Below are 121,896 nucleotides of genomic sequence, written 5' to 3'. Positions count from 1 at the left end.
TGCTTCTGATTATACCAAGCAGCTCCTTACGTTCAAAGAAAGCCATAAAAGAAAATTACTCTGATTCATAGGTTCTGTCCTCAGCTTTTGTAGGTTAGCTTCAGCATCCTGTGAAACACACAATCTGTTACCTTAGAAGAAGGCTTAGAGAAATAGGATTCCTGCATTTGAGGGATCTGTCTACAACCCAATGAAGCTGTTAACATGAAGCCCGTGCAAGTGGTATTTACGTGGTCTGCATTTACCTTTTATGCAAGTCATGGAACACGCTACACAGTTTTCCCCACACTTCTGTAAGACGGAAAATTGCCCACAGTAAGCAGCAGCAATTATCATTATATTAACACCAACGCCATCAGTAACAGTTTAAGTATCTTTTTTAATTTTCTTACAACCACTTAAAACTGTCATATACCACAAACTTATGTACACTATTTACAGACAAAACAAGCAAAATATCCATCCAAAATATTTTTTAAAAAATCCTCTGATTAAATTGTTACACCTGCTCAAACAATGGTGGGACTTAATAGGCATAATTTCTTGTGCATGTTTCTCTTCCATGTAGTACTTCAGTCTCGCTGCATATATATATATATATATATATATTTAAAAGTTAAAGAAAGATAAAACAACAAGCAGAAGGGACACAACACAATATGCATTTAAATCTTTGTTTAAGAACAAGCAGCTAATTAAAAAAGGCAAAATACAGGAAAAGTGCATCAGTTCCAATGAGTTAGTATAAGAAAGAGGCCCACAGGTGGAGAGCAGGTACCCTTTAGGGTAGAGTCTCCTACAAGACCTCTGATTGTCTACAAAGATTATTTAAAATTTATTTTAAAAAGAAATAAAAAAAAATACAGAAATGAAAGAGGAGAGGAGAAACATGACACCTCCAGATATTTTTTTTTCCACGAGGTTTCTTGGAAACTGGTGCTCAACAACTTCCAGAGCGGGCAAGAATTCATTTGTGCCCCGATACCCATTGTTCGTTCACACACCTTGAGCGAGCCGTCCCCGTGTCTCAAGCAGAAGGCCTGTTCCTCTTGAGCTGTGCAAGGCTCGAGGACTTCCACAAGCTCTGTGCCCGTGTTTGTGCTAACTCAGTTAGACCTACTGCCTCTGAATTTTTTCAGCGCAAGACCTGCTCGCTTCCATGGCTTAAAGCTGAGCCAAACACTGCTGGCTTTGCACCTAACACAATACATTTGTCTTCTCATCGAAAAGTCCACTTATATGTCTGGTGCATTTCAGGACAACAGATGTGACATTGAGGAAGCTAGAAATGACCGTGGAGACAAAGTGTCGAAAACCTTAACTCATTTTTGCTATATTTCATACGGATAATTATTATTATTTTTTTTTTAGAAAAACACGTAACAATAAGAGAGGCTTGTTGTATCTGGTGTTCCCGAGTCCCATTCTAATCCTTCACCCAAAAGGTTGCCTTTGAAAACAAGGCTACATGCATGTTTGGGGAAGGCTGGCAGCACTCTAAAATGTGGGTTCAGCACACAATCCCTTTAAAAAGGAGCCTTCAACCAACATCTGAAGTCTCCTGACAGAGCCTATGTCTTTGTGCTTAGTTAATTTTAGGTAATTTGAGCTCACAGTAGGCAGTAACCAGTCTGCCACTATGTGACAGGCCTGGTTAAGGAGTAGCTTTGTATAGGATCATCGTATTTTTGGCTTTCTGGTAAGGCTACTTCATCTAGTAACTTCTCCTCCAACAACAGATTTGGTCCAAAGGTATCCAGTCTCCAACTTGAGCATGATAGTTTTGAAGCCCATTCCATTACATTCAAAAATCTTGCAAGCCACTTTGCCTTTTGCTAACAAGGTACCGAGTCTTTGTACTTTATACAGAAGAATGGAGTGCTCAGTCCAATCAACTGTAAATATATTTACACTTCTGTGGACCTAGCAGCTAAGTACTCCTTCCCTCCTTTAAAGCATCATTGTAACCAAGAATAAACACTAGCAAATCCTAAAACAACAACAAAATACTGCTGAAAGTTGTGACGAGAAAAGTAATCTTAACAACCACTCCCGAACTCTGTATGTACTGTTTCCAGTAATCCCAGGAGAGACTGCAAATGCTCCTGGAGTTCTATACCACACACAAATGAATCTGCTTTTTATTTCATTCCTCAAAGAGCAACTCTCAGAAATGTTTAGCGTTAGAAAAAGTAGTCTTCATTCACCAAGATCAGTGCTGTACCTCTCCTGTTCTGGAAGCATTGCTTTCAGTTTAGGACGGACTGCAAACTGCTCACACTTTGGGGGACAATTCTACCACATTAACCTTCCATGACTTTCTTGCAGGTCAAGTACTTCTCTATTATGGATTTCTTGTGTGGTGCAGAAACCACGCTATAGTAACTAAAAAAATCTTTCTGCCTAACAAGGCTAAGCTTAGCACAGTACGAGTGCCACAGGGAGGCACCACCAGGTTTCTAACGCTATGACGTGCAAAACCAAGAGTGTACAACGCATGTGAAAGTAAAAGAAGCAAGAATACAAACCCTCAATGGGTCAGCCCAAGGGTAATCTCCTTTTACCACCCACATAAACAGTACACGAGGCCCAGTGGAGGGCTCATTTTCTTGTACTGAAGACATTTATGCAAGACACCACTGCCTTTCTCCTGGACTCCAACTTTGTCATATCTTATGGTGAATGGATGTGGTAGAGGACAGAACAAATCCCTGAAGCCTAAATTACTGCAGTCCCAGCAATTCCTGCTCGTGAAACATCGGTATCACCCAAAGCCAAGAGTCAGCCCTCGGCTACCCAAAATCCAGTTTTGAAGAAACAGAGCAACTAAAGCAGCACGTGAGCTGATTTCATGTTATGTTGGAGTAAGATGAACAAATACAAGTGCAGTTGTGTTATCTGCCACGCATAGAGAAAGAGGAACTTGAAACAGAGCCAAGTAGAAACACCATCCATCAAGACAAAGCCCCAATTATCCCTTTTAAATCCAGCAATAAAACAGAGTGCATCTTTTTTCCAGGAAACAGAGTGTACAGTACCCGTGTGCAGCATAAAAACATTTCACAAATAATGAAAACATCCCTTCCGAAAATCTCAACAAAAATAGATCCCATTGGGACCAGACTGTCAGTGCCTCCCAAAACAAGGCAGAAAAACCCAGCCTATAAAACACACCAAAGGTGACCAGTGAGTATACCACTAACCTCTCAAACTGCTGACTGCTTCAGTTAGTGAGAAAAAGAAGTATGACATTTGTACCTAAAACCCTTGGTGCCGTGTTAACAGGTTCACTAACCTACCCTTAAAGCTCTTTTCTCTCCCGATAACTACTGAAAAAGACATCTATCTGTCCACGGGGAAAGGTGGAAGCAACATCTCCTGGCTGTGCAGGCCAATTCTGCTAGGCATCAGTGCAATAGAATTCTGGAAACCCTGAAGAATGACAAATATGATCCAAAAGCATCATCTTCCAGCTCAGAAGTTTTCTGCTGGTCGAATTTCTCAAGACAAGATGCTGACAGCAAAGCAGCAATGCTCCTTTCAAAAATTTTTTCAGGCCTAATGGCTTATCACTGAGCTTGTCCCAAGGGAATGGAGTACAGGCAGATGACCTAAGCACAACATGAAGAGCCAAAACATCCATTTGTTGGCCACGTATCCGGTGTGAGGAAGAAAGGTGGGGGCACTTTGATTTCTATTTAATTATGTTTTCAGACTCTGCTTACAACTTGGGAGAAAAAAAAACTTGTCCTAGCTACACACTGCCCACCCTCCCTCCCTCCCTCCCTCCAGAATACTCAGCTAGTAAACCGTCTGTCTGACATTTATGTTTTGATTCTGGAATGGAAAAAAATTATCTGATTTTAGCACTTCTGTAAATAGTTCTGCCTTGACTAGGCAGTTGATTAGGCAGTTATTCTAAGGGGCAAAAGAAATACACCCCAGTTATTTAGCTTTGCTTACTCTAAACAATTTTCATTAGAGGCAGCTCCCCCTCAACACCTCTGTGGCAGATACAGACACGTAGATTATGCAAACTCAGCTCTTGGTTTCCAGATGACCTCCTCGCTGCATCCTACAGCTCACAGCATCAGAATATCCGATCACATTAGGCCTAAGAGACCCGCGAATCAATCTATTTGACCAGAGTAACCAGTGTTTATCAGAAACCAGCACAGGCATCTTTCTAAAACAAATTCCTGCAGTGAGCACCTTCCTACCTCAAATGCCAGGGGATTTCTGCAGAAATGTATCTGAATAGGAGATAAAGGACCAGGGCTGCATGCATAAAGCTCCTGCCTGTGCTCCTTCCAATACTCGGAGAACAGACAGACAGAACGAATGCGAGCCGTCTGAAACCTTACACTTATTTGATGCAAATCTTGAGCCTGATGCAGATTTCCCACATCTTTAATGGAAAGTAAGGTAAGCCCTGTTACTTAAATTGTAAAGCACAGGTATGCAGCAAGTGGCTGATTGGGTTTTATTACCCTGGAAAATTAAAGTCAGCAGTTCATCCTACTGTGAGTCTATTGATGGAACTAGATGTCTCTCTGGTCCTTTTCCTTTGCTCTAAAAAAAAAAAAAAAAAAGCACACAAACTCCTTCCCAACCCCCCACACTTTCATCAAGTCTGATCCTGAGCAGCTGTAAATAGTTAAAAATACAAAGTCATGCTCGTAAGATAGTTTCCAGTATGCAAACGCTGGCAGAGCTAAGCTGCAGTCCTCCACTGATTGCTGTTTTCTTAGTTTATTCCCTAAAAAGCTGTTCAGGTAGCAAAGCAAAAGTCTGCTGACAGGCTCTGTGTACATGGCCCAATTGTTTGCTGTAAGAAAAAAGAAGTAACTTCACAATTAAAAAAAATTAAAATTATCTGACAACCAAAACATAGAAAATGCAAAGGCACTTTCTCTTTCCTTCCTTTTTCCCTACAGCCCATCTGTAAGAGAAGTGCAAAATAATTAAGTTTTCTGACATCTGAGAAAAAGGTAACATCCAGGTTAAGCCTACACAGGTTTCAGCTAAAGCTTTGGACCAGAAGCTCTCCACGCTGATACTGGTTTGTACTCCTGCCGTGCCTACAGAAGAGAGACTGCTGTGCAGCTACAGACGATTTGTCCAGAAGTAGTAGTTCCCTCCCTTTTTAGTTCATCACTTCTACTGTTCAAGCTACAGAGGTAGTAAAAACAAAACAAAAACCAAACAATGAAACAAAAAACCAAAATAAACCAAAAAAGCCCCAAAAGGAACCACACTCTTGCTATACTGTACATTCAGAACCCTGTGGCCACATTGTTGTCCTAACAATGAACAAATTCATTAAAAAACTCAACATTAACACACGAATGTGCAAAGAGCACATTCCAAAGCCAGTGCTGTGGTAAAGCAAGTGTTTGTCCACAGGGAGGGAAGGGGATTCTGTGAATCATCAGGAACAGAGAAAGGTTATTTCTGGCAGCCTACATGCTAACGTAAACAGGATCCGTTGCTCCTTTTAAAGTTCCGTGCCAACAGAACTATTGAAATGTCATTTCCCACCAGAGGAGACTTTTCTGTAATCATTAAAAAATACATTAAAAAAAGGGAACCATAGAGCAAGAGACTATTGTGTTCCCGAGCTGGCAGCTGGAAGAGTAGCCCCTGTGTTTGCATTGGCATTTTGCTCCAGATGTTGTCTTCCTTTTGTGAAAGTGAAAAACTGAGGCTGACAGATGCTCTTAGGTCACCAGGGCCCCAGTTTAACTTCATTTGGCTTTCCTTGCTAGAGAGAAAGGAGCATGTTTTTGTAGTTGTGCTTCAAAGGTCCACTTCAACTTGGCTGCTCCTCAGTTAGCGAACTGCTGGTAAAAGGCAAGTTTGACCCTTTCAATGTGATGGCAAAGTTTAATAGCTGGCCCAAGCTTCAAGTCCATACACTCCTGAACGGTGGGCAGGGTCAGCAGCAGCAGTGCCTGGCCATCGATTTCCTGTCAGAAGACAAAAGACTCATTAGTGACTTTGCATTTTTATTTTCCCTGCTCCTTCAGCTTTGACTTGCTGTAATTTCAGATTCATGACCATTTCTGAATCAGATGTTTCTTTCATGCTACTCCAGGCAGCTTAAAAAAAAAAAATCTCTCTCTCTCTCACAACAAATTAACTCCTGTCTTAAAATGTAAGCTCAAATTCACTGGCTAGGGGACAGAACCTCATGAGATGTAATTTTTAAAAAATAAACCTAGTAGAAGAAACAAAGACAATTTAATGCAGAAAGTCTCTATGTAACCTTCACATCTTTCTAGAGAAACAGCGGTTCTACAAGGAACATCTATCACAAACCATACTCATCTCCAGTTCCAGTAATAGTTTTGATAGATGATGGGTTTTTTATGGGAAATTTTAGCCAAGATAGAAGAACAATGTTAACTTGACTCATGTTTGTACTCTAGTTGTCATTACTTCAGCACAAAAATGTTCACTTGTTGGGCAGCTGTACAACGTTGTGATACCTGCAGTTAGCCTGCAGAATGGAAAACATTTATCACCTGGAAAAATCAACACAGTGGCAAAACTATATCACCTAGAAAACAGGCTCCTGCCTTCATGCTGCTTGGTTGCAGGCATTCTCTATAGTTTTGGGATTTGGATGCCCCCCAGACCAAAACGTCCTCCACTGAGGACTAAGAAACCTGAAAAATTCTGGCTATTCCCTGAATCCTCCTCTCCCAAACTGTTGTTCTGGATGCAAAGGTTGTCATGTATTTGTTACCTTGCTACCCTATTATAAAATTTAAACTAGTTTCTTCTTGTGATTCATTAGAGGGTAAGAAGCAAAGTAACAGATTCAACATTTTAACAGACAGAAAACCATACCTGATCAAGGAAAATTCTTGCCAGCGGTGCACAGTCAGTGGACTTGAGAAATCGTACAACGTCAGCCACGCTCCATTCCAGAGGGTTACTGTCCAGCTGCAGCTTTTCAGCAACTTCCATCTTCATGTCCTAGACAAGCCGCCCAGCACAAAAAGAATTCCCAAAATATTACATATGCAATGGACCAACCCTCCCCTCTACTCCCCCCCAACTCAAACATTCAGCTGCCAAATAAAGCTCTAAATTGTAGAGGTTTCTTGGTTAGCAGAGGTGTGCAGAATAGCACTGTGCTGAGGGTGGAGGCTACAGCACTTACAGCCAGTAAGCAGGGATCTAAACCCAGGATTTGGTCGACACCACATCACTGCTCAGGTTGAACCAAAGAGTGCTAACAGCTGAGAAATGGAAATCATTCTGTCTACAGCTTTCTGTTTAGGCTATACTACAGTCCTGTAATACGACTGTAATAAAAGTAATGATTTTTAATTATTCTGTAGTGTCTTCACAATGCCCTTTATGGGGTAACAGAGTATGAGAACACATGTATGATGGTTAATATGCCCAAGATATTTGTGCTTGCCCAACAGTAAGCAAGCTAGAACACAAATCTACATTCGAAGTTACCTTTGGCGAAGGAGGTTTATTTTCATCATCAGAAAAGGAAAAGGTCCTGAGTTTCCTCTTCCTCTTGTCTCGGTCCTGAGCCAGGGAATGAGACAGTTCACTCTGTGTAGGAGAGGATGACAGCGATTTCTTCTCCGATACCTCTGATTCCTCAAGCAATTCATCTTGGTGCTCTGAGGTACTATCTTCAGTCAGAGATTCTTCATCTATCTCATCCTGGTCATCCTCCTCTTCTCCTCCACTGCCCTGACGAGGCAGGAAAAAAAAAAAGCGATGAAATAAAAAAAATGGGAAGTTTCGGACAAAAGCTACGAAGGCCACTCATTTATCAGTTGTAACCTGAGGTTACAAGGAACTAACAGTTTGCTGTTTCAAATGTAGCTGGTCAAAGATCACATATCGTACCTACTAACGTGGTTGGCAGTCTCATACCTGGGGAGATCCAGCTGGAGTGTTATCCACTGAAGTAGAAGAACGTTTTTTCTTATGAACAAAAAAATGTTTTCGTCTCTTCCGTCTTTTATTTGGTTTCTTCATGGCTACTTCCAGGTTACTGTGGCCACCCGGAGGCCTGCCTATCCGCTTGTTTTTCCGTTTTCCATAATAGTGTGCTACCAGGACAGAAGAAATGAGCACCATGTTGAAATGCACCTTCAATGTCACTAGTTATGTTTGTGCATCATCAGGACTGGAAAATCAGCAGAAGGGTATTTCACAATGGAAATCCCAATTCTGCAAAACTTCAAAATGTGTATGTCTATATTTTCCTCTTCAATTTGGTTTAAGGAAGAAGAGTTACTAATCAATTTTATTTGCCCAATAAAGATTTAATTCCTCTATCTCTGAGAAGCCCCAAATGATCAGATTTTATCATCAGCCACAGATTTGGTCCAATTTAATGACAGTTTTTGTAATGTTTTGTAGTTTTGAAACATGGCCTCAAAGCATTTTTTGTTCTCACAGTGTCAAATGGTTGAAGTTAGTTAAAAAAAACCCTAAAAACCTAAAAGCTAAGAAAAGAGCTTGAAGGTGTTTTATTTCGTTCCACAACAAATTGGTAAAAGAATTACAGTGCCACCTACATTACAGTATTAGAGTCAGTTCTTGTCCCAAAAGTTGTCTTAAGAAGATAAAGCTTTAAGCACAAACCAAGAAGTTAAGCCATAGTTCTACCACTTAATACAGAATTAATTTTTTCTCCTCTACACCCTGGCACACGGCTATTTTGTAGGCCTGTGTATGTAGTGCTTGAGCTGCTCCTTGTGTAAGCAAAGCAATGGATTTTGGATTCCTTCTGTGGCCAAAGTCAGAAGTAAACCAAAAATATAACACCCCAAGCCCCACCTCAGTTTGAGATCAGCAGCCTACTCACTGTATTTAGTCTTTGTCAGGACAGAGCAGTTCTCTGAACACTTATCCAGCACCATCTGAGGGCCAAAGAGGTTTGGACAACATTCCAGCTTGATGCATGTTTTTCTACAGAAATCTGCCACCCGGTCTGCCGTCCTCACAACTTCCACAGTTGCACGGTAGCTCTTCCCTTTGTACCTAGCATTGAAAATATTGTCATAATTCATCCTCTAACTACCAGGATAAAAGTACTTCATTGAGAGGTGTACAAGAATATTGCTTTGAAATCAAACTCAAGGAAAACCTGAGCAATGAGGAACTTGATGGACTGACAAGTCCTGGAAACAGGCAGTCCTGTCTCTTAGGACAGGTCCTCAAGCAAAGAAACAAAACCAGCACCAGAGATGCCTGCAGTACCAACCACAGCAACACTGCCCTGCCAGCAACTGTAAAACACCATCTGAGAGGACTATCCCAGAGCTTAGGTGTTTTGTTTCCTCTGTTCACAGATGGTTTGTTCTTTCTTTGTATTTATGGTACTGCAGAAGTGTCCACTGTGAGGTAGACAGCTGGGCCCTAAAACCAAGACAGAGTGCACCAATTCAGCTAATAAAGGAAACAGCGGACACCTTCTAGTGAGCCATTCTATGCATATACTATGGCAAACAAATGAACTACTGTCACATTTCCAATCGGCGTTCATCTAACTGCTGAACAATGCGTCAGGGACAGACACTTGCCATGACTCCACATATTGCTCTTGTTTGATTTAAATTAAGAAAAGATTTCTTTTTGTTCAGCAGCTTTGCTACGACACTGACAGAGCCGCACTGTGAAATATCTGCCAGAGTCATTCATCATTTCTGCTTTGTTCTCCCAGCACAGCTACCGGCACGTGCTGATATCTATTAGGGATGTCTCAGGCCTGCAAGTATCTAGTTAATGCACTGAAAAAAGAGCTATATCATCATAGTCCAGGTAGTCCTGGTGTCACTACTGTGGCAAAAGAAAGCACACAGCAACTTCAGTAAAACCAAACGATTTTTTTTTCTCTATTCTTCAGCTACATCTTCTATTTACATTAACCTTTCATATGCTCTTCCTATTCATCAAATCCAGAGCAATCCTTCAACACATGGAAAGGTGTCTTACACATGAAATGAAAAATTAACAAGAATTGCTGACACGTTCAAAACTATGTAGGAAAGTGTGCTATGGCACATGGGGAAAATCTAATCTCTAGAACACATACACAGTAACCTAATTACAAGACCATCACTAGACTATAAAGGAATATCTGGATTTATCCAATATATCCAAATATGATCACTGCTTTTTTCCTAATAAAATAATCTTACAAAGAAGCTCCAACCCAAAAAGCTCAGCAGGAAAACTAGGGAGTGCTTTAGGGTAGGCTACTGGAGAAAGACTTCCAAGCCAGGCCATTTCAGAGGACTGCTACAACTTAATTTCAGAAGAATCTTCTTCCATTGAGAAATTTGTGTGGAAGTGCCATGGAAGCTGAGAAGCTTCCTAAGCAGCGTGTGCTTCTGCTTTAAAATGCTGACAACTATCTTCAGGTGAATTAAATTATCTTAAACCTCACCCGCAGGTCTGCCAGTGTACATGCTATGCTGTACCAGTACCACACCACTCTTACTTCACCACTAGGTGCTTACAAGTCGGTAGCAGAGCACACCTGGCATGTTAAGGAGCATTAAAATCAGACGCACTTCACCAGACATCCATAAAGAAGTTTATAAAGATTTGTCAGTTTAATGGCTGTCAACATGTTGATATGCTAGAAGTCATTTTTCCTTCTCTGAAATGTGCGAAGTTAAAGCATAGACTGCAGAGAAGTTCGCCACTGGGAGCAGCTAAGCAGGGAACAGGACAAGAACTTACTTGGCTTTCAGGGTCTCTCCATGCCCATGCCATGCGGCCTCTTCATCCAACTGCAGTTCTCGCAGGACACGGCTAGGTTTGTAAGCTGCATTGATCAATAAAGTGAGAACCTACGGTGAAGGAGGGAAGAAGAGAAAATACATTTAAGTTATTTGTGCAATAAATCTGTTTTAAAGTGCCAGAGTAGAATAGGAAATTACTTCTATTCATCCAAATTATCTAGCATCAAAGCACTCATTCACAGCAGGATGACAGACACCTCCAGATACTGCCAAAATGAAAACTGAGAGCAGCCGACACTTTGGGCCTCGCCAAACCTTCGGGATTTGTCTGCAGAGTCAAGAGTGTATCTAGCTATTTCCAAGTCATTGCCCTTGAATTACACGTCACTAAATTAAACCCTGGGGGCTGAATACCACAAAACTTGCATAACCTTGGGTAAATCTGAGTGATTATCTTCAAGATTGTTTGACATGTGAAGGTGTGCCAAAACAACCTGCAGGATTTTGCTGCCTGCCAACCCACTACTTGCTACAAAATCAGTGCAGAATCCTAAGCTCTCCTCTGTTTTGCTTTCATGAACCACACTAAGACCTGTACTATAATAAAATAAGAATTTCTCTGGACCTGTAAAGTAACTCGAAGTTGTGAATAGCCTGAAGTTAGTGGCAGACAGTAGAAAACATGCATTCAAATTGTATTTCTTATTTTCAGTACGTGTTTATTCCAAATCATTCCCAAATTGGGTGCATCAGAACCCTGACATAAGAAACTTGCAGCTTTTGTCCTACTAACGCAGCAGTCCAGAGGTCTACAGTTCAAAAGAAGAGTATTAAATATAATGCAAGTAACAAACTTACTCTAGGATTCATACACTGAGCAAGAGGCATAATGGAAATGAATACAACTAAGCATATTGGTTGAACTTTTAGCAACACTCAGCATCTTTACATCAGGAGGAATTGTGCATACTTTATGCTTTGAGGCAGTGAAGCAGGTTAAACCTTCAAGGTTAAATGAAGCTGCCACCGAATTTCACACTTGCTCTTCTGCAGTGCTCACATGAGAGTACTGAAACTTGCAGAAAGGATGGGGTACTTTTCTGCATGCAAAAATGGAAGTTTTTCAATAATGAGCATGACTCTTGTCTGCTGGACTCTAGTTTTAGAGCAATTGTGCCAGAAATTGTGTGAGACCTTTCTTAAGGTCTCTCCCAGTTATGGCGTGTGGTAGGGAAGGTAAAGATTCCACAGATGTTGAGCCAATTCCTGCATTTAAAGTGATTGTTTCATGAGAGCTGAAGTGTGCACGTATAGTTATGCCTCGGGAAACTTTCAGCCTCTCAGGTCAGATAATAACCACCCCATGACCTTTTTTTGAGATTTTTGAAAAATAATTATTGCATTAAAGTATCTGTAAATTTTCTGTGAAACACCTTCTGGAGGAGAGGCTCTTTGCCATTAAAGAATGGCTTTTTCCTCCCTCTTCCCCTCCCTCAGTTAGGATAGAAGGCAAAACCACAATTTTATTTGATCTTTGCAAATCATATCCAACTTAAAAAACACAGAGAATTCTTTTAATTTTCCAATTACCAAAACCAGTTTGCCATCTCTACTAATAAAATCTGTATTTCCTCTGTTTTAACATCAACAGTGCAAACTGTAAAGGAGTTTTGTGATTATCTGAAGCTAAATTCTGTTAATTAAAATTGATGCATTTATTACAGCTATAAAAAGATACTAAGTCCTTTGATTGTGGTAATTACAGGTTACTCTCTTTTAACCTAAAATAAAGTTTAGCAGTGAAGGCTGACTGTAACTCAGATAAACCAGAGGTTCCAGCCATTCATAGAACAGTTCGTGATTTATACTTGATTTTATACAAAAACCACTCTTTACTCACTATCAGCTTAAAATTATTAACTACTCATCTATAATTAGAGAGGCACTCTAGCGTTGATGACACACTGCTATACGCGGGTCCACTATGTACGACCACCTCACCTCTTTCAGAACAAGAACACAGTTGCCAGGTCCCACCGACTGCGGAAGCTCTGCAATCCTGCCTTTGTTTAGGTAAGGCCCTGAGAAGCACCGGTGATTGAAGTAGATCTTTGGGCAGCAGTATTTTCCATTAATTACCACTGAGAAACAAGAAAGTAAAGATTCAAATCACACGCTACAATTTCCCCAGCAAAGAACAACTTCTTGCAGTACGTAATATTTTGCCTGCTGTAAAAAGGGAGGTGTAAAGGTCTTGAATGACACGAATTTGGGGTAGTTTCAGCATCACATTTGCAATGACAGCACTAGTTGCTCGATGTTGCCAAGATATTTTTCATACTTCAGAGGTGTTCTTGCAAATTGTCAAACTATAGGAAATAAAGTTGGTCATTTATCAGAAGAGAAACATTTCTTCCTGGCTAGTCTGATGCTTCATGGTATTACAGCCGTGACAACAGCCAAGACGACGACAGTCCCAACGTTTTGGTAGCAGAAGCATTTCCTACACAGCAATTATGGATACATTTCCCAGTCAAGTAATTATCTCTGCCCCAAACTTCCGCCACCAGAGAAGCTGGCAAAGTTTATCCACTGTTTATCCTAAACTGCAATATCACATTGCTTTGCATTTTTAGACTCTTTTCCCTCAATCAGCAAACAAAAGGTACAGCAACTGATAATGTGACCTTTGATGAAGTGACATCAAGTTTTCTAAACCTATTAAGCCGTTCAACGCCGCTCAAAATTAAAGTTATGTGTAATATGTATTGCAAGATACTTATGTATAAATATAAAATTGTTTTACCCTAGCAGTGTTGTAGTTTTTCTTGATTGAGCAACACTAGCACTTAAAGATCTTAAATTCAGTAGTTGATAACTGGCAGATAAACAAACGAAGTCAAATTTACATTATGGGTCTATTAAAAGCCAATTAAAATGCTAAGCAAGCATGAATCAGTTCTATAAAGCTTGCATTTGGTGCAACTTCAGATGTGCATTTAACTGTACAGAAAACAGCAGAAGAAGCATTTTGTTGCCAGATAGATGTGTATGACTGTTTCACCAGCAGATGTACTTATTCATCATATTCATTCTTGCAACAGTTTAGAAAATTATTAGATTTCGCCATCTGGCACACAAAGCAGTTTACTGTTTGAATTGCTTTTGTTTATCATAATGATGGAGTTATCATAAAAAACAGACAAACCTGCTTCCCAAAGCTAGAATCTCACAACTCAAGAGCACAGATGCAGTGCGCCTGTTATGTTTCTCCCAACATTATTAAACATAACAGGTGACAATAAAAAAAATCATCTGCATAGGTCATAGTACACGTTTGGCTCCACATATCCTCTGCTGGGGAGGGGGGGAAGTTCTGGTGTAAAAAATCTAATTTTCAGGTTTAATGAAGGTATCAATTGCAGGACACAAGTAATTGTATGGTTTTGTTTGTTTCATTCTTTTTTGAAGTTCAAGGAATCATCAAGGGATGAAAATCTTCAAACCCTTTGCTCCCCTCCCTTCTCCTAACAGAAGGGTGTTGAGCAGCTGAAGAATGAGGCAGCTGAACTGTTACAGGGTTTTGTCTTTGTTAGCCTGCCCTCCCTGATCAATACCTGAGTCAGAAGAGTTCAGTTCCTGGTTCTTTAGGCCATCGTGAACTGTCCTTGAAGACAAAATTCTGAAATGAAAAGAAGATGGGGAAAAGGGACAGATGGTAAGGATAGTCACCTCTCAGTTACTAAAACCTAACCATTAAGTTGTTTTTTTTTCCTCCAGGCCCAGCCTATTAATCTGCTTTTTATACCTCCACTGTTTCACAATAATAACATGCAAGGACTATCAAATTCAATTTGGAAAGGACTACTGTACTCCTACAGCTAGCACCCATCCTTCCTTGCTTGAAGTACATGGGCTCCCATGCTGATGAAGACACCACACAAAGCCACTGACAATACTTTACATTGTCTGCCTCCTTTTAACTTCATTTCACACTTCATGGCCCAAGGCAGAGTACAGTCTTACCTTAGGCATTTTGAAAAAGATGGGTCTTAAACGAAATACAACCAAAATGACTCAACTACTCCAGTAAGAATTCCAATTACAAATCATGGAAAAACAGCCTGCTCAGTATTTTAGGAGCAATGAAAACATTGGCAAGACTACTGACAGATCTGGTGTTTGTCAAGCTGTAAGAGTCAATAAAACAAACTGTCAGGCATTCTACTGAGCGTTTCTGAGCAGGCTCACATGAAGGAGTTTCATATGCATGACAGAGAGTTTATAGATGAATTATAGGTATTAGCAGAACTCTCCTTTTTGGCTAGTCTGGGACAAATTTAATCTGGGAAGGAACTATTAGAAGTTAATCTACTAAATAACTCACACTAAAGCCAAATTTTCTGATCAACTGTGCAAAATCACAGCTACACATTAAGGCAGCCACATTTTCTAAGCATATTTACATTACAGAAACTGTATTATTTGGGAATACATCCAAAAGGGAATCCATTTATTTTCCCTAATAATCGCCATTAAAAAAAAAAGGCTCAAGCCCAATCTTACAAAGTCTTAAGATCAGGCTATTTTTTCTTAAACGCCCTCCAATACTCACAGATACTGCAAACTTTTAGAAATGAAAGAGCAACACTTTCAACCCCAGAACTTCAATGACTCGACCTATTCAATAATTCATCTTGGCTGCACTATCATTGTTAAAAAACAAATTCCATGCTTTCTATCTCCTACTAGAGCAGTGCAAGAGGTCTTTTTCTACATCAACACCAACTACCAGCATTAAGATAAACGGATTGTGGAATCTCTCAACCCTCAGTATAGCACTTCTGTAAAGCTAAATCTCCCCTGAGAAACATGATTTACCAATCAGAAAAAGAAAAAAACCCCTCCCAAACCTCAATAACAAATAAAAGAAAAAAACCTGTTACTTACTGTTTCTCTGGTTGAACTACTGCAATTTTTTTCTGCTTGTTTACTGAAAGGAAGAAGACGAAAATATAAAAATATATGTAGTAGACTCATTTCCTCTAAGTTATACGCCAAAAAGAATCTATGTTCAAAGTCCCCCCAGTGTTAAGATAGCTCACCCATCTGCACTAGAGACATGCTGGCCCCTGTAACGTGAAGTAACCCAAAAGGTTTACTTCAATTTTCACTAAAAGTTCATTAAATCAGGCACGCATATACCCAGTCTTCTAGGAAATCTCACCTTTTGCACACCTTTCTTTGCATCATAGTCCCTAAACTACCTTTAATACCAGCCAAAAACGAATGATATGCTTCCCTTTTCAGCACCCAAAGGTGCCGAAACCTAACCAAAGGTTAGCTTCATAGGCCCAACTCGCCACTCTACTGGCACAGGGAACTTCAATCCTGTTTAACCACGAAATGGAACGAAATCAGCTGGTTAGAAACATGTTACGACTTAAGGCAATTGCTATGGAGAAAAAACAGTGTTGCAACTAAAAGTCAACTAGGTGATGGGTGCACTTCCTAATTCGGGCTTTCACAGTAAGGTAATAATACTAAACAAGGCAATGCAAGATGTGCCTCTTCTGCAATTTCAGGCTTTGTCCCCAACAAATGTCTGGATTTTTTTTTAAAGCATCTTTTCTCTAATTAGGTTTCCCCTGCTTCCTCCTCAGTCCGTTGCAGTGCAGACATGTCTCAGATAAGTTTCTCTTGCTTTGACTTCCAGTAAGGGGCAGCTCATTCCAATCTTACAATTTTATTATCTTACTTAATAAACATTCAGAAAATTCTTCAGTTTCTCCAGCTCCCATTAAACTTTAATAAACAGAGCTCACCATTTGAGAGACGACACTACTGTATGCTACCTACTAGTTAAAACAGGTTTGATTAACTTTTCAACATTTTGTTATTAAGGGATCGTAACCACCTGGCCCATTTAGAAAGCTAGGCCCCTTTATTTCAACGCCAAAACGTATACACACTCAACATTGTTTTGTTATGGCATTAATTTTACTTGCGCAAGTGCAAGCGTAAAATCAGTATCAGGGTCAGACACATGGCAAGAACAGCTCAGAAAAAAGTATATGCACAGCGTGGGGGTGCGTGCATACACACAGATATGACTTCTTTATTAGATTAACAGATCATTTCCACGTGCACACACAGCATGCAAAGGTCTCAAGCCAACACTGCCTGTTTTGGAGTTGTATGGATTCCAACTGCACCTAACAGCCAGGAGAACAGTTGCACAAGGCATGGATTCTGTGTACATGGTGAATGTTTCCAAATTCAGTGATGCCAGCAATGCAGTAGCCTGCTCTTGAAGGTCTCGCCACCTCTACTGACCCAGCTAACCATTGCAAATAGAACAGAACTGATACCTATTGCTTTGCGAGGAGGTCTGAGCTGATATCCATTCGTCTCACACCAACCCACCGGAAATATATTCATTGATTCCACGCTCACTATACAGTCAGGGACGGGCTTCTTGGAGCCTGTTCAGTTTAGAGAAGCAAAAAATGAAACAACTCATAAAAATAAAAAAAAACCTCATTTGGTTAGTGCTTGCTATATGTTTGCCAGTGAAGCTGCTTTTACTTACGGCATATCTGGAACACACTATCAATTGTTAATTCATCCCCTTTTATTGACCAGATTCTTTACTTTGCTTCCTCCTAAAGGCTGGAGATGGGAGTTTGCCATCCACAGTTTAGCAGAGATGCACAGTGCATAGTAAGTCTATGCTGATGTGCTTCCAATCAAGAAATGGGATTATAATGGAGAACAGCTGACATAGGCCTATTCTATCTTAATGAAGAACCTCTATTAAAAGTTTTCTTCCTAGGTCTGGTCAAAGCTTGCTCAGAATGCAAGTCACTCGTTTGTATAAACGTTACAAGACCCTTGCTTTCTAAAAGACACTGATCAGCACTTTGCACAGGGCACCAGCCTAGCACTGACACACTGCAATGCCCAAATGCCATTTTTGCCTGGCTTAAATAAGCACTGTCATCCAAAGCTAACTGGGAAACAGACAACGCAAATGGCTTTTTGCTGTGTTTTCATTGAGGAAATGGCGATTTGCTGCCCATATTCAGCAGGCAATGAGTTTGCTCCAGATACTCTTCAGGTTTGATGATGGTACTACAGAAGAATCAAGGCAAATGCTACTCTCCTCCCTTATCAGGCTTACCTTCCAGCTGAAGCCAGAGGTAGGAATCTTTCAACTTGGTGACTGTAGCAATGCAAACTTCTTCAGGATCAACTGGGTTCACAGCCTCAAGCTTCATATTCTCTTTAAATCCATGGTCAGAAGAAGTTAACTAGGAAAAAGACACGATACTTCTGTAAAATACCATCTGTATATCCAGTATATGATATGAATAGCCATGAACAGGAGCAACACAAAAGCTTCAGTGTTTGAGTAACATGGAAAGATACTCAGGCAATCTGAGATTTCAGTTAATTAGCACATTGAATACAAGTAAGATATATTAGGAACTACAAAGAACTTAAGTTAAAAAAAATAGGCCCTATAGACACACCTAGAAAAAAACATGTTTGTACTCAAAAATAAGGATGCTGAGACTCACTGAAAGGATTGAGTGCTTTCTAAGCAACCAGGGCTTCTCTGCTGCTTGCTACCTAAGTGATAAGTCTGATTGACCAGGCTCTCTATTTTATTATGTTAGCTTGGAAATCCATTTTATGTATGCAAGTAACATTCCTGCATCATCCAAATGAGTTCTGGCAGACAGCAAAGGAAGCTTTCTTTTCATTTTACATTTTTTGGATAAGTAGGATTTTACTTTATTCACCAACTTAGTCCCCATTTATTGAAAAATTCCTAAACCGTAAGAATACATATTTATCCACCTGTGAAGCGCCTGAATTAAAGATAAGAAGTAACAGCCAGACAGAGGAGTCTTCCTCCCACAGCCACTCTGCAACATAATTACAAGATCAATACATTACAAATTCTGTAACCAGCCTACAGTGATCAACTCTTCTCAGAAAAGGGATAATAAATTCAATGACCTGTTCTAAGATGCCACAGCTTACAAGACAGAACAAAGGCAACAAGAATTCATAGCCAGCAACACCTTCTTCAAAAAATGGTAATTATTCACTTTAATTTCTTCCCCTAAGCACTGCAATAGCCCAAGTACAGTAAATGGAATTGGAAGGCAGGTGTTAATAGTAACCTTTTCTACTTGACAAGGTATTCTGCTTTGGGAGACAGCAACACTGTCACTGAATCAACAAAAGCCCAAAATCTAGCAAGTACTTCAGGCACTGATTAATGCAAAATGATTATTTGGTACTAATTTAAGATGACTTGGTATTGATCAGTACAATGGAATGAATTTTTCAAGCTGAAAGGAAGGAAGATTGAAATAGTACACTAAGTAAATGAAAACAAGGTCTATTAAAAGGCCCCGTTTCCACAATTACAGGAGTGCCAAGGATTGATGCTGTTTTATGACTATTCTATGGACTCTTGCACATCTCAATTTTACAAAACATTCATTTCTTTTCGATCTGCTTTATCACATTTGGTCCACCAATTCCTTATCTAGGAAGCTGGCATGCCCCTACTACTGTTCACATACATTTGCAGTTTCTTAACTCTTCTGTTTCCTCAGTTATCACAGGCAATTTAAGTCAAAAACATGCAAAAGGTTCTTCTCCCTGGAATCAAGAGTGTCATTCACGTGACAGAAGAGACATTTTTCTGCAAGAGAAGCTTACCGAAGGGAAGCAGCTCTGGGGAGCTGCCTCAGCACCACATTGTTTGAGGTAGTCAGCCCAATCGAAGTCCTGCCCAGGATAACCTAAGCGAAGAAAAAACAAAGGGGTTAGTTTAACAGCACGAGAACAAATGAGTCATTTAAATTGTATTTTTTTTAAATAGAGCACCCAAACGCGCTCAATACCAATATATTACTCTCTCAAACACATGTTAAATACCAAGTCATTAAAGAGAGCAGTTCTTCGTCCTAAGAGGCTCATCAAGTTTGCTCACAGCTGTAAATCTGCACACATGTTTGAAGGGAAGAGTCTTAACATGGAGCCCATCAGGAGGCAGAGCATCTCTCCAAGAAAAAGACAAATTAAATTCTTTTGGGGTGAAATACTTCACTTCCCTGTGATCTAATAAACTCAAATAACTGACAGGAACCGGGTGCAGCAGCGGGCTGCTGTGACAGTTTGAGGCTGGCAGTGTATCACCAAGGAGACAACTGCAGCAGTTATTCCAGTAGGATGTTGGAAGCGCTCCCCTAGAAGGAATACCTGTGACAAGGGTTTAAGAAATCAAGGAAAATTTTAAAACTAGTCTAAGAATATAGTATTAACATGACAACCTAAAACCGTGAAGTTCAACTACCCTCCAGGGAGGGCCTAACCACAGGGCCTAACCTATTTATTTTTCTCAGTTTTCTCCGTGCCAGTAGGACTCCTGAGACAATTCAGGATGCCCACCATTTCCGGGGGGGGCTATGAGAAGAAAAGCTTAAAATCTTTGTGAGCTCCAGTCACACACCTAGAAAGCAAGATTTCATCTTTCACATGCAAAATTCTAGGTAATGCTGGGTCAACCAAAGCCACTCTTTGTACCCTACCCGAGCAAAAGCAAAAGACAAACATCCTATGCTCTTTGCTCCTCTGATGTCACGAGCAGCTAAAACAAAACATTCTGAATTCTGTGGCAGTAAGAAAGAGGACTCAGTCCCTGGTTTTACAATACCATTGACATTTCCATTTTGAGAAAATGCATAAATATTTCAGTAGCTGAGGATCACTCCCCAATTCCCTTATGTCCTGAAGCAATGTTTCAGCAATCTGCTACCTTGCCTGATAGGTCCTTTGAAAAAAAATACTTCATTAACTTCTAGCGATAAGATATTCTAAAAATATTTTAAGACATTGGATAACAACCTTCCATTTTGACCAGAAGCAAAAATCCAATGCAAAGACTATAGGCTTCTGATATCATATTAATTAATGCTGATATCAACATTGCCTTGGAACACATACTCCATTCGTTCAAGTGTTCAGGATTTTATGCATGACCAGCATCTCCCAGCCACTGTCATCTTCTCAAATCTAGGCACGTACCCAGGAAACTTCAGTTTCAGTAACTCAAAGCTCCTGCTTCTCAGAATTTGATCTTTATTGTTCTTTGCTTGTGCTACTACATGTAATTATTTTGCAGAAGTGTTGTCCTAAACACGGCGCTCTGGGGATTGGCAATCTGTTTCCTCGAAGGAGGAGCGAGTATGACAAGCTTGCACAAACATACCTGGTGGGGGACTGAGATGCAAGCCGTTCTTCAGACTCCATTGCACAGGGAAAATACCAGCACTGTTGACATGACAAATGTAAGACTGGCTGGTCGTACGCTCTGGTCTCAAGTCATCAATCTCTATCATGAAATATTTTTCATTGTACACCTGTATTTAGCCAAAACAGAACCACATAGTCTTATAAGTAGCATATTCCGATCTATTGCTCCCTCTGCCCCATTCCGATAATTTTATTAAACAGCAACACTGCACAATGGTTATATTGAGAGACCATCTGTCCTGAAAAAAAAGCAACATTTCCTGGAAATACACAAGAAAAGATTTTAAAACATGTTCTGGTTTTATTTGCACAGCAACACTTGTTTAGCTACACCAAAGCAGGTCTCTTTAGAACCATCCAGCTTCTTACTAAAACAGGAAGACAGAAGTTGCTCAAAACCTGATTATGTTGGGGAGTTTTCATTTCAGCTTTTAAAGCCATGTGTGGGCCCTTGTTTGAAGATCAAGCCACATAAACGTCAGAGCTTATACAGTAATGACATTAACTTTTGCAAAAACAAAACCCCAAAATCTATATTCCACTGGATATTTGGATTATGAGGGATTATATCTAATTTTAAAAATCCGTGTTTGACAATTTTAGCCATTTCATCTTTTGAGCTTGTATCTTTTTGGAACATTTTCCCTCCTTTCAAATCCAATGTCTTCACCATCAGCAGTTATTAAGATTTTTTTTCACAGCAACCTGTCCCCTAATGGAGACAAACAAAACACTGAATTTGAAAACTAGTTCAAGATTTTAAGATAACCAGTTGATGAGACTTTCTTGAGCATTTAAGAACAGAAGTAGCAATAGAATTGAATCTTAGCAGGACAAGTTAAAGAACCCTGGTACCTTGAGAACTGTAGCAGGAGAGATTACAAAAGGAGCCATTGGGTCCAAAGCTTCTAACTTCATGCCTTCAGAGAACGAATGCACTCCAATCACAGGTTTATCCTGAAAAATGAAGTATCAGAGTGATTACCTGCCTTTCTCCATCAAAAAAAGACATACCTTACATAATTCAACTGAACTGGATAACTTGAGTTTTCATTAGTTCACTCTAAGAAACCAAGAGGTCAGAGTACCAGCAACCTCTCTATAATGAAAAGAAAAGGCCAACTACGGTCTCTGGGACCAACAGTTTTCTATGAGTTTTAGGAAACTGAGTCCTCAAGATTTCCTCCTCTGATGTTCTCCCCACAGAAGCAAGATTTCACAATACAGGGTGGTCTGGTAAATCAATAAAAATTGGGTTCTTTTCCCCTAACCTTTAGCGCTCATCACGAGCTACACTAAAAGAGAACTGTAAAAGTCTCCATTTTCAGCCTAACAAAAATCTGCAAAACAGGGCTTCCTGCTCCACAATTATATATATTCTGCTCTGTATATGACCCAACATGTTCAAGAGCAACAGCCAGGACCTCCTCTTCTATTCTGCTTATGGGTCCAAACGAAGCTGAGAAAAATGAACTAAGAACTTGAAGGGCTAAATTTACACTCCTACTTCCCAAAACGTGTCAAGATTTTTTTTTTTTCTATCAATACATATACTTAAATTCAGACTCATTAGTACATTTGCTAACACTCAGAATATAACAGGACACCTTATACACCATGTGTAACTGTATCAGATTGCAGATTAGATGTTACACATGTTAAACTTTCAACATACTCACAGAATTAGAGAGACTGTAGCAACCCTGCACTGCTCTAGAAAGCCAGTAATCCAAAAGATCAGCTGGTGATCAACTGGATATGCCATTATAAAAGATCAGAACCAGGGATTCTTCCCAGTATGACAACTCATGGCTCACATACTTGTGACTGGTGCATTGTCTAACTTAACAAGATTTGTATAATAGTATGATTATTATTTATCATTCTTATTTTTTTAAACTAGAGGGAGAAAGGAAAAGAAACCTAAAAAAACAAATCAAGGAAATAATTTTGAATAACCGTGACTGACTTCCCCAAATTATTTCTTAGGAATATAGCATTTTCATGATATCACTCACCGCATTAAACTACACATACTGTGTCTTTACCTTAAAGAGATCTGTAGGAACTGATGACTCCTCTTCCTCCTCTTTCACCTTCTTCAGGATCTCTTGCCAATCTGCTTCACTCTTCAAGGACCTAATGGCTTGAATAAAAAGACAGGAAAACAGTGAATTTCCTTCTTCTTTTCCTTCAGAACACATAGCAATAAAGCCAAAAATTTGATTTGTGCTCCTCCAAGTGCCCAGTTCGATATCCTTGCAAATACCTTCCTTCTTAAAAACTTACTGTTTTCTTTGACCTTTGGATGTGTTACAAAAAGGGACTGAAGTCAAGCAACACTGCATCACCTATATGCTGCCCAGTCTAGTTTTTCTGAGAAAACAGGGATCACATCAAGGAAAACTTCTGGAGAAACATATGACCAGAACGTAAATCCCCAGCTGGATAACGCTAGCTTGTTTTACACTTACGCAAGCAGACAGTTCAAGAAATGTTCCACAAGTCTGTCCCAGCTGCGTAAGTTACTCTTTTACAATCTGTAATCGCAGACCACACACATCTCTGATAGAAGAGGAACTACTTGTACCAGTGCCATCACGTACAAAGGATGCCTGTCAGTATATCAAAGCTCTTAGGTATACATAAAAAGGAAACAAATCCAGTAGCTATCTAATATTTTAAGAAGACTTTATTCACTGAAATAGCACTGTGGAATCCAGCCATCTAGTTTCTGTCAGCTATTTAGTGTCTCCCTGCTCACATTCCTGATTTCAACAGAGCTTGGTCAAGCACTAGCAAAGGTAATATGCTCAGTCATTTCACCAGAAATTGGTTTGGACTCCTCAGTACTATTTGTCCTTGCCATAAGGGGAAGACACTTAGAAAACACCGTGCCAAAAACAACGGTTCTAAACAACCTGAACTTCCCCCAGCTAATAGCAGAGTGTGCAGAACCTTACATGTAGACCTGCCTTTGCAGAAAGGCTTCGTGGCTCAACGTTCTGCAGTTTTATCCCAAGGTTTCCCCTCATCAGGAAACATGTTAGATCACTGCTCAGCACATAAGCAATTAATTTGTGTTTTAGCAATTTTATGCCCCTCTTCTTTGATGACATGCACATGCCTGGAAAACATGGTCATCTGTCCCACCTTCTGCCTCTGCTTCCACGCATTCGCTCCCTGAGCCCCGTTTTTAAGGACATTTTCATATCTACGTAACACCTCTTTAGACACTGCCTTAATTAGCCCAGTTGACCTGGAGTCACAACGGCAAAAGCTCCTGTTGAGCAGTACTTCAAAACCAGGTGACTTTTTCACGCCAGGAATATAAACCTACCAAAAACAGCCGTGAAGCAACCCCTTTCTCAACTCCTCCCTCTCCACAAACAGGGGGAAAGTTTTCACAGGCAAAACCATTTAGAAACTTTTGAATGAGTGGATGAAAAGTCTTGGAGGACTATTAACTGGTGTTTTTACTTACATATTATTAGGTACAGTATTTTTCAGATCACACACTGATTACATGACTACCATATGCATCGGGAAGGCAGATTTAGAGCACCAAAGCAGCAGAGGTATTCTCTAGTCTCTGATCACCATAAAAAAAAGACACGTTTTGAAGTACCTAAGGGCGGTTGCAGGCTATATCCATGCTGAGCTGCCCACCCCACTTGATGAAGAAAAGGGTCCAAGTAGAATAGCCATTGGTCAAATTTGTCAGAATCGTCCAGCCCTTCATATCGCAGTTTAAGTCTCCCACCAACGTTTTCTACCACGTTGACTATCCAGGCTTCCAGGGAATCCCGGACGTTTTGCAGTTCTAGTCGGGAGCCTGGTGCAATGAGATCCAATGGATTTTTCCCTCTGTGGAGCTACAAAAAGAACACAAATTATTCTGTACAACAGAACAAAACAAATCCCTTACTTCCATTTCTTTATACACATTCTTTTTGCATAAATAAAGTATGAATACAGAAGTAAATAAATACAGGTCCCTTACTAACACAAGACAACAGAAATGACAATGTTTAGAATCGCTGGCGCTTGCGTCAGAGCTTCTGCACTGCCTGTAGACATAGTCACACATTTCAATTAAGTCCTCATCATCATTTTCAGAAGCATTATCACTTATATATTCAAGGTTTGAAGGCAACATGAATAATCTCTTTCTAAAACTGAGTCATCCAGCATACAAAGATGACTAGACAGGAAACATACAAAAATAAAAATGTCTATTGTAAAGAAGACATCAACAGCATCTTCCAAAAAAATTTATATTCTGTACTTTCCAACCAGACACTGACACGACGTGCAAATACTGTCTTAAGTGCAGAGGAGGGGATAAAAATTTGGTTCTTCACTAACAAAGATGCAAGATTTAAGTGAAACAACAATCTGCCCATTAGTAAAAAAGAAAATAAAATAAATAAGTGAAAGGAGTCAACTGAGAAAGGGGACAACATGAAAGCCAGATAAATAAAGGATTATTTCCTTAGAGCTGTATGAAGTAGGAGCAGAATAGGAGGAAGACTCTGACTGAAACCTAAGGGTGTTTGAAAAAGGTCTTTCTTTTGATAGGATTAATGAACAGCCCAAACCCACAGTGACAGGTATGTTTCAGGACAACACTTATCAAAATTAAGTACTGGAAATGGGAAACACTAGAGAGTGGAACTTCAAGGTCAGCAGCATACTGCAGTGCTCCCTAAACTTAAAAAAGGATAAGAAATGACACTCTGAATAGGGGTTCCCTTAATGACAAAGGGGAAAACCAAGACAAAAGCAGAGATGCAGCACGTTGCAGCACTTACCCCCTCCAGCAGGTTCGCAGGAGCACTGCAAGCTCCTTTCAGCACCCGCTGAAGGAATTCCTCCTGGTCAGGTATCTTGTCCTTGATACCTGAGTGAAAAGTGGAGAAGACAGACTATGATTCTTCCTGCCAGTTAAAGATTATTCAGACACCAAGACATTACCACACTCTTGCGCCGCCTAATTCACAAGAATCTCCCACACATTCACCAGTAACACCTTAAAAGAAGAAAAAAAAATCCTTCAAGGAAATGACAAAGCAATAGAATTTGGTGTGTGATGATTAAGAGAACTACAATCCTCTGTAAAAATAAGTCCAGTTCTGAAATTAAGCTAACTCCTCGCTGGTGAAAGAGCAATCTCCCACTGTAACTCATGGGACTTCAGAAAACCATGGCAGACAACCTCAACTTGTCATCACAGCAACCTCACCTGTGCATAACAGCAATTACGAAGACTACCTGCCAGGCTTACAAACGACAAAACCATACTTTTGTATGTACCGCCCGCTTCTGCAATATGGAGCCAATACCTTCAGGCACTTTGAGAATCTTCTTGTTCTGCTTGCACCAGCCGATGGGGTGTAAATCAGCTGTCATGATATCACACCAAAAGTCAGCCTTGCGGTCTTCCCCATAACCATCATAACGCAACAGGAGCAGCTGCCCACAGGTAGTAATGATGGTGGCCACCCAGTAGGTGTTTTGGTCGGACTTGACGGCAACTTCTAGCTTCATACCAGGGGCAAAACCATTCTGCAAACTTGTATCCACCTAAAGAGGAAGAGCACCATCACATTTGAGCACCTCCCAGAAACTTCATGGAACAACAGGAGGAATCATTTAGACACGCTCATTAACAAAAAACCTCAAGCCAAATGCTATCCAGTCTCTTCAGAGAAACAACATCACATTACGCAACCCAAATTGGAATGTACACAGAATCATCATTAGTGAAATCTCCTTTCGTTTCAGAGTATCTTTTCAACCTTAAATCATTATCTTGCAATTCATCTTCCTGCCCTGGATGATACTTCACCCACCACTAAAAAGCCTTCCAAGTCACCGCTGGGCTGCCAAGCCAGGCAAAACTGGAGGTCAAACTCGGCAACACAACTTTAACTTTTTGTGTTAAACTATGTCTTTCAACCTCTTCAGACAAAGAGCCTGTTTAAAGTACATACACATGCTTTAGATAACAACACTACTGTCTCTTCCACCACGCTCATTTAAGAAGGCACGAATCTGCACAAATTGCAGAATACAGATCTTTATGTCTCTATGCAAGAACCCAAATAATTCTGTACATAGTAGCATTGTTACATAAATTGCATAGAACACAATCAGTATGTGTTCTTCAGTGAACTCAGGCTTTGACAACAATAATGGTCCAAATAGTGTGTGTGCTCTGTGTGTGCGTGTGTGCGCAGGTGAGGAATCTCACTGCACAGTACTCAGATACTGAAACGTGACCTTAAAAAGAGAAGGCAAAACGTTAAGTTTCTGGTATCCCCAACTTCTCCCAGCTCAAACATTCCTGAAACAGCAGAAAGACTCTGTTCTGCTCTCACTGTAGTATGCTTCCAAGCTACACTTAATTCCATGGCCTCAGCCTTAATTAAAAATCTAACATGTCACATGTCAATCCCCTGTTCTCAGCTGAATGTAACTGATGTTTTCTTTCTTAAGTGGTCCCAAGTTCCATTTCCTCTTTGAGTCAACTGCAAGAAAGGCTTTCAGTATGATGCAGATGCAGTAGATATTTTCTGGGTTATTTATTACCAGTTCTGCGCTGACGGTTCAGTAACTGCCGTAGCTATTATAGTCTCATCAGCCAGCCCATACTGGTTTGCTAAAAATAAAACTAGGAGAACCACATCAGAAAGAAAAGCATATGCCTCTGTTAACTGTTCACATCCTTTAGGTTAATAGCCTTCACTTAAACCCCTTCTTCAAAACAAAATCAACAGGACCCAATATCTGCAGGCATTTTGAAGTGATATTACAGAGGCTATCTCTTCAAAAAGATAGTTGTTTTGCTGAAGAGATACTACTAAAGAATTTATATTCTGATTCCTGAAAGAAAAGCCATGAGCTCGACACCAAGTCTGAGGAATTGCGAAATCTGTGCAGCGCTCTGTACCCGAACTTTCAGCAAAGCCTCACAGCGGAGAGAGCTGCATTCACCGAAACCAACAGCAACAGATGGAGCTTTCCCTGAAGTCAGGTGCATTTTTCTAACACTGTCATTTACGTTCCCCAGCCGATACAGCGGAGACCAAGAAGTTAGCACCCTCTCCTGGCAGCTGGGCAAGACTACACCTCTAAGTGGCTTCAAGCACAAAACTTAGTCTCTTTAGGCTGGCTGGCTGCGCAGACCAGCTAGCAGGAGATGCTGGGGAAGCTCCAAGAGTATTTGCTCTGGAGCAGTGGGTCTGAACGTGGCAGTTTCCCACTGCAGATATGGCCTGCAGAGATAGCCCCAAGCGGTTGGTGACAGTGCTGCTTAGGCAGCTCCGAGCCCCAGTCCCTCCTTCCCATCGAGCTCTGTCCCCCCGGCTTTGGGCCATGTTGCAGGTCAGACCTGAGGATCCGAATCGGCTCAGGAGGAGACAATGATAAAGAACAGACAAAAAGCATTAGGAGCACGCAAGAACACATAGCAAATGCATGTGTTCAGATGATGCTGAACACTAGCTTATTTTTAATACATGTTTACGCACCGATGTAAGTTGCAGAAAGGAATTAAAAAAGAGAATTCAATAATTCTAGAGAAAGTATATTTAGACTTAGGGGGGATGACAACATTGACATGCAGTGTCCGGGTTTTTGTTAAGCTCTTTTTCCTGCTAGATTGTAGGTGAAACAGTCACTTTGATCTCAATAATGTTTAATCTTTTAAAATGCAAACAAATTAAACCTTAGAATACACTTAATTTAAGGAAGTAGCTTACATTTTCCAACGTGTGTTGCTCATAGTAAGAACAAAACTTTCAGAATTAATGTAAGCATACAAATAAAAAACCCCTCCTCTCTCCCAAAAGCAAGTCTAGTTCTTTGCTGTGCAATCATGGAGTACATTTTCTTAACCTGATCACGTACTCTCCTACAACGTGGGTTAGGTGTTTCTCACCCCCCACTCATAATGGGATGCTGGTCACAGTCTCACTACTACAATATTTAAAAAGAACCAAATAAGAACCTTAAGCTTCCATCTAAAATTTATTTATACTAATTAATTAATTTATTTATGCATGCCTGTTTGCTCTTGTGCCAATATTACTCTTCACCTTAGTTTTTTCCATTGGTTTTTTGAGAGTACAAAAGTAGTTCCCTCTTAGCTCTCCTGATGGTAGATTATAAAAATATGTCATTCTTTAAGTCAAGCAACTAGCACTGCACAGATTCCATCTGCGGGGACCACCAGTCACTGGCACGGAGACATTAGTGCCTGCACGCGCTCCACTGAAAATCTCTCACCTGATGTACCCTGGAATCACACTAACATTTTTTTAGGGCTTCATCACATAGACAGGCTGTCACTATCCACTGGGAGGCACTGAGGTTCTCCTCCTCTGCCTGTTCCAAAGCATTGCTTTCTAATGGACAGCAGAAATCCTGAGCATGTGACCTTGCACTATTGAATTTCTATTAACAGCAAGATCTAGGTGATGTGACGCTGCTCTAAATATGCTCCTCTCTCTGCTTGTCAATTTGGTGTCAGCATTAACTTTCCAAAATTTTATGCCAAGCTTATTAGAGAGAACATCAAAATTGGCCTCCAGACAAATTCTAAGGGAACTCCGCTGGCAGACGCCTGGCGGTTCCCCTCCTCGAGACACAGGTATCTATTATCACACCCATTCACGACCCTGCGTCCGTGGGTCAGCTCCCGTGGCATGCTGAGGCACGAAGTGTGGCCAGCCAAGCTCCCCAGGCACAGCTCCTCCATCCCGCTGCCCACGAGAGGGACCCAGTGCAGCCAGCAAGGACTGGGCGCAACGCAGTCTCCATGACAGTGTTACTTGCACCAGCATAACTGCACCATGTTCTACACATGTAGGGAATAACAACAATAAAAAATGTGGATTTTTTCTTTTTGAACCTAATTGTATTTTTACTGACGATGGCCCAGCAATCAGACCTTGTTTGACACAACTGAGTTGGCAAAGAGTCCAGCGCAGGGGTTACAAAGTCATTCAAAGCGTGTCTCCTGCCGATTAACAAAACATAGCCGTGATGTCAATTCAGTTGGCCACCACTGTAAAGCTGGCATTACAATTAGTTTGTGTAATGTCCAAGCTATGATAGCAAGTTTCTTTAACAGAGATCATGTAAGATAAGCCACACCAGAGGAGCAGAGAGATCGCTACTGCAAAACGCCATTGCTGATTCCATCCTGCTCCCTCGAGGTGGGCTGCACAGACACCACCACTCTGAGTAAGCTTGCTCTTGCTACAGCCTTAGTACGCTAGGAAAAACAAAGTGAGGATAGGCCTCTCCCCTTCAGAAATGAGATAATGAGATATTTGAATGTTTATTTTGAACAAAAAGTTTATAATTACATCCCAGTGTATAGAAAAGCCTCTGCAAAGTCCACATTTACTGTGCATCTTTGCTACTAACACAACTGCCAGATTTTAATAGATTCTTTAATGTTTTGCACTTCTGCAGGTTACCTTTGGACTTAAAATGCTTTGTGATCCTTCTGTGAACAGACCTCAGTTTGGGTTTGGGCTGATTTAAGTCTCCTGTACTGAAAGTGGTGACACCGGACCTGAAAGCCTGAGCACCACAGAGTGCTTGCCAAGCAATATGCCACACACAAGTCACTACCCTCACTGCCATCATAAAAGCCCCACAGCCAGTCTTTGAAAGACTATTACATAGTAACTTTAATAAAGAGATGGATAAGGATACAGGCTGGCAGCTTAGAAGGTGTTTTAATTGTTGGAAGCGACCCATGAGGTTTGGAAACCAGCTCTATACAGCTCACCTTCACTGATGACCCAGCAGAAGCAGCCAGACTTCACATTTAGATCTCACCCAATGGGACCAGTATCCTACCAGTATCTTAAGGGGGCCTACAAGAAAGCTGGGGAGGGACTTTTTAGGATGTCAGGTAATGGTAGGACCAGAGGGAATGGATTAAAACTAGAGATGGGACAATTCAGACTGGACGTTAGGAAGAAGTTCTTCACCATGAGGGTGGTGAGACACTGGAGCAGGTTGCCCAGAGAGGTGGTGGAAGCCCCATCCCTGGAAGTTTTTAAGGCCAGGCTGGATGGGGCTCTGAGCAGCCTGACCTAGTGGGAGATGTTCCTGCCCATGGCAGGGGGGTTGGAACTAGATGATCTTTAAGGTCCCTTCCAACCCTAACTATACTATGATTCTATGACAGCGCACTCCAGGATTTTACCAATAAACATTTGATTAAAGATATTCAAGGGCAAAGACAAGAGCTTATCAAGACTTTATCCTATCCATTAAGCCTGCGCTTGACAATTATCCTCATCAGTTTTCTAATGACTACAGTCAAGTGTTTGGCAGAGTTGTTATCTTCTCCTTGGCCTCCTTGAGAGCCACCATTCAAACCTTCTTTGAGAGCACATTTGAATTCTGCTGTTCAAGAACTATGCCACCAACTTTCTAAAGCTAGCTCCTCCATAGCAGTTGTCCCATAGCAGTCATCAAAAGAAGAAGGAGACTGGCCAGTTTGGGCTTTATGAGAAAAATCAAGCTTATCTTCTGGTGCAGAAAAGGCTAGGAGCCCCTTAACTTTCAGCACGTGGGGATGGGATTACCCTGGGCTATGCACAGAGAGGAAGACAAGCAACAATAATAAAAAGGTGAAATTTCTCATTCTAAGAAACATGATTCTAGTTAGCCTTCCAGATTTGAGTACAGCAACTCATTCAAAGGAGCCCTAAACAGTGTATCAAGAAAACACCAAATGTAGGAGGTGGTAAGAAAACACCCACTCCCTTACTCACATGTTTAAAAGATCCATGGGGGGCTGCAGTTGCTCCTGTGTCTTCTAGATACTCATCCCAACTGAATTCCATTTCTTCCACACTGGAACCAGCATCTGTAAGAGAAGCCAAACACCTTCTATTTAGCAACCTGTTGGCTTAAGTCTTAGAATACTAAGAGCTATGCTTTAGTTCCAACTGACTGACTACACAAGTGCGCAATGAACTCCAGTTATGCATTTCAACACAGAGACAATGCTGTTTAGCCTTTCTTTGTGTGTGAAGAGCACTTTCAGTTGGATTTGGTCTGAAAAATAGTGCGATCCTGAGGATATTGGATAAGTACAAATTGTTTACAATTTGTGAGAGGAACATAGGCAGAAGAGTTCTGTATTTGTATCAACAAACATGAGAGACCCAAAACCCTGGGCATCTTGGACCATCAGTGTATTTAATTAACAACCATCCAGGAAACGGCAATACCCATAGTAAAAGGATTGAAAAGAAAGACTAAAACCATTTGAAATATGACTCCCCTCTTTTTAAGTTAGATAGCATTTATTTAGATATTATAAAACACCAAAAGCACAGAGAAGGATTCAGGGTAGTTCTAAGGAAAACAGCTCGAGACAACTGAAATCAAGAATACTCAGGTTAGTCACTTAAAAAAACAGCTCATAAGGTGTAACAGCTTCTTTAGACCAAGAAAACTTCGTTTCTGGATGAATTTAAAGCAAAAATGCGCCAAAACCACTCAAGCCACAGTTCAAAACTCACTCAGGGTGTTAGGGAAGCAATTAGCTGTAGTGAGCCACACTACAAATTACTCAGCTTTTCTATGATAATTGTCAAGCCTGTCCCCCAGCCCCGGTCTCCCCTTCAGCTCTTGGCTCACTTCCCCGCCCCCCTCCTATTCCTGTCTCCTCCAATGTGTAACCCACTCTGCTGAAGAGATGCCACAACCCACACAGGTTGGATTTCAGGTCCCCTATTTAGTTCAGCAGGCAGCCACATTATATTTTTCCTGAAGCAACAGCTGAGATGACCAGGGAAGGTCCCACCTCATACAAGTGGCATTTTTGACCTCAGCGTGCAAACTACAAGTTGAGGTTCAGCAGCGAAAGGGACAGCAGTGATATGACATAAAAGTAAAGCTTTTCGTTCTCAATTTTAGACTGATTCTACCATAGTCGTCTTTATGAATGAACACCAGAGAGTTTAATCTCTCAGTACCAGGAAACCTGATACCTTGTTTCCATTTGAAAACAGAGAAATCTCTGTGTATCAAAGCAGGGGGAGAGCTCAGCCAAGGTTATGGGACACCAACATTTCCTACAGGCTCAGCCTTTCTTGGGACAGGTGGTAACTGTGTTTGAGTAGGAAACTTTTAAGTGCCCCAAAAAATTAATGAAATACTATTACATGCCCTTATCAGACCCATGGACATGCTGACAACCTGCTAAGTGTGCTCCACAACAGTTCTTAGTCCACAGAGAGGGGCAAATATTTGCCCAGAAAACTGAGCTGCTTTGAATTGCCTAAAAAGCCTACAAGTCCTGAGTGTAAAGTAGGTCCGTTTTCTTTTCAAACTGATTGCTAAGCTCCATCTTCAACTTTCCATTGTAATTCTAGGAATTATCATTTCTCCAGGTTTAGAAATGCACGCTCAGTTAGTTTCTGTTTGCTGATGACAGTATCTGTTTTAAAGGCAGCTGTTATCTCTCCCAAACCCAATTTCATTTTGCTGTTTTGAAACAACCCCAGTTGGTTATATTGGCCTTTCAGAAGCCTCAGAGCTCAAAAACTTCAGAGCTTGACTATCACCATCACTTTTAGGGGATCGCTTTTAACTTACTGAAGAAATAGACCTGGAAAATGACAGAAGTAAGTAATTTTATTTAAAAAAAACAAGTGAGAAAGTAAAGAGATTATGGTACAGACTACTGCTGTGTGCAAATTAGGGTGGAGCTGATCAAAGCTTTGCCTGCAAGCCATTCTAAGAAAAATATAATTTCGTTGCAAAGTGTTGTTAAAACAGAGTAAGATTTCTCAACTCATTAAAACAGCATTTTACTTTAATATAACCATAAAAATGCTTAAGTTCACAGCTGTAGAACCGAAGCGGGAAGAAACATCAGCTCGAACACAACATCTACGGTCCGCTGAAACCAAGAGTGAATTTTGTCTGATTTTCCCCCCTCCTAGATCAAGCCAGCTCACCCTTTCCCACTGAAAAGTGCCCAGCTGCTCAATAGCAGCAACAACCCTACTTTCATCCAACTCCAAAAAGCACCCTGTATGTAAAAAGCACTGCTCGCACTGTCTAATGCATTCCTGTTTGAAGGGAAACATAAAGCAACGTGACTGCTCTGTGCTTTTTAACGAGTTTGAAAGCCAAGTAGCTCGACCTGGGAATACTACACGGATCTTGAGGCTTTCCAGCCCTGCTCTTTACCAAGCCGCTTCCAGCACGGAGTGAGTCTTCAATAACGTCTTATCATCAGATAACTGTCTAAGGGGCAGTTAAGCTCCTTAAATGAGGCACAGGTCACTTAACACACTGAAAGGGTCAATTAGTAACTTATGTTGCCACTTAATTGCTACAAGGAGCTCCTGAGAAAGCCAGTTTGCATGCTGCTCCAGCTACCCTTTTGCCTCTAACTACGGTTAAAACCAGTTCCCAACTGGATCAGAGCTACCACAGGTCCTTTGTCACTCCACTAATCCACAGTCTCTGCGGCCTGTGTGTTTTCCTGTCTGAAAGAGGTGTTTCCTTCAGGGCTGTGCTGCGGTGAGGAGGGTCCGGATTGCTTTGTACCGTACTGTGCTCAAATCTCACCGCCACACCCAGAAGCTCTCCTGCAACTCATTTTTCATAGGAAAAATAAAAAATAAATCACAAATTCGTGTCCAACACTCACTGCAAATGCAATACTGTTCCTGCTTTATTTTAGGGAGTTTCATTGAGTCAGAGGGATTTTTTTAAAAAACTTACTTAAAAAAGCACCCAGAACTTTTGCTGTTCCATTCATTCATAAGAGTTCAACCCAGTTTGCTTTTACACTTTACTAAGGTTTCACAATTAAATCAAAATAGGTGATTAGTGTCACACTAAGCATGCAGAGCTGGGAAGTTCAGGTGCTCTCCTTCCTTTAGGAGACTGACACAGTTAAGGGCTGCGCTTAGCTATAGGATTTAACAAATCTATCTGCTGCTTCTCATACCTGGCCCTGCCACAGCACTCCAGGTTATTTAGCGCAGCACTTACTGAATCAATGTGGAACATGAAAAGCTCACTGAATAAAGCTCCAAGCAAAAATGCTGAATGAGGTTTCATAGCGAGAGCAGTAAGTTAGTTTTTTAATTGTGGCACATGTGGTAGGACTACCTAAACCATGAAAAATTGCAGAAATCAAGTATCTGTTTTTCAATACCTGAATGCAGAAACACTCTAAGAGTGCGGTGAAGGACCGTCGCTCTGATAAGGCCCACGCTAGCTGTAAATCTTTGAGAGTCAGAATCCAGTCACTTTTCTGGCTTTATTGGCAGGAGAGCTGCGGCAGAGCAGGTCCTGTTTAAATCAGGCCTTTGATCGAGTCTGCTGGCATTTTTTGCAAGACCCCATTGCACAGCACCATCCTCGTGGGTTTGCAGATCCCAGGACACACAGAGGACTGGTTTAATGAAGCTACATTCCTGAGGGGCCATATGTCTGTATTAAACGTCCTGACCATCCTGAGTTTAAGCTACTCAATAAAACCTCAGATACTTACACTAGAAATTCACTGCTACTGTGAGAAAATTTGCAAATTAACATGACAGATGACAACAACCAAAACCATATTTAATCCAAAAGCACAAGTTAGTAATGTAAAGCATGAGTGTACATATACTTATGTTTCTTCTTTCTCTCCATATCCTTAATTGAATAGAACAGAATTGTTACAAGTCCTGCGTGAATTCAACCTTTTACTACATGGAGACATATTTTTCTATGGTAGACAGGATGGCTGAGCCACACACCAGCTCAGTGGCAAAGCACAACTTTGGCAAAGGCAGGGAAAGAAACCAGATGCGATTCCCATCTCTGTGGCCCCGCCATACAACAAAGGTTTTGCTTTCAAATCAAGCTAATGAAAATTTTCTCAAGTAAAATCTGAGAAATGTCCTACAGAGGGATCTGTGGGGAAGGCTTACCCACTCTGGAGGTGAGAAAATTAGAAGTTTCCTTGGTAGGTACATTGTTTCCCATTTATCACTATTTCTACTGGCATTATTCTGAACACTAACTCTTCCTTTCTGAATTTTACCATGAATTATGTCCTGATGCTCTCTGATACATGCAGCAAGAGAAAGAATACTGAATTGTAGCCATTTGGGTACAAGAAGGTAGTGAAATATTAAGGACATTAGCCTTTAAAAATACCTGCAATGGAAACAGTCTACAGCAGGCTGTTTCAATCTTTGGATTTGAGTTAAATTCTCACTGTAAATAATTTTCATGCATCTTTAATGTGATTTAGTTGAAGACTGTCATATTGGACATTTAAGTACATCACACTGAAGTCTGCAAGACCTTCAATTACGGCTAACCTAAAGGTTTCTCACCCTGAAACCTAGATACATTTCAATCTGATTTTAATACCAGTTAATCTTTTCCATCTACACCAGGCACAAGGCCATGAATAAATGAAGACAGGTTGGAATTTCAGCAGCTGAGAAAGACTGTGACAAGAATGAAAGTTGTCTTTTCCCCTCATAATGCAGGAGAGCATCACAACCAGCAACGCTGGCCACTGTCTGGGTTCTTGCAGGCAGAGAGCCAGCGTATGAAAAAAAAGACAGAGGGGAATCTCCAAAAACTGCTAAAAATCATCAAGTGGAAAAAATGACACCAGCCAAAGAATATGAAGGGAATGTTCCAGCAGTGGTTGGGACTGGTCTAAATCAAAGCACATCAGGAAACAATATTAGAGGGTACAAGAAAACCAATGTGCTTATGCTTACATGGGTAGCATTTCCTGGAAACTATCTTTGAACTCAGCAAGCAAAGCTCTCTTCAGTTATTGTTGGCTTTTCACAGCCACCTGTACTCAAACCAGGCACAAAAAGGATTCTCAGGAAAATAGCTGTTGAGTAATTTCAAGACAATATCAAACCCTTCCCAGCTATTCCAAAAGCACACAGAGAGGGCTGTGCGACCTCTAATACTTTTTGAGGAAGATGGAAAATTTTCAATAAAGGTTTTAGTACAGAGGGACGTGCTATCAGACTCCGAACACCCCATTGCTGACCATGTCTACGTCTCCGTACAGTTCTTCTCAGATGCTCAGCATCTTTTCTCTTTCTTACACTACGTGACAGAAGTTAGCAGTCTCTAGTAGCAGAGGAAACCATATTTACATGTGCCTGGAGATGTTCTGCATACTTGTGCATGCTACCTTTTCTTGCTTATTTAAGGATGTAATGTTGACAACAACTTGAGTGATTGGCTATAATTAATAATCAAAAAGCGTATTTCAGCATCGTAAAGCAGATGACAGCATTCTGCTAAGAACAATGTACATCAAAATCATATTTAACATTTTCTTCACTAACAACGGCAGCAATTAGGCTTCCATACAGTAAAGGTACAAAAACTACCAATAGTGAATTGTTCTATGAGAACAGCTGCTTGTTGCACAAGTTCCAAAGGAAAGTAATAGTCAGATAAAATCCTAATCCAATTGTTTACACTGGTAACTACAAATTAAAATTTACTTTTTATTAACTGTACCAACACTGTAGGTAGGGACCTCCTCAAGGAAAAGGAACAAGCCATGGCAGGCAAGTCAGAAAAATGGATAGGCCCTACCCCCTAAGAGTTTACAATCCCAGAACTGTTTCAGAAAGCTGTTATTATCCCTAGCCATCCCACACCAGCAATTTTCTCAGCCTGGTGTTTCAAGGTGAACCAAAACCTGAGCTAATTGATCATAAAATACCACTCTACAGCAGGTTTGGAGTTGATAGCCCAAACCCATCAAAGCAGGCACACCACGGCCCATCAGGAAAACAGGACAAATTACAATGGCAGCAAACAGCTTCAGTTATCTGACTTTTTAAACCAGCAGCACAACCTTGTCAAAATATTAGGAACAAGACAAACACAAGGACAGAACAAGATAATATTAACCAGTTTGACAGACAAATGCCTTAAAATAGTAGCATTAAAGTCACTGGGCTTTTCATAAGCCCATCTCATACTGATACCACAATGAGAAAAGACACAGCTTCTTAAAAACACAACTACTAAGATGGGTGAGATTTTGTTTTCCTTTAAGCTAATGATACATCTTGATTTTGTAATAGAGCAGTAACAAACATAAGCCCCATAGCCAGATTCTAACCCGCAGTCATTGAAATTTTGAGTTTTTCCCTGTATACAGTACACAGCATCAGACACATGAACCACGAAACATTCACTGTGCTCATCTTTGTTCCATCTCGCTTGAAAGTTTTTTGAGAATTGGTAGCCAGGGAGCTCAGCCGTACTATTACCTGTGTCATATTGCTGTTCTCCATTCATCTCCACAGTAGCCCAGTGGCTATCTTGAGCAGCTAGAAGCAGGGGAATCTGAAGCTGTCAGGGGTTGGTGGTCATGAGTTGCCTCTCGTCTTCGATTCTACTAGCAGCCAGGACATTCAAGAAGGGATCCTGAAGAAAAAAAATAAATACATGAAAGAAACAACTGATAAGAAAATCTTCATTGGATTTTAACTACTTTAAGATACATTAATAACATTACTCTAGCAATAAGCCAAAAACCTTAAAGCAAACAAGGGCGTCTCACTGCGTTTTAGCTATTCCACACCTCTCATCTGCAGACCAAACTGATTCTAGAAAAAGAAATAATTTTCCTAACTCAGTAGAAAGCTGACTTTCAACATCTCTTCAGCTCCCCAACAAATCCATCCCTCTCAAAAGCTCCTTCAAACCCTCACAAGGCTGAAGAAGCAGGGAACTGACCAAGTCATGGCTTAAGAACAAGAGAAAACAAGAATCCAGCTCCTTCGTCACCTGGACCAACAAAAACGTCTAAACTCAAGAAAGCCAAACTGACACTGGCAAGGCAAGAGCACAATAAAACTTACAAAATGTCTGCTCAGGCTGTGGGTTTCTAATATTTTAGCCATTTGCTTTCCACAAGCCTTCAGGTGATTTGCAACTCTGGTCTTGAACGGCTGTAAGACAAGTTTAAATATATGTATACATTTTAAACTTACTACACTCTTAATGGTTCGACCAAGGAGCCATCACTTAATCACTTTAATAGGACTTGAAGACACCAGTGAAACTGCTCTGCTATGACACAGCAGCTCATTTATTATCAAAATGTTGTCTCTTATATAAGCAGAAAAAAACAATTAATACTCTGTACACCAAGACACAATCAAGATATGTACTTTAATTTCATTTTATAATATTTTACCAACCTAAAAATTTTCTCTGTTTTTTATGGCAGTTCATTTTACTGTATATTAGCTGGTAAAACATATTTTAAGATATTCAATACAGGTACAGTCACCTGTCATTCTGCATACTTAAGAGATGTTTGTACTGACTTCACCCATGCCAATGGTTCTTCAAGGAGAAGCAGTCCTGTACAACAGTAGAGGACTGCTCCTAACCACATTACATTAAAATTATGATTCTGGGGTGTAAGAAAAAAAAGCAAGTGATAGAACTCCAGGCTACCCATAACGCAGACTCCTCCTGCTCACCAAATTCCTTAAGCATCATGTTCACCTCTAAGGGACAAAGCCCCTCGCTGCTGATAGAGCCCCAAATAGTTATGGGCACAACAGGACAAGAAAATTTTTCAGTCTGTTTTGACAAATCAACCCTAAAAACTGAGAGACTGTACAAATGTAGCTGACTGGACCATTTAACGTCTCATTCTGTCACCCCTAAGCCAGACACTCCTGCCCTGCAGAACATCTAGAATGGCATATGTGAAAAAATGCCCTAAAACTGGCTGGTTTTCATACCTTTGTTTTACTACATACATCTGTGTCCACGGAGCGTTTTATAGTTGTGCAAGCTGAAGGTACTCCTGCCGCGAAGTGTATCAGGGAAAAGAATCTTTTTTTTTTTATCCTACTAGGTTTAAAAAAACCAAAACCAACACCCCCCACCAAAACCCCACCAAACGCCCCAAAACCTACCAGGTTAAAAAAAAAAAGCAAGAAAAAAAAGGGAGCAGAAATACACTCCTAAACGTTTTGTGATGAGAAGCCATAACTTTCAAACCTATTCCTATGAGCAATTAAATCATTATTCCATTATTAATGGTAGAAACAAAGGAAGGACAGGTCTAAAGCAAGCCTACTAGTTCACTGCACCGGCAACGCACTGCCAGTATTTTTCCCTTATAAAATTCTCCACTAAAGCAAAGTTGTATAGTAAATAAAAGCCTAGGTTACATCTTTCTTTATTGATATCACACTTTGACTGACAACTTTATATAAATCAATGTGATGGGGCAGGAGGGGGTCCCAAAACCAAGATGATTGGTTTAAAAATTCTTTTTAAAAAAAGGTAATCTTTAAATATCCTCTGCATTTTTCTTGAACGTCTGGGAAGCACCTGTTTTTTCTTTTTAAGCAAGATACCAGAAGTAATGTAAAGGACTAAAAACCAGGTTTTAAAAAACATAGGCTGCACTACTTATCTAAACACATTTTGAATATCTGTGGTTTAAAAAAGGGAGGATCTGCACATTCGGAAAGTCAATTTTTTAAAAAATTTTTTATACCTATAATGTCTATGAAGACTACTCAATAATCCTCGAACAGGTTTTGCAGGAGGGTCCCTTTTTTTTTTTAAGGTTAAAGAAACCAACCTATTTTAAGTGTATCTATTACAGCATGGACAAATGCCCAAGAAATGCAAGGTGCCTAGCATATGGCAACACAAAAATCTTTCCTCAAAATGAGTATCGCAAATGAGAGATTTTCCAACACGATATTGCTTTTAAAGGTGCAACCCTGACTCCACTTCTGAAGGTACAACTGGACAGGACACAGGGTAACTACAAATGACTTGGAGACTACCCAGCCCTTCTCTCTCTGAAGAGCATCTTCCACCTCACCACAACTGGAACCAGACCATAAGCAGCTTTATGCAGGCTGCAGTTGCATTTGTGTTCTCATTCAAATAAGTAGTTTGTGAATTAGAGCTTGTCTGAAAAATTCTAACAAAATGGTTTTTCCTCTGAAAATTTGTCTATTTGTTAAAAATTGAAGTATTTTGAACTTGTAGTTCTATTCCAGGGAAACTTAGGTGGGAGAGCAACTCCTTCTGCCAGCTTGCCTGCCCAGTTCCTCAGTGGTCTCTCAGAGGGAACCCCAAACCTTCCCAAAGTACCATAATTCCCTTTTGTGGAGGATTTCCGTGGCTTAATTATAAAACGCTGTGTAGCAGGATGCAAATGTCCCGAGCATGTCTGTGGAGCATCCAGGCTTGTTAGCTGGCACCGTCACACAGGCCAAACCAAACTCAAGTTACACTTGAGAGCGAGATGCCAAAGCTGTATTGCAGACTGAGCTACAGTTTTTGGCATGAATTTTAGGGAACTGCAGTGAAAAGCACTGAAAAGCCTGGCTGAAATCTCCTGTACACAACACTGCTAGCTTCATTCACACACAAATAAAACAACAAACTCAAACAGTATTACAGAAATAGCCACCAGCAGTGCTCAGTGGTGTAGGAAGTTCTCAAGTACAATCAAAAATACAGCCAACTTTAAAAACCTGCATTACATGTGAGAATAAAAATCTTTAAGAGTAGCAAGAGGTATCATTAAGAGCTCCTATTGAATAATAGCTTAATGCCACAAAAACCTACTATGTAAAAGATATTAATATGGTTTTATTCATTATAACTTCAGGAATGTGCCTGGAAGGGAACTCTGCTGCCAATTTCTGCTATACTGCTGCTAAGCGACTCCTCTCCAGCTCAAAAAGGCTGTGCTCAGCATGTACCTACAAGGTCACAAGTTAACTCCCAATGCAGCTCTGTCTCTATGAGAATGTTACCGAGAAATTAAGCACAGGTACCAATCTCTATCAGTCTCCCTTGGCTCCTTCCGTACTCCTTCCCTGCCCTCAGGACAAAGCCGTGCAGGGTGAGCTAACGCAACCTTTCTGGAGACTTTCCTCCCGGAGGCAGACTGACAGTCCAAGCTTCCATTTATCCTATTCCTATCAAGGAATGCTGGAAGACGAAGTCACTGGCAACCTGCACGATGCTTGGCACACAGCGAAGAACTAACCAACAAAATACTTTTTAATCATTAATCAAAATATTTCTTGGTAATGGCCTATCGTAAGTCTATCAGCTGTCACAATGCTAAGCCAAAACAAGGGCAATGCTGTGAAAAATGCCGAGTGAAGCATGCGGTCCAACAAATCTGGGGATGTGCCACTGGCTTCTAATAGTGTAGCCCTGGCAAAGTACCCTCAGAATTTAATTGCAATTAGGATATTTTCAGTTTGTGGGATGCAGCTCTCAATTAACTTCTACACCTAAACTAGGTCACGTAAAACTAACTACATCTTTTTCTGCAACACAGAAAAACCCCAAAAAACACCAAAATCAAACACAAAAGAGGCTGTTTATTTAAAAGATGCCAAATACTGGCAGCTCCTGTTGAAGCTGATTGATATTCTGCCCAAGTCAAGTTGGGTAGTTATTCAGGATTTCATAAGCAGCTCTGGTGTTTTATGTACACAAAATTGAGAGTACTTGTAATTAGCACCCGCCATGGCTGATGCTTACAGTCTGGCACCCCAAAGATTATCTTTTGATAAATCTCGAGGGGAGGGGAGCACAAGTGCTGCTGGAACACAGCTGATTTGGAAATACTTTGGACTCTTCAGTCTCACTTCTGCATTTCAAACCTCCTTTCAGCACATGAAATATTCAGATGTTAGCAACTGGAGGCAGCATTAAAAACAGTTACAGTTCATTAAAGCCAGATGGCTCACTTGAATATGAAAAGAAATCAAACATAAGTTGGATGTTGAATTAAAGTAAATCAGCTGGTGTCTGAGGCTCAATATTATTTTAAAACAAAGGCGCATGAGACAATGGGGACATGAGACACCCCTACAGACTGGGGGAGAAGCTACAGAAAGGATCAGGTTTCAGCAAATTCCTTCATGCAAAGGCATCCAGTAAAATCTATTTCAAACCCCTGTGTCTACCATATAGGGCTTCACTCTGCGCAGGCAGAAAACCTGTTGCAGGGGTCTCTCGGAGCAGGGAAGAGGTTCTTCTGAAACCTACAACTCTGCTACCGAATACTGAGATAAATCTACTGCTAACACCAGGAAGGAAAAGTAAAGGTCCTTTTTATTCTTGGACGGTACCTTGGAGGCAGGAGGAGAAGGGGTAGATGTTCTCCTGGTCCCTACGCCCATTCACACATATACTTGTGCTTTTTCACTTCAAGGAAATTCTAATGATGTGTTCCCTACGAGGGGAGATGGCACATGCACTTCATCTAAAGACTTTTTGTAACAAATTCTTTATTGTAGGACTCACAGCTATGACAGGAACGGTGCCCTGTTCAGCACACCTGCTAGTTAGGTCCAGTGTTTGTGTGGAGATTCTTGTTTGCATTTCAGAAAGAAAAATTATTCAGGATAAAAGCACCCCTCTACTACAAACTTCTGTCTGACAAACATTCAGAAAGAACAATGTGAAATACAAACTGGGTACAGACGAGTGCCCCGCAGCAGCATCCCTTTCCCAGTGTGCAGTTAATAGATAGGAAACCACCAGTCGTCCCTGTGCTTCCTCGTGCATTTTACCTCAGTGACTCTTCCAGTGAATATTCCCAATTCATCTTACTAATGCACAAGCTCATCATAAAAGCTCTTCTGTAGTTAAGATCTAGAACTCTTATGACAAAATTAGCTGGAAGGAGAGACTTTTCCTTCGCAGAGTGAAGATTGCACCAACACTACGTGCCAGTGGGCCCAATCCTGCCACTGCAGTGGCCGGAGCTTGGAAACGTGGGACACAGCCCCTCTTGATCCTTACTGCTGACGCTACCGCACGCAATTGCGGTCACGACCCGCGGCCAGCTCCAGATGCTCTGCTTTTATTATTACTGCAGAAATCAGCAATTTCCACAGCCTGCAAAAGACAAATTCAAGCTTTTTTTTTTTTTCCTAACCTTTTTCCTAATCTAACACCACTACGGTCAAACATGAATATAAGCATGAGCTGCCCCTTTTGTTACAAGATGAGACAGTGGCTCCAGGGGAGCATGTTCAAATCAAGATTTGTATGCGACTGGATAATTGCAGGGCACGCACCTTGTCAACATATAAGCAGATCTAAGCTAGCCAAAATGCGGTTGCGCCAGGTCCTTTACCCTAGGAGATACGCCAGGAGGAGAACATCAGGCCTCTGGAGAACACATTTGCACCCTTCTCCAAGGACAAAGAGACTCCACCCAGCCTGACTGAGCCTCTGCCGACCCGTCACTGACAGGAGAGAAGTCAAAAAATGGAAAGGACCCTCTAGGATGACAACTTAAGTTCAAGTGTTTTAAATTCCACTAGAATTTATTTTTAAAATAAATAAATACGTAAATCTAGAGCACAACATAATAAACTATTCAGGTAGGAGCCAACTTTATTTTAGGTCCACTTCCAATGTGTAGTGCTTGATTCCTCAAACATTTTTATGAAATCCATTACAGGTATATTGGTGAGTTCCGTATCACAGTAGTTTGGAGTACCATTACTTAGTATTTTCAGCACAAAACGGCTGAGATAGCTAATAACCAAATTTCTCAATCAGAACCAAAACCAACAGGGCTGGAGAGAATTAACTTTTAAGCTATTCAGTGCAAGTTTCATTCCCTCTTTTGTAGCAATGCGCATGCAGTACAGAAACACGCCAACCCCCCATACTAGGCTCAGTACATTTCCTTAAAACAGCCATATCCTTTGGGGGGAAATGTCAGAGATTCTGGCTGGACGCTGCTGCCAATGCAGTGGAAGGATACAGCTGATTACCTGCCATAGCAAATCAGCAACCATCTCCATCAGGGCGCAACGGCAGATATTTGCCTCCTTTGAACAAATCTCACCCTTGAAATCAGGGCTGAGAGAGGCAAAGGCAAACAAATATTCAGAACACCATTCAGTGTAAGGAATCTTTGATATCTGTGATGGTAAGGAACTGTTTAAAATTCACAGATCAGCAAACGTCTGCATGATCACTGCAGCTACACTCGGTTAAGCGACTCACCAAAACCCCAGAAAGCCACGCTGCCGCAGAAGCGTGCACACCGGTGACACTTTGCTCGCTCTCCTCTCCCTCACTCGAGGATTTTTAACTCCATTCACACCGTGTAAGACCACAGCAGGCACAAACCCAGCCTCTGCCTAACCCGCCACACGGAGTACGAATCTTGTTTTGTGTGTTTTGCGATTCAACAACCACACCAACGCTTCTCTCGGTGCCCGTGAACTGTTCTTCTGTACCCACAGCACCAAAAAGACATTACACGGCTGACACACAAGATATTCAAATTATTTTCTTGTGAAGCCAGGTATTACACATACCTACTTCTATACCCTCCCCTCCTGCCCCACCCCCCTGTCATTCTCCCTGCTGGAGCCCTCAGCAGAGGTTCTACTTCTCCAAGAAAGGGTCTCCAAAGTGCCATACTTCATGCAAGCTCCTAGTTCTCTAAGCCTTTTAGAGGCAAAATAGGGTTTAAGAGCTTTCTCATAATTTTGTCTTCTCTTATTTAGTCACTAACAGTCAGAAGCCTGGATAACACTTCGATATTTTCTGACTTTCAGCTGTATAAACAAAGTATTTCACAAGTATATGCCTTCCTAGTATCTGAGCCTCTACAAGCAAAAGACAAAGCAGAAGACTTCTCACAATCTCCAGTTTATGCTGGAATTCCAGTTTTTCCAGCCATTTTAATTGCTGTTCTGTGATGAGGAAAAATCAATTTCAGTTGCTTCTGCAGGAAAGAAAACTACCTGCCACACAGCCCTTGGCTCAGCAGTTAGCGCACTCCAAATCTTTCCAAGACAGCCCTGCAAGGCCCAGAAAATAGACTACAGGTAGGCAAAATAAAGTTTTATGCTTCTATAACAAAGTAATAAAAATACTACTGATTTTGTTAAAGTCACAGCTGCTGAAGGAATTATCCTGTCCAACTTTGGCTGACTTGCACTTCTTTTAAGTATTATTTTTACACACATGTATAGAACAGCGGGTCTGTAAACAGGAGCTAATTTGCTTGCTTCTCTAAGGATTTATCAAAGATAAATAGATCATTGAATCGCTCTTTATTGTAGGTGTGATCACCAACATTTCCTTTAGGCCATCTTGACAGCATACTGGGTGCTCCAAAACAAAAGCAAACCCCTCCTATATTATTCCTGTATTTAACTAATCAGTAATGAGGCAGCAATGTTTCCATATTTTTTGCTGTTGCTAGACCAACTGTGACAAAAGCTAGTCTGAGGTTACCACCTTCTGCGATCATGCCTCCAATCTGTCTCCTACAGTCACATCACACAGTTTTGTTCTTTCGTAACAGGCCACAGGTGCACCGTCCTGGTGACCAACCCTTCTTCAGCAGCTCTGGCTGCAGACTTCACTTTACCTAGTTACGTTCTGTCCAAGGACCGCAGTGTTAACCAACAACCAACTATCCTCCATGAGAAATTGTTATTTCATCAAAAGCAGTCAAAATTTCTTAAGTTTCAACCCCTATAATCCCTCTCTCCCAAGTCTCTACTCTTGTCAACTTACTTGGACTTTGTGACAAACATTGTGCTCGTCTTAACGCTCGACTTCTGCTCTTTGCAAAGGAAGCTTTCCTGGAAACATGGCACAGGATTCCTGCAAACCCTTTCATCCTTTTGCCTGCCAAGAGCATGCTTGAGTGATCTTATCTGAACTGCTTCTGTATGGCCTCTGAGAACAAACCCCATTGAACATGAAGAAAATATATGTATATATATGCAAATAGGAACTACTATCACCAGAGTTAGATTAATTATTAAAATTTACTGTATTCCTCTGTGACACCTGTACTGCAATCTGCGCTCGCTGACCAGTACTCATAACAGTTCCAACCTTCCATTCCCCTGCTACCAAATCCATTTTAGCAAAAGAGAACTCCCAAGTTGTTCATCTCTCCCATTGCAAGAGCAAGACTGAGACTCTTCAAGAGAACTGCATTTAAAGAACACACCTTATGGTCTTATGTTTCTGAAGAAATTCCCAGAAAATATGAAAGGGGCAAAGGATCTGCTGTGGAGAGTCCAGAACCTAATCAGCAATAGCAACCCAGGCGTACAGTAAGCCGTGTGGCTCGGGAGCGCGCTTCACACCTTCCATGATGAAGGATGAAGATGAAAGGAACTACAGGACTGCAAATACCTCGGTAGGGGAGGTTAGCCAGTCTGCACCACCGCAGTCCGTTCCAATCATAAAAGTGGTTTGGTTTTTTTTATTCCAAGGGTTTATTAAAAAAAAAGCTTCTGTTTACAACAGCTTCTTGGGCTTTGCCCACAAACAAAGCAGGCAGAACACCAGCACACACTGCTCTGTTTGCACCGAACCAGCAAACCCCAAAGTTATTTACAGACTTTTAAATTGTTCCTCCTTCATGCACTGACACCTTCAGGACTCAGACCAGTATCTGAATAATGCACTTATGTAGCAGCGTCCCTTGTCCCTCTAGCAGAGCCTTTATGCCTGCAGCAAAGGAGACTCATCTGCAGCCCCCCAGCCACGGATGGATGCGGTGGGTCCCCCCCGCCAGCCGCAGGACAGGCCCCGGCCCCGCTCCCGCCTGCCCAGCGTCCAGCTGAGGCGGGCACCGCTGGCTTCCCCCGACAACTCCTGTCACAGCCCCGTGCCCCAGGTTCAATACAGCAGGTTGCTGGCATTGCACAGACAAACAAACAAAAACCTTGCAGCAGACTGAAAAGTTACAGCCTGGCAATCCTTTCTGCCTTGAAAATGTGGAAACGTTGTCTGCAAATGCATATTTTTATTAGCATAAAAATATTTATCAGAGAAAAGAAGAGTCCCCTTTGTCAAAAAGAAGCCAATGATCATACCTTTAACTCAACCTTTTATTAGAGCTATTTGTAAAACAGAGAAAAAAACCCAATAATCTATTTAACACAATGCTGCTGATACAATATATGGTGTTTTTCTTCTTTCATTTAGGTTATGTCAATTTATGCAATTTTTCCAATCCCAACTCCTGCCTGAAGTCCAGTTGCTTCCAGGATTTTACTGGAATGGATATGCCTGGGTAGGCCTGGATATGCCTGACTATACACGTAACACACTTAAAACTGGAAAGCCTGGTTAATAAATGTTGAAACACTCAGGTCTAGCTCAACAAATTATGAGATCTGTCTTTACAACCTGTGCTGCGCTACCCAGCTGGTAAAGCAATTTCCATGAGACTACACCTTAAGTCCAGGTGAGAATGCAAAAGTCACAGCTCCATTCCCAGCTAATTCAGAAGCAACTGGACCACCAGAGCATCACTTGACAGGGGAACAACACACAACAGGGCGTCCCAAAAAGTTCCTTTGTATTTACAACAGGTTGCAAATAAAACCTAATAAGAAATGCTTAGATCGATTCTTTAACATTTAAGATAGTGGGGGGGGGAGAGGGGGAGTTGACAAGTCATTCAGGTTTGATTTTCTTTTTAAATGCAAAATCTCCAGCATTATTCTGCTTTCTCCATCTACTTCCTACAGCATACAGACTACAAGAACAGTGGGGGTTATCGGCCAAATAAAGAAACCGGACAGAACAGACTGCTTTGTTTTCACTGTTGATTTTTTATTACATATCCTATAGCTTGAATGCAATTGCCTAAACTTACAAGTTGGCCAAGAAGATGAAGGAAGAATGTGAAATTCCCACTGCCCCAAGAGCTCGGCAACTTCTTATCCTCTGCATAGAGACAGCCAGCATGAACAAGTAAATATTCTGCCAGTAACATGTAGTATAATTCATGGTGAGATAAAATGAGCGCTCAAAGAAAATGACTCCTACTTCTACTTCTGAATCCCTGATGCATTTAAATATTGAATCCCACACAACATTATGGTGTGATACGGATGGCTGCCCAACAGAAAGTGATACACAAGAGTTAAACTGCCAGCAGGAATGTAACAGCCACCAGATTAAGGGACCCTTTAAACTTAGTTTGAGGAGCCTTGAAGTGAAATGTACACCACCACAAACAGCACTATGAAATATCTGGTTTCGCAGCTCCCCCACAGTAACTACATGACATAAATGGGTACAGTATCCTGGTTTAGACCGTTAAAGTGAAATGACTAAACTTTTTGTCAGAGTCACCACCGGTCTCCTTCTGGCTTGAAATAAAAATGCACAGAACTCGCTCGGATGCTGCTCAAGAGACAACTCTGAGCCAATGCCAAGATTTAAGATCTGCAGTACATAACCTTAGACAGCAACCTGTGGAGAGCTAGAGGTGGCAACGCGGACTGTGTAAGCACTTCACAACTATTAGCTCCAAAAGAAAAAAGAAAATAATGCCCTTTCCCTGGTCTCAAGGAAGAGCACTTCCATTGCTAAGTGGTAGAAGGCAAAGCACCAATGGATTAACATAATTAAGGATACTATACTCAGCTATCCACTATGTGAGAGAAGAGTGTTTTAAACCAAAAAGTACATTCATTGCATATATAATTTAGGCAATTAACAAAGATACAAATTCATCTGTTAGCACCTGAAACATGCAAATTACTGGAGGAATCTACAAAAATTTATCTGTTAGAACACCAGGTTTGGAAACTAATTTCAATGCAGGAAGGAAGTCCTGCAGATGGAGTATGAAGGTTAATGCAGTCTTAACAAAGTTACAATAAATAGCTCCATAATATTGCTATAAGGCTGGATTTATTCAAACAAGTCCTCTCTGTCATCTCATATTCTGTGCATACGTTATAGGAAAGTCTTTGAATAAAATCTGAGCGGGACACTCAACTTGGCTCAGCACTCAAGTCATGTAAAGGGAAAAAACCCTGCACTATCTTCCAAATCCCTTTTCGAAATTGAACTCCTATTCCAGAGAACGACCTAATGGATGTCACCACTGCAGACAATACAATAATTAAAAGAGAAGACATGGAGGGGGAACGAAGGTACTTTGCAAATATGACATTTTAAAAAAAGTCAATCATATAATATGCTTTCAATATGTAAAAGCATACTCCTACTTGTTCCCTTCCTTTGTCATGTCATTGAAATAGTACATGATCCAGAAAAAGGTAATATATTACACCCATTTCTCAGAAGAGCTCCTAAACCACAAGCTACACATAGGAAGGGCAACTCTCCCTCGAATGCCAACACAACCACAGGACAAAATAGGACCTCATCAGCCAGTGCGCGCTCACACCACCTCCAAGCATTTGAGATCCACAAAAAAGCCCAACTTAACACCAAGGACACTCTCCACCCCACCAATACAGAAGTTTAAAGTTTTGGAACTAAACCTATTTATCAACACATTGACATCTAGCTATAGATCCCATTTTCCTAGAGCAAGCAGGAACTCCAACACATCTCCAACTCAACTGGTGCTCTTCGGTGCACATCACTTGTGAAATTATAGCCCATCTCCTCGATTTGGGTTTAAAAATAGACTTGCTGATCTAACCTTAGTTTTCTATTTTTAAAATATCAGCACCGATATTAGGGGGCAACAAAGGGAGTGAATCTCATTCATACTTTTCTAGAGACATGGAATGTCGGACTTTCTTCCCTGAGCAAACAACTGACCCCTGGTATTCAAGTTGTCAATGGTAGGCTAGAGTGAAAATTAAGAAGGAAAATACCCAGTTTCCAAGTTTGTAGTTTTGGTACCATATAATTTCAATTTAAATATTTCACGTTTAAAAGAATTTCAATTAAAAAAAAAATCTTAATGAAGAATCTGCATTTGTTTTTATGCACACTTATGACACTTACAGAACACATAGTCTATATAGACAGATGCAACTGTGAATCAAACTGCTGTCCAAGAGACAGAACACCTATTTTAACAAGCAGCGGCACTAAAAAAAAATATAAAATGATTACAAATAAGAGCTGCAGAAGGGAACTGGACATAGTTTTATCAAAAGCACTCATCACAACACATCGAGCTGGATCAAGAGAGACTCAGAACTCTTAATTGTCCTTATGAGGAAATTAACTTACCCTTGGGCAGCCAGCACAGATCACAGACAAGGAAATAAAATGTGGAAAGCCTGTGGCTGCAGAAGTTGTCTTTGGCAAGTGAAACCGAGTATCATCTTCCCTGGCAAGGACTCTGTGCTACCCACTATCAAGAAGTAAGCTTCAAACTACCAAATGAATTCAAGTGCTGGACCTAATACATTTGGGAAGTGATAAAGGGAAGTATTTTAAAAAGGGACAACCACACCCAACACTCATTTAACACACTCTACAAAGCCACCTCATCATCAAGACCATCAAGCCTTGCTTTTAGAAATGCTAATAATTCAGGTGACACTCGAGAGAAAATGAGACTACAAACTTTCCAGGGTCAGGACTACAGGCCTGTTGTATCATTTTCTTCACAAAACCACATTTCGGAGTACAGCATCATTTCAGGACTTCGATGCCTCAGGTTTTTTCGTAGCTTAATCTCACTGCTTCATTACCATGAAAGGCAACGTCTCATTAATGCAGAAGTACTGGAATGCTACCAAATAGCACTGCAGACGGCAGGTGCATCTGCAACAGCCCCGCTCCGCGCTCACCTCTGCCCACCCGCTCCTTGGAGCCAGCAGCATGCCTGTGCCCCTCTGGCTCCGCCGCGCAGGCCAGGCTCCGAGCAGAGGCTGCACCTCCTCTCCTCCTTCCAGCCACTGCTGTTCCTCCCTGGGGCCCGGCAAAGCCCGCGCTGCCTCAGGTGCAGCATCACCGATTTCATGATGGTACCACACAAGGAGAAAGAGGATCAACACCTCAGGATGGAGCAGACATTTGCAGCAGTGGAACATGAAGGTATCATCTTGCCCTGCAGGACAGCTCTCAGTGTCCTGCACTAAGTCAGCTTGGGGCCATGGAGCAGTGAGGACACCCCCTTCCTCCTCCTCGCAGCTCCTGCAACCTGCAACTGACCCACTCTTCACAAAGTCCACCACCAGCACAGTACAGAAACACCAGCAGCACAGAAAATTCAGAAAATTAAACAGTAGCTGGTTTCACTTCTACTGTAAGGACAAGTTGCCTTCTCCTTCCCCTAGCAGACCAGCTCAAGCATCAATTCAAAGCATGCTACCTGTATACCACCCAGATGTTAGACCTTGACAGGACTACAGTTATTTCCTACTCACAGGCACTCCCTAATTTAAAAGCAAAAACATGACCATGAATTACCATCTAAAACAGGGGGAAGCCAAAACCAAAACCACAATTCTTCCATGCATGGGAGCCAATAGGGAATGTATCTCAAAGGCTGTGTCCCTTTGCTCAAGTCTCCAAATGTGAATATAAGAACTTCTAATTCTATTTTTATATAATATATTTGCTTTACATCTTAACTCTTTAAGTAAAAAATTTCCACCTCAAATCAGAAGTTCTAGGTAAGGTAAAACGCTTCTTCCTACAATGCATATTTAAAGATCCCTTATCAAAAATATTGTTTGGGAGCAGGTTATCCTACATCCCAACCTCCACCAACTATTCAAAAAAAGCCCCTACAGTTTGAGTTTGGCAGTCAGATCTTGATTTTGATCCCCAGCCTCTTTTATGGGTTTCCTGTGCACTCTTAAACAACGGCAGTGCTGTTACCATGAGATGCATTCTGACGTGAGCTGCTCCATATCTTCCAGAGATAACGTCACTGATGAAACATCACGGTCCCTGTAGAAGTACGAAGTCTTGAGTATAATCACCTTGAACTAATCTAATCTAATCTAATCTTACTTTCAAATTGATTCAAGAAGATTCACCAACCCACCAGTGCAGGATCTATCACTCCCAGAAGAAATGATAAAACTGCAGACGAGGTTACATGATTTCCCTGCAGGTGCAGGAAAGCCCATGGTGGAACCAGGATCAGAAGCAGCTCAGCAGTCCGATGTGTGGCTTTGTGAGCTGCTAAAGTGGTGTATCTGTTAGATACTACTGGGGTCTCAGATTGTAACAGCAAAAATAAGTGTGTTTTCCCCAGTGGTGACAAAATATGTGTTTACTGGCACTACTCAAATGCTAACAGCAAAGCCTATGATACTGAAAAACTAGACAGAAATACCTGAATTATTTAGTAGACAGTGCACAAGTACCAAACAAGCCAAAGCATGATCTGACCAAGAAAAGAACAAGGAAAAAACAACCCCAACAGATATTAGTTCTCAGATAAAGAGAAGAAACGGCTGACTGCAGGGTTAAGAGAGGAGCCATGGCAGAGAGGAGGGTGCAACTGCACGGCCAAGGATGGTGACAAGCAGTCACCTGCTGCTTTTTGAGAGCCAACCGTGACGATGACTGAGCTGCAACATGAGACAACATCCAGAAACTTTTTTTTTCCCTTTTGGACAATCTTTCTGAAACACTACCCAAAACCCCAAAGTACACCTTGGCCAGCATCAGGGAAGAAGGGGGACGGAAAATGCACATTTCGACGACTCCTTTTAATAATCCTGTAGAGAAAATCCTGACCAACTGATCACGGCTAACATTTGTTCAAAGGGAACATTTCTTGCTCATTTAACTTACAAAACTCTGTCTCCTGCAAATGACATTTTATTTATAGCAGTGGTATTTGCTGTATAACTGATTGGGAAGGCTGTAAATGAGCATCATTGCATATATATGGAAAACAATGATAAAGCAGTCATCAAAAAGCTACAGAAGATTTAAATATTCAAATAAGGCAATCTGCATAACCCCCACCTGAATTTTAATTTTGCAGAACTTATTTCATAGCTTTATGCTGTAGATTATCTGTGCAAGCTACTTCTTTTCCACAGAAAAATGGCATCTTGCACTTTAAGAAGCACCCACCAATTCCTAGAGTCATATTAATTTTAATTCTTGGACTGAAGGTAAAGGAGGCTTTACCGTAGGAGGACAGGTTATTTTTTCAAAGTCTAAGTGCTCAAGGCAAGAAGGCAAAGGTGAAGACCCCGATGAGCCACAGTAAGGTTATGGTGGCAGTGAACTGCATCGAGGCTCCTCACCTGCCAAGCAAAACAAGATTATGACTTGTAGCTCTCTAAAATGCAAGCTATCAAAATGGGAAGGAGAGGAAAACAGTGCTGCGGAGGCAAGGGAGATCAGACATCACAGCAAACAACCAGCCTTTATATTGGAGCAAGGATTTCCAAAGGAGAAAGAGGACTGACTTCTAGAGGACTCCACAAAGAATGGGCTTGTACCAAGCATGTCAAAAAGATGTATACACGAACTGGAAGGCGAAAGCCTGCCCACATGGCAGCTTTCGACCTGGTATTCCTAAGAAAGCACGTCAGTTGAAAACCCCCAATGCTCTTGCAGCCTTGCCCAGCAATGCAGTGCTGAAGGCCAGAACATACAAACCCAAATGTTTGCACTTCATATTCGCTGCATACAGGTAAGGGAGATCAGGAGCTTTTCTTCTTCAAACCTTACTCTGAAATCTTGAGCAAGGCAGATTCTGAGCAGACTTTCTTTCCAGACCATGGGATTTTAAATATTATCTTCTGCATGTGTTCATTTAGTGGTACTAGTTACTTTTTCAACTTTCTTGATCGTGGAGATTGACTACTGCTTTGGAAATAACACCGTTTCATCCTTAGTGCTGCTTGGATTCAAAAGTGGGAACACCAAAATATTCCTCAAACAACAAGAAAAAGATCATTTTTAGTACCACTCAATTCCCTGAGCACAGGGCATTCTATCGTATGTATTTAAAGAAGTATACTGACTGCAAAGCTTAAATTTGATAATAAAAGCCTCAAGGACGGAAGGGTGTTGGGCTTTTACCCATGGTACACACAAAACTGGGGAGAGGGGGGGAGCCAAAGAAGGGAAAGAGAAAATGGGGGCTCAGTAAAAGCAATCACTGCAATGTTGTCTTAAGCACCAGAGAAATAAAAGGTGAAAGAAAGAATAAGCACCTAGAAAATATCCAGTTGATTCAGAAACAAAATTTTCTCTTACACACATTAACTGGTTGGTCCAGAGATTCCCATGAAGGAACTGGGTCCAAGCAAATCAAATGCTTTAGCAAAAGACCTGGTAATTTATTTTACTGACCTACAACACATTATTGTAGCAAATCTCTTCTACATTTAAAATTCCTGCCCTACAAAGCCCACTTAATGGCACTTTAGGGTGACAGTAAGCACTTCCTAGATCTAAACAATGTCGGGGGGGGGAATAAATAAAAAATAAGGTTGCCTATACAGGTCTCATTCTGTCAAACCCTTCGTGAAAATAGAACGCAAAGAAAAACTCTTGCTCTTCCCCACGCAATAGCCACCCCAGGTCCACATACCCAGCCTCTTTCAGGACTAGAACCTTTTCTTCGCTTCAGCCAAACAAATCCATCCCACTGTATCTCTGGGTGTGAGAAAAGGCTCCAAGACCAACATCCCAAAGAGCTTCTTTATTTCCTGCATCCATGAACTCTACAGCATTCGTTACTACAATAAACACTAAATATTTCTCTCAGCCTCCTGAATTGTCAGCTTTCAATGATTTTTCCTGTTTTATCTTTAACTTTACACACTCTGACTTCACTACATGATGGTACAAAAACCCTACACGTGCTGCTACTGAGATCATTGCATTATTTAAATAACAACTGAGTTAAATTTTTGTTGACATTAATTACAAGTTTGTTCATTAGTATGTCAGTTAGTGTGATAAAATTCAGTTACTGAGAAGAAAAAAAAAAAAACTCTACTGTCTGTTTCTGGCCCAAATTGGCTGTACACATCGTGGCTTTATGCTGGGTTAGGGCAACCCATGAGGCTGGGGACATGCTCAGTGTGACTCACGCTTTCGGCTCTTGAGCCCCAGCACTTGCAAAGGACGGCTTCTGAAGAAGAAAAAAGAGGAGAAGAACAGGAGAGGGAGAAAATCAGCATGAGGGAGAAAACTGGAATAAATATACATTTTTCAGAGCTGTCCTTTTCCCCTCCTAAATTTTATTTCAGATGCGACTAGCACTCGCTTTCAGATGAAATGGAGAGTTTAGATTTTCAGTGTGTGAAGGGAAGTGAAAACACTATCTCATGCTTCCGATTCAAACTACCCCGACACAGAGAGGGAGACGTGTAATTGCTTTGATCACCTCTGTACCTGGATTCAGTGAAGTGGACACATCACGCTGATCCTCAGTCTGCACCACAAAAAATCTTCCACCTGCCCGTTGCCTCCCAAACAAGTGAGCAACAATGAACAGGCAAAAAATCAAAGCGCTAACAGTTAATGTCCAAATAAGTTCTTGCCTCAACACGTGTTATGAGAACCTTTGATGTTACAGAAAGAGAAGGAAACTGGAAGAAAAGGTCAGGTTTTCCTTGAGAATGACAGCTCCTTGGGGCTCAGCCTCAACATGGAACAAGGAATCGTAACTCAAAAAGATGTTTGCTTCTAGACTGTACCCCTTACCTGTTTTTAAAAAACTTGGGAGTATTCTTACAACTTGGCTATAGTTCCGCGCATAAGTAAACCAGAATAAGGCTGCACTACTCCCAGAAAGGCAGCTCCACACGCACTCATTCATCCCTACCCCACACTAAACATTCCACTAGAGCAAACTCAGCAGCAAAACCAAACAGGAGACTGTGTCCAGGCTAAAACTCCCCCTATTTATAAGATTTATATGAATCTACTACCCCCTTCATCTTCTCAGTCAGGTACAGCACTCAATTTTAGCAGCAAAGATAAATGAGATTTCATAACTTCAGTTATTTATGAACCTGTTAGTGTCACATCATCCTGGCTATCACGCAACGTTCATTGATTCTGTGATCTGTTGGGGCAATAACGCCCCTTTTGTATGGTACAGTACCACGGGGCAAAAGCTCTGTTCTGAGAGAGTCACAAGAAACATTTAAGCACAGACCAGAAACCACAGAGCTTGGCGAAAAACAATTTTTTACTTTCTTCATTTACATGAACTCCCGAAACATCTCAGGCAGGAGTTAACTTGCAACACCAGCATGGCACATATCAGTGACCTTGTTTTTGCCAAGAAGGATGTGCAGCAGAGGCTTAAAGACGAGCCTGTGCTGCAGCCACTGAGCAGATTTCAGGTGGTTGCCAGGAAGCATTACGGCAGACTAGCAGAGTGCTCTGTAGCACCCACATTTTGTAAATGCCCCCCAGCACCACGGCAAGAGAAGCCGCGGGAAGACAGAATACGCTTTGTCAGACTATGACTTCACTGATCAATGCAATCTGACTTATAAGCTACACAGTTGCTTTTAATAAGTTTCAAAGTGCAAAACAGTAACTTGAATCATCCTTTCAGGTTAATTGCACTTTCAGAAGTAACCATTTTCTTTAGGCACCAGTCCCAAATAATGTTCAGGAAACCTTGAAACCTTTTTTTCCCCTTCCAATTGGTTTCAGCCGCAATGCTTCCCACCTGCCAGAGTGTGCGCTGAGCAACTTCTCACTGCCACCTGGCAGCCGTCTTCCCCACTTCCCTTCCACCCATAGCTCTGCACATGCACATTACTTCTTGTGGAGTGAAGAAACACCAGCGCTGTTAGAGATACCTCTAGGAGATTTACACAAGCGTTCGTTCATACAGCAACAACAAAAATAATTAGAAATTCTGTAGAGATGATAGTTACCTCTGCTTCCCTGATGACAGCAGTACTGACAAGCACTTGGAGCGGTTATGTCTACCGGCATTCACCAGTACTCGACTCATTGCTCCTGACCAGTTTCCCATTCAGTGTTGAACACAAGATGACTTACCTATGCTGCTATTTAAAGTACATGCAACAGTACCCAACATTCAGGCATGTCACATAAACTAACTTAACCAGCATAAATAACGTGGCTTGCACATCATATGCACACTTTCCGTGTTACAATTGGAGGAAGGAACCCCTCTATTCATTCCTCTGGGTGACCAGAAGATGTAGGTTTTCTCAATTGAGCTACAGCAGTAGTCTCCATGTGCATCCTTCATCAGTTAATGGAAGGCCAGGCACATGGTGTACTTCATCGTTTTAGTTTGCCAAGAAAGCCGGCAGGCAGACTAACAGTTAATAAAACAAGCATCTATTATTGCACTAACACTGAACTTGTATACTTTAGAGAAGACTGAAGCTATTTTACTCCATAGCAGCTGTGTTTACACTATAGCACAGTCTGGTACCTCTGAAACTCAAGTGAACTTATATCCGACAGTAACTACGCTGGTTCCAAGGGAAAAAAAACTGTTAAGAGGAGAAACACACTTCAGCTTCTTGTGTTAAATGAAAATCTTTACTTCAGCTGCTTTTAAAGGTACCACAGCTTCATTTACCATGGACCAGGAATACAAACTGAAACCAAAATATATTGAAAGCATACAGTAGCATCATATGAAAATTCATCTGTGCTCACCAGATCACAATTTTTCCTTCTTCCCCAACAAGGTACACAAATACATTTTAATCAATAAAGAGCAAGCTTACAGTTAGACTCTGAGCCACATCCATCAGTCACTGTCACGAACAGAGCACACGTCCTCTAAAGTTTCTTCAGATGAAAAAAAAACGTCCATTGTCAAGATAATTCAGTGTTACTTTTTATTGATCGAGGCTCGGTGGAGATCTTCCTTTCTCCTCTTAGCACTTGCTGAACAGAGTGGCATATAATACTTTATCTAGAACTATCAAAAGCTTTGAGCAGCTATTCTGCACGATATATTCAGCTGGACCAGATCAGTGGAGCTGATTGATTACTCAGAAAAAGAAAAATCTACTTGCTTTTACCTGAAAACCATTGTATACATTATGTTGAAGATGCCAGATCCATCACAACAGGACCCCAACTGGGGAATGCGATCATCTCTGAGCCTTCTGCTCTGGCTATGCAGCAAAACCATTTGGTAAACCACAGCAGTGGCTCAGAGGCAGCAATCAGGGCCGTGAATCTGTGAAGCCACGCAGCAGCCGCAGCCAGGCTGCTCCCAGCTCCTGGCACAAACAGCACCAGTTGTTCAACCTCAGAAAGTCGACTGTTCTTCAGCCTGGCCCTTTCACTCATTGCTTAGGATGCAAGATAATGCTGTTTTGTGGGTTTTACTTAGTATTTCTCCTTGGGCAACCGCTATTTTATTTTAATTGAGCCTTACTCCATTTGCCTTTGGTTTATGGTGCTAGATCTGGTTTGGACTGGTGAACACAGATGATGTCTCCTAAGCTTAGAGTAACACAGGTAAAACAGATCTAAAGAGCAGTAAATTTTGAGTTCAAAGATCCCCTCTTGCCCAGCATATCAACACTGACTGCTGCCTCTAGAGAGCAGCAAGATGATGGCTGCCTGCTAGCTGCCACCAAGCTCTAGAAATGGGAGTGCGACAGTCCATCCTTCCTGCAGTGTGCTGCGTTCCTACTACTATTCTCCTCTAAAAGCAAGGATATGAAACCGCACACAATTTGTCTACTTTGTCTTGGCTTCCTTCTTACCCAGGATAAAAGACAAAAATAATTCAAATTAGAAAGGCCCAACAGAAAGTGCTGCATCTAAATACAGAGAGGGGGATGCAATCCTCCCTCCCAAGTGGGGGACAACACAGTGAGAAAAAAAATAAATCAGGAAATTTGCAATTTACTGCTGGCTTTTTTCTCAGGCTGGCTATTTCCAGGTAATTCCAGTGCCTACAGATATGTAGGTGAGGCTGATCAGAAAAGCCTTCCCAAAAGGCCACTGCCTTCCTAGGAGGCAGCTGGGGATCAAAGAACTCAGAGCCAAATGTAGCTCAGGACTTTAAGTTAAAATTCAGAGCTGCTCTTAGGTTGCCTGATTTCCCGGCTCCAGAGGCGTGTTCATTATTGTTACCACAAACACAAATAAAACCGAGCAAGTAATGACAGTGTCACGAGTCCAACGCCACGGACTCCTGAGCAGCGTGCGTATGACCAGCTTTCATTTAAGTGATGCACAAGTCAGAGCATGACGAAGAGCAGTCAGGCAGTTACATCCAGCACTGCCACAGCACTGCTTCTCATTCTTTCAATCCAAATTACTAAAAGTGTAGTGAGTTCTGGTTTTAGTTGTCACTGAACACAGACAACTTAGATTAGCTTAACAATACTGCACGATATCGGGCATGCTCTTGATTTGAATAAGCCACACACTGCCTGACTGCCTCTGTTCTCAGTACGTTTTCTTTTAATGCAAAACACCATGTTAATTTTTTCATAGCTGGTGCATGTACAGTCAGTTAAGATAGAGAGATCACATCATAAACATCTATTACCAAGAATTCGTAACTACCCAAAAGGCACATAAATGACAGTGCCTTTTAGAAACATCCTCTTGATCTCAAATAGATGCCTACAAAAAAATAAAAATCCCAATTCTGTTACAGCGATTTTTAATCATCACTACAGCACAGCCTATAGGACTTTGCTATCAAGGAATTGTGGGCAGAGGACACGCAAAATTAGTTTCCGCAATTTATAGCGGCACTGACATTAAACACAATAAATGCAATAGGAATAAATAAAGTAGGAGTTACATGCCATGAGGGCTTATTCATTTATAATATAACTAAATTAATCCACTATCAGTATCTAAAGAGAAACTACTGAAATCAAATGCTCTTGGGGAGTTGTTAAGCGGAAATGAGAAATTGGGTTTACCCTTCACTGCCACTTCACTGTTTAAGCAATATGGGATTCCAGGCTCCCACTCCAGATCATCTGCTTTTAACAGTAAAGCTGAAAATAAACTCCTACTTTAACAGCATGTACGTTTTCTTCTCTGATGCACCAAGCTAAAGACTTAATATGGGAGTGTTGTCTACAGACAGCAAAACAACATCTGGCAGCTTTCCGAGCATCCCGTTTGAAGTGACTCTTTACACCGCGTACTGGCAAACTGCAAAAGAAGTCAAATCATCTGGTGGCAGAGCTGGGTAATGCCCCAGGTACAATCACAGACTTCACATCAAATTTCTACTTACTAGAGACTCAGACTATTACTTTAAATTGCTGAACATTTGTATCAGATGTCCCAAGAGAGGAGAGGTGCCTACCGCTGGTCTGTGTTGTACTTGCACTTCACAACAGCCTTCTCCTTCCAACACAAAAAGAAAACAGAGAATTCAGTTCAGGTGTGCAAGGCCATATAGGACTTCTGTGATAACACCGGAAGTGATGCTGCTGTGTAACACTATTGTAATTTGCAGTACCAACCCTTTCCCAAAAAGGGTTATTCTTGCAGAGATACAATTTTTTAAAAGGGAAAGCTAAAAGAGATTAAATTCATTTTAAAAGCATCTCCGCCTACAGTGCAATCTCCCATGTCCAAAGCTAAGTGAATGAAACCTTGCAAGAGAAGCCCATCATGACATCATGATGATGTAATGTCACACAGGAAACCAAAATTTAATCAAAACTTGGAGGAACCGCAGTTATTAAAAGGTATTAAGTGATAACCCGTACAATGTTTATTAAAATATTAAAACATATTTATCAACAGCTTTGCCTTAGATATCACATTAAACAAGACCTAATATCTAGCTTTCACCTGCTCAGTGAAATATCTTTCAGCTTTACATATATATACAATATATATATACATATTTATATATTTATATACATACATAAAATGTATAACAACAACATTGGAGAAATAGATTATATAAATGCAAGAGGAGAATCAGACACCACTAGAAGAACAGGAAACCTCATGGTTAGGGAGAAACTGTAATCAAGTAACGGGAAGACAGAAATTTTGCACAGCATCCAAGTTTCCACACACTAATCATCAGTCACGGTCAAGTAGCTGAAAAGGCCACCTGACATGTTTATGTTGAAAAAGCTGGATGGCTCAAGGGATTTGCAAGACATTAAAGCTCACGTAGGAACTGGTCCACAGTTTGATCAGCATAAGTATCTTGCATGTACACTTAATGCAGGTTAAGAATACCCCCTGCTGTTGTAGCTGAACTGCACTGTAAGTAAGGGTGAGCCAGAGATAAGGTGTAAGAGGAAAGCTGTTACTAAACCAGTTTTGATAGAGAGAGAAATCATTGCATGTGAAGAAGCTCCCAGCTGCCAGTGTGACGGCAGCTCAAGCTGGAAGGTCAAAAGCCATTGATGTGATATCCATAAAACAGCCTAAAACGAAGGCGGGTACCACGAGGCAATAACAACAGCCCGCACGTGCTCCTTGCTTTCCTCATATTGGCCAGAAACAGGCTTAACTGGCATGAATAAAAATTAGATATGCTCCCTTTCTGCTTTAACTAATACAAACAAATACATTTGCTGCAATTACATACGTATAACAGTGACCGAAAAGGTGCAACAACCAAAACCAAGAATTTTTCTTAACCTTTTTCTTTTTTTTTGTCCTCAGAAGGAAAAGATTGTTATGGAAGGTCTTCAAGCAACAGAGAGCTAGCAGGTAATGAAAATGGATCATTACATTTTGTGCATATTAAACCACAGCTGCTCCATTCCAGGTCTTCTCACTATGGCATACTATTATTCCTGGGACACGAGACTCCCCAGCGCAACCCTGACATGCAGAGATACTGCTGGGGTCCTTCCATGCACCTAGACCTCCCCTTCCTCTGATCGAGATTCTTTCTTCCAGCCACTGTATTCACCGTACCACTCATCATCTTTTGCCCAGAAGCACACTGATAGCATGAGCAAGCAAACCTGAACTCTAATTTTCCTCATGTCACTCCGTATAATTTTTAAGGGGTTCTTGTATTCGGGTAGACACGATCTTGCTTCTACTCTAACACAATATTCCATTTCAGTTTTTAAAACCTGAATGGCAACCCACAAAAACCCAGAAGGCACATTACACCTCTTGGCTGCGGCAACTCTGAACTAATGTTACTGCAAACTTTGTGTTATTTTCATGACAGGACAAATGGTTTCAGGCTTTTTTTATTTACATAAAGTCTGCAAAGGCTTTTGCAGGGGAGAGGGTGGTAAGAGGACAGAGTTAAATCAGCAAAGGCTTGATTTTCCAATGTTAAATTTCATCTATCTAGCAAGATTACAGTGTCTACATCGATGGGAGGAGTTTTAGCCTAAGCCCACTCTGCTTTATAAATTAAAGTTAACAAATATATAATGAAAAATTATCAGAGAATGTTAGTTATCACTGCAACTTCCTATCGAGGACCGTCAAAGCTATCTTTTTAGGCTTAAAACAATTTGTAAAACTGGCTTATTTTGATAAAATCAGGTTAACAAACAGCCACACATGAAGCCTTACTGACTGATGTAAGGGAATAACAATATAGAGAAGTTTAAATAAAGTCCAAGTTAAAATAATCTTGCTAAAAGTTACTGGCTCACAGCTGATTGGTTATTGAAGGGAAGATGATAAAAAGTCCTAAGGATCAACTCTGTATTAGCATATCTGCAGCAGAGCTAAGGCAATAGCTTTGCAGATTATAATTTTTTAAAGAATTCTGCAAATCACAGGCCACCCTTCCTCAAGTTTTTCAGGTGGATGAACTAAAACTAGGTTCACTTTCCATTAGCTAACTTCCACTTGCTTCTCTGAAGCAAACTTTAGATAACAGATAAAGAGAAATATCATGTACATTCGGGGACCCTGTGTAACCCCGTTTTAGTAGTATATGACATAACTTAGCAATTCAGGCTGTTGGCAGAGAAGATATTTTACGATCAAGTCAATTAATGAAGCCATCTCAAATGTCCATCTCCAGCCTGCAAACACATACACGCACGCGTGGTTACAGAACTACCCTAACGATTAAGAAAACAAAACAAAACAACTGCTGAAAGCAAGTGGTGGCAGAAGTATATCCCCAGAATTGCAGTGGCAATAATAATTAGACTTCAGAGTTAACAACTCACTGTCAAAGTGGGAAGATATAAACATCCATGACAAGTAAGACAGAGTATTGGTGCCTCAGGTTTTTTTTATAAAAATACTTAGCTCTTATCAAAAAGTGGCAATAGTAAAAATGGCAGATTTCTGTTGTGAGGGAACTGAGAGGCACCTGTGGGCACGTACAACTGCCCTGTATTTAATCGACTCTGTAGGTCATTCTCTACACTTCTTCAGCACCTACGGCACAAGGAAACTGTTGAGCTCTGTAACTTTTTGTATGAGGAAGCATCAGGAACATCTAGAATACATTTGTACAATACAACAGTACACTATAGCAATGTCCCAAGCTATTACGATGATTCACAAAGATTTTCAACATTCAGCATTACATGAGACCTGCTAAAAACTGAGTTTGTTCTACAGTTTATTTTTAGAAGTCTCTACCTTCCCCTTGCTGTGGTTCTCTGCAGTGCTCAAATTTCTCCCTAAAATGTTTAATAAAATACATGAAAGTCACTCTTACAGTCTTCAAGACCCCGGTATTTGCACTGCAGTTCCACCATTAATTCAATCCATCCCCAAAGCTGGTTTGACCACCATAAAGACCTTCCCCCCAACCCCAGCTCCATTCCCCAGCAACACCATCACACTGCCAACAGCTAGTTATCAACCCCATCATAGAAACAGTTCCTCAAAGGACTACAGTCACTAAAAGTCATTTAAAAGCTACTGTGAACCTTTCAATGCAAGACACGTTTGGGAAATGCCAGTTTCAAACTGAAGCCCGGGACTTCTCTGTCTGACACGAGACGCCAGGAAACACCCTCAGGGAAGGACCTGAGTCACACACAACTACTTCAATTCATGAAAAATACTATTAACACATTTAGGTTCCTGCACTTCTATTTCCTACCAGATCAGGAGAAAACAAGCACACTCATCTCTTGCAGAAACAGGGTTTTCAGTGGCTTTTTCTGAAAGGTTTGTGCCTTTTTTGTAGATTCAAAACACAAAGGCACTGGTTGCAACCTGATTCCGGGAACGTGTTCATCTGAGCAGTGGGATTACACACTTGCTTTCTCCAGCTGAAAAGCGTAGCTGCTTTTAGTTTCTAATTGCGTATTTTTTAATTATTAGTTTTATCAAAAGGGACTAAACTGACAGTACAAGCCATTTTTACAAAAGCAGACAAGCAGGGCATTAGATATACCAGGTAAGAGATTAAATGAGGGAAGAATGTTTTTTGACTAATAAAACCCATTACAAAACTTGCATTGCCTTTTTTTTTTTTTTTTTTTTTTACACCAAGTTCATTCAATATAAGCATCAATTTTTCTATAAACTTGCACACAGCATTAGAGCAGAGAACAAGATATGCACATCAACCGCTTCAGGAAATTGGCACTCTTTCTTTACAATAGTTCAAAGTATTTCCTTCACAGAAATTTTTTTGCACAAAATAACTCATGAAATAATGGTACTAATATTTTATCAAGCTATCAGTCTAAAGTATTAAGTATTACATTTTCCTTGGGTTATTTAACCCCAGAGCACTGGGAAAGAGATGGGTTTTTGAATGATATTAAGAACATAAGTGAAAAGCATTCAAAAGACATTCTGAAACCTCTTGACTGTGAAGCTCATGTTCAATCTGATCTCTATACCCATCTTCATTTTTCTTTTGCCACCTCCCTCCCACCTTTCCTTCCCCACAGCTTCTTTCTCTCCATCAAATCAGACATCATCCATGTTTGCAAAATCAAAACAGCTGCAGTTCCTCACAGAATGAGGTCCGAAAGAGGGACAGCCCAGTCAACTTCAATTACTGGCATCCGCCTACAGGTACTCACTTCTGACACTGAGCTGCAGTGAGCAGGTCAGCATGTGTACATACAACTTCACCCCGCGAGACGGAATCAGAACTTTTTTATCATAAAAGCCAGTCCTGATAATGAAATGGTTCTAGCTCCAGCCAGGGAACGCTTTGCTACCAAGAAGATAGGTGCTCTAACCCAACTCCTGCCATTAGCATAAGACTAAGCAGCTAATTAGCAGAGAAACAGTGAAGCAGAGCTGATGTGTATTTACTACATTACTACAGCATTAGCACTTAGCACAAAACTCTAAAGAGCTTTTTTGAGTTCCCAGATTAGCAGGGACCTCAGGCCATATATCCTGTCAAAGGTTTTAGGTACCAACGTTGATTGCTTCAATGGGAGTTGGACTCCAAACGCCATGAGAATCAGGGTCCAAACTACTAAACTTTAAGAAGCAACCTCTGGTGTAGATGTAACAGGAGAGAACAAGCTGTCCTCTGCCTGACAGGACAACTCCCGCTAGCGTGAGAAAAAAGCAGAAGTAGTAATTCATTTTCTGCCCCCCCCCCCCTATTTTTTTAAGAAAGATTAGCAAGCTGTAAAGGAAAACGCTCCACCAAGCTGCCCGCAAGCACAATGCTTGCGTGAAATCACGCTGCCAGTTACACCAACAGACGTCATCCTTTTCGCATCCTCTCAAAAAGTGTTTCCCCTAGGAAACCAAATCAATAATCTTAAGCAATAGCAACTGCACACACAAAGCAGACTGCTTTAAGTAAAACATGAAAAAGGACTGTTCGTGTTGGTTTTAGGATTATGTGTTTTAATTACACCCCTTCACCCTCCTTCTTGCTTTGTAATTGAATTTTCTTTTATCTTTAGAAGGCTAACTTTAGTCTTAAGAGGCTGTGGATGGCAGAGTTCAATCCTTCCACTGCAGAGTCCTAAGGTCTCCCACTGCTTTCCAACATTTCATTCGCATTTTGTTTTATAAGGGTTCCAGCTCAGATCAGCAAATATGTTTTGAATGGAAATAAATGAATATTTAAAGGAGGGACTTTATAATGATGACCAAAAAAAAGTTTCCTTTTGTATCTGAAGGGATCCCAGAAATATCAATATCCCAAGCTCCATCACAAGGGCTTAGAAAAATTCTATTCAACCAGTAATTTACAGGACACACTTACTTACAGTCCACTGGAAATTACAGATTTGGGTACCATAACATGCTCTTCGTTCTACCTGCAAGATCCAACAAATCTCACAAAGACAAGGTGGCTTCAGTACACTGCCACTGTGTCATTAATACGCTCTCCTGACTGTCTGATGCCCTGATACTTAACTTTTCACACGTGAAAAGAAATGCCTTTTCCTGCCCTGCTATCATTACTTACAGCACAGAACTTGGCCACTATTTCAGTTCCACTGCCAATACATCTCTTAACATTATGTCCAAGCAGCAATAATAAGAGGCTAAAAGCACAGAAATACGGTTACTTCTAACCTTACAGAGTGGATTACTTAATACACTTCAGGTGTTAAAGCAGCATCCTGACCTTTCCTGTGAAGTGCGTAAGTTAAGTTTCATAACAGGCTGAGAAAACATTTCAGAGCAACAAGGCTTTAAATGTGGCTTCAGAAGTCTAGAAAACTGAGAAAAACATACACACTGGGCTGGCTATAAAGCCAGTATAGGTCTTAGTGGATTGATTAATTCTGAGAGACTTCAGGCATCAACATAAATAATCTTCAAAAGTCCCCGCATTTGATCGGGGAACATCTTCAACCAACCATGATCTTCAAACCTTCTGACGGGGAGCCAAACGGCCACCTATTTTTACTCTAGTTTGTGAACTGTTCCTGCATTACCCAGTGAAATGCTGTTTTAGCTTGCTAAAGCTCCATTTGAGTCACTACTAAGACTCTACCACTCTTTGCATGTACGAACTGTGATGGCAAAACACAGCTTTTCCCCGTATCTTTTCCTCCTAAATGGAATTACACTATTATGAGCTGTGCTAAATCATGGAAATTCTCTCTCTTCAGGCAACACCACAAAAATATAGTCTTGCCTTTTGTTATTGCTCATTAACTGACATGCTTCCTTCCCATTCCTCCCTTTAAAAAGTACTGAAAACTTAAAAAAAGAGAAGAATTAAAAAAAGACAACAGCTTCCAATGATCCAAATTTCAAATCACAAGAACATTAATAGGCCTAAAGGCCTAAGAATAGCGACAGCACAGGGTTTTAGTGAAGAGTTCACAGTAAGTGATGATGTTCTTATTACCCCAGCATCAGGAGTGGTAAAATTACATGAAAATCTGTTCTCATTTTAAGATTTTTTTTGCACTTTTGTTTATACAGAGACAAAACAAGACTTGAGCCTAAGGGCTCAAAAGACAGAGTGCAACCGAAAAAGATTCCTCCTCTATTTTTAGGAGTACAATTTCAAAGCTGGATCCTGACAACGCTGGAATATTTACACTGTCGTAAAAAATGTTTTCCAATTCATTCTTTTTTCTCATTGAATTATTTTTGCAGCCCCGTCCCTACAAAGTTCAGTGCATATTTTTTCAGGCATCGCTCTGCGGGCACATGCAACCTTATTTCTGTTGTTAACATATAAATACAATAGAGAGATAATACTCTTCTATTCAAGTTCCACTTCAAATTTTGAATCACTAGCTGTGATTATTAAATCAGAATTTTAATTTTAGAGCACGATGCTCTAAAACAGTGCCTGACAAAAATCAAAGGATACCCTCATTCTGAAAACACTACCTTAAAAAGTTCTTTTATAAAGTCTCTTAGATCTTCTTCCTCTGTGTCAATATTCTGCATCTAACTGTAGGCCCATGGAAGTTCTTAAGAGCTAGAACCTCTAGAAATACCTGTATGTATTATAATCACGTGCTTCCGCTGTGAGGTTCGATTTTAAATATACTCTTGATTAAATGGAAAAGAAAACCATTTGCCTGGTTGTGGTTACGAAACATCTCTGCTGACAGCCGGAGTCTGTTTTGATTTGCCGGGTATAGATATGGAGTTGCTAGCAAAACATTAAGTGGAAAGTGCAGCATTGGATGTAAATTATACCATCTCACACTGAAGTGCTGCCCTCAGCTGCAACTGGAAATTGCACAGACAAGCACTGCCATGATCACTTCTAGGAGTAACAAGAATGTAAAAAAATGAATTATCAGATCTCTACACAAAGCAAGCACATAAAACTAGCGAAAAACTGGCCTAGAAAAACAATGCTCCCTAAAAGCTTTCCAAAGCTGAGGTCAACACCTCTGCAGTATCTTAACTTTAATTCTTGTAAGGTACTTTGTTAGCCCTATGGTTACAAAAATAGTCTTCTATACACACAAGATTAAAAGCTTGTTCTTGTATACCAGGGCTGGGCACACCCAGAAGAAGTGAACGGCCACAAAACGAACAGAAAACTGCTGAGGTACAGAGAAATAATGAATGGATTTTTCAAAAGGGCTGACAGAAAAACACTCATTAACAGCAAAATGAAATCACTTTTCTGGCTTCTCGATTTAACAATCCCCAATGTACTCACTACCTTACCCAGAAATAATTCGTGTGGAATATAAATCCTTTGGATTGTGATACATTCCTACATAATATGGATAAAATGCAAAATCCAGGTTCTGCTGTGCACATCCCACAGGTGTCAGACACCAGAAACTCCACAAGGCACCAAACAAGGAGACCAAGGTGATCGCTTTCGTCTAGATTAGGGATGTTCATTTTGCCATTTTCCAACCTAAAGTAACTGGTGATCTATTCACGCCGTAGCATGTAGGCTTGGTGGCTGTGTGGAAGCCTGCAACACATATCTGAATTAACAGCATTTTAAAAACTTCACAACTGGGAACTTCAAAATAAGATTTTTAAAACGTTGAAAATACCAGTGTTAATTTCCATACCACATACTGCACAGCAAATCCAGGCAAAGATAAATTCCTTCAATGAAGTTTCATCATGTAATGAAGTTAATTCATCAATAACATCACATAAGAGTTTTACAAACTCTTTACGACATAAATTGGGCATTAAGGCCAAAACCAAGTTTAATGGTCACCTCAGGTGAGAGGGTGGTTAAAAACTAACAGGAACACATGAGAAGTGGCATCTGCATTTCTGCTTCATAGATCCTCCACCATTGCAATGAAAACTTCTTAAATTAACAAAAATTGTGCATTGTAAGTGCTAAGAAGTGACAGTTTAAGAGGTTTTTCGCATATGGAAAGATTTTTGTATTATTGTTGCTATAAGGATGCAATTTAGTTTTATCCAATTTAATTCCTTCTCCTCCTCCCCTGAAAAATACCTGCATGAATGTTCAAAGGCAACAACAGAAGCTGTGGCCACATACAGCCAAAGGCCAGCACATCTCCCCTGAGCTCCCCGCACACTGCTGCCCATGCCCTCTGCCTGTGAGCCACGTACAGAAATACCTACTCGAAACAGAAAAAAGAAAATCCATCAGACCGGTGCCCACTGTTCACATTTCAACTGTGGGAAGCTCTGAACACCATTAATTCCCATTCAGTGTCTTCAACACAAGTTAAGGAAGGCAAATATCTTGCAATCCTGGTGTCCACAGACACAGTACTCTTTCCAGGACCTTCTATTGTCCATAGACACTTGAATCCTTTTGGAGCATTTTCTGGAAGACCATCTCATACCTTAAAGGCTGATTATAAAGACAGGAAGTAACAACAGAAATAAAAAGTAATTTTTCACAATACAAGGAGGACTAATGAGTCTGTACTGAGTCTCGCTTTTCAAGAGAAGCACACAAACATGAAATACGCGCAAAGTTTTAAGACAATACAGAACTATTTAAGAGATGAAAAATAGATGTTGTTTGCGAAGAACTGCAGAAGGAAAATAGAAGATGAAATTAAAGCCAGGATTAAAAGACATAGAGAAAGAAATAACCTTGCCTATACAACAAGATCTAAATTAGCTACTGCAACTCAGAATTTCGAAATTGTAATGACTAATTCTCTTGAAGCAACAATTCCATGCTCATTAAGAACCCCAAGGAATGGAGAAGAAAACAGAAAACACTGTGCTACAATTCTAGAAATCCTGAGCACCTTGAGACAGCATGTAGTGCCGGTGTCAAACAGCCGTGGTGAGAGAAGATGCACAAAAAAGGTATCAAAGAAGATCAGAGGCTTGAAATACTTTTATACTAACAAGAGACAGATGTATAATTCAGTTTTATAGGAAAGTTAAGAAATACCCACAGTCAGAAAGAGCAGTCCTGCCCAGTCCAGCACTGCACACACACACACAAGCTGTGGACAGGCTTCAGCATCTCCTTTACAATAAAACTGGTTCCTTCTTCGAGCTTCAGTGCAATTATGGAAGAGTACAATAGAGATGTGTAAAACCAAAACTAGTATGAAAAAGAAGAATAAGGAAAGGTTATTCACTATTTCTCCTACCACAAGAACCAGAAAACACAAATTGAAGCACCTTTTCAAGTTGCATATAATTAAACTGCAGACTCATAACCATGGGAAGTTGTGGATTCAGGAAGGATTAGACAAACTATTAGAGAACAGCTCACATCACTGGTTCCTATGCAGCCTACACAGCCGCGTCACCCACTGCGAGAAGGGCTGTGCTCTGCTTCACTATTTCTTATCCTCATTTCAAAAGGTTTTTGAGGTGAGACACGAGACTAGGTGTCCTACCAGTCTGACACATTATGGCAATTTTTATGCTCATCACAACTGAAGCTAGACTTGAAGCTGCTCTTCTTCCAGCAACACAGAGAAACTTCTCAGCCACCTCCAACAGCTACCATCACACTGGTGTTTTTCTTTCAAATCCCACTGCTAAGGTAGGATCTCAGAAGAGTTAACTTTATACATTAAAGTGGATTTTGCCATGCTGTTTGTCAGAAATCCAGTTTTTGCATTGCAGTAAGACAGATTTCTCCCTTTTGAGCAGATAATAAAGAATTCATGCACTATTAGTCTTTGAAATCCAAAATACACTGCCTGTTTCAGAGACTCTCCCAGCCTGACCATTGTAACCACCATAACCCAGCTTTCTGAAAAAACACATATTTGGAAACATCAATCCTGCTATTTTTCTATGAAGGTGCCTCCACTAGTTGATAGGCAATTGTTATTATTTTTTTATACTATAAATCACTCACATTTGCATATAAGAATGATGAAGACTGACAAAGCATATTTTGATGTCACTGTATACGTAACAGCAGCAAAGAAGGGCATTAATATAAATTGCTTTAACTAAAAGCATATTAAACTACATAATACTGTGATTTCTCAATAACCTAAAAATAGTTTCCAATAAGATTCAACCGCTGTCTGGAAACAAAGTATAAATGCAATCTTTAAATAACAATCTTAGCTTTACTATAAAAAGATAATTTCTGTATTTCTTACTGGATAATCATAAGAATTATAATTTATGTCAAGTTGCATTTAGATGGAAATTGGACTCCAATTAGAAATGAAAACTGCACTTTAATTTTACTTAGCTAAGTAATATTCTTACCTTAAAAGCATATACAGAGAAAGCAGATACAAAGAAAACAATACTTTGGTTTTCAATTTAGTAAGTACAAAGAGTTAAACCGAGCAACATTAACTGCAATTAAGAAAGCTGATTTTCCTCTTGTCACCTTCTCCTTCCAGCTATTATGCTGCTGTCTTATTTTTGTACCCAGATTGGAAGAATAAGACACAGTCTTCCCTGATTTTTCAGTTTTCAGTCACAGTCTCTTACTTACATAAACTGAACTGGTTGAGAAAACAAAATCAGACGAACCGACTGTTGGACACATTCCCTCTACGCTTGCAGCAAGGCCAGAATTATCTAGAACCAGCTTATTATCACAATAAACTCTGGATTACTTAGCCAAGCCACTTCCCAAATACACTGGCTTTCATTAAGAGGAGGGACAAAACACACACTTCAATTTGCTAGGGAATAAGTTCAAAAAGTAAGATTTGGCCACAACAGCAATGGAAATCCAAAAGTCCATTTCCCCTCCCTCACCCAAATATATTAAAAAGTTGAACAAATAACATAAGACAAAATAATCACCTTAAAAAACAGACATTTGCTCTCGGCTGCTGGGCAAAAAGGCCTTGCTGCTAACTTGATTAAGTCTTGTTTTGCAAATAAAGGAGAAAAAACTTCCCTTAAAGAGGGGAAGATTTTCATATGCCTGTGCCCATGGTCACATTCGTTTAAAAGGAGTTGATTAGTTCAGTTCAATTGGCCAATTAGTGCTATATATGTAACACTTCTGACTGATCCTGCGCTTTCATTATTTCTTAGGGCCATTAGTTTAACCCTCATGGTAACACTTTAAAGAGCAATAAGCAGAGTTAATCCTGGAAGAAACCACTGCTTTCTTCAATAATTTCTCATTTAGGACGCGCATTATGGGAGTTTTGTGGGCCCAAGTGCAAGAAAGCATCCTGTGTTTTCACCCTGCCTGTCCACTAGGCATTTCCTACCCAGACATTTCTTTAAGAATGTTGTTGTGCAGATCTTGTCATTTGTATTAAAACACCACTTGAAAAGTTTAGTACTTACACATGAATAGGGGCATATCTGGAACTCGATATTAGGAAAATATAAATACTAATATACATATATGAGAGAGAAAGCCTGTGTATATAATACATACATCTGCCAGGCTTCAATAGCATCTCTGAGTACCGCTTAGGACACCACAGCTTTTTCAGCACCACATCCCCATTCTCGGAGCAAAGTTAATGGGCACTGAGGCCAACGGCGGCCTCCTTTCAAGAGGAGATGCTTTGACAAGAGAGAAAGATACCTACAAAAAAACCCACCCTAGTTTCAGGCAAGGCTTTACAGCACAATGGTTCTTCGCAGTCCTTAGATTCAAAACACTTTTTAAGTTTTATGATTTCAAGACAAATAACTTTCTTTTTTTAAACCAGAGGCCATGGCTCCCTTTGCAGAGAGCAAAGAGCACACTCGAGCAGCAAGCGCACACATTACCACAATTCCCAAGGAGCTAGATATTCCTAAACGTATTTACTTCAGTCAAGCCACAAAAAGAAAAAAATATCCCAAATAAAAAGAAAAATCTTACATTTATATATATTTTCACAGGTCAAGAGACCAATAAAATGATAAGAAATGCCGAGGCATCACTTAACTCCAGTACAGACACCCATAGAACTTACAGAGCCATTTGTAATAAATGTGCACCCAGCATCAGAGGGGAACTGCCTTCACTTCCTGACTTGATCGGTTTGTTCTGGAAACAATGACAAATCTGAAGGTGCTATTTATGGCTTTCTGTCACCCATCCCCAGAAGAAAGAGAGACTACAGCCTCTAAATACATCAAGACGGAGTTCTTCTTCTCCAAACCACTTGAGGTCTACTTCGGCATCACTGCTCCAGCCCCTTACATTCTTGAAAAAGATTAAGTGACAAATAGCAAAACCTTGCAGGGTTCCCCACCAACACCATTACTTTCAACCAATGACCCAGTTCTGCAAGACAGAGCACCTCTTGAGATATGCTGAGAGCCCTCCACTCCAATCAGACAAAATGGGAGAGGAGGTTGCTCAGCCCTGCGTAGTTTACTCATAAAGGAAAAAAAAATAATCCAAGATGCATCTCTTCTCTCTCTCATCAGTACTCTCGGAGAATCTCAAAGCTGGTTTAATAGCTGCATCATTTTCAGATAACACCAAATTCCACTAGTCTCCTTCCCAACTCATCTATTTGAAGAAAAAGATCATTTCTGTAGTGAACAGGAGTGTCCTCAAGTGTAACAGCAAATAAACCAGTGTAAATGAAGTGCCACAGCAATATAAACAATGACCTTGAAAATCAGCAAGTTGCTGCTGAGGGTGACTCTGGGGACAATAATCACATTTTAAATGTCCACATAATCTGAACAAATTGTTAAGATTACTTCTGTAACTAGCAACTCACCTGAACTGTAGCTAAGCAATCACTCCACCTGCCAAATCCGAATAGGTGAAAAAAGCCACAATAAAATACGCATAGCTCCCACCTACTTTAAGTGAAAGAAAAACTCCTATTTGAGCATTGTTTACAAGAAGTAATCTGTGCAGCAAAATACTAGTGTCATTTAAAACTTGCTCTATCTTAAAATAAAACAAAACAAAAAACACGACAAAACAGATTGAAAGAGCAAAAATCCTAATATTGGAGCCAGGCATCTATAGAAGAGATGGCTATTCCACTACAAACCTTGATGAAGTCCTCTTATTTAAGGTTTTAATGTTATTGCTTACCTGCTTTTCTTAGGCTCATGTGATTAATATGAAACGTCTGCATGTACACAGTTTTCTGGCTATCCTCTCATGACTATTCATCAAACCCAGTCAACAAAACATGACAGAGGGGCAGGGGTCTCAATGATATTAAGATCCTACAAGTGTTGTACTAGGATGCTTATTTTCACAAGGAAAAGAAATCTAAACATAACTGTCTCCATTGAAAGAAACACTAATGCAGATATCACAGCGAATCCAGAAGAGGCAAGAAAGGAAAACGAGGAGGGGGAGAGAGAGGAAGAAGGAGACCTTGGGACCAGAGCTTCCTTAGTCCTGGGGCTCCCAGGCCTTGTTTATTTGCAAAGTTCCCAGCCAAACGTTCCTCAGTGGTGTCTGTAGGTGATAATCCAATACTACTAAAACAAACAAAGCAGAAAGCTACCCCTAAGAATTGCTGCTTTCCACCTTCAAAGTGTTTTTAAAGCATTCATCTAGGACCCTGTAACTACTACGCAGCTTTCCATTAGCTAAAATACACTTATTTCCCAGATATATGGAGAATTACCTGCAGAGTCTCAACTAACACGCAGAATACCTTGTTCCAGCCTAAGCTCACACCCTCCTTTCTCACAGAGGAACATTTAAAATATTCAGACAAGCGATTCTCCCAACAGATGCCCTATTAAGAACACAGAGCTGAATTCATGTTGTAATATTCAATTTCACAGACTAGCCTTTGCTGAGAACAGTTAAAAAATACGATCTCACCCATAAGATAATAATAACAACAACAACAATCCTCCCATGATCACCACCAATTCACAAAGGTTGTCAGCAGAGTCCAGGAAAAGGAAGGAAAAATCAACATGGATACAGAGTGAACACAAAAAGTGTATGTGTTTTACACGCACCAAGTCTTACTTTTACAAAAAAAAATACATTCTGTACCCTTAGAACTAAAACCATTTTAAAATTAAATGAGCAATAAGTAACATCTCGATGCTTCTTTCATAGGCTTTATCAGTATAAAGAAAACTGAGCAGTGGGAAGAATTATTCATTAAAGTCAGAAAAAATATATAATTACATAAAAAATATCATTACACTGATGATATGGCTTTTAAAATAGTAAGACATTAATATATAATTAACATTAAAATTTACTCTCATTTTTAACTTTTGCTGAACTTGGAGAACACAAACTGCTAAATCTCCCTCTCGGGATCTTGCATACTAACACAACATTTACCTTCAGGACAATGTCAGCAAGCATTTGAATCAAAACAAAACAAATCAACTCCCACCCCCTTACTTTATCCCCTTACTTTTCAAGTAAGAAAGTGATCCTGAGAGGGAGAAAAACAAAACAAAACAAAAGCTTTAAACAACACCCACCTCAAGTTTAAACCTCTGACCTAAAAAATGATAGCCATTTCCCAAAAGCAGAAGCAAATTGGCACAAAGTCAAGTCCACTACCAGCAGCAACACTGATGCTCAAAGCTACCAAAACAAAGACGACACATAAAATCTGCTAATCATCAAGCAAGATGAGTCAGATGGACGGCACAAAAGAAAGACGTTATAGTTCCAGAAAACATTTATAACTTACAGAGGCTACAGAGTTTTAACTCAATGATCAATCTACAAGATACAGAAACACACACTTAAAAGGTCAAGAAACCAAACCCGAAGACTATTCTGTAACACTACGACTGCCATGTTAATATAGCAACAATGGATGTAATGCAAGCCCTGTGTTTTTAGGTATCAAAAGCTCTCTCCCCAAAATGCCCCTTACTAAACACATCCCAGGTTTCAATTTCTCCTGCACTTAAGGGACACTTTAGTGAATTTAACACGAGTCATTTCACTGTCAACGTGTTCATGTAATTAAGTTGCCATGTGTCTAAAGTGCATCACTTGTAGAACAATTACTTAAGTCAAGCCAGCACAAAGTGACTGTATTGATGTCTGAATCACTGCCCGATGATCATGCTATGGCCAAACTTCACAAGTGGAAGCATAGTAATCATGTTAAAGTGATTTCCAACAACAAATACAGTGGATTCAAAAAGTAAGCATGACAGAAAGGCTAAGGTCTAGAGCTGTCACTGGTCTGTCGTGAAACAACAAAAAAAACCCCCACCCTGTAACGTGTTACTGAAACATACTATGGCAAACATATTTTTACAACACTCTCTAACATCTTCCCCACGAGACAGTGAAAGGGTTCCCAGAATACAAAGATTACAGCATAGAAACTATATCAGTAATTAACATGTCATCTTACACTTAACCCACCTTTCTTCTCCACACAGCAATTGCTTAGGAGATTTCCAGGTTTAAGAATCAGGTAAAATAATTCAATACCAGCAAATTAATAGCAGATGGGGGGAAAAAACTGCAAAGGAAAAACCATACAGATCAATAATTACTAAGATCTGCCACTGTTTCTCTGCTATCTATCCTGCAGTGCTGTCTCCCGTAGAGAACGTGCATGCCAGCTTTAACGTAAGAGGATACTTAAGTCTTCCAATGTAACTGCCCAGCAGAGACATACACCAAACATGAGCAAAGCCATGCTCCCAACACTTCCAGGCTAAGTCTTAGGTATGAGTCATAAAAAAAGGTAGAGTGAAATCTATCAGTTTTACTTTGTTGTCTGTCTTGTCCAGAAGCATCTTCCCGTTTTTCCACTAACACCGGTTCTGGGAAGAACGAGATTCCATTCTCATCCTTCAATCACAGCAACAATTCACAAACCAAAACTAAAAGAGGAAACGACCGAATTGGAGGCAGGAAGCCCACTAAGTCTTCTTCCTCAAGATGATCTTTTAGATAGACACATGCTTTTTTACTTTTTTTAATTGTAAAATCCATGTCCATAGAACCTACCACACAGGAAACTCACTATGTTTTCAGTTAATTGATACATTTTCATGTTGACATTGATACACTTTGCCCCAAACACTGGCTATTTTGAAACAGACCTTAGCCAGAACAGGAATCCATCCTGCCGGGTGCTGTAGTCAGCTACAAGTTACAGCCCCCGCTCCAGTACGAACAAGACTAATTTCCCATTAATAACTTTTTCTCTTACAAATCAGATGTTTCTGACCAGTTCACATACATCGTAAACCTTAAGCAAGTTACAAAACAATGGTATTTCTGAAGTTACAAGATGGGTTATCCTTTTCTCCAGCGTGACTTTTACACGATGCACCTTCTATTCTGCCTTAGGGAAATGTTCGCTATGGTAACCTCCTGGGCTACTGACAGCAGCCAGCTCCCATGAAGGAAGGAACAGCAAAGAAACAGCAAGGTAGGCCTTTTCTTTTCCTGTAAAACCTCTCCCACCAGAATTGTGCTATCAGAGTGGGTAAAACTGTCAGACACAGAGGTCACCATGTAAAACCATTTTATAATGGCAACAAGTTTCTCCGAAGTAGATATAATTGTTCCGCTAGAGCACGCATGTGACTGTGAAACGGACATCACTGGCCTATTTCTGAATAAATAAGGGCCCTGTGGAACTGCAATAGCGAATGTAGTTAAAAATTCACAATTAACTGCCTGCCTTGTTTTTCTTCTCCTTTCATTATTTCCACTGTGGAGGGGGGCGGGGGGGTGGGAGCCCTGGTAACAAGTTTGCAAAAGCCACAGACGGAAAACTTGCACAGTCCTTCCCATGCGGGCATTCCGCCCTCCCATTTCCACCCGCCGCCGCCCGAGCGGGAGCCCTCCCGCAGCCGCTGCCCCAGCGCCGATTCCTCCCCAGCCCGAAGTTGGCGTCCCGGGGCATCCCCGGCACCTCGGCGGCCGCCCCGGCAGTGTCACCAGCGGCGGATTTACGACTTCAGGTGCAGAAGCGGCGGGCAGCGCAGAGCTACTCCCCGAAAGACAAAGGCTCTCGCTCGCCGGAGCGCCGCCGGGCGCGGAGACGCCGGAGGTGCGGAGCGGCGGCGGCGGGCGCGGCGCGCACACAATGCCCGGCCCCGCGGCAGCGCAGGCCCCGCAGCGCGGGCGGCGGCGCTGCGGGAGAGCCGGCGGCGCGGCCGCGGAGGCGGCGCCCGCCCCTCTCCCCCCACACCCACCCCGAACGGGAGGCGAAGAGCCGCCCGCTGACGGGCCACTTGACGGGGAGCGACGCCGGCCGCTGCCCCGGGCGGGACGCGCGCCGCGCCGAGCGGAGCCCGGCCGCGCCCGGCGGGGGGTGCGGAGCGGGGTTTAAAGGTCCCCTTCCACCGCCATTTTGAGGGGGAGGGGGGCGAGGGAGAGGCGCTCGGTGGGCTCGGCCCCCCGCGGGCGTGGGCAAAGGACCGGCCGCGCCGGGGCGGAGGCGCGGCGCGCACAAAGTTCCCGCGGGGGCCGGGCGGGCCGGCGGGCAGGCGGCGGGGGCCGGGCGCGTCCCGGTGCCGTCGCCCCGCCGGTGGGCGCGGGGCCGGCCCGGGTGGGCAACTTCGGCCCGAGCGCGCCGCGGGACGCCGCGGGCCGGGGTCGCCGCGGGCCCCTAGCGGGTGCGCGCAGAGTTGCGCGCGGGCAATTGCGCGGCGGCGGGCAGCCGGCCCCGCGCATCGCTCCTCGGCGCGGGCGAAGGCGCGCTCCCCCCGCGCTGCCGCCGCCTCCCCGCCGCGCTCCGCCTGCCTCTTCCCTCCTCCTCCTCCTCCTCCCTCGCCGCCTTTTTCCCGCATCCAAACTTCGGGAGCCCGGAAAAACCCTGCGGGCCCCGCGCCCCGGCGGCAAAACGCCCCCAACAGCTGCGCCCGAGGCCGCTCCGCCCGCCCGCGGGCGCCGCCGCCGCCCGCCTCACCTGCGGGGAGTTTTTCCAGCCCTGCGCCGCTGCCGGGGCTCGGGCTCCCCGGCGCTCCGCTCACTGCCTCATTCCAATATGGCACGGCCCGCCAGAGCGCATGCGCCCGCCGCCCGCCCGCCTGCCTCCCCCCCCCCCCCCCTCCCGCCCCTCCGCCCTCCCCTCCCCTCACGGCTTTTCGGGCGCTCCGGCTCCCTCCTGGCGCGGGCGCGCCGAGTCCGCCGCCGCCCGCCCCCCCGGGCCGCCCGCCCGGCCCCGCGGAGCTCGCCGCCGGCCCCGCCCCCGCCGCGCTGCCCCGGGCTCCTGCCCCCGGACACCTGCTCCCGCCGCGCCGGGGACAGCGCGGGATCGGCCGCCGGTAACGGGACGCGCCGCCGCCGCCACTCCGCTGGGCCGAGGCGGGGCGGGGCAGGGCGGGCGTCTCCGCCCTGCCCGGCCGCCTTCGCTCCGCTGCCGCGGGCAGGGGCTCAGCCCGGCGGGCGGCCGGTGCCTCCCGCGGGATGCGCGGTCCCGTCTCCATCCCCCCCCGCCCCGTGCCCCGGCGAGGATTCGGCCCCCTTCCCCCTCGGAGATCAGTCGGCCCCGTCGGTCGGGGCGCGGGGCCCGGCGGTGTTCCCCACGCACGACCGCGACCCTCCCCGCGAGGCCGCGCAGCCGGCGGGCCGTGTCGGCGCTGCAGTTTGCGGGGAGCGGGCGGGCGGTAGCGGTCCGTTCCCCCTCCCCCGGTGGAGACCGGCGCCCCGCGCACTCGCCGCCGCTGCCCGCGGCGCAGCGAAGCGAAAGAAAAAGGAAGCGGGTTGTGCAACACCGCGCTCCTCCTGCCCGTGCGACGGAGACGGAGGGGTGGAAGGGGAGCGCCCCCCGGCCCCGATCCGCGCCGGCGGTGCAGACCGAGGCGGTGGCCGGCAAGGAGCCCGCCGGTCGGCCGCCGCGAAGGGCGGCGGGGGGACAGCGGGAGCCGAGCGCGGAAAGCCCTTGCGCTCCCGGGGAGCGCATCCGCCCGCCTGCTGCGGTGGCGGCGGGCCGAGACGGCGGCGGGAACGCTGCGGCCGCGCTCGGCTCCGCTCCGCTCCGCTCGCCGGCGGGAGGAACGGCGGGACGCGCTGCCGAGCTGCGGGGCAGGCACCCGCCTTGCCGGTGTCTGACCATCACGGCGGGGATTGTTGGTGCGTACGTGCCCCTGGCGTTGAGGTGGACACTAGTTGCTAGCGACGACGAGTAAGTGTTTGGAGGGGAAGAGCGGGCAGCATAAAATGAGCTGTAATCATTTTGTCTCTGAAGTAGAGAAGTGTCAAGAAAGAAATAGACCTCACAGTGCCGGAACAGCAGGCAGGAAGAACAAACGTAACCATGAACTTTGCTAATTACGCATCCAGCGGGCAAATTACATACACTGGTCTGTACGCGGTGGCATCGGGGAGACACGCCGAGCCCAAACTACTCCCGAGCGATGCAGTGCGGTACCGAGCAGGACGTACACAGCCCCGCACCCTCACGGAAAAGACTGAGAAACCTCCGTTTCCCGCTGGCTTAAAGTAAAAAAGTGGCGCCGTTTCTCCCCGCACCCGGGAGGCAGCACGGCGCGCCCGGCCGCCGCCCGGCACAGCGGGACCCACGCCGGGGCAGGCGGCCGCCCCGGGCCTCGGCAGCCGCCGCCGCGCTGCCCGAGGAAGGCCCTTTCCCCCGGCGCTGGAGGGCTTCTCCCCGCGATCCCGTTTGCCGGTGCGTCGAGCGAGGCCCGGCGGCGGCCCGCCCGCTCCCCTTGCCCCCGCTAGAGGGGGGTCTCGCCATGTCGAGCGGAGAGCCCCGCCGAGCGCCGCTGCTCCCGGCCCGCCGCGCAGCGGGCTGAGCCCCGACAGCGGGCGGGCAGGGTGGAATTAACTATTCAAATTAAACTGCTTCTGCACCGCCTAATTGCGTCCCAGCAGACACCGGCTGGATAATCGAGTGCAGCTCCTGGCAGCCCCGGGCCACCCCGGCCAGACATCCCGTCTCCGCGGGTCCCGAAGAACGTCTCCGCAGCCCCCACGAGTCGCGGAAGCCGCCCCCTCCCAAGGCGCGGCCTCTAAGAAACTCAGGACTTTTTCTACAAAAGCCCCAAACTACAGAGTGCAACAGAAAGAAAACCGCAAAAGTCAGAAGTATCACGAAGTTCTCAGACCGGCAAGAGCGAGAAACATGCCCTTTCAAAATGCTCGGATGAGCCTGGAAATTAGCCTTTGGTACATACACCAGGGGAAGAGAAACAGCGTAGAAAAAGAGATAATCCCCACTGGTCTGATCCGTGAAACACCTAAAAGGTGTGTTTTGTCACTGCACACTGACTTCTATGTCCTATTAATTGTCAGTCACAGAAGGGCATCTATTTACAAAATCTTTGACTGGCCAGCTTCATGATACATTAGCTTTGTGTCATCTGCGGTGATTTGGAGGAGGTTAAAAAGGCACCAAAAGGAAATTGAGTCTTCCTTTCTGGACCTTCTGGTGTGTTAGCAAACCTCCAGAAATATGGGGCTAACACACTGCAAATACACATTTCATCATACGGGCATTAAATCTCTTTGTATCCCTTTTGTGGGAATGGCAATACACAAGACAGCCAACACCATTCTATTACCCAGTTTGGAGGATGAACTGGATAACTACGCTGCCGTGTGGACACCCTGCTTTCAGACAGCCCAGGTGCCTTGCTTCTGTCTTCAAGGCTTTTCTAGCATCCACTTTTCTGAAACCAGAAACTTTCACATTTCCAGACTAAATGTATTCACTACCAATTCATTGCATTTGCTCTTTACCAATATTACCCTTCAAATTAAATAATTTTGCCTCTCTGATATTTACCTAAAATGTCCCTATAAATAGCAATTAGATCATCAGCTCTCAGTCTTTCTGCTGTGTTTTTGATCTTCTCTCTAAATAGGTTTTCCATTCTTCCAGTGTCCTCTATACCTTCTACCCAGTGTGCACTGTTCTAAACAAGGTCTTAACAACTGCCTTGTACAATGATATTAATACCTCGCCATCTACTGAAAATACCTCTCTCAATGCATCCCAGAATACATTAGCATTTTTAAGACCACATTACAGTAGCATCATAGTTATCCTACAACCAATAACGTACTTGGATTCCTCTCCTCATAATCTCACATTTGATGAACCTCCAAGCTTACTTGCAGTTATTCTAATTAATCTTTAAGTGCATGACTTCTTGCTATTATACTCCATCCCATTTCTGGTACTCCAGGCAATAGATCATCGTCAGCAATTGTGCTAGTGCAGTTTAAGAAGATACTGCGCCTTAAAATGTGCATCTTGTCCTATTTTTAAGATTATTCACTATCCAGCCTGCTCAGAGGGCTTCCCCTCTTCCATGGCAGCTCACTCTCTGTGCAACCCATCCACTACTTTGGCCGTGTCAGAAAGGTGGCAAACATGCTGTTCCTGTAAAGCAGTCTGCTCCTCAGCCTCCCTGGCTCAAGGCTGCCCACACCTTTCTCACTGTGCTCCATTTCTTCAACCAAAGCCACCATTGGCAATCCACTAATCTCCAAGAACTACGATGGTTCACCTGTTTCCCTACAACCTCTTACTATGTTTTGGCACTTGCTTTTGTTTTGATGCAGACTGTGGTAGGCCATTTCTTCTACTAAATTAAACCGGAATGCTTCACACAAAATGAGACGTGTCTTTTAGGATCATCAGACTCCTAATCATTAAGTGTTTACATTAAGGGATTAAAGAGAGATTCTAAATTTTCTCTAAATACTCAGTACTTGAATCAGTAAGTCACGTACATTCATAGAATCGTCAAGGTTGGAAGGGACCTTTAAGAATATTGTTAGCCTCACCCTGCCTTTTCCTTCTGTCGTTCCCTCATATTAAGGAAAACCTCTTTTTGAAGCTTAGTTTTCAGGCTGTGTGTTAATTCAAATTAGACACAAGTTGGTTAAAACTTTCTGTCCCTACTTCCAGAGTAGAAGATTTGCTTGAGTGAAGACAGTGAGATTGGACCTAATGTAGGCATATGAGTACCATATACTGGTCTTACTGGAATTACTATTTCTATCTTACGTGGGGAATCCAAGAGTGCTTCTGAAATCCTGGGACCCCTTGCAACCCTCATCTGCAACCCAAGTCCTTCATGGGGGAAAAGTTGGTTTTTGTGAAGGAAATGGGCATTACAAGAGCTGCAGGGCAAACCAACATGGCCCAGGATGCCCAAAGGGGAGCTGAGACCAAGCTGAGTTAGTCTAACTCTACTCCACAGGGAGCTGTACACAGTGGTTTGAATTAATTAAGTTTTCCCTAACTATATGGACTTTCTCAGCAAATGCTGTTGATGTTTAGCTGTTAGCCTAGAACTGCACGTCTTATTCCAAAATATACAGTATTTTACTACAGTGCTAAAGAACAAAAATTGCCAAAGACTTTTTAACATTCAATGCTCCCCACTGTTCCCATGGGCATCAATGTACAGCTCGTACTTTTAGGGTAATAACCAGAGACCTATGTTGTAGTATTTGCAGTTGCCATTGCTGCGGTCAGTGAATCAGACTAACTCTAACCCAGAAGATAACCTCCTGCGGGTGACTGAGTGACATCCCCGGACTTCTGCTTTGCTCTTCCTGTTTTCAGATATTGTTTACTCTTAAATTTATGTCAGTTTTAAAGTTGGTGGAAGGCTTAGCTGACAGCCCTGTGAAAGACAATCTGTTCATCCCTAAAGGAACACAGACGCAAGGGAAGAGCCACCCAGACTCCTCCCTTTGCTGTTGCTGAAGCGTGCTGATGGCACACAAGGTAAGTGCAATTCAGACGATCCATGTCCTTCAGTGGCCATGTTAAAAATGCTCCCGCCATCAGCAGCAGGTGCCAGATGTGCTCGTAGCTTATGGTGTGGACATTGGGGATGTCAATAATTATTAAGGTAACACTTTCCTTTGTTTCAAATATTCACGACAGTTCTCTTTAAAAGGCATTTCATTGGTGTGCAGATATGCTTGATCAGGTTCAGCTGTAGGATAGACAGAAGAAACCGAGATCCAAGTGGTTTGCTCTGTACCTTCCTTTCCCCACCCACCTACTTTCTGGTTTCGAGACTCGAGACTTGGCACAAGAAGGCTTCAGGGCCCATGTTGCTCCCTTATCAGTCATTTTAAGTGACAAGAAAGGCTACAGGGCCTTTAGTTAGACACTAAGCTGGGAGCAGCAGAAGAAAGCATCTGTAAACTGGTCCCTGCAGCATGGGACACCCACCTTCTCTCTAGTTCAGCTTCTAGGCATGCTTTTTTATGCTTGACTGCTTTTTCCACCTGCATTTTTGCTTCTTTCTTATTTTACCTGACGCTGTACGGCCAATTTTTATAATTTCCTATTAATATCTATGGTACCTCACTTGTTTTTTTTTTTGTTTATTTTACAGTACAGATTAATTCCCAACATTGTAAGGAAAGCAAGTTCATGAAAGAAACCTGGATTTTACCAGCTATGATGCTGTGCACTTCACATATGTGTCATTTTCCCCTGCCCTTTTCTTAGTCTATTTAGACTTGGCTTTTCAAAGAGGTTTTGCTTCAATCTGTACTTGTGCAACAGCTCCCCATATATGAGGTCCAGTGTTAGCTGGGTTCCCCAGGTTCATACAGTAATCATGGAGATAACTGACACAAAGTAGACTCATTCACAAGTTTTCTTGAATAATGGCTGAAAGTTGAACCGTTCACCCATAAAGGAAACAAGTCACTGATGAAGTGATACAGCCTCAAGCTGAGCCTTACGAGAGTCCAGTATTTCAGACCTGGAATCCTGCTCCTGATTCTAAGTCCCCCTGCACACAGGTGGAGATAAAAGCATGCAATCTTTCACACAGCTTAAATGCTATTCTGCAAAGGGGCATGTATAAATATTTTCTCCCTCCAGGCTACCAGCAAAAGAGGGCACTTTGAAGCTATCTTTGGAAGTTTTATTATAATGTTGCCCCTATTAACAGACACTGGCCACAGAAAACAGTGCCATGCCATCCTACACCTTCCCCAGGGCTCAGTCCCTCCTCATCCTTCCTATGACTGGCTGTTAGGATACTTGCCAACTTTTCATAGTTTTTTAATAGTTAAAACAGTTGAAGGCTTTGCGTGTGTAAGGCACATTATACAGGTCACAACAGAGAGGGAAAGACTTCTCAGGCTAAAGCCTGGGAGAACTGGGGAAAGAAACTGCAAGTAACCTTGCAGTTTTCCCAAGTTACTTATAGATGCGGTGGATGCCCTTTCCACAGTTCACTCTGTGTACCAAATAGGAAATTATTGCTAACTCTGCCCATCTGTGATACTTGGTAAGATACGGCAAGCCCTGTTCCTCCATCTAGTTCCCTCCAGTCCTTTCTTTCTTTATTTATTTTTTATTTATTTGGTAACTAATCTCCAGAATGTTAGCAGCCCTCCTCCTGTCTCCTCCTGCCTCTGGAAGGTCTCTGAGATGGCGCAAGTGAAACGCTTCATCACATAAGAAACAGGGAAGCAGTCCCAATGAGATCCTACCAATGACCTAATGAAAAGCCATTGCCCAGCTCTGAAGGTAAAGCTGGACTGGGAGCACTTCCTTTAGTACTTAAGTACTCTGCTACCCCAGCCCACGTGATGTTTTCAGCACATTACAGCACAAATGGAAGTTGTTTGCTTCATACATTGACTGCATGCTGACATGCAGCGGGATCCGTTTCTGGTCAAAGGCAAAATATTCTTCAGCAATTCAAGCTGATGCTTTTGAAGTTGTGCAGGTAAGACGGTCACATCACTCAAGTATGGCACAAGTATCCCCATGCGTTTAACAGCTATGAGAGTGCTGCTAGTGATCTAATGAATGTGTGAACTGCTACAAAATGTTTACTGACTGCACTAAGAGATATAAAGATGCTCCTGGTCACCACAGCACAAACTTCTTGTGCAGAGCGGGGTTGGTGGCTGTGCTGTAGAGAAAGCTAATCTGAAGCATTAAAAACTGCCCAAGAATAGCCATTGGTATCAAGAATATTTATTCAACCCCTGCGGCATCCATTCACGAGGTATGGTTAAGGCTGTGTTGCTCTCACATTAGAAGAAACCTACTCACATGAGACTAAAGTTCATTGTTTAATGAAGAAAATACTAAATTGTTTTTTGCTGTAAGAATAGTATGTTATAGAAAAGATTTCTTTCATTTCACCTTAAGGTCAGGCTTCCTGGAGTGGCTGGATAGATTTGGATTCTAATATTACAATCAGATTGCACTTCTAATTAACTCCTTGGATTTGCTTTCTTGATTTATTTTTAATTACAGACTGATTAAACAGGGTCAGATTTCACTGAGTGATGTTCACTTTGCACTTCTGCAAGGTTTATAATTCCTCCAGTTTCTGCGAGATGTTCAGTCAACAAATGACACTAGCACAGCAGGCAAATAAAGGGGAAGGACTGTATTCTAGTATGTGTGTCCATGTTCACATTTCTTTTTCCATGGCATCAAGAGGATGAGAACATTCCAGAGGAGAAGGAGGAATTTCCCAACTATCACCTTCTCCCAGTGTAATTTTTGTAGTTGGCATCTGTACAAATATAGTAGAGGACTGACATACTCTTTGCACTTGTGGCAGGCAGGATGCATGAACCTTTGGGTGGGAACCAAGGACACCACTTGCTTCTTCATGTCCCCCATGGCTCTTACATTTCTGCAGTGTGGACCATCTCTGTGCGCACACTACTGTTACACAACCAATATTGACTCAAAGCAAATCAGATCCAGAGCCAATAAACTCAGGATAAAAAAATGAAAGAGAAGGAAAGCAAGTATGGTCACAAAATGGTAAAAAGTTGAGTACACACATACTCTATATAGAAAATACCTTAAGAACTAGAATATTCATCTCTGTAGAAATGCAAAGCCCCTCTATTTATACGATATTAACTTTGCTCTTTTATGGTTCTCCTCTTAACATTTCTATCCACTTTCCAGCTTCTCATACAATTCAACTTAACATCTGTACAAGATAGCTGTCATCAACACCCAATACTGAAGTACCGTCGACTTCGGTAAAGGCACACCCTTGCTAAGATTAACTTTCAAATACTGCCTGTATTGTCAGTATTTTGCTGTATTTGACTGTGATCTTGCCAATACTGATTAGCAAGTATTGGCAGGAAGAGGTACAGGGTTTTTTTTTAGAGATACAGATGGAAAAGAGAGGCAGACAACATGCTTTTTTAATGGTAATGTTTAGATACATGAGACTGTGCAAAACCAGTATTGTAATTTACCTAAGAACAAATACCCAAATTATTTGTTTCAATTCATGGGCAAAGTGATTCCCTCCCCCCCCCGATTAGATATCTTTATGTAGTTCAGTAAAATCCTGATCAGTCCAGAAAACCAGATTAGGAAGACAGATCATAAACAGCAGTAAAGCAGCCCATCTCGTTTCATTATGCAAGCCAAATGAAACACAGAAATAAAACTAAGAGCGGGAAAACAACTAAGACTTAAAACTGTGTTGGGAATACTCCAAAGACTCATTAACAGATGAAAAAGTATGATTATCTTATTAAGAGTACTACCACCCATACAGAAGCTCTGATCAAAACAATAATTAAACAACCAATAACAATCTCCCTGCATCATTAAATACTTTTGTACAAATAAATTAACTCTGCCAGCCAGAAACATCAAATGGAGATAATTTACCTCAACCAACTAGTAAGTCCAAATACCCAGAAAGCCTCTCACATTCTTACCTGGGAATGTGCTATCATCCTTCTTCCAAAAAAAAGCTTTTAAATAAATGATCTTGACAGCATCCCTATAAATTTCTGTATTTACACCACCACTGATAAATCAATGAACCATGTGGCTTGAGATAACAACCTGTCCCTTTGCCAGTGGTGAAAACTGATTCTCTTCCAACTAACACATGCAGCTGGGCAGGAATATTTATTTCTGAGCAAAGTAAATGGACACTCAAGTACAATTGTTGATAAGCAGAATCTGGCAACAAATCAATATTGACTTTAAATAACCAATTTATGCCATTACTTTTTAATACCTATGAATCTTGTTAAAATCCCATAGCATGCCGTCCTGAAGTGGCAAAGCCTGCTTAATTTCTTTTGGTTTGTGGGTTTATCGAATTCGAGGCTTTAAGAATCCTGTTATTGGTGAGTGTCCGTTTCTAGCTTTTCTCTTTTATTGGCTTCCTTTGAAATATCTCCTGAGCTCTTATATCTTCACTTCAATTTGATTTTTTTTCCTGTGCCTGAGAAGGGTGCAGGTCTGAAGTTGGCACGTGTGTATGACTGCCTTGACTCTACAGAGGCAACCAGTACCAATATTATTTGGGGTTTCAAGGGCATAGATTAAAGCATGTATATGGAGCCCTTATTTATGTTCCTTTAAGCAATCTAAAGAAGCGTTAAGTATATAAGAAAATTTGCCAGATCACGCAAAACTGCATTCTTGAGCTACATAAATAGCAGTGCTTGTGTATGTATCATCTTCTAGCCTCACTATCAAAATCTAAGACGAGGGTTAAGAAAAATGCCTAGATTCCTAAGGTCAGAATCAAAATTTATACACAGAAATACAATGCAGAAACCAGGAGTTGAAATTCCTATAAAGTAAAAACTAACCTTTCCAGATGCACCTCAGAATGAGTCAGGGCTGAGCTACGTTAGCAAAGCAGCACTTGCAGGGAACTTCATCCATTGCAGCCCATGCTGAACCTGTTTAGGGGAAAGAAGAGTAATACAGTCTCAGAGGTGTGTTACTCTGGAAGCTTTTACTAGTAGAAAGCTCAAGAGCGTAAAACTACTGGTTTGAAGTAGATTAGAACTGACGAGCCTTATGTTAGCATGACGGCCGAATACGCATTTTTAGGAGCACCTCCGAAGACAAGTTCAGCCTCTTCATGGAAGTGGGGAGACAGGAAAACCCATTGGAAGAACCGTGCACAAAGAGAACTTTGCTTTCTAACGTGCTAGACTCTACACCTTTTTTGACTAGCCACTGTTTTAGCCTTGATTTGTGAATATATTTAGGCAATTGAACAGGTTTACATGTTTATTCATTTTCTCCCTTAATTTAACAGGAAGTTGTAAAACAAATCTAACTATACTGCTGTAGGGAAAAATAAGTGTCCCACATTAGATGCAGTGATCAGCACAGCCACGAGCATCTGCATTATATCTGGGTTCTTTAAGAAATGCCATTTAATTTTTGGAGCACTTGTAATGTGCATACTACAGTGAGAATCAGACTTCATGCTTACTGGTGTAACACAATTATTGCTACACCATCAGAAAGTAGGACTGTCCCTTGAAGTGTCACTGAACAGTTAACTACTTTGGGGCTTATTTTGTCATGTTGTGTGCCATCCATTAGGAACTATCTCTGGAGAGAGGACAGTAAACCAGGAAGACCAGTCTGATCCATTCTAACAAATCCAATATTCTTAAATCATGCTCTTTAGTTTCCCAAATTAACTTACCTCATGGTTTCCCCTTTGTGCCTAGAAAGATTTATTGTTTTTATTCAACCTGAAAATCCGCTGGCATTAGATATATTAGGATACCCACAGGTGGTTCTTTTGTCATCCTATCACTGCAGTGGGAAGATAGCAAAATAAATCAATAAAAACAACGTCTTGGTTGATGCTTGGGGAAACCAATCTGTGGTTGAATATATAGCTCAGCAACAGACTGCCCCATGTGCAGACAGTGTTAGGTACCATGGCTTCCACTCACTGGAGATCTCAAATAAGGATTCTGGGTTTTATTTAGCTTTTTCCTACCACCCAGGTTTCTATATAATTCTGCATCCTTTTAAAAATAATGGTTTCTTTTTTTTTTTTTTTCTTTTACCCCCCAGATATGCACTAGAGTGAGGGCTATTTTTCCACAAGGTCATGTTTTCTTTCTTTGACTTGAACACAACATTTGCAGCTGGTTTTCAGTTGCCACTGTCCAATGTTTGTTTTCAAAGATTGCACGCAAATCATGCCAGTGCTGCCTTCTGCACTTCCTCCATTTTATTTTCTATTGAGACTGAACGTGAAGAGCTGCAGTCTACTTAGAAGATCACAGTTGTTGCAGCAGAAAACCAAAGCTATTTCCAAATGTGAATTTTCTTAGAATCAGTGTATTTTCTTCTGCTTGTAAGAGAAATGAGTATGAGCATTCTGAGTCTTTAGTTATCCTCCCAGGTCTGAGAAGACGTGAGGAGAAGCGGAGTCAGTATGGCAGGGAAAGTGATTGATTAGTAAATCCATTTATTTATGCTCTGTTAAGGAAGTAGAGTGGAGACTGCTGTAGTGAAGTGAAACATAAAAGAAATAAGCAGCAATTTACCCTATAGCTGCATTGCCCAAATTATTTTTCCCTAGGAACACAGTGGACATCAGCAGGCACAGGCATGGTCAGCCAGCTCCCGCAGAGAACAGCCTCTTGTTGAATTTGCTACCCTGAGAACCACACAGCTCCAGGGCACGCAGGGCAAGTTGTTGCTGCCCCTGACTTGTATGGGGGGAGGGGTTCCCCACCACATACGAAAACCATGAAGCATGCCTTATGCAGAAATGTATCTATATATACATATATAGATATCCTTGGATTACACGTAACTTCTGGCCTGTAGAGTAACTGCCAGAGGAACATTACACAGAACTTGAGCTAACCCGAGAAGGAATGAAGGAATGTCTGTCAGGATCTAGCTCTCTCTGTGCCCTCAGAAGAAGGGTGCTTTGTCCTACTCTTGTCAAGCCAACATTGATCTCATACTTGAAGCCACTGAAAACTCAAAATGATAAAGCCATAACCGAAACCATTTAATAACTGAAGCCATTGAAGGACCTCTGCTGGGAAGCACAGCCTTGGTTTCCTGATATCCTGCGAAGGGAAGACTGGCACTCTGTGTGTTGCAGATCTGGTTGATAAGTTCTGTTTTTATTTTGAATATAGTGTGCACGTGCACATCCAAAAAGCAAAATACATAAGGAACAAACAAAGGCTGCTTCTTAAAGGCTGCTATGCCTACTCTATGGAATACTTTTCACCTTGTCAATCAAATATAGGAGGTAATCAATGGAGGTAGTTACACAATAGAAAAGGGCATCCTGTTTCCCAGAGTTCCCTGGTTTAAATTCCCCTTACTGCAGAGCCAAGTGCTCCTTCATGTTCCTGTTACAAAAGCGAAGCTCTGCGTCTCACTGTCAAGGAGAGCATTTGTTAATTGTTTCCAAAAAAACCTAGAGTGAGTAAACATTTAGCTAAATAGCTACAACATGCAGAAGGTGCCCTACACAATTTTCAGTGCTATCAGCTGCAGCACAAGATGCTTGTGTAGCAAGAACAGTCATGCCAGATGTTAGGTATGAACCCGCATATTTCCACAGCATTTCCACTGGGGCAGGGTTGGTTCAACTCTGTGACAAGTGTGACCTTGCTGAGGCAGGAAAAGCCTCCCTATGTCCCAGCATATTCGACACCCCTCCAGGACCAAAGCCTTTGTGCTTTGTTTGCATCTGACATGAATGGTCAGGAAGCCTTATGGTGGGACTAGGAGCCAAGACTTGGTCACCTTATTTATGAGAAACAGAGTCAATGCAATTATGTGATTACTATTGTGAAGCAAGAAAAATACCTTCTTTTAAACATTCACAGTTTGCTGCAGCAAGAGTGTGGGGGTTTGATTGCCAAAATTGCTGCTTTAAGAGTTTCCTTTGCTCTTTTATGTCCTCTGTGGAGTCCGATTTCTGCTTTTTTTTGGTTCAAAAACTGGACAGCAGAGGGTGCCAAACCCCCAAGAGGGAGAGCACCCAGGCCCACTGAGCTCTCATGCATCACCTTAATTCCCCCGCGTTGATAGCTCTACTCCAGCACGAGTGGTCAGACCACATCGAGACACTTGAGAGCCGCATGTTCCATCTGCGCTGATAGCTGTACTGGAGTGTATTATCTCGTTTGGTTGTGTCAGCACTTCCATTACAGTTTATAACCTCTTACTTTGTGGATCAATCTAGGCTATTGCAAGCCAAGTTATTTTCTCTCTGATGTGCAATTGGCACTCAATGTTATCTCAGGAATCTGAAGCCATGTTTTGTTATCAGGATGTTGCAGAGACGACTCACTAAATTAAAAGCAAGCACTTGATCATACAGAGCCTAGCATAAACCCTCACCCACCTTTAACATGGGGTACAAATACTACACAGCCGTTGATGAACTAAATCTGTTTAACTTCACATCATTTGTACTCAGCTTTTTACTTTGGACAAAGAAACATGAGATTAAAACATCAACAGCTCTGAACCTACAGTGAATTATGAAATGAAGGGGTATTATATTAGCAGGCATTTCTTTCTGTTTTAATAAAAAGATACACATTCTACATTTTCCGCAAACACTACTCATGGGAATGAGATGGAAATTGGTCCTCAAGTAGTAACTAGTTACAATAGCTTCTAAAAGAGCCTACAAATTATTCTGATTGTATTTAGGAGCCAAATCCCGAAGCCTCTATTGTATTCAGATTCTTGTTCTTTGCTGGAGTAAAAAATTTTTGCACTTGGTCCAAAGAGCATTTGTTTCTCTTCTATTTCTTGCCAGTTCCTGTCCTGAGGATGAGCATTGTCAGATGGCCAACTTTACTGTTCACATACCTGATACACGTAATCACTGGCCCATTATTTCTACACAGGAATGGGATCCATCATTCCTAATTGAAAATTTTGCAGATAACAGTTGATAATTTGTAAACAGTTATTCACTTTGAATGAGTTATGTAGGCTCTGTTTACTTAATCTAGCTATTTGTCAGCTTTATCAGTCACTTATCAACAGAAGCAGAAAGCAGGCCACATATTACCCATTCATCATCCCTTCCTGTCTCGGGAACATGTGCAATATATATTCCACATGCCGTAGCACTGGTGAAATAGCTCATAATATAACATTGCCAGCAGAACTAAGTATAATCGTTACTTTCTCGATGCCAAAAACTTGTTGGGTCCTTCATAGCAGAGGTAACCTTTTCATTCAGTCCAACACTTTAGGCCTAACGAATTAAGCGATTGTAACTATGTCACTGTTGCTGGCAGTAAGGACAGGAGGTGGGTTTCAAAGGGTTTCAGGCTGGAGCGGTAACACCTGAGACCCCTGTGCAGTAATGGGGGAGGATGTTTACTGAACAGGGAAAAGTACAGGGAAGAAGACGCAGCTAGAGAGGCCCTGTGGTCCTTCAGGGTACAGGGAGGTACAATTTTTAATATCTTTCTGTAGTAGCACATGATACTGAACTCAATTTGTGTAGAAAGTAATCATTCCGAAGACACACTGTCACAAAAATGACCTGTAATTGCTTGCTGTACAGGTAGTGTGATGCCCTCGGCCTGTAGCCAGCAGTACTCAGGACTGTACTCCCCTCAGGGCAGCAAACTCGGTAACTTTTACGCCCCAATTAAATGAAGAAAACTGAAACACCAGCACCATCTCACCTCACCGATACCGTTGGTGCCTCAAGCTGAAGGGAAGCGCCTTCACTGAAATGTGAAGTTTGCCCCAACTACGTGGCCTCAGCGGTGGCTTCTCCCTGCAGGCCTCTCCTCTGGGTGTCCGGCAGCCTCTCAGGGCACTTGGTTACCTCTGCTCTGCCCAGCAGAGGAGGCTGATGGAGATGGGCAGGCAGCGTGGGGGAGCCACAGCCGCAGCTGCCCCACCGGTCGTGCCAAAGAGAAGGTTCTGGAAAGGGAAGGGCTCTACTTCCAGCAGGTGCCAATGGGCGCACCACAGGCCTCTGCAGCCAAGATGGCCGTCTCCCATCTCCTCACCTGCTAGCTAGGCTGACGCCTCCCCCTGCCCCCCCCCCCCCCCCCAGTTTTTCCTCATAGTGGTTTTACTACGTGGATAGGCATCTCTCGCCCCCTCTTCTTTACCTCATACTTAACTCTCTGCATTTAATTTTACCTCTCAAATGTCCTCCCTTGCCCTCCCCTTGTCCCCACTGCTGGCAGGGCCTGTCTGGGGCTTCGTCCACAATCTCAGCGCAGGTACTTCTGTCATGGTTTCAAGCAAAATAAAATTATTGTGCGCCTTAACAAAAAAGACTTGCTGGAAAACCAAGGTTAGGAAATCACGAGCTCTGCCTTATCCATCAGTAAACAGTCCACTGCTAAAAAAGAAGACACACACCACCAGTCTTACACAAAACAAGGGCACTGGGCTCAGTACAAAACTTGAGTAAAACACTAGAAAAGAAGTATCGTCACTCAGTAACCCTTTAATAAAGTCTGGCAGGAAGACAAAGTCTTAGAAGAGCTTTAAGAAAATAAGCCCTTTCTCCTATCTCTTTACAGAGAGGGTGGAAAGCTGTTGTAAGGATTTCAGATGTACTATAGCATGAAAACATTTTTGCTTGAAAAAAAACCATGGAAACACATTTTAAAGTTATTATTTTGTAGTTCCCACAAATTTGCCACTGCCTACCAGTTAAATATTTGCTGCTGCTTATGTTCCTCCCAAGACGTTCCTTTGTTTCTTCCTTTGACTTGGGGAGGATAGTTGTGTGGATTACTACTGTGATTAGCAATTTTCTTTCCAAGGGAAAATTTGTGCTATTTTTTAATCCAAGACTCCACATGCCCCTTGTGAGCTGGAAAAATAAAAGCTTAAAAATAATTCAATAGTGTCTTCAAATTTAGGTAAGCCACTCAAAAATGAGCTAGCGATAGTGTAGAAGCTGACACGCTGAGCTGGCTCCACTGGTCTTTCACCAGTAGCCCCACAGTGAATTAGGAAAGGGGGGGTCTTGCAAATCTCTCTTGGATGTGCAGCTCCCAGGAACCCTACTTTAAGTAGCCAGAACCTCCTAAAACTGATGCTCTTCAGGATACTGCCAAAGGGAACGTGGAACAACGTTAAAAATCACAGTTAATGTGGCCATGCAGTCACTGATCCTCAGCTCAGTTCAGACACTAGTAAATTCTGCAGTGTAGATGAGCCCTTTGGAGAGCTTAATATGTTAAGAGAATCCATTACTTTTTGCTGATTTATTTTATAATGGCTCATTTACATGCACTAAGAAATGGTATTTTTATACTAGTAGAAAGGCACAGATTGCCTCTTTGCAGTCATACAGGTTTTCAATTTTAGACAAGATCTTTAAAAAACCGACAGTACTATGAAGTTCCAAGAAGCTTTTCAAAGTCACTTAGGTTTCTAAAATCTATTACAGTTATTTTTTCCTTCTTATTCCAAAGGTTGCATTGTTGGACTCATGGTACTAACGAATCCTGTTGTATATCTTGAGCAATATGAAAAATAGGGCACTAATGTTTTAAAGTCTCTAAAACATTTCTCAAATTGACTGTAAAATGTGGCATTTCTACAATACATGATTGTTTGGCAGCATATAAAAGCTTACTGGTTCTCATTTGGGTGATTTGCATAACTTGTTCATGGCATCATTTGTAAATATTATGCCCATCCCAAGCTGCTGCTGATAAAAGAATAAAATTGCCTTTGCCAAAGCACATCATACTATAGAGGAGAAAAAAAAAATTCTAAAAAGAGTGAAGCTATACAAAGCGAGTTAAAATTTTATACTGCACTAATTTCAGGAAATCACTTTTGATGTCTGTTAGGAAACATAAACGTGACAAAAAATTCTTTCCTTTCCCTGTGCAAAGTGATTCTATGAGGACTGGACAAGCCAAGGAGCAGTGGCTACTCCCGAGGAGCTGTTTGCTGTGAGCAAGCTTCATACCAGCACTCAGAAAGTCCCTTTGCCCACGCAGCAGAGAAGAGGGGCTGAGAAAGGTTTTTCTGACTCCCCAGGCTCGCCGCCGATTAAGACGCAGCCAGCAATTCTGTTTCACACAGACAGGCGACAATTCAGTTTGCTCACTGACCTGTGTTGACTCTCCAATATTAACAAAACCAAAACACTGCTACAAATCTATTTCACCCAAAAAGACTGAATACAGAGGAAAAGCACATTTACTCAGCAAGGCGGGGCAACTTCCATATAATCATGTGTGATTTAATATTCATGACTATCCTAGAAGGTGGCAATTTTGACTTGTACTACAGAGTTCAGTGGCCTGTGCTTGCTTAGGAAAGGTCCTTCAAGGGTTGCTGTATTTCTTGTGGAAAACGCCTGTGGTGAACATGATGCTGTTCATCTTTGGAGGCTCTGTCAGAGTCACCAAATAGGTGGACACCTGGAAAGCACGTGTGGTTGCTCCCCTTCACAGTCAAGAATATGTCATTGTGGCTGCTTTTATAATCTCCCTGATTAAAAAGCTCAAATGAAGATTTTTGTCTCTATAGTTAGGGTATTTAGTGGGAACGAAGAGTAACGGATGCAGAGCGCAACTACATCTGACTGTTTCTCAGAGTTTCAAACTCACTATATTAGCAGATGTGCCAACATCCTCACGCTAATTTTTATTCTAGAAGTTGAACTGGCTGTTGTAAACTTTTAGGAAATATGCCAAGCACTGAGAGATGCTAATATCTCTAGATGTGAAGGTAACACTTTAACAAGGTACCATTTACACATGATCTGCGGCTGAGCTCTGAAGTTACTAGCATGCCGCTGGGCAGGGAGGGTAATATACTGCTCAGCTCCACTAAACCTGACAGCTGGCTTAACTAAAGTGTTTGTCTCCTCCACGAGGGCTGTAACAGAGCAAGTATCTCAAAAAGATGCGGTGACTTCTTAAATCAGTGAAATTTAATGGCTTGATTTAGATAGTGCATTTCCTCCTCACCTTGCATTTTTCTACTTCTGAAATTTAGCAAACTACAAATGAATGGTTTTTTTCAATCAGACCTTAAACCAGGGGGAAAAAAGAATTGTAAGTCAGCAGCCAAGGTAAAAGGATCCCCAGAGAAAGCACCTGGCATTATTTCCCGTGGTGAATCTTTGCCTGCCAGCTTGAATTTGGGAAAAGAGGCAGAAAAGAAAGTTAGAATTTGCTTTCATCATGAAAGATGGAAAAAAGAGGGTAGGTGACTAATTACATCTATAAGGTAAACATATTCTATTCCTCTAGTATATAGATGCCACTAATAACCTCAGGTATAGGAATATTTTTAAAGTACAGTGTTGGCACTTAGGTAGACATAGCAAAAGAAAAGCATTATAGATTGTATTCTTCCCATCTCAATTGCAACAAGATAAAAACATGATTTCAAGCCATTAAAAACACAGTGTTTCGCCAGAGATTGGAAATACTTCCAGGAACATAATACTGAATATACCTTTCTTATTTTCTACAAACCAAGATTAACTCAGCTAATGAATTTATACTGATGAGTGGAGTTCAAAGCCACTGATTTTTGAAAGCAGATCTGACTATCAGGGCAATAAAGCTTGGAAGGATGGAAAAAAAAAATCATCTTATTAAAGAGGTGTTCCCAATCAATAATGCTACATCTGAGCATAGAAGGTGTAATTAACTTTTCAACCTGGTTTTGGAGCTCTGTATAGGTGATTTTTATGCCACATTACAAGATTTGGTTGTTCCTGCTGCAGTTACCAGCAAAGCTTTTCTTTAAAAGCTGTGGAAAAGATGAGGTTTGAGTTGAGAAAATATGAAATAAGGAAAGATAAGGATTTGTATTTTAGAGTTTGCAAATACCATTGCAATATCTGTATATTTATCCACTGTAAAGTCTGGACTACAGCAGGGCAGGGAAATGCTTCCCTCTGCACAAATATTTGAGAATATTTTTGCCCCAATCTGTGTTAGGAATAGCACAAATTCTTCCAAAATATTCTATGCAAAATAAGATCATAAAAGGCTGGTGTCTCCCCAGCAGCTACAACATTATTAGAACATATTCTGTGCACAAAGAATCTGGATTCAAGTTCCTGGTCTGCTGATCTTAAAGAGGAAATTGAACCCAAGACTTTAACCTGAAATACCAGCATCCGGTTACTCAGGAGGTTGATCCAGCTCTCTAGCTTTAATTAGAATTGGATCTAAGAAAATATTCTTAAAAATCTGTGCCTTCCCACTAACACTTTGCTTTGAAGAGGCCACATTCTTAATGAAAAAGCAGGGTATAAAAATGTTTCTTAATAACTTTTCTCTGGATTATACAAATAAATTTACTTTGTGATCCCTACTTAATTACTGTTGTATATGCGTATCAGGACTGGGTCCAGAAAACTCACCAAACAGAATTTAAAAAAAAAACAACACCTGAATACTTAGCATTTGGCACGTCCAGCATCTAAACTAGCTGAGGGAACATGCCAGCCAAAGAACCACTTCTATTAAGATATCTTGAGTAAAGCCAAGCAATAGAACAGCATGGAACCAACACTGCTACAGAAATACCATGCATTTCTCAACCGTGAAATAGCTCAGCAAGACACAAAACCTTACTGCTAGTGCACAGCAACATCCATGCACAACAGCAGTGATCCCAAGCACAATTATTTTCCAAAGGATGTTTTCTGTGTGCTGGAGCTAGCTCAGGAAATAGCTGAGCTTCTTCAGCTATCTTCTTCAGATAGCTTCTTCACAGTTAGTTAGAGCATCAGCATTGGAATCAGCCCTTCACCAAGCTTGGGAAGAAGACACAGCTATGGAAAGGAACACCAATCTGAGCCTTCTCTAGCTTGGATGGCTGCAGCTTTCAGGAAAGCACCAAAAGTTGTCATTGAGCCTCTGGAAACTCTGGAAAGAAAGTCCTAAAAGAATTAGTCACTGACCGTAAAGCCCCTGCATATAGTTGCAAAGCCTGAGCTTACTGGGTTTTGGCCACAATAAAATGCCACAATTGTCCACAGGGCCTAGCTGGAAATACAACAAGTTAAAAGAATTAGTAAAACCAGCTGAAGGTGTTGGTGACCTGGACTGGCTGACAGCACATACCACCTACCTAGAAAACAATTTGCTGCAACAGAAATGAAGGGTCAACTATTCAATAAAAAGCAGAAAAAATCTAGAGCTGGAGCTTAGAGTGGCTAGCAGGTATTGCAGTGGCATACAGACATATCCCGGAAAACAAACACAGTACTACCCACACAGTTCCTTCCCAGCAAAACATAGTCTTAACAGGTAGCTCAGAACAGATCCAACAGCAGAGACAAAATGCCCAATTTGCTCAGGGCTGCCATCCTTATTAAGTGACCATGGCATGAAAAACAAGGCTGACCAGGTGGAATGAATGATGAGATGATTGTGGCTCTGGCACAGAGCCACAGTCCTGTTTTGGAAAAATATTTAAAGAACATTGAGCCATTCAGAAGGAACAGGTGTGGACCTTTTATTTGACTAAATCTCCCTCTGCAGCAAGGCTTAGGTAAAAAGGCAGCAGCTGCAGATCAATAGATGGGACTATCAGCAGGAGGAAGATAAACATAAATTGCACCTTCAGAAAGATAGTGTTGTGCATGTGTTAATCCCCTTCCAGTATATAAATCCAGGAGCCGTTGCGATTATCATGCTGAGCAAGGAAAACCAAAAAAATGTGAGGGCAGAAGAGGCCCAAGAACCTACTAAATGCTCCAAAGAGATTTTCTCCAGGAGTCCCTCGCTTTAATCTCACTGTTTCTGAGCATAGGATGGGATCTGGTTATTTAAACACCACTGGCCAGAATGGAGCTCTAAATTAAGGGAGGAGAAGGAAGCACTGCATCACAGCTGGTGCCTTCCCGTCTTAAATCAGCTGCAAACACTGCATTTCTGTAATGCTTACTGGTGCTCACTAACCTTTGGGTTGACTGAGGGAGACCAAATAAATTGATGAGCTATGCCATGGATGAAAGGAGAGGGATTAACCCTTTGAGCACGCCTAGAATCCCCTGCAGGTCTGTCGTGGCAGAGCAGCTCAAAGCCCTGGGCATAACACTCTGCTGAAGAACAATACAACCCGAAATTTTTTTTTAAATTTCCTTATCCTCACTATAGTTTGAAACAACAAAAACCAAAAAAAAAAGAAACAATAAACATGTGAAAACCAGGCTGGAAGGTCTGATTTCAGTAGGGCAATATTTGCTACCCTGACAAGTATAACACCACAGGTTATATTTTTATTGTATTTGATTTTTCTGTTTTCAAAGGACTGACCACAAAATAAACCTTGACATAGCCAAAATTGGATGGTACTAATGAAGCACCCAAGAGGACAACACGCTGTTCCTCTGTGTGAGCAGCAAATGATTGGTAATTAAATAGCTGTCAGCGGGGGGGGTGCCTGACGTATTTTTATTAACTTTTTGGGTATATTGCATACATGCTCCAGAGTGACCAGCTAAGGTGGGTTACATGGCATTTGAAGCTGAATTTCCTGAGGTGAAAACCTAATAACCTGACAGAGCACAATATTGTAAGTGCTCCAACCTGCTCACTTTCTCATGGTGGGTGCACAATTAATTTTTGATCTGGAGAGGGCGGACTGACATTTACAGGCATTGCAGACACTTGCTTTAGAGCAGGGATTTCATTCTGCTTCTATAAAGTGGAATACACAATTCAGCTAATATTGGATAAATAAGGTCTATAGAAAAGGTTGCAGCTGCCTAGTGGTGTGAAGTTCTTTTTTTATTTTTTTCCTTTGATAGCAGAAAATGAATGTCCCCAGTACAAAAAGTTTTTGATTTGGGGATTTTCTCAAGTGAGAGTATTGTGTAGTACAAATGAGTTTTACAGATAAATACCATAAAATTTGATGCTGAAATCCAGAGATTAGCTGAGCCCAACCTGAAGGATACACAGTTAAGGAGTGAACATTAAAAAAAAATAAAATCTTGTATTTCAGTTTTGGTTTATTAGTGCTTAGTAGAAAGCACAAAATGGTCCAAGAGAACAAAATGGGCGAACACTGTTTTAAAGACTTTAAGCTGTTAAGCAACCTGATTTCAAGGGAAGACTGCAGAAGACAGACTGCCTTTTAAAGGAAAATAGCAAATATTAACACAATAGCAAGTAAGCAGAGATTTTGATGATTCGACAAATATCCTCAACATGAAACAGCAAATCATGTTGCATTTAAAATAATGTTTGATGAGAAAGGACTTGTAATCCCTATAGGAACATGACCAGATAATATAGGTAAGGTTGACATGTGTAAGGAATCCTTTGAACGCTGTGGCAAGCCTGTGGGCTGTATTAGAAGTGCTGAAGGGAATATTCAACATATGGTCCTTGAGACAAATGCTCTGATATCCTGCTCTTTCAATAAAAAGAAAAAAAACCCACAAAGCACATTCAATTCAGGTTTTGTCAGTACTTCTCAAAGGACTGCCAAACTTGGTTTGCCACGTATCCTGAAATAGGACACAGTTTCCATTGGCGTGATTGTTCTGATGGACTGAAGGGGTGGCTTGCTTCAGGTCCTCCTCCTGCTGTGGCATCACTGGAGGGTGGCTGCTGCCTGCTGCTGTGAAAGGGTTGCTCTCCAGGAGTGCCAGGGAGTGGACAACTCTTCAGCAAGTACTTTGTATGTCATAGACAATACACGGACACCACACTGTGCAATTTCATAATCTAATATTCAACTACCAAGCTGCCACATTTTCAACAAACCCTTGGAGAAATGTAGGAACCCTATCAAAACTGCAGCCTTATCACTCCTTTGAAATTTTCTGACGTGCAGCAGAGCAGAGGGCATGTCTTATACTGAAAATAAGATCAGACATTTCCTTTGTCTGACAGCCAACCGTGGTTAATGGGATTCTAATTTAATCAGAGTACAGAATGGGGCAGATGTAACATTGATAAATTATAACTGGGATCAACATGCAAGAGTACTGCAGGTAGGAGTTGCCTTGGAGAGTGACAACTGCAGGAGAAACTACAAGTATCAGCACTGACACCCAACAGTGGGTCGGTCCCACAGCACAGCAAATTGAAGCACACCTGGATTTTAAAACTGCTCTGAATTTTTTTATGCGCTGTACTCTGTCCAGCCCTACCTGAACATTCACATCGTTTTTCAAAGGAGGCTGAGTTGTTTCAAACCACAAGTGCTCTTATTTTTAAAGCAGACTAAGCTGCAAGCACATGAAGAGAGAAAATGTAGCGAGGAGACCAGAACTCATCCAAAACCTTGTTTTTTGCTTCCCAGCTACAGTTTGCTCACTGAATATAAGTTGCTCCTGCTTTCAAAGCCTGCTTGTGTGGACATCTCCTTTATGTGCCTCTGGAAGCAGCCTGAAGAGTGTAGTAAGAGTTGATCTACACCTTCCACTGTGTAATCCCTCCCCCAGAACTAATGCTTTAGGCAGACAACCAGGATAAACTGGAAGAAGATCCTTGCCACATCATTGGACCTCCTTACCACGAGAGGTTATACATGCAAGTGTTTATAGGGATTCAAAACTTACTGGACAGATTAATAGAATAAAACTCAGTCCAGGCTGTTCAAAACAGCCACCGTCACTGGTTTAGGAATATTTATGCTGCAGCTGACTGAAGACTGGGAGAGTATTTTGGGTAGTATCACCATGTGCTTGCCCTCTCTTTATGCTGTTCACCCAACATTTGCTGCAGGACAGACAGAGTATTGTAGTAGATGGGTCTTTTGCCTGACTCGATGCTTTATTACAGTGATGGTAAATGGCCCTGTCCAAAGAACTCGGTGCTTTACAGTAAACATCTGGATCTGTTTTCTTCGCAGTGATTATTAGCTGACTCAGCTCCATAAATTAACCCAGCCAAACAGCAGAGGCATGCTGAGTGCTGTGGGGGTACCTGAGAGGTTCAGCGCTGCCAGGATGTTCGGGGATGTCTAGTTGTTAGACTTTAGCAAGGCATATTTAATATATGTAAATAGGCTTTTTACAATGAGTAATGTTGCCAAATTTTCCAGATTGCTAGCACTGTCCTCCATAAACTTAGAGGACAAATTCGCAAAATACATTATTAGGGGAGGGAGCAGTAATGCTAGTGAGTAAATCTGGTGATGCCCTTAATCTTGGGAAACAGAGAATGGATATCCTTGCTTCTTAGCAAGGTCAATGTTATATATTGTCAAACTGCTAGAAATAGTCCACGGTATTGTTCTGTTTCAACAGATTTAGTCAGAATACACAAAATTAAGTAAAAACACAAAGAAAAATATCTTAACGGCCACAAGAAAATAATTCTAGACAACTGAAACTGAAATGATGTTACTGACAGGATAATGCAAGTGATCCAAGTCAGAATTAAAATTTCTCTTAAAAGAAATATTTAACTATTAAATATTGCAAAGAAACTTACACTTATATCTACCATGAAAGGAAGAAAACATTAAAACTCTGATATCCCCAATGTAATTTATTGTAATCTGTCAACAATATCTTTAACTGTCTTAAACTTATACTGTGTGACTTCATAGGCCAGAGTTCTATTTCTTTAGATACTAGAATCATGTATCTTAGAAGCCATCCTATATGGTCACTCCCTTCCAATTTCAAATTGGTAAAAGATGAAAATGTAGAAGAAACTTTTCCACAGCAGTGTCGATATTTGAATGGATGAAGCAGTGTCAGTTAGCAGTGTGTGAAGAAGGCAGTTCTAGAGAATTAATGCTATGAGCATTAGCCAAAACAGATTTTGGATCTTCTCTCAACACTCCATTCATCTTGCTTAATCTATTTCATGTTTTATTCATGATTTTTTGAGTTCATTTGCAAAATTACAATGCTTAACTAAATTGGTACGTTGCTAACAGACCTTTTAAAAATCCTCACGAACTCTTTTTCGTGGTGGTATGATGCAAAATATTATTGAAAAATAGCTATTTTATAAACCTTGGGAAAGCTATTTAATAACTGCAATAGCACACTCAAATGTAATAACACACTCTATTGATTTGATTATCACCAGATAAACACACTTCTTGGTTGGCTGAATGTGCCAGGCGCAATGCATGCACTGCAAGAAGCTTGGTGATTTCAGGGTATGTTTTCTGAGCGTGCTTTGTGACCACATCACTTCAGAGGCTGTAACGAGACAAGTCTACTTCTCTAATTACTGCTCTCTGCAATTTTTTATAGAATTATAGAATAGTTTGGGCTGGAAGGGACCTTAAAGGTCATCTAGTAGATTCCCATAATTATGCATTATGACTAGCTACAAGAGGACAATTTTAAAAGAGCACCAGAACTACCTACTTCAGTATATCTTTTGCTTCAGATAAATGATGGTCAACAGATTGCCTAAAATTCAAGATAGGCTGAATTAGGATAGAGGATGGCACTTCTGGTTTGAGGATCTCCCATCCTCACTTTTGGATTAGGATTCTGTGCGGAAGACATGCAGTAGTAGAGTAGGCAAAGTATTGTGGGTAGCAGAGCTGAAGGACCACCAAAGTAGTCCGCAGTGCAGAAACGCCCACTTGAAACATACCTTGACAGGCAGATAACTTATTACTGCTACAGAATAGGAGCCCAGAGTCCTGCCCTCTCCCCAGACAGTTGATGAAAGGCAAGGCCTTCAAGAAAGATCATGTTGATGTAAGTCAATTAATGGAAAGGATCCTCAAACTGAGTGTGAAGCAAAACTTCTGCCTCACACGCCCAAAGGCTGGCCTAGTCTCCAAATACAGCTGTGTTCTTAACCCCACTGAACAAGGCATGCCAGGGGATGGGCTGGTCCCAAGGAAGGAGTTTGGCAGAGAAACACACAGCTGTGTCAGCATGCAGAGTGAGAGGCTTTGCCTTCGTAACTACCAATGACGACAGAATTCTTGGTATTCTGACAGAGTGTCAGCTCAGTATCAGAAACAATCCAGATATTGGGCTTTATTAGGAAAGGAACAGGGACATCCACAATGCATCTGCATCTTGACAACCATGGCTCTGGTCACCATCCCTCTCAGAAGGGATTTACTAGAAGTGGAAAGGACATGAAGATGGGCAATAATCACAGTTATGGAATGGCTTCTGGTTGTTGAATGACTAAATGGACTAGGATGGCTAACACTGAGAAAGATTCGACTGAAGGGGACTTCTTCACCCAGCGCATAGTTACCCTGTGAAGCCTATTGCTGGGCTGTTGCAGAGGCTAAATTGGATATGAGTTCAAACACAACTAGACAAGTGAATAGAAAAAAAATCACTATGCAAACAAACACAAAGATACCATCTTTGACTCAGGGAAGCAGAGCTGCACGTGCTTGGGCACAGGGAGAGTATTTTTGATGCTTCTGCATTCCTGTAATCTTCCCTACGGACCCTGCTGTCAGTCTCCAGTCACAACAGGCCCTGGCCTGGATGGGCTTTGTTTTACCTATTCTGGCTGGTTTTATGTTCTACCTGCAGCCTTTCTGCATAAAGCTCCACGATCGCATGCTAAAATATGCCTTTACTCACTCACTCTACACCTGGGGAGTGGCAGAATAACCAACCACTCCGGAGGAAGCTTCCCCCCAGGCACTTTGGCTGCACATCAAAATGCAGATCATCTGCCCTGCTCAAAAACTTGACAGCCAAGAGTAGCGCAAGGGGGCTATCTGGTGTGTGCACCGAATTTCCCCAGAAGCAGCCCGGCGGTGGCAAAGACCTGCTGTACCCTATGGAGACCAACATTATAGCCCCTGACAGAGAGGAGCACATTTGAGCCCAGGAGAGGAGAATGAGGTTCAGGAGGCTGTAGCATATGGGCTGGTGTTCTGAATCTCTCCTACCAATTTGTATAGCAAACCTGCAATTTCTGTGGTAGCCATGGAAACTAAGGTACTGGAGTACAATGAAACACATGTATGAATGCCATTGCCACCACTGAGCATACATCACTCAGCATTTCTCGACAGCAAGGGCATAAAGGAGGATATCTGTGTAATCACAGTTTGGTTATGGCCACTGAAGGCTGAATAACTATCGGACCACAGCAGCTCTTCTGCTCTGACCGGGGAGTAGGGTGGTTGCTAGGATGCAAGGCCAGTGTCAAGGAAGACACTGTCCACTTGTCCACTCCAGAAATAAAAACAAGGAATGGATGGGAAGAAATGTTCTCTGGTGAGCTGTATGATAAAGGTAGAAATATGCTTCGTTTTGTCTCCCTTCACATTGCTAATAATCTTGATGCCCATAAAAGTTTGCTTTCTGATGTTTTTTCAGTCAGTGAACTACAGAAGTCAATGGAGTCATCTCACCTGGAGTGACAGGCAAAATATATGCTCCTGCTAGTCAATTTTCTTCTGAAAGAAACGCCTAGAAGCTGGTGAAGGACCCTCATTCAGTATACAGCATAAAGCTGTAAAGAACTGCAAACTACGAGGCTCATCCTGTAAAATATTAAAAAAACCCCCACATTATTTCCCTCATTTCTCTGTAGTTCACTAGCTTTTGTCTAACCACTGCTATTCAGGCTAGTGCTATGCTTCCGCCCAGACACATCAGGTGTGTTGTGTTTTGAGAAGGCCGTGCTGAATGAGATTTTAAAATTGCATAAATCAGGTCAGTCTGGCCAAAGGATGCCTTCCCTTAGGATTTGAGGCAGACCTGAAAATGGAGATGTTAGCTTCTCAGCATGGCTTACACCAAGAAACTTGAGCTGTAAAAGCTGGATAAGAATTTCAACAGGGAACAAACACTAATAATCCTTCAAACAAGTTGGATTAAAGCAAAAAAAAACCCAAACTGTATTGCTTAAAAACTGAAGAGACCATCTACAGTCAAGTCACAAAGGGCCTTTGAAATAGGGCAGAGCACAAAAGATTCCTTATAATTTGCAGCAGTCACTTGGCTTGCACCTATAGGAAAGCTGACAGAAAAAGGTGTCTAACAGAGAGGCGACACGGTCTAAAATGCTGAGACCGGCCTGTTTGAGAAGAGAGGCGAGCAGGCACCAACAGCGAGCCAGCCCGAGGGTCAGGCCAGCCAAGAGCAGAGAGCTGCGCTCAGCACGCCCAGCCCCACCGTCCACAGCCTTGTAGCACCTTCTCTGAAAAGGAACAATTAAGATTTCTAATATTAAGAGGTTCTTAACATTCATCAGACTGAAGTAAGAGCTGACTGCTGTGGCAGGGATGCCAGGTCCTTGACAGTGGAACCAATGCATGATAACTGTGTCTCCTAATTAGGGACTCCTGAGTTCACATTTTTAATGGGCATAAGCGTTGTTACCTACTTAAATCCTGAAGATCAAAACTTAGCACTAAGGCAGACCTTAGTGCTGCTATGAGCTCAGTTTTCGTTTTCATCTTTTAAAAAGAAAGATCTCTGCCACCGATGCCCTCCTGTAAAATCTAAATCCTGGAGTCTGAAAGTGACATTTTTTCAAGCAGTAAGTGTCACTGCACTCTGTATCTGTTCTCCAACCAATATGTATTTATATCTTAACTATAGCTATACCTGGGCACGAGGTGAAGACCTATCAGAATTAGTTCCATTTCATGCTTTTTTGTACTGTGAGTTCAGTAGCTAGCTCACAAATGCCTTACAGGACATCAGTCTCACCAGCTGCCTGACATCTGCAGCTTAAGAGTAAAGATATTGTCTAATTTAGGGTGCCAAATTTGCAAACATGACAGCTCTATGCCTGGATGGCCCCTCCAAGCCAGCTGTCTTAGCAAACCTAGCCAGAGGTAGCGGGACACGTCGGCTAGTGAAGGGACCCTGACTGGGGATTAATTTAACAGGTTAACAGACATGTTAAATCTGGACACCAAGAGAGTATGATAGATTACATGCATGACACCAAAGTACTTCATATGGCATCTCTAATTCACCACAGATTCCTCCAAATGACTTTATTTCCACCAACAGTAATATTCATAAACAATAAGCAATTATAGAATGAAGGCAAGGTTTAAGTTTATAAACAGAACGGAAATGTCACTTAACTTCTAAATTCTATTCACTTTACTTTTGCCTTTCTTCCTTTTGACACTCATTTAGGTGAGCTTTTACATCCTCGAGTACAATACTCGCAATATATGGGGGGGTGGGAGCTTGTCCCATTTCCCCAGAAGCACTTTCCCCACCAGATCCTGATTCCCGCCTGGCATTTCCAGAGAGGCGTAATATTAACCAGCTGCACAGAGGAGCATGGCTTTGCAATAGGTTACCCAAAAATGACCCTGAAATTGACCCCGAGCCAAACTCTCGGCTCTGCCAAAGGGATGAGGCTCTACAGGAAAAATTACAGTAAATATTCACTGGCAGCTGAGGAAGAAAAATGGGCGTTTAGTTCACTGGTCTAAGCAGAGAAGCAGAGGCAAGAAGCACAGGTTAATTCTGCTCTGAACTTGAAAGTCACAGAAGCAAAAGAGATCATGGATCCCTTGTTAATCTTCTCGTTTACAGCTAAAACGCTGTGTGGCTGTAGCAGGAGGTATGTGCTTATTGATATCCAGGTTAGACATTTTAATAACAACTTGGAAGAGCAATGGAGGGAGGGAATTACATGAAAACAAGTTCCTAATTGCTGTTCCTTTTCTGGTCGAGGATCATGTACTGTTCGTGAGCAAATTAAAGTTAAGATTTTAGCAAATGCAGAGTGCCCCATAATTTCTAAAGTGGAATAAATAATTTCCAGTGAATAACTCGGTTGCATTCTGCCTGTGAAACACATACAGATCACTCTGTCCTCAAATTATTCCTAGTCAATTAAACTTCACAAGTTCAACTTTACAAGCTGTGAATATTTGAAATTTGAGCTGCCGCTCAGGGGTGATATTGATTCTCTGCTCTCCCTGGTTGAGTGCACAAGCTTGTCTATGAACACTTACACTTAACAACTGAAAATTCATCTTCTACAAATACACAGGTGCAACCGAAATCTGTTTCCTTCATAAATTTTGGCTACTAAAATTCAATTACTTAAGTTAGGGTTTAATTTGATTTTGTTTTTGTATCACACAAGCACCTAGAGTCAAGTCCGGCCGAGGTTAAGGTATTCTAGATACTGCTGAAACAGTCTGTATCTTGCAAATAAATGTACTTGAGCTGCATAAACATTTCAGAAATGGAAATACGTTTACACTCAAATGAAGTTTCAGAATTTTGGGGTAGCTGAATTTCCTAACATATTTTTACAGCTACTGAATAGTCACAGAAAGATTTTGCATACCTCAAGAGACTAATAAATTACAACACATGACACAAAGCCTCTTCACAAAAGTCTGTTACGTGGTGTTCAACAGTAATTCAAGCCTCTGCTTAAGCAGGCTTGGCCGTCAGAAATGAGAATAATATTTTGTTATTTCAGGTAACCAATTAGGCATTTTAAATAGAAAGTATGAGCTCAAATGAACTGCAGCTGACCAAACTCGGTGTTTGTGATATTCAGTGAGTACTTTTGTAGTGAGGCTACAAAAGTGAGAAGCTGATTAACTAATGAAAATAGGAAAACAGCGTATGTGATGTTAGCGGTACCTGGTTGCAGCATCAGAAGATCTCAGGGGCTTGTAGCCAGCGGGCTGGACATGCAGCATATCAGAAAAGCATGGAGCTGCTACAAGTTCAGCTGAGCATCTCAGTAGCAACTTATTGCTTGCAGAGACGAAGACGCAGCTCTTGTTACATCTCTTGGACCTGCTATCTCCGTTGAAGACAGGAGGCCTGCAGTGTCCCTCCTGAATTTTCTGGAAGGAGAGTCCCCCTCTGGGGACCAGGCACACCCTTTCAGGGTACAGATGCAGCCGGGAGCTACGAGCACCACAGCGCGCTGTCTTACCCAGACTGTAGTGTTTCTCAGGCTGGAAATTCCTGTGTTTGGAGCCAAATTCTGCAAAGGGTATTATGTACAATGGGAATATAACATCTAGACCCTTGGCATGTTTTCTTTGTTATACCTTATACTTCTACTGCCCAGAGAGAAACCATGTTTAGACTATTGCCATTCCCTGTGCCACTAGACTCCAACTCCAAACAGATCCGCTTCAGCTGGCTGACATGGTAAAGGCAGTGCTTAATTTCAGCTTTAGTAAGTTTTGGCTAACGTTTTCTTCAATCTAAGCCTCCTAATTTTGAAACCTTTTTCTCTAAATAAAAAACCTCTGTCTTAGTAAACCCCACCTCATTTATTCCGAATTAAGAGTTTTCGAGTTACTGAATGCAGCTGTTTCTGTCCTTCTTGGCTTTCCAGTGGCCTCAGAAATTTGCGACACAGACAGGCTACTTAATGCAGACTGTTTCTAAGCTTAAAAATGGGATTTTGAGCAGGAGGAACATTGAACTTTGGACAGAGAAATGGAGTTGGGAGAGTGTGAAGTGCCTGTATTTTAATTCTTTATTTAGATTCCTTCACTAAAAGGTAAATGGAAGATGCAATGGAGATACATTAGGGAAAAAAAGAGATCTCTTTAAGCAATAGAGCTTTTTGCTTGTCCAAATGGCAGTTCAGTCATTATGCACTTGATTTTAACAACAGTGAAATTAAAGAGCAATGGGACACGACTTACCAGAAGGACAAAGCAAGAAGAAATCTCAGTGATGCACACAAGATACATGATACAGCTGTACTAACCAAACTCTGCAGTTATCTGGCTTAATCTATGATTATCAAAACAACTAATGAACTAGTAAACTCTTCCTATCCCAGAGTCTGAAACACAGAGGCCAGTGTAAAAAGTTGTGAAAGAAAGAAAGAAACAGAAACCAGGTAAACCCTCAACACCGTTTCTCTGCCTGCGCTGGGAACTACTTGTGTCTGCATCTGACATAACCAAGGCGCAGACATCATATGAGGCACAAACATCCCAGCACCTTTATTTGCACTACTATGAGACCACACAAATCCCTGGCACAAAAGTTCTTTCTGCCTTATGTAGAAATGCATTTGGTTTGGCTTTCTTCCCTTCTCCAGAAACTTCTTTAAGTTATATAAAGGCAACAGACTTGAAAGTACAATTAAGAGATACAGTCACTTGTTATACGCATTATGCACGAGGTAATCCAGACACGCTGTAACATAGCCTCATGTTTCCTTCTGCACTCCTTGACTTTAAAGCTTCCACCAATATTGTCACACAATCTTTGTGGTATTCAGCGTTTGTGTCCACTGAGGTCACCAGTCCTTTGAAACACTGCAATGAGCAGACTTCCTGGCATTTTCTTCATATTTTGAGTTATAAACAAGACTAGGCAGGACCTTCTTAGGTAGGACAGTCTCAGGAATCTCAGTAATACCCCCTGCCATGAGGATACAAACCTGGGAGCAAACCTGGAGCCCCTCTGCTTCCAGTTGAACCCTTGCTGCTTTTATTAAACTCAGGAGAATTTCAGGCTCTGGCAGACTCCGAGCCCTCCCTTTAAAACACTTTCAAGGGGGTAATATACAGCGTAAGTGTTATGGTCTTCCTGCATTCTCTCAGAAGAAAACCTGTCTCTGCAGAGAAGTTAACATGAAAAAAAGCGCCACTTATACTTTATTTCTTGTTTCTTACTTTCCACTTATACTTTCTTCCCAATGTCCATGTTCTTTAGCCTGCCAAAAAAATCTCTTGGCAGCATCTTTCAGTCAGATGTATATCACAGCTTCCCTGTCATGGTTTTTTGGCTTCATTTAGGTAGTGCACGTGTCCCAGCCCAGGACAGTCCCTGCAGAAGGGGAATCCTGATTCAGTTCTGATGTGCTGCTCTCCTCCTGCTTCCCAGTGTGCAGCTGATGTCGGCCTGTCCTCATCACTCGCATCTGTTCTGATTAAATTCACCAGATAGCCAAAACTCTTCTGCCCTTTGAAAGTTATTGCCTCCCAATAACCTAATAAAAGAAGCATCTGGAAACCTTTAGAGGTTTAGATATGTCCTATTTGATTTACTGTATGAGTGGAACAGGAACAGGACTGAAACAATATGGGAGACTGGAAACAAATATATAGTTCAAACTTGGGAGCCGCAAAACCCTGCTATTAACACCGTGTCTGAGCAGTATTAATGCTGCCTTGGCTCTGTGATAAATTAGATTAATATAAATTTTGTACCCATTAGCGTCTCCTATCTCTTTTTCTCCAAATTACATAGGACATCACTGCTCACCACACCCTCATCTATACGCAAAAACTAAGCAGCTTCTTTATAGTACAAAACCATCCATGTGCAGGCAATGCTACACCCAAATTTCTGATTCCTGGCCTCTGCAGTCATTAAGCAAAACAAGTTTATGGGACTGGCTCCTCCGTTATGAATGAGACACCAGCTCAGACAAGCTACACTTGACCTGGAGGGTAGGGACTCCTGACAGCAAACAGAGCTGCAAAGGAGATTTCTGCAGAAAAACACATTCTGGCACTGTTTGAGAACTAGATTAGGAAACACTAGACCGCACAACCCTGCACACGCACACGCACCCATCTGTGCTGTAAATACAGGCTGAGTTTCAAATAAAAGGTTCTATAGTTAGTGAAATCTTCTGTCCTTACCTCTGCCCCTACCTCCTGATTTATTATAATTATTCTTTAATAGTTCTCGGTGACGAAAGCTTTAGCAACAATTCGGGCCTTTAGTCTTTTATCAGTTTTCCCTAAATCCGCTCGTTTTTCAGATTCACTCAGCCCTGCAGTTACAGCGCACTCTGAAAGTCCATGAAATCTTGCACAGGTTCTCACTAATGTGGTCTTTGTGATGACTCCTCTATCCTGATATTAAAGATGCTCAACTTTTAAATGTTTCCCCTGTTTCTTCTGGGAATTGTCAGTTTAACCTCCTGACTGCTTCGTTCTTACTCACTTATCTTTTAGTTTCCCACTTGAATGAGAAGCTTTTGCACATATCAATGCAAGGAATAAAGATAGGAAAAGTAGTTAAACTTGAATTTTAAAAAAACATTGTAGTACATTGCCTGCAGTGGAGCTACTATTCAAACAGAGCTAGGTTTGCAAAGCTGCGCGGCAAGATGCCAGCAGCATGCTCCAGCTTCACATGTGAGCAGGAAAATGCTTTACTCGGAGATTCCCAGTTAACTTCACAGCTTGAAGGACTCTTTTCCCTCTTCAATTCAAGTACAGCTGCAACCTTCTAATCTGCACCGTCGCAGGCTGTGGTATTTGGAGTCATCAGGAATAAAATATTTCCGAGCTTTTTTCCTAATTCATAAGCAGGTTTTTTTTTGCAAATGTGCAGAACAAATAAGCCGATAATATATATTCTCTGAATACCAGCAACAGAGCTTTGGAAAAAATCTGTGCAGCAATAAGGCTGACAAGAACAGTGTCTTTGCTGTATTAATAGCTGAACTGTTCTGAAGTGTGGTAGAGATTCAGTTAAAACAAAGCATGATGTGGTATGAGGTAACTAAAACTAATATATCTCAGAAAATGAAACCATACCATATTTTTATATAAAAAGTAATTAACTTCTGGTACCTTCGTTTTCAAATCCTGAGTTTGAAACCCCAATGCGTTCAATTTTGAAGTACAGAGCAACTGCCCATAGCAAAATCACTTTAATATGTCATAGGTTGGGAACTTAAGTCAACAGATATTTTTGAGAAGTTAATCAATAAAGCTATAGCAACCTTTAGACCAAGAAGAAATTATTCTAGCGGAGACATCAACTTAAATCTTTCTTCCCATGAAGAGTTAGCAATTTTAGCGAAGTGCAACATGAAGAGACAGATTCCCTGCAACTGAAAGAAAGGGGGTTAGATTTTGTTACACTGGGATAAGTCTAAGAGGAACTCCTATCGAATTCACCAAATAAACTTTACCCAGGGATTAATAATGAAAGAGGAGATGTGGCAGATGGTGGTGCTCATGGAGTAACATGGTCCTATTTACATTTTCTCCCACTGAAAGGAAGCATTCAACAATGAAAGAAAGAAGGCTCCTGGCAATGAATTTGGAAACTTCTTAGAATAATCTATTTAATACAGGAGATATGGAAGAATTACTTCCAAACTGGGATTTGACATTTACACCAGCAAGAATAATATCTCTAGTAATACTAGGGAGTTTGACGATACAAGAGCTGTTAATATTTCCATTTCGGTACATAAACTTGTCATCAGTTGGGGGGTAAAGAAATCTGTTCCTCCGTGGCATCACATCACACTTAATTAAACAAATTAGGGAAAGGATACAAGGGGAAAGAGAAAGGGGGAGGGGACAGGGAATGAATTAGTCTTTTTTTCCTCTGAGTCCATCCATCGCTCGTTACAGTTAGCAACAAAAAATCAAATTAGTTGCACCAGTGGTCTGTTCAAACCTGTCAATTTCTGTATTTCTAGTTTAAATTAGAGTAGAATCAATGGAAGTTTTACAAAGATAAGTTAAAGGCAAAGCTTACAACGCACAGCGCTCAATCTGCCTGCCAAGGCAAGGTTTAGCCTTACAGGAGTCATTAAGGTTAATGCAATCTATACTGATGTGACGGTAAGATGCTCTATTTTCATTACTCCAGAAAGAAGCTCTGATTCACTGTGGTTAGGGCTAATTGACAGTTTCCAAATCGCATGGTAGTAATTGTTTACAGTTGTAGAAAGGGAGTATATTGTTTTCACTGCTGGTTTACTTGATACATTTATCCACTTAATCCCTCTCACTTAATTCTCTTTGATATGTGGAAATAAGAAATAATTGAATTCTAGTATCTTTTGACATTTACTTTTCAGCTAAGAAACTGTTTTGCTTTTTGACCAGGAATTCAGGTCAGGGGAAGAGCTTGAACATGACTGCCCCTTCCTTCTGAGAATAACCACCTAGCCCAGCTCACCCAGCTCCCTGATTTAGTTTGAACAAATCAAAAGCATGTTTACTGGCTCCAGAAAGTTAGAAGATGCATTCAGAGTGCCATAAGTTTTCTTACTAACAAAAGCAAAGTGCTTGCTCAGCCTGCTGCACATCTGACTTATCTCTTCTACCTCCTCACCCTGTTCTTCAGATACTTGCAGCCTCCATTTTGTGTGCTCTCATCGTCCATCACTCTCCTTGGAAGAAGTCTGGTACTCCGTTGCCATTGCTGAGCATTAGAAGGCCCTGTACATACAGAAGAGCTACTTCAGGGCAGCTCTTTGTGTGAGGACATAATGATGCAGGACTTGTAGGAGGTGGTGGGTGAGTCAGAAAAAAACACAACAGAGGCAGCCCCAAGATCCTGAATGGCTGAGGTATGGCATGAGAAACCCCGGTGAACAAGCCCAGCTTCCATGCAAAGTATGGGTCTGGGGTGATCAGCAGCCTCAGGGGCTTTGTCCAATCGCCCCTTGCATTGGCAGTGCAGTAGCTCCAGGGGTGTACCGAGGCAACGCAGCTCGAGTAGGTCTCTAAGCAAACTTCAAAAAACAGCAGTTTAGAAACCATTCTCCTCAACCCCCCCTTCTGCCAGGCTCACACAGGACATTTTATAATGTAGTCCTAGTTACAGCAGCTTTCCATGCAGAGCAGAGAAATGCTTTCAAAGGACTGTGCCATTTGGAAAGTTTTCAGACAGACACATACATCCTAAGGGACCAACAGAGCTGGTTATTTAAATGCCCTACTCCATGGAGGTTTTCTAATCTGATCTGGAGATCCTGCTGACAGCACTTTCTTGACGAGAGATTGCCCTGTAAGGGTGGTCTGTTCCAGGGGCTTCAATAGGTATACACAGCACATGCTTAATGAAGTTCATTTTCTGCAAGGGAAGTGTAGAGGCATGCCTTTGCCTACAGGACAAATGATCAGAAGATTACACAAATAAAAGAAAGATAGTATCTATTTATACATTAATAGCCAACAACACCCAGGTGACAGAGAAAGAAGATTGTGACAGTTTGGCAAGGCTGTGGCAGATATGTGAACATCATTAATACATAAAAGAACTTTTTAAAAAACAGATGAGAGTTCTCATTTGTAGAATCAAACATAGTTATTTAACCAGTATAAAATCAAATACGCATATGAAATGCAATGAATTGTACACGAACTAAATGAAAAGCAAACATGTTATAGGCTCCCTAAGTGAACCTGCATGCTTCACGGTTTGTAAAAGTGACCATACTGGTATTTGATGGGATGGTGATCACAAATTCTGACTCACGTTTTGATACGGAGCAGTGCTGTGGTGCTTTAGGATGGATAAGCCTGTGGTCGATCATGACTCCTAATTTGCTTAGCGCATTTTGTAAACTTCAAAATGAACTCAGGAAACATCAGCTATTGAGGAAGGCACCATGTGATGCTGCGCCTGCTGAATCAGGTATTTCATGCTGTAATAAATCCCACCTAGAGTCAGCTGTTCCTAAATAGAAAAACAAAGGGGTAAAATCAAGCGCATGTAGTTGAGTCGATTAGGTACTACCCAATACGTCTAGGCTGCAATATTAAGAATACAATAAACAGTCAGATACTGAAAGTCAGAAGATAAACACAGTCACAGGGCCAAGCCACTACATCCAGTGAGAGATGCTAAAAAAGACGATTAGTTTGGGGGAAGGTACTAGATGACACAGGCTTAATTCTAAGAAAAAGTCATGTCAGAGGGTGTTTCAGGAGCATTCGTGACAGCAGTCAAGTAGTTAAGTGAACCAGTGCTGAAGGAAAAACTTAATTCTGCTTCTAAGTCTATGAGTTAAGGTGGTGTCTGTTTGCACAAGAGGTCTCTGAAGTATCTGTACACACGTCCTCCAGCTACTGCTTTATGAATCTTGCAATTTTCTCTCCACGTGAGGCTGCAAAGCTCTGTAATTCACTGTCTTTCCCTACACGTGCAAGTTCAGCAACTTCTCTCTTAGAGCCAGTGATGGGGTTTGCCAGGGAAATTCAGCTCTCTTAAAGCACAGAATTGCTTCTTCCAAACACGAGCATTTTCAGAGAATCTGTTTTAAAGCAGCAATGGAGACAGTAGTGGGTCCGAATCTTTTCAGGACCTCTCCTCCCCCTGCCCAAATCAAGATCTTGTGGCTACATTCCCACAGCTGCAGCATCTCAGACTGTACCTGTCCCTCAACAAGGCCCTTTAACACTGGGTTATTTGTCTGTTGTTTTTAGGACCCCTGAATCAATGGATCTTTCAGAAGGCTGTAATGTGTGAAACTTTAAAAAGTATAAACCCACTCAGTTTCAGTAGCCAGGACCGACAATAACTTCTTTCCTCTGACTGTGGTTCTCACACAGGCTCTTATTGTGCTCACTTAGCAAAGAACAAGGTGGCTAATGCATCCTTTGAGTCTTCCACCACATCACATCTCTCTGCCTAATCAATTCGGACTCCCAAAAGCTTAAGGCAGCAGCCACTGAAAAATATGAGAAACAGTTATCAGTCAAGAGAACAAGTATCTACGGTCTCCTGTCCATTTCTGCCTGCAGTTACAGAACTCGTTCTGGTCTAAGATTAAGAGTTTTCCATGGACGAGCTGTCAGCTCCCTTCTCACGCACATGGGGCTTGAGCCGAGGGCACTGCAGATGCCTCTGTGCAACAGCGTTTGACTTTACATACCAAGCTGGCTGCAGCCTACACAAACATGACAGAATGGACTATCCCTGGAAGTGCTACCCCAGATACGCACTTGCTGTTTTTTTATTTTACCGTTAGCAAACTGAAAGAAGCAGAAAAATTCCTTCTCTTAGCATTTCACCTTTACTTGCCTGACGGAGAGGAGGGATTCCCATGGTGTCCCACACAATTCAGCCCATGCGACAGAGGACAGCAAAGCTGACAAGGCGCAATGGTTTGCCTGTCCATCCTCCCTCAGCCATACGTCACCTTCCACCATTCTTTTCTCTGACATCTTCAGCCTGGGAGAGTCTTGACTGTATGCAGTTAGTAACTAACATGAAAGGGCTGCCAGAGCTCTTACAGGATTGTTAGTACTACTGAAAACAAAATAATTCACACCAATGATTAATGAAGAAGGCACTGGACAGATATACCTAAAATAATACTTCCAGACCCCATGTCATAGCCTGGACTGAAAATTATGTCAGACACTCAGTTTAACTGAAATGCTGTAGGAGGTCTGAATGTTTGTGCAACAGCATTCTCCTGGGATTACTCTGTCTTGCATTATTATGCTGTCCTGAGCAGACAATATTGAAAGATATTTGATATTGTCGGGTTGCTTTTTTTTCTATAAAGTTTTATTGTTATGTAAAGGAAGTATTTGTTTTCCCTTCTCTAACACATTTTCTTTCCTGCTCCAATTTGCTTAATTGCACGTTACCAATTTTATTTGTGGCTGTGTTTAGAATGTCAACAGAATAGCTGGTATCTGTCAGCAAAATTCTGACTGGTCTCACAAATTACTATTCCTGTGACATACTATCAATGACATCTTCAACTTCTCTGCCTTGCTAAGGTTCCAGGTAAAAGCTACACATTTAAGGAAGCTTTTGGGGGCTTTGATATTGTCTTACGCTAAAATGCAGCCATCTGGTGGGTAATTAGACCTACCACTAATTACTGGAGCTGGGTGAACTGGGAAGATGTAAACAGAGGCTTGTAAACGCCTCCTCTATTTGTCACAGCAAAGTAACATGTAGATATATCGGCTCCACCAAGGCACGTCAGTGGCAGCACTCTCCCGTCACGAATTAGCCGTTTCACTGGGTTCAATGCCTGGCTGACCCACAGGCCCTGCTCCCAGAGCTGTGCTGTGCGGTGTCCACAGCACCTCTGCAGTGCCCAAGACCCCCAGCCTTCTAACTATAATCATGGGGATACTATAATAATTAAAAGAAAACCCCAACCCCGTAAGGATGCTCTGGCACATGAGGAAACACTGCCATAGCTTCACAGGTTTGGAGGACTCCCCAGCATGATGGAACCTCAAGGGAGCAGTTACACCAGCTGTAACATAGCTATATGCAAATATCGGAGCTATATAACTGCCTGCACACAAGTGGGAATCAGGGGCATGGGACAGCTGAGCACGACAAACTGCACTGTTATGTGTGTATGACACCACCTGGACACAGTGTCATTGTCCCAGATCTGCCGGGAGGCTGGAGGAGGTGATGGTGGGGAAAAAGGTTGTGTATGGCTGCACTGCTTTCAGGGGCTAAGGTGCTCCACTGTTCATCTAAAGCTTAGATGAACAGGACAAAGCCTGACAGCTCTGTATTTTGAGGGCATGTCTTGAGTTAGAGTGAAACAATGGAAAATGGAAAACCGAAATTCAGACTCTTCACATGTGTTGACCCAGCATGGAGAGGGAAGTTCCCAGCAAGGTCAACAAGAATGTCACAGTTTCAGATGGAGCAGTGAAAACACGTGTACAGATTGTGATTTACTGAGGTCTGAAACACAGAGCTGAATTAAATAAATTTTGATTAAAGTTTAAAAACTAAATCCCTGGCCATACTCTGTGCCTTTAAGTCACTTTTAATGGAGTGACTGGATTCTGCTAGTGGTTAAACAAACCTGCTAGCAAAGCAAACAGCTGTAGGTCTGCATACCATTTTGCCAGCTACTCAGTGGTTTACTGGAGCAGCCCAGTGCTGAGACACAAACAAGACAGAAACAGTCCAGGCTTTGTAGGGTTCGCCATATTCTTCCCAAATGGCATTTGTTTTGCAGGCTTGAGATTGTTAATCTTACGTTGCTCAACACATATGTGAGATCTGCAGCAGCCAAGATAGCTACGCTGAGCATTTCAGTAGCTCATCCTCCTCCCAGACCATGTAAAACTTTCCAAGCTTGAGCAATTTTCAAAATTCATCTCAGGTCTAGCTAAACACAATGTGTCATGTTTTCAGTTTGACATCACCAGATGCCTGGCCCAGATACACTACAAGACAAAATCACTTTTCTGACTAGAGTTTCACTCTGAATTTTTGCAGGTGGAGACCTAAGTATATTTTTACACAGCGGAAACTAAGTAAGTTAGAGCCTTAAGGGTGAGTCTGCTAGGTCTTACAGACTCCACTGTGCCTTGATGTTTAATGCTTTCACTGTCATTATTCAAAGGGCTTGTGCTGCAAATTCCAGCTAATCCAATGCAAATGCAGAGTGTATGCATGGACCATCTCTCACCTTTATAAGCAAAATATAGACTACAGGGACTTTTATAACCTTGGGGGAAAAAAAGCATGCAGGAAATGCTGCAGTGAAGAGCACCTGCCATTGAGCACCTCATCGGCAATACAAACTGGCAATCTGAGCTGAGCGTTGCAAGCACTGTCTACTCATGAGAAAGAGCAAAGCTCCTTCTTGTGTGAACCTGTTTGATAAATCCTTTTTGATTCAGTCGTCTAGGAAGTGAGCACCTCTAAGACAATTTGCTTACACTGCTTTGTCAGCAAGACTCTCGGGTTATGGAAATTTCAGCTTTCAATCAATAAAGTAAGAGTAAGACTTGCTTATCTTTGAAAAAGAAGGAACTCAAAGGCAAATCATACTGTATTCAACTAAATAAGGGTATTTGTGTTGGATCTCATGTAACACCACTAGCAACAACAAATGGGCCGAGAAATACAAAAGGTGAGGATTTTTATAATTTCTTAAGCTATCTCTAATGCACTGATACTTTTGTTGGCAAGTTCTTTAACAGGCTGAGAAAAAAGATGAATAAAACTCAACATTGACAGCTGAGACACCAGTTTTAGTGCAATTTGGCTGATGGGAGTTTGCAAGAATGTGTATCATGCATCCAACACACGTTCTACATCCCTCTGCATGCGAGGAAAGGCTTTCAGGCTTTCTCACGGCACAGCTCCTCTGTGCAGCCACAAAACACGGTGAGCAACAACAAAAACTCATACACTTTTAAAGAGAAAGATGCATATACTGAAAAGACAATCGGATAATCAATGTGAAAATGACTCCTATAAGACTTCCAATCGATGATCTTTACTCTTTTCCTTTAGTCATACTGGCCTTTATTTAAAACCCTTTCTCCCCAGAACACGCAGTGTCCACATAAGCTAAATACTTACCTTTGCCTGTATCCTCCTTCCCCTTCCAAAACACAGTACAATGATTAATAATGGGCCATCCAGCCCTCTATCTATGTAAAGAACAACTTTTATAGAACAAACCTAAAATACAAGTTTTGGAAAAACCTAGAGTGTTTGCCCGAAATTCTGCAAAAAAACCCTTCCATATATTTTGTGCCATCTTCCGGAAAAGATCAACCAAACCTGAAAATGCAGATAACTGGAGACTGTTCTCAGCCTGGGA

The 121,896-nt window shown here is 41.8% G+C and overlaps 2 protein-coding genes across 3 annotated transcripts; both read right to left on the bottom strand.

The window, feature by feature from the left end:
- Positions 1 to 427: 427 nt before the first annotated feature.
- Positions 428 to 79,992, bottom strand: SFMBT1 (Scm like with four mbt domains 1). Of its 2 annotated transcripts, none has more exons than XM_063348128.1 (21): positions 79,895 to 79,992; positions 38,399 to 38,555; positions 31,880 to 31,974; positions 26,420 to 26,660; positions 25,889 to 25,977; positions 24,703 to 24,949; positions 23,123 to 23,220; positions 21,930 to 22,031; positions 21,031 to 21,181; positions 19,479 to 19,561; positions 17,920 to 18,049; positions 17,108 to 17,221; positions 15,687 to 15,729; positions 14,354 to 14,418; positions 12,738 to 12,877; positions 10,735 to 10,844; positions 8,852 to 9,027; positions 7,912 to 8,090; positions 7,480 to 7,725; positions 6,856 to 6,984; positions 428 to 5,969 (listed from the first exon to the last, which is right to left on the bottom strand). In XM_063348128.1, the coding sequence occupies exons 2-21, from the start codon at positions 38,424 to 38,426 to the stop codon at positions 5,829 to 5,831; spliced, it is 2,607 nt and encodes an 868-aa protein (XP_063204198.1). In that variant the 5' UTR covers positions 38,427 to 38,555; positions 79,895 to 79,992; the 3' UTR covers positions 428 to 5,828. The 2 variants fall into 2 exon arrangements, with proteins under 2 accessions (XP_063204198.1, XP_063204200.1); XM_063348130.1 differs by lacking the exon at positions 79,895 to 79,992 and adding an exon at positions 77,386 to 77,519.
- A 474-nt stretch (positions 79,993 to 80,466) lies between these two features.
- On the bottom strand, positions 80,467 to 81,685 carry LOC134521583 (basic salivary proline-rich protein 1-like). The gene is made up of 2 exons (XM_063348171.1): positions 81,511 to 81,685; positions 80,467 to 81,005 (listed from the first exon to the last, which is right to left on the bottom strand). The coding sequence occupies exons 1-2, from the start codon at positions 81,683 to 81,685 to the stop codon at positions 80,467 to 80,469; spliced, it is 714 nt and encodes a 237-aa protein (XP_063204241.1).
- Positions 81,686 to 121,896: the final 40,211 nt, after the last annotated feature.

This window comes from Chroicocephalus ridibundus, chromosome 10, assembly GCF_963924245.1.
Source record: "Chroicocephalus ridibundus chromosome 10, bChrRid1.1, whole genome shotgun sequence".
Taxonomy (NCBI): domain Eukaryota; kingdom Metazoa; phylum Chordata; class Aves; order Charadriiformes; family Laridae; genus Chroicocephalus; species Chroicocephalus ridibundus.
The sequence above is the reverse complement of the archived record's forward strand: the minus strand, read 5'-3'. Positions and strand labels throughout refer to the sequence as shown.

Coding starts and splice junctions, on each gene's coding strand:
- SFMBT1 (XM_063348128.1), bottom strand. CDS start 38,426: ATGAATGGAGAACAGCAATATGACACAG. Junction 21,182..21,929: donor CTCCTGCTACAGTTCTCAAG/GTACCAGGGTTC, acceptor GGCTAAATACAG/GTGTACAATGAAAAATATTT. Junction 17,222..17,919: donor CCTCTGGCTTCAGCTGGAAG/GTAAGCCTGATA, acceptor TAAACTGAACAG/GCTCCAAGAAGCCCGTCCCT.
- LOC134521583 (XM_063348171.1), bottom strand. CDS start 81,685: ATGGCGAGACCCCCCTCTAGCGGGGGCAAGGGGAGCGGGCGGGCCGCC. Junction 81,006..81,510: donor GGGCGGCCGCCTGCCCCGGC/GTGGGTCCCGCT, acceptor CCTGCCCCGCAG/CTCGGCAGCGCGTCCCGCCG.